The sequence below is a fragment of the Colossoma macropomum genome, unplaced genomic scaffold, assembly GCF_904425465.1.
Source record: "Colossoma macropomum unplaced genomic scaffold, Colossoma_macropomum, whole genome shotgun sequence".
NCBI classification, from domain to species: domain Eukaryota; kingdom Metazoa; phylum Chordata; class Actinopteri; order Characiformes; family Serrasalmidae; genus Colossoma; species Colossoma macropomum.
Genome location: NW_023494796.1, coordinates 14,075,949 through 14,220,127, shown reverse-complemented (window position 1 = coordinate 14,220,127; position 144,179 = coordinate 14,075,949). Strand labels below are relative to the sequence as shown.

General features: G+C 38.7%; 3 protein-coding genes and 1 long non-coding RNA gene across 6 annotated transcripts in view; 3 read left to right on the top strand and 1 right to left on the bottom strand.

The window, feature by feature from the left end:
• The window catches only part of LOC118816475 (SLX4 interacting protein), a 115,042-nt gene extending 56,977 nt beyond the window's left edge, over positions 1-58,065 (top strand). For both annotated transcript variants that reach the window (XM_036582876.1, XM_036582877.1), the window contains exons 5-9: positions 40,038-40,115; positions 41,726-41,808; positions 56,557-56,663; positions 56,756-56,918; positions 57,319-58,065. In XM_036582876.1, coding sequence (XP_036438769.1) covers positions 40,038-40,115; positions 41,726-41,808; positions 56,557-56,663; positions 56,756-56,918; positions 57,319-57,858 — 971 coding nt within the window. In that variant the 3' untranslated portion in view covers positions 57,859-58,065. The remainder of the gene's footprint in view (positions 1-40,037; positions 40,116-41,725; positions 41,809-56,556; positions 56,664-56,755; positions 56,919-57,318) is intronic.
• Positions 58,066-66,476: 8,411 nt separating this feature from the next.
• On the bottom strand, positions 66,477-130,839 carry jag1b (jagged canonical Notch ligand 1b). The gene is made up of 26 exons (XM_036582873.1): positions 130,429-130,839; positions 129,262-129,570; positions 105,452-105,509; positions 99,785-100,042; positions 98,622-98,682; positions 94,795-94,925; positions 93,975-94,094; positions 92,052-92,165; positions 90,887-91,000; positions 90,199-90,312; positions 89,121-89,167; positions 88,442-88,615; positions 87,172-87,322; positions 86,053-86,217; positions 85,260-85,373; positions 85,057-85,170; positions 84,071-84,184; positions 78,269-78,385; positions 76,833-76,860; positions 76,292-76,377; positions 75,638-75,751; positions 75,244-75,356; positions 74,213-74,449; positions 73,179-73,310; positions 72,700-72,850; positions 66,477-70,124 (listed from the first exon to the last, which is right to left on the bottom strand). The coding sequence occupies exons 1-26, from the start codon at positions 130,498-130,500 to the stop codon at positions 69,670-69,672; spliced, it is 3,663 nt and encodes a 1,220-aa protein (XP_036438766.1). The 5' UTR covers positions 130,501-130,839; the 3' UTR covers positions 66,477-69,669.
• On the top strand, positions 76,666-83,585 carry LOC118816473 (chromobox protein homolog 2-like). The gene is made up of 2 exons (XM_036582874.1): positions 76,666-76,874; positions 82,975-83,585. The coding sequence occupies exon 2, from the start codon at positions 83,034-83,036 to the stop codon at positions 83,397-83,399; it is 366 nt and encodes a 121-aa protein (XP_036438767.1). The 5' UTR covers positions 76,666-76,874; positions 82,975-83,033; the 3' UTR covers positions 83,400-83,585.
• Positions 130,840-135,066: 4,227 nt separating the features above from the next.
• The window catches only part of LOC118816470, a 23,317-nt gene continuing 14,204 nt past the window's right edge, over positions 135,067-144,179 (top strand). Inside the window, exons 1-2 of one of the 2 annotated variants that reach the window (XR_005007872.1) lie at positions 135,067-135,198; positions 136,052-136,150. This is a non-coding gene — a long non-coding RNA (uncharacterized LOC118816470). Of the gene's footprint in view, positions 135,199-136,046; positions 136,151-144,179 lie in introns of both variants that reach the window. The other variant, XR_005007871.1, reaches the window with a different exon arrangement.

Below are 144,179 nucleotides of genomic sequence, written 5' to 3'. Positions count from 1 at the left end.
TGTGGGTGTCTCTGTTGGATGATGCTTGAGCTTGTTGGAAAAAGCAACATAGTACAGTGGTATTTTATTGTGAGTAATTCACGTAGTAGAAATTGTGCTTGAGTACAATATCGTAGTGCTTTTTCTCTGCCTCTGGTTTCTGCTTTTCAGTTGGTCACCTACCATTATCAGATCTCTTTCAGACATCCTCTCATCTTAAACATGGTCAGTCAATATTATGAACACTAGTCAGACAAGCCCCTCTCCCAGTCAGACTCACCCCATGCACAGATATGTCTGAATAAGTCAAGTGTGTGTAGGGTGTGATTGCACAATATCGTGAGGAATGTCTGTGATACCTGCTTGCTGAATGCCACCAGGGGTGGAGTAAGAAAAACAGAACTAGTCAAGACTCAGCAGCTCCCCTCCACACCCTGGGTGTGTCATAGCTTTTCCAGCTGCTGTGATAGCAACGTAGTGGACTATTTGACTTGGCCTGTGCTCCTGCTCAAAGGCAGCATGTATACTGTGATTTCAACTCTGTGTAAATAAGTGCAATTTTTCTGTTATTTTAATGTTGAAACTCCTGGGCATAAGTATGACTTGTATGCAGAAGAGCTGAACTGGAGCCCTCATTACTCATTAGTATGATTGTTGTTGTTTTCTCAGGGCACTGTGAAATAATTGGCCCAATGAAGTTAATTTATTTTTAGTTCATTTATACACGTAGGGTTAAAAGCAATATCATGAATAATAGATGAGTATTTTTACGTACTTTTATACTGCCTTTTGGGTAGGGGTGCACAATAAATCATATTTTTATCATCATCATGTGATGAGTTTCTGTACTACACAGTTTAAGAGCTGTAAAGACAAATTAAATTACCTCATGCATGTAGCAATAGAGAAACGTCATATCATTGCCAGGCGTTATACTGAGTGCATCTCTATGCTGGGATTGAACCCTGCTGCCCCCACATGGGGGACGAGTAACTTAACCATCTGGCTAAATCGCCAACTACAAAATGCACGAGCACACCTCAAAAACTCCATCCTGAACTACAAGCCTGTAAAAACACATTAAACATTGTTCTCACACCCAGTATTGTGTATTAAGTGTGTAAGACAGTAATGGCTACTGTCACAACTCAGCAAAAATAAATATATAAATAAACAAAAAATATTTTTTCATCATGTGACAAAGTTTATGTTGCTGACGGGAGTGTTTGCTATTTTCTCTACTCTTTCTTGTTAGTCTCTTGCTGTTTTTTTTTTACATTTTTACATTTTCAAGTAGTTGTTCCATATTACTCACAAAAATACAACTGCTGGCCTTTGGAGGTCTCTTTTTTCTCTTAGTGGATTCGGAAGACACCTGGAAAGGACTCAAATCAGCTGACAAAGCAATGTAAGTGTTAGTATGGCAGACTATGAGTGGTTGCTGTGCTCTGAGTGCAGCATGTTTAGCTATGTCTCTTTTGTCAGTAACTAGTGACAGCAGTGTTACAAGCGTCGTTTGTGAGAAAGTAAGTTAGTGTCTTTTTTGATGGAGAAGATTATACAGTTAGAGGTGTGCATACGGAAATTAGGAAAGAGCAGGGCTAGTCATTAGGGCTCAGACTCGCTGTTAAAAGCTCTGGGTGCCTCAGAGAAAGTTAGCACGCCCTCAACTCGTGCAGCAGCACTCTCACAGAGGGGCGAATGGGTAGCGTCTTGGCAGCATAGTTGCAAAGCTGAAGCTCATGCTAAAGCTTCCCCACCTGAGCAGCACTCCTGGTCCCACCTGGTCCAACAGGTTTGCCCTACTCAGACACTTCTAAGATGCCTATTGAAAGAGCTCTGGTTACAAGTGATTCTATTTAACAGCATGTGAAAATAACTTCCCTTTTAGAGCTGCCAGTAGCAGCTAGTTGTATGACGGGAGCCAGTGCACGGGACATTAGAGGTAACCTGAAGCTGCTAGCTAGTCATTCATGTTGTCTGCGGCAGTCAGAAATAACTAAAGAAAACATTAGAGGTGTGCAAATTAGCCCAGACGATGTCTGATGCCATAATATGCTCTGGCCCCACCCCAGTTAAACATTGCACTGAAATCTACAGCAGTTTATGGTCGCTGAATTGCTGGTTGTCCAAGTGGTGCAAGTGGTCTACTTTTGAGGGCAAGCCTGGTCTTTTGAGCTGGGATGGTATCCACTGGGTGCTGCTATCATTCCCTGTCGCTCCTAGTCTCTTAGATAGCCATCAGTGTAGGAAAGTCAGTCACTTTGTTCTGCTAACCTAATCAATATGTGAACAATTAAACCACTTTGCAATGACATTTGCAATTGTATACATTGACGAAACGTGATGATAAACATTAACTTAAGATTGAGGACTGTGTAAAAGACATAAAAGACTGCATGTTGAGTAACTTCCTCCTAATCAACTCAGACAAAACAGAGGTTAATAACAATAATAATAATAATTAATAGTCTTAGTTGTATCAGGTACATCTTGAAGAAAAAAAAAAGTGATTTCACAATCAATCCTGATCTGTCGACGTACATATATCCAATATCACTAGAATAGTCTAATATTGCCAAATTAAGAAATGCACTAAATGTGGAAAATGCACAGGGTGCAGAAAAGCTAGTTCATGCATTTATTACCTCAAGGCTGTAATACCTTGCTTTCTGGATGTTCCGGTAAAAGCCTTAACAAGCTTCAGTTAGTTCAGAATGCTCCAGCCAGAGTCCTTATAAGAACTAGAAAGTTTGAACATAGCAGACCAGTTTTATCAAGCCTACACCAGTGGCCAGGTAAATTCCACATTGAGTATAACATTTTTTTACTGACATATGAAGCTCTAAATGGCCCTCAGTACCTGAGTGAACTTCTCTTATTAAGAACCATCATGCCTACTTGAATCACAAGGTGCTGGCTTACTATTAGTACATAGAAATAATAATGTTTCATTGGGTTATGCATACCCTTGACCCTCCTGATGATACTGCTGCATGACTCGAACTATTTAATTATAGCCATTGCTTCACCTGCTTTTCCTCCCTTTCTGTATTTTAATATTTATACTAATGGTACAACCTTATTCTCTGTTCATACTGCTCTTGTGTTATTGTTTAGCTTTCTGGTGTCATCTAGAGGAGGATGGGTTCCCCTTTTGAGTCTTGGTTCCTCTCAAGGTTTCTTCCTTGAGTTTTTTCTTGCCTCTCTTGCCATTGGCTTGCTCATGGGGGCTCAAACCCAGATTTTTACTGTAACGCTGCTTTGTGACAATGCCTGTTGTAAAAAGTGCTACATAAATAAACTTTGACTTGACTTGACTGGTCTTGTGTACCTATATAAGTAAGTATATATTTGTTTGTTTTTGTAGGCTTTGTAGAAAACGCTGTTGAGGTAATACCGACTGTTTCTCTGCCTTTTGGTGCACCTAAAATGTGCTTGCAGTTCTGATGTTAGTAGCTGTTAGCATTTCTTTTTTTTTTATTTTGCTCAATAGTTGTTGCCAATGTTGCTCAATGTTGCCTTTATAATTTTGTATATGGCTGCTTGCTTAAAGGAGAGGTTAGTTAGATTTCTGTTCTCACATCCAACAAAAAGTCTGTACTTGCATCATATCAAGTCAGATGCACGTTATTTTTAATAATAATTTATTGCTTCTTATGTCATTGGGTTATGCGACAACTTTATCAGACTTCACATTTTATGTCGTGCAGCCTTACTGTTAGGTGTTACATAAGTATTATGCATTAATTATGGAATAAGAAATTTCTAGAAATATAGAAATTATAGAATAATGCCCTTGTCGAGCCAGAGGAGGGACTGTAATTTGAGTAAATACAAGTGAGATTTGTGATTTTAATGTACTACGAATCTGCCCTGTCTATTTTTACAAGTCTACTAAGTAAAAGTTACAGAACACATTACCTTCTATAATTTGTGAAACTCAGAGCTCCTTCAGTAATAGAAGTCTGTTTAAATTGACCTCATAGTAATGAAATAACAAATCCTTTTAATAGACAACAGCACTTCTGTTTTCGGTGACCAAGAAAAATGGCTAAATGCGAAAATTTAGTTTTTGGCACGTTTTTTTTTTATCCTCAAAACGGGGCTACTGTTATCTAAAACATTTTGGGGGAATGGCTAATTAGAACAAGAATGAAATTTAAATATCTGAAACTCTCGCAAGGCAGTGCAATTTCTGTCTTGTTGGCTGACATTTCTGAAGTTGAATGAGCCCACTTTCTATCTGGTATTAACTGTAGGATTGTTTTTTGTTTGTTTTTTGTTTGTTTAGATCCGTTAAATTCAAATCTTAAGAAAACATGGATGTCCAAATTGTTTCAATCTGGGCTATCTGAGGCAGTTTGGGCAGATTGCACAGATTCTTTGTCCCTTATGAATCAGCCAGTAAAATCACACACGAATTACGTTGCTGGACCTTCTAGTAAAACTAATCCAGGTTACCAGGGCTAAGCAGGGATGTGGGAGGGGTGTTTAAAGTTAAGGGTGCTAAACCTTAAGCAGCAGTGATGTGAACAATGACATCATGCAAAATATTTTTTTATGTAATGTGACTAAACAGAATGGATTATAAAGTGCTATAATGAGGCAACAATATCTACAAATAACTGATATGCATAAATCTTCACTGCTGTCTTGCTGTGGATAGACTTTTGTTGTTACTGCTATTGCTCATGTGTGACTCCATAACGAATGCCCCCCAGTGTGTCATGCCCACAGTCTTGGAGAGACTGAGTGGGAGATATGATGGTTCTTATCACGTTAAGTGATTTTTTATTTATTTTTTTAAGTTGAAAAACAATCTTCTTTGGATTTCAGAACTATCTATAACTCTGCAAGGAGGGGTCTGAAGTACATCGTAGTGGTGTAAAGCACACTGCCACTGGACTCTGCAGCAGTGGAAATGTCTTCTGTGGAGTGACGAATTGCGCTTCTCTGTCTGTCAGTTTGGTGGACCAGTCTGAGTTTGGTGAATGACAGGAGAATGTTACCTGCCTGACTTCACTGTGCCAATTGTAAAGTTTGGTGGAGGAGGGATAATGCTATGTGGTTGTTTTTCAGGGGTTGGCCTAGGCCCCTTAGTTCCAGTGAAGGAAAATCTTAATGCTTCAGCATACTAAGACATTTTGGACATTTTGTATGCTTCCAACCATGTGGGAACAGTTTGGGGAGGGCCCTTTTCTGTTCCAGCATGAAGGTCAAGGTCCATAAAGTCATGTTTGGGTACGTTTGGTGAGGAAGAACTTGACTGGCCCAGAGCCCTGACCTCAACCCCATCAAACACCTATGGGATGAACTAGAACGGAGATTGCGAGCCACACCCTCATGTCCAACATCAGTGTGTCTGACCTCACAAATGGTCTTCCCACAGACGCACTCGAAAACTCAAAGAAATGAACAGAATAAAACGAAACGCGATTAGGGATTCCATGGTTTATGTAGGTGTTATGTTGCAGGCGTTGACTTTTGTAATGAGATCACAGTTCAGGTTACCTTCTGATGTACCTTTCTGATGTCCTTCCATTTAGATAATGTTTTCCCAACAACATTGCACAGTGCACCAATGCATCACTGTCTCTGCGCCAGACAAATTTCACTGCAGGTCCTTTGCAGTGATGTGGGGTTTTGCTTTGGATACCTGATCACTCTATGAGCAGATTCTTTCCTAGTCTTCCAGGTTTTATCTCGACTTCAACAGTTATCCTTAACCTTTTTAAATGGAATTTCAGACAGTCAAAATTTACAAAGTATTTAGATTTTTTTAATAGTCTTCTCTTGCTTTGTAGGAGTCAATTATCTATAGTTTCAGATCCTTAGTATGCTGCTTAGATGAGCCCTTGACTGTTGAGTGTAAGTGCAACATTCTAAGAGGTTTGAAGGGTTACATAATTTCTCTACTCTACACCTGTTTACTCTCAACTTGGATAAAAACCTAATGAGTCAAATAAGCTCTGAGACCTTACAAAATGAAAACAGGAAAAGTGAATACTGGTGGCTCAACTGCCACCTTTTATTTTAGTTCTTTTCTAGTTAAATTCAGCAAATAAATGATAATCATCTATTAAAATTTGTAGAATAGTAAAATATGTGTTTGTTGGAAGCGTCTCCTGTATGTGGGGGTGAGTTATTTCAGTGAGTTAAAAAAAATTGGCAGCATGTGTCAGTGCCTGTTCAATCTGAAAATAGGATGCTGAATTATTCATGGATGTGCTGGAAATTCAGTCAACAAAAATTTTGCGGAAAGATAAAAAAAAAATGTTGACCAAAAAAGTTACACTGCATGCATTTCATTTAAAACTAAGAAGATCCTTAAAACATACTGTATTTTAGTGCTAAGTGCTAGCATTCTGGACTGTTTCAGTAGTGACAATTTGAGCTAATTTTGAGCAGAATGCTAAAACACTCACCAGTGTATGACTAGCAAAGATAGCTTTTAACAGTTGTACACACACAAAATCTTAATATTTTTCAATAAAACGCAAAACAGTTTATGTATTTGCAGAAAACATGTATTGTGAGAAAATGTTTTGGTAGTTAAACCCATCGTGAATCTAAGCCACCTCGCAATAGAAAGTACCCTATAAATGATGATTTTGTATATGTTTAGCTCATTACTATCTCAGTTAAAGCCTTGGGTTTAAATAGATCAAAACATAATCATTGAAAATATCTGAGGTCTAAATGCTTACTTGTTAGGGTCCAAGCACGCAAGTGCATAGGACCCTATTGTTTTTGTTAGTTTTTCTTCTTCTTATTAGGGTTCAAGCATGCAATGCATTGAACCATATTGGAATTGTCAAGATTTTTAGGGCTCAAGCATACAATGCATTGAACCCTATTGCAATTGTCAAGATTTTTCTTCATATTCTTTTTCTTCCCTGAAACGGAACGCACAGCCCAAACTGTAAGTCCTAGAGACTTGAAACTTGGTCAATAGGTAGTAGTCCCTCCTGCTACTCAGGCGCAAGGAATCAGCCCAGTCGGCCACAAGGGGGCGCTATAGCGCCGAAAAATCATTTTTGCCTAATAACTCCTAAACCAGATTTTTGTCAGACAAGACACATTTTTTTCCTGGTTCTATGGGTCCAACCAAACAACTTTGCCATTTGAACCATTTAGCTCCGCCCACTTAGATTTTGAGCTAATTTGCATAATATGTGAAACCTACTTTTGCGAACTAGTCCTACAATTTTTGCCCGAAATTCAGAAGCGCCTTTTGGTCAATAATTATCAAAAACATTTTGACTTTTCTAAATAACATGGCTGTCATATGCAAATGAACCCTTCTGGATAAATTTAAAATAATTCAGAATTAATTTAAAGTTCTGTAACTCGACAACAGTTCAGCCAAAAAATTTCAAACATGACAGACACATTTGGGAGAAGATTCTGAGTTAGCCATTCGATTTTTGTGCGCATATGTCATTAGGGGGCGGAGTTAATGCTACATGGCTGTTTCTCAGCATCCGTACATCCGATCACACTGAAACTTTGCAGATACCATCTGTTGGCCAGACTATAAGTGAATCCATAAGGACAATTTGATTAATTGAAGTATATGGTCGCCATCGGCCAATCAGCATTTAGCAGGCTTTTGACAGGCTTAACATTGACCAATCATCATGAAACTTGAATGATCTCTACATATAGCCACTTTCTAACAACCAATCAAGTTTGAAAAAAATTGACCACTGGGGGGCGCTATTCATAAAAATTAACATATTATTACATATTACTATTTTATTACAAGTTTGCTTGAAAATCCTTGTGTGTCATATGTAGTATGTTATTAAAAACAATTTTGCAAATGCATATTTATTACAAAACTGCATAGTTTTTTGTAATCGGTAACTGTTTAAAAAGCCTCCTTTTCGAACTAGTCCCTGGATTTTGATCCAATCTTTTTAAACTTGGTCTGGAAAAATTCTTTGGCATGTGTAGGTAAATAATTATCAAAAACATGTTGACTTTTCTACTCAGGGTCGTGTGGATCAATCAATTAATTACTGTGACCATGGCATTGTTAGCTTGATTAGCTATAACTCATCAGTCATTGGTCAAATCATGTCCAAACTTTAAGGACTTTTACACATTTAATGGTCTACACCAAATTTGATCCAGATTGGCCATTAGGGGGCGCTTTAGCACTCAAACACTTAAAAATCAATAAAATGCTATTACAATGTTATTACAAGGTCGACACAAACAATTGGTGCCATGTGACTCAGTTCACTCACATGAACAACTTTCTAATTACATGTTAAGTCAAAAATTGCACTGCTTGTCTTTTATTTTGGCTTATTCATTCAAAGATTTCACTATACAAAGGCATATTATACAAAGGTCAAAAGGTCATTCTGACCAAAACTTGAACCTCTTTGGATATGGTCCCTGATCAAGAATGAAACCATATTTTGGCCTTTTTACTAATTCTGACCCACTTTCACTGAGCTCCTCTACACCAATAGGGCCTCTTATGAGTGCATTGGGCCTCATTATGGCCTACATCAAATCAATTGCTTAAATATAGAACCAATCCACTGTGCAAGTGCTACAATGTGAGAAATACTGCCATTAGTCATGTAGTTTTGACATGTATGTTGACAACCTCTTGGATGTTCTACAAAGCAGTGTAGATCAGTACATATGAATATAAACCTATAATGTGTTTAAAGACCTCTGATTATTGTTTATGGCTACTGAAGGCCTTTTGATGAACTGACTTCCTTTCAGTTCTATTCACTCTGCCTATAAATAAGATCCACAGCTTGAGGCCTTTTAGGCCTAATGGGCTAAACGAAAAGCTTGAGGCCTTTTCAGGCCTAATGGGCTAAACGAAAAGCTTGAGGCCTTTTTAGGCCTAATCGGCTAAACCTGCAGGAGGGCCAGTACTGCTGTTGCGTGCTTGAACCCGCTCATTGCTGCTTGCGGCTGTATTTTTTTTTTTTGTTTTTTTTAAAGCACATTTTGAACTAATTTGGTAGAATTGTTCGTATCGGACCTTGATATAGACAGACAGAAAGATTTGATCACACCCCCCACACCCCCATGTAGGTAGCACTTAAAGGCTGTGAAAAGCTGACTCACTACATAGGCCTGGCCCCACTGAGAGGAGGAGATAATAGGGCAGTCAAGCTCATAAAAGTTCTCCTATGTAGACGCGCCTGCATTTCTAACAGCACTTCATAACGGGGCTGACCCACAGTTCCATTTTTTCTTTCACTTTTTCTCTTTTCCTGAGTCTGCTCTATAAGCCTGATTGGCCATAAATGTTGGTCGTCTGATGACCCTCGAAGGCTGTCTTCGGCCTATTGGAATTAGGATGGGCCTCACAGCTTCACACTGTGCAAGTCACATTTCAGCTGGAAGATTAGAACTGCTTGGTAATCATTTTTATTTTTTATCATGGTATGAGTTTCTGTGCCAAACACATTGTTGGTCGTCAGACATCATGTGTTCTCACACCCAGTATTGGGCTAAATTCAGATAACGTAGTGGTGACAGCGCTGTCACGCAAAATGTGCATCAAGGTATATAAGTAGTCACTGTGGCGGTGATTCGTGCGTCTGTGCCTTTTAATGCTGCAGTATTTTCAGTGTCCTGGGCAAGAGCCAATCAGAATTGATGTATAAATGAGCTCACACATATTATTGACCCATGCCAAGTGAAGCTCCATTTGCCTGCCAAAAGAAAGAAAAACAAAAAAAAACCCAAAGTAAAATGATTAGAAATAAAGTTATGAATTTTTGGGGAAGAAGTACTGACAAATAATAGAGAACTGTTTCGTACAGATATTTTTTACTTTTAATCAAGAAAAAAAGTTTCTTTAACAAAGTGTTTTTAGCATATAAAAGGCATGAAAAAAAGAACATCTTTTAATTCAACTTTTAGTTGTATGAATTATATTTCAGTATGTAAGATTTCCCAATTTAATAATAATAATGAATATAGCCGCAAGCGGCAATGAGCGGGTTCAAGCATGCAACCGCAGTACGGGCCCTCCTGCAGGTTTAGCCAATTAGGCCTGAAAAGGCCTCAAGCTTTTGGTTGAGCCTATTAGACCTAAAAAGGCCTCAAGCCTTTTATTATATTAAGCCTAAAAAGGCCTCAAGGCTTTGTATAATAAGTCTTTCTACAGTGAAATCTTTGAATGAATAAGCCAAAATAAAAGACAAGCAGTGCAATTTTTGACATAACATGTAATTAGAAAGTTGTTCATGTTAGTGGACTGAGTGACATGGCACCAATTGTTTATATGTCGACCTTGTAATAACGTTGTAATAGCATTTTAATTGATTTTTAAGTGTTTTTGAGTGCTGAAGTGCCCTCAAAGGCCAATCTGGACCAAAATTGGCAGACACCATTAGAGTGATTGATCCACACGACCCTGAGTAGAAAACTCAAGATGTTTTTGATAATTATTTACGAAGAGATGCCAAAGAATTTTTCTAGACCAATTTTGAAAAGATTGGATTAAAATCCAGAGACTAGTTCGAAAAGTATGGTTTTCAAAAATTATCGTTTACAAAAAACAATACAGTTTTGTAATAAACATGTATTTGCAAAATTATTTGTCATACTGTAATACAATAGACTCTTGGTCAACATATATTACAATAATATTGTAATAACATCTAATAATATGTCAATTTTTGAAATAGCGCCCCCCAGTGGTCAAATCTTTTGAAACTCGACTGGTTGTTAGAAAGTGGCTAGATATAGACACCATTCAAGTTTCGTCATGATTGGTCAATGTTAAGCCTGTCAAAAGGCCTGCTGAATGCTTATAAAATTCCGATGTATCCAATTGTCCTTATAGATTGACTTGTAGTCTGGCCAAAGGATGCTGCACGCAAAGTTTGAGCTTGATCGGATGTACGGATGCAGAGAAAATGCCATGTTTTTGTTGCTCCGCCCCCTAATTACGTATGCACACAAAAATCGAATGGCTACCTCAGAATGGGCTACTGACTAGGCCTGTGAAGTTTGAAATTTTTTGGCTGAAGGATTCTTGAGTTACAGATTTTTCAATTAATTCTGAATTATTTTGAATTTATCCAGAAGGATTCATTTGCATATGGCAGCCATGCTGTATGGAAAACTCAATGTTTTTCATAATTATTGACCTTCAGGCGCTTCTGAATTTTTTGACCGCAAATAAATGAGGATTGGGCGAAAATGGTAGGACTAGTTCGCAAAAGTAGGTTTCGCATATTTTGCAGTATTGCGAAAAATCTAAGTGGGCGGAGCTAAATAATCAAAATAGCCAAATGGTTTATTTGGACCCAAGGAACTAGGAAAAAAATATGGCTTGTCTGACAAAAAGGAGTTATAGACTCAAACGCGTTGACCTACGCTATAGCGCCTCCTTGTGGCCGACTGGGCTGAGTAGCGGGAGGGACTACTACCTATTGACCAAGTTTCAAGTCTCTAGGACTTACAGTTTGGGCTGTGCGTTCCGTTTCAGGGAAGAAAAAGAATATGAAGAAAAATCTTGACAATTACAATAGGGTTCAATGCATTGCATGCTTGAACCCTAATAATAATAAAAAGTCTTGACAATTTCAATAAGGTTCAATGCATTGCATGCTTGGACCCTAATAAGAAAAATCTTGACAATTTCAATAGGGTTCAATGCATTGCATGCTTGAACCCTAAATATAGCCGCAAGCGGCAATGAGCGGGTTCAAGCACGCAACAGCAGTACGGCCCTTCTGCAGGTTTAGCCCATTAGGCCTAAAAAGGCATCAAGCTTTTCATTTAGCCCATTAGGCCTAAAAAGGCCTCAAGCTTTTCGTTTGGCCCATTAGGCCTAAAAGGCCTCAAGCCTTTTATTATGTTAGGCCGAAAAAGGCCTCAAGCGTTTGTATAATAAGTCTTTGTATAGTGAAATCTTTGAATGAATAAGCCAAAATAAAAGACAAGCAGTGCAATTTTTGACATAACATGTAATTAAAAAGTTGTTCATGTTAGTGGTCTGAGTCACATGGCACCATTTGTTTATCTGTCGACCTTGTAATAACATTGTAATAGCATTATAATTGATTTTTAAGTGTTTTTGAGTGCTGAAGTGCCCCCTAAAGGTCAATCTGGACCAAAATTGGGCAAGACCATTAGGGTCCTAATTTGTAAAATTATTGCAAGTTTGGAGATGATCTGACCAATGACTGTTGAGTTATAGCAAATCAAGCTAACACTGCTATCGTTGCGGTAATTAATTGATTGATTCTCAATACACTCAGTGGAACAGTCAAAATGTTTTTGCTAATTATTGAGGACCAGTTTCTTCTGAATCTTAAGATACTAATTTGATGATAATTGGCCAAAAATCCAGAGATTAGTTCGCAAGAATAGGTTTTTCCCATTATGCAAATTAGCTCAAAAACTAAGGGGGTGGGGCTAAAAGTGACTCGGGATGCGCTTGTTCAGCATATCCCAAGAAATCAGCAGAAAAAAAAGAATTTTGTCTCTATCTCACTCTGATCAAAAGTTACAGGCATAAATATGAGTAAAGTTGAAAAAGATGAAAAGTTGAAACATAGGAGTAAAGTATGAGCTCAGTGAAAGTGGGTCAGAATTAGCGAAAAGACCACAATATGGTATGATTCTTGATCAGGGGCCATATCCAAAGATGTTTACCAAGTTTTGGTCAGATTTACCTTTTGACCTTTGTATAATAAGCCTTCGTATAATGTAGTCTTCGAATGAATGAGCCAAAATACCAGACAAACAGTACAATTTGTGACATAACATGTAATTAGAAAGTTGTTCATGTGAATGACCTGAGTCGTATGGCACCATTTGTTTATCTGTTGACCTTGTAATAGCATTGTAATAAAATTTTTATTGATTTTTCAGTGTTTTTGAGTGCTAAAGCGCCCCCTAAAGGCCAAACTGGACCAAAAGTGGCATGCACCATTAAAATCTAAATATGTAAAAAATCCTTAAAGTTTGGACGTGATCTGACCAATGACTGTTGAGTAATAGCTAATCAAGCTAGCAAAGCCATGGCCACAGTAATTAATTGATTGTTCCACAGAAATCTCAGTAGAAAAGTCAAAATGTTTTTGATAATTATTTACCTACACATGGCAAAGAATTTTTCTAGACCGAAAAGAAGTTCGAAAAGATTGGATCAAAATCCAGAGACTAGTTTGAAGTTACCGATTACAAAAAAACTATGCAGTTTTGTAATAAATATGCATTTGCAGAATTGTTTGGAATAACGTACTACATATGATACACAAGGATTTTCAAGCAAACTTGTAATAAAATAGTAATAATATGTAATATGTTAATTTTTATGAATAGCGCCCCCCAGTGGTCAAATCTTTTGAAACTTGATTGGTTGTTAGAAAGGTGCTATATGTAGAGAAGTTTCATGATGATTGGTTAATGTTAAGCCTGTCAAAAGCCTACTAAATGCTGATTGGCTGATGGCGACCATATACTTCAATGAATCAAATTGTCCTTATGGATTCACTTATAGTCTGGCCAACAGATGGTATCTGCAAAGTTTCAGCCTGACCGGATGTACGGATGCTGAGAAACAGCCATGTAGCATTAACTCCGCCCCCTAATGACATATGCGCACAAAAATCGAATGGCTACCTCAGAATCTTCTCCCAAATGTGTCTGTCAGGTTTGAAATTTTTTGGCTAAAGGGTTGTCAAGTTACAGAATTTCAAATTAATTCTGAATTATTTTTAATTTATCCAGAAGGGTTCATTTGCATATGACAGCCATGTTGTTTAGAAGTGTCAAAATGTTTTTGATAATTATTGACCTTCAGGCTCTTCTGAATTTTTTGACACCAAAAACATGGGGATTGGATGAAAATTGTAGGACTAGTTCACAAAAGTAGGTTTTGCATGTTATGCAAATTAGCTCAAAATCTGTGGGCAGAGTTAAATGGTCCAAATAGCAAAGTTGTTTGGTTGGACCCAAGGAACTAGGAAAAAAATATGGCTTGTCTGACAAAAATCTTGTTTAGGAGTTATAGACCCAAACACGTTGACCTGTGCTATAGCGCCCCCTTGTGGCCAACTGGGCTGATTCCTTGCGCCTGAGTAGCGGGAGGGACTGCTACCTATTGACCAAGTTTCAAGTCTCTAGGACTTACGGTTTGGGCTGTGCGTTCCGTTTCAGGGAAGAAAAAGAATATGAAGAAAAATCTTGACAATTACAATAGGGTTCAATGCATTGCATGCTTGAACCCTAATAATAAGAAGAAAAACTAACAAAAACAATAGGGTCCTACACACTTGCGTGCTTGGACCCTAATAATAACTCGCACCCTTTTGAAATTCATTAGCATTAGTAATTTCTGTGGTTTAACAGTTGATATTTTTATTACATTTGAAAATGAATTGCTGAAATTCTAAATATAATGGCAAGCTGTTTTAGCTTATTTTCTATTTTTCTTGATCTCAGTAATTTAATTTACACATGTGAAAATGCATTATTAAAAATTGACTAGTAAAAACTCAGTTTTCACTCGTAAGAAATGCATTTTAACTAGTAAATGTCATTTTCACATCTATATTGTAAATTTGTTTATAAAATCCATTGCAAATTTAAAACACTAATAAAAGTTAAAACTGCTTGCAATAACCTTAGTTCAAATATGTATTGAGAATCTCAACATGTCAAAATGCTCTTCACTTACTTGGATTCCAACTTTCAGACCTACTTTCCGTACATAGGAGGGGGATTCACCAAACATTGAATTTGATGCAGGAAGGAGAGGCTGTTTTAAATACAGTGCCGGTTAAATCTGCCAATCTGAAATTTGTCTCAAGCGAGTCTTTTTTTTTTTTTTTGCATCCTTTGTTAGCCCCCTTTAACCTCGTTCTTCTGTGGTCAGGACCCTCGCAAGACCACCACAGAGCAGGTTTTATTTGGGTGGTGGATCATTCTCAGCACTGCAGTGACACTGACGTGGTGATGGTGTGCTGGTACAAATGGATCAGACACACCAGTGCTGCTGGAGACTTTAAACACTGAGTCTTCTCACTGTCCACTCTATTAGACACTCCTACCTTGTCAGTCCACCTTGTAAAGTCAGAGACAATACCTAATCTGTTGTTGTACAGTTTGTTGGTCATTCTCTAGTACTTCGTCAGCGATCACAGGATGCTATTGGCTGGATATCTTTGGTTGATGGTCTATTCTCAGGTTTTTAAAAACAAAAAAAACTGCTGTGTCTAATCCACTCATACCAGTGCAACACATCACCATTGTGTCACTGCATTGCTGAGAATAGGTTCTTGCAGTTCTGACATTAGTAGCTTAGTATTTAATTTCTTTTTATTTTACATAATAATAAATGGTACTTTTAGAATGTTGTATTTTCCTAAGATAAGTTTGATTTCTGTTTTGCACATAAAAAAAAAATCTGTACTTGCATCATATCTAGTCAGAGGCACATTTGAATAATTATTTATTGATTCTCATATCATCATCATGGTAGATGCTAGCTGTATCTAACGTTGCATTTTGTGTCATAACTACAGCCCTATTAAGGATTCCTTAAGGATCCCTGCTAATGCAGCGAATATGTAGTTTTAGTGCGCGTGTGCACGCACATGTTTCTTGGAGTATGAGTATCTCTGCCCTGGGCCAGTGTAGATTAGGTAGATATCTAGTGTTACTGAAAAGTCTGACTCATTCTGAAAACGTGTAAAGAAAAATGAAGCATACACATTGTCTTTTTCCCTCTCTCACTCTGTAGCTTTCTGTATTTCACTCTCATCAACTCTCCTTATTAATAATTTTCACTCCTGCCTAGGGATGTGAATTTTGGCAAATTCATTTGACTGATAACCAACTGTTATTAGTTATTAGTGAATAATAGTCACACCTGAAATCTTGGTCAACACATGTAAATGTCAAACATAACCTTGCATTTTATACATTGCTGTAAAAAGAAAAAAATTTGCCCCTCGCCAGATTTCTCAATTGAAAGTAATTGCCCACCTAAATGTAATAACTCGTGCCAGCCTTGGCAGCAACAGCTTCAGTCAGACATTTGTGATAACTTGGGATGAGTCTTTTACATCACTGTGGAGAAACTTTGGCCGACTATTCTTTGCAGAATTGTTTAAATTTGGCTACATTGGAGGGTTTTGAGTATGAACTGCCCGTTGAAATTATTGACTTTTCTGCATTCTTTGGTCATAAAACTTGACCTGTTCTTCATCTGAGTCACAAGTACAGTCAAGTCAAGTCAATGTTTATTTATATAGCACTTTTTACAACAGGTGTTGTCACAAAGCAGCTTTACAGAAAAATCTGGGTCCAAGCCCCCACGAGCAAGCCAATGGTGACAGTGGCTAGGAAAACTCCCTAAGAGCAAGAGGAAGAAACCTTGAGAGGAACCAAGACTCAAAAGGGGAACCCATCCTCTTCTGGTCGACACCACATAGCTGATAATTATGGAAGGTTTCTGTTAAAGCTACCAGCTGTGGAGGAAGTTATAGTCAGCTTAACACGAAAGCATGGTGATGAACATACATTACCAGCGAATTTCATATGAGATCACGTAATGACCTCTCTGGGGGAGAATGGCTAAGTTATCTATGTTTACACCAAAGGTCAGAATTAAGTCTAAAGTGTGGCTGCAATAATGAGTGGGCCCCTTTATATTTTGAGTGAAACCTACAGAGTCTAAGATAGATGTAAATGCCTTACTTAGTGGATCTTGTGGTTTATCAAGTGGATGTTAAAATCTCCGACAATTATTACTTTATTTGAAAACATTATTAAACTTGATAGAAAGTCGGAGAATCCCTGTAAGAATATGGCCCTGGTGGCCTATATATAGTGTAATTAGTGAAAAGGAATTCTTATTTGTTCTTCGATCACTTATATTAAGAATAAGAACTTCAAAAGAAGAGAATTTGTAGCCTACATTCTGGCTCACGCCTAAAGCTTTTGTATGGATGGTTGCTATACCTCCACCCCGGCTGCTTAAATGAGGGCTATGCTCATAACTGTAGCCTGTGGGGGTGGCTTCATTTAGACCAAAGTATTCATCGGGTCTAATCCACGTTTCTGTGAGGCACAGAGCATCAAAATCATGATCGGTAATAATTAAATTTACAACGACAGCTTTAGATGTAAGAGATCTTATGTTAAGCAGTCCTAGTTTTAGACCAAAGGTGCTGTCACTGCAAACTGGTATAACTGGTCTGATATTAATCAAGTTACTAGAGCAAACTTTTCGAGGATTTTTGACGCTTTGTTTTATTCAGGGAACAGACAAAGTCTCAATTGGATGGAACCTATGTGGCGTCTCAAGGCAGCTCGCAGACAGTCGGTTTAGCCTGTTTATCTGCTGCGTGGCATTGGCCCTGGTTTCTCAGCGACTGACTGTCCTACACTGACAGCTATCTGAGAGAGTACGAGCCATGCTACATGAAATGAGAGCAGCACCCTCCCGCGAGGGATGGATACCTGCCTGACTCAAAAGACCAGGCTTGCCCTCAAAAGTAGACCAATTATCTACAAATCCCACATTGTTTTCTGAGCACCACTTGGACAACCAGCAGTTCAGCGACCATAACCTGCTGTAGATTTCGGTGCCATGTCGACAGGCAATGTGCTGAAGCTACACACAAAACTGAAGATTAGGGTTTTTATAATGATGGGTACTGGTCCAGGCCCAAAGGCAGCAAAGCAGCCCCAAATTATAATCCTCCCTCTACCATACCTTGCCTTTGGAATGATATTGATATGTAGTGCCCTTTTTACACCATACAGAGTGCTGTGTGTTCTTCCTGAGCAATTCAACCTTAGTTTCATCTGTCCACAAAACATTTTGCAGTATTTTTTATGTAGTGTATAAGTGCTCTGTAGTTGCTGAGCAGTTTCCTCCATGGTGTTCTGCTAAGATGTTAACCAGTTCCACTGTTTCCTTGAAGCTGTTACTCCAGGGTTCTTTTTTTAACTTGAGTATTCTGCGTTGTGCCTTTGCAAGGATTGCCCACTTCTAAAAGCCGGATTACTTTGTAATCCTTTCCAGCTTTATGAAAATCGACAGTGGTTGATCATAGGTCTTTTGAGATCTCATTCAAAATACTTTCAGAATACATATTGATAGGACATAGGAGAGAAACACTGCTGCTGTAATTCCTAGTAGTTCACACTGTTACTCACTGATGCTGGTTCACAGGTTTCTTCATGTAATGCTTAATATGTTTAATCAAAAAATCACTTTAAATGAAGTTAAAAAAATCACAAAACATTATTTTAGTTTTAGTTCACTGCAACTCCTACCCTCCCACTGTCCTCTCATGACCTAAGCCAACAACTTGCCCTATCCCAATAAAATAATGCAAATTTAACTAGAAAGTGAGTGGTTATGTGATTTTCATTTAATACAACAGTCCAATACAACACTGATGCTTAGCGCAACACTCGTGAATGTCAACTACTGAGGAGAATGTTCAGTTCCTTTATCCCTCAAAAGAGTTTAGTTTAACTGAGTTTAGTAAAAACTGATTGTCATTGTTTTCTCAGTCTACTTAGGCTTCAGCAAAGCTCAGTAACTCTGACATTAGTAATTGATGATCATATTGATTTATCTGTGGCAGAGGTCAGTAACACTGAGAGTGATAACTGATCATCAATTTATCAGTCTACTCAGGCTTTAGCAGAGCTCCGGAACACTGATATAAATACCCAGCTCATCACAATGGTTTATCAGTCTATTCAGGCTTTAGCAGGAACTTCAGAGTTTGTAAACAAGTCTGCTTTAGAGTATGTCTTTAAACGCTGTGTGCTGAGTTTTAAAATAGTTCATAAATATTTTCTTGAGTGCCTTGCTATCTCTTTGCTGCTGTAGCACTGTGAATTTCCCCATTGTGGGACTAATAAAGGATTATCTTATCTAATAAAAAACAATTGATGGTGTTTTCTAATATACAATATGTTTTTAAATTTGCTGGGTAAGTATTCTAAAAGTATTCTTCTAAAATATAAAGAGTAACTGTATTCTGAATAATGGTCTTTATAAAATGTAACTTGGACAGATACTCACATGTGGTGTAGCCTTTTCTCAGCAACTTTTCGATTTAGATCAGAGGGCTGAGATGTTGACTGCAAAAGTTTGATTCTGTAGTCACTGGATTGACCCAGGTTAAAACTTCTGGAAAAAGCAGCCAGATTTTGATATAAAATCTCCTGGTGTTTGATGTAGTCCATTATGTCATGTACTCTACCCTTTAAATAAAGGTGTCAAAAATGGTTTATTGGAGAAATGCTATAGAAGAACCACTTTTGGTTCTCCAGTGAACCTTTCAATTGATGGTTCCTTAAAAAAATACTCCATTGAAACCATTAGGAAACCAAAAGTGGTCCAAACAACTCAACAAGATTCCCAGAGCATTTGGACAAACAACCTCACCACATGGCAGTTCGACCACCATTCTTCACAGTGGTGAAGTACCTCTCTTTTGTTCCAAAAAAGTCACTTTTGACCAATTAAAGTTTCAGTTTTAAAGTTGCAGACACTTGTGTTGTTGGTTTAATGACAGCAGAGACTTTCTTTTGACAAACTTTGCAAATTTTTGGCATGGTGGTGGTGTCTAATTGTAGTTTTCAAGACTTGGTAATTCTAGGATGCAGCCAACTCCTGCAGCTGTATAGTCAAGGTCCTTGGAGAAAGTTTTACTTCTCAGCCCATCTTCTTCACTCTACATGGGGGCAAAATACAGGCAGGTTCATCTCTAGTCTATTTGTTTGAAACTTGTTTATTATTTCACTGGTAGTAGAGATTTCCATATGTGGTTATTTTCATGTGTGGAGCTTTTGACTGGTTTATAAAGCTCAACAAGAACCTTTTTATCTCATCTAATTTGTGTATATTTTTAGATCCTTGGCTTGGAAGTGTGGTTCTATGAAAATGTTTAATTGCACTTTTTGGTACCTTAAGAACACTTCAGATGTTTAAGAATTTTTAACACTGTTTAGCCTTGGTTCCACATCACACCAGTTGATGACTGCTTAAGAGTTCCTTATGTCTACTTTAAAAGGTAATTCTTTACTTTTTTCCTCAATGAAAGGAAACATATCTCTCATTTTTGGATTAAGATTATTTTTTCAACATGCTCATCTTTACCTATCAGGTTTTTGTGTTCTTGTTGTATGGTTGCCTGTTTGTACTGAGACAGCATGAATGTGTGCAGAATTGGATGTTTTGCATGTTTATGTGCTGTGTAAATGTGTGTTAATCGGCTTGGCTGCCTGCCTTACTTTGTGGTTTGTGTGTGTTGGAATGCATGTATATCTTCACTTGTAAGGACTAAACATTCTCACAAATAAAACATGGAAAAACTACTTTGGTTATGTTTAGGATTTGACTTTTGGTGACAGTGAAGTTTGGGAAAAGTGTTGTCCAGAGTCAAGAGTTAGGATTTAGGTTTAGAATTACAAAGCGTTAGATAATCTATCTTTTAAGTCAGTCCTTATTTCTTGATATATTTGTGTGTGTATATGTGTGTTTATAACATTTAGCAATCGTGTCAGTGCAGGTCAACACATTTCCTCAGCAGTCCACTGGTTCTCAGCTGTACAGGCCTTTTTCCAAATGTCAGCCCATGTAGCTTCCCCCTGGCCAGCTACCTCATGCTTCACCATTAGCTCATAGTGAGCTGATTTATTTATGTTTTGGAGAGGGCGGGAAAGGGGGAACTTTTCCCACCAAATGTCTTGGCTTTGGTATGAGCACGAGCTGGACTTTTGGCGGAGCGAAAGAGGAAGGAGAGAGATCACGTGCTTGTCCATCTTAAGGGAGAAAAAAAAACAGGAATCCAAAGCATCATATTTTGCTTTTTATTTCTCTGTTTGAAAGTATAATTATGCTAAGAGATGGGTGGGCTTTTGGTATTGGCATTGTAAGTTAGAGCGGGTCTCAGTTTTCCCTCTTGGCAGCACAGCTTTATTCAGAATCTTCTGTGCCAGTCCCCAGGACCGAAACTCTGTACCAGTCACATTGCTCCCTAATAAGAATCATACTGTTGGCCAATTGCATTTTTGCAGAGACTCTAGGACTGTCAGTATTGTTTGGGTTAATTGGGTAATCAGAGTTCAATAATAATGGAGTGAACAGTAACATCCTATTTTAGAGGTACTATATTTGCACAACTTTCAGTGGTGTGCAAGCATTTTAGTTTCATGAAATGTGAACTGAGAAGACTTTCTTTAATCCTACGTTTAGTAAATGTGCAATTTTTATGAACACATCCTCAAAGTACATAGCCAGATGTTTTGCCAGTCTTTGGGTCACAGCTTGATGTCCTGTTGTTACCGTTGACTGTGCCCTTTTCTTGCCTCTGTAGAAGGAATATTGGCTAAAGTCTTGCAGAATCTGTTCTGGACACTAAGCTGTAAAACAGCCCATTTTGACTATTAGTGAACACTTGCTGTTCTATTTGTCTTTTTCATCTTCTTCTTCATCTTCTTTGTCGTCTTCTTCGTCTTCTGCAGGATTTTCGTCCACTAATTTGTCCAACAGTTTTCCAGATAATGACACCAGTTAAACTCCAGGAATGGTGTGCTTATATGCACCTTTTTGATCAGACAAATCATTTTCGTACAATTACTGTGAAATGACGATTTTTTCTCCCATAGGAATGAATGGGGGGGGGGCAAATGTTTGTACACCCAGCTTATATCATGAGGATGATAGAAATTCATAAACACCCTGTTAACCCTGTTGGTAACTGTGTCAATGATGTAGCAACCCCCTAGCAGCCATCAGGGGTTCCATGGCATTGGCCTAGCAGCACCCTAGCAACCTCCTGGGATACAATAGCAACCACTCTCAGCCAACTGGAATACAATAATAATTGGTTATCAACACCATAGCAACCTCCTGAAATGGCATAGTAATTATTTTGCAGCAACCTGGCGACTGCTTAAGATATTCTACGAATTTCACTTTTGTAGTTGTTTTTTGATGTCGCCAAATCCAACAAATTTTTATATATATATATATAATATATACATATATATATATATATATATATACACACACACACACCTATTCGGCATACAGCGGGTTAACCACTTCATTAACATTTTAGTTATAAGGAGCTTTTGAGTGATGCCCAATAATACAGGTCACACAGTTATAAAAACACCCCTTTTAGTTCTAAATAAAGAAAGTTTGAAAAACCAAATGAATTATGGCTGTTTTTGGTGCATTAATGCTATACAAACATTATAAATGGACCACAGAAGGAATAGAGGAATTCACTATCACTTATACTTTCACTTATAACTAAAGCCATAGTCTTGATCACACGTACTGTAGTATATTATAACCAGGTATGGGAGAGAATGGAGACGGTATCAGTGGTACCCCTCTCCTTTCCTCACAGGTGCTGAGGCTTCCAGCGCTGCTGTGCTGGAAGGGAAACAACACCTGCCAGGCTGTTGGCCCTGATGTCATGATGGGTCCAGAGGCATTTTCCCAGCCTCCCCCAGATGAATGGTCACTAATAGCCGTGGGAGAGGGCTTTGCGAGCACAGCATAGCGTACCAGGCTGACTCCTCTTGGCAAGCCCTGTGAGGAAGGCTTAATGCCTATGACCCAACCCCACACCCAGCGCAAGTGTGCTGCTGGATGGCATTAGTGCCAAAGAGTGTTAATGAAAGGAGAAGAGAGTGATCCCAAGACGGTTGGAGTGTTGGGATCACTCATTCAATTTTTTCCCTATTGATCTCCCTTACAATAAGAAATATCTGTTGGATATGCCCATTTATATACGATTTTGCCACCTAGTGATTTTTTTTATATATATTTCAAGTTTTTTGGAATCTGTGAAAGGCTATGAATGGTTGGTTATTGTCCAGTTCCATTTGTATTGTTTGACTAAAAAACCTAATTGCTCAATTATTTTTATTTTTAATTCTTCAAGAGAATGCATTTAAGTATTCACCTCCTAAGTTTAAAAAAATATATAACATCTTTAAAAGAAACACCATCAATGCTTGTCTATTAACTATTTTAAAAATCAAACATACTATAAAAAAGACCTCAATAAACAGCTTCTTTACAAACACTGACTGATTTCCTGCCCCAGCTTTTTAACCCTGATCAGTCTGGCTTTGTAAAGGCATGATATGCCTCAAAAAACAATTTGCAGGCTATTAAATATAATTGACCACTCGACTCTATACAATTTTGGCAATAGACGTATTGGGTGGATCAAATCTATATATTGCAGTCCAGAAGCTCAAATATGTGTAAATGGCACTCTTTCTGAAATGTTTGGCTTATGAAGAGGCTGTTGACGGGGTGCCCCTTATCTCCATATTTATTGAATTTGGCAATTGAACCCCTTGCACAGGCCATACGGATCAGTAGGAAAATTTCTGGAATTGGGTAAACACAGAATAGAATATTATTGTTTGCTGATGATATTGTTTTGTACCCAACCAACCCAGAGAGATCAATTCCAACAGGGCTAAATCTTGTCAACAAATTTGAAAGGATCTCTGGCTATAAATTTAATTTAGTGAAATCCATGCTGCCTGCTTGTCTGGGGGTATCTTAAAGATTTGTTTTTTTATAAATTACACCCTGCTGCTTAAAAAGATCAAGAAAGAACTGGAACTTTGGAATCTGCTTCCTGTCTTATTTCTCAGACAAATTAATATGATAAAAATTAATATATTGCTATGATTTAGCTATTTCATCTATTTCGGTCACTGCCCTGTTATTTAGTTAATGCATTCTTTAAATCTATAAAAAAATTGGATGAACTCCTCACCCAGAGAAGCCTTAAAACTTTAACTAAATGTAAAGAGAAAGGTGAATTGGGACTTCCAGAGATTAGAGTTTAGAATTCCAAAACAGAATTTTTATAAATACTTACAAATTTGTCGTTTAATTACTACTCTGGAAAGAACAGGACAACTATTCCTGGGACGTTTTTAGTGATGACCAGTTGATTGTCTTGTAATAAAATAATTGAACAGAATTATGAATTTATGCACAGGATGTACCTCATCCTGGTCCATTTGAGTATGCTGTTGTGACATGCAGACACCAATGTTGTGACATTCGTTTTGACATGTTGAAATACATTGATGTGCCAAAAGTCAGCAGACAGCAGTATGTAAATTGATTATGAAGTGGCATTACCTCAGGGGATGGCTTGGGAATGCCCACACCTATATAAGTTGCGAGGGGTTATCTTGTGAGTGAGGTTGAACACTGGCCTTTGTGCTCATGGCAAGGCGACGTGAATTATTGGAGTTCAAAATAGGCATGATAGTGGGTGCCAGATGAATGGGACATTCAATTTCTGAAGTTGTGTTGACATTTAACATTCCTCGATCCACAGTGTTGCGTGTGTAACCAGGAATACGTCATAGAGGTCATTAGCACCCCCAGTGGACAGTGCAGTGGCCACCCACGGGTGCTTAATGATCATGACTGGCAGCGTCTGGCTACAATTGCCTGTGCAAACAGACAAGCAGCTCTAGCAGAAATCACATCCACATTCAGTGCAGAAGGCCACACACGCATATCCTGCAGGATAGTGCATTGTTCTTTAGCTTCCATGGGATATGGGAGCAGAAGACCCACCAGACCCACCTCTGTTAACACCACAACACCGGACACAGTGCCTCACCTGGGCTTGTGAGGTTGCTGACTGGAACCTAGAGGACTGGCAACATGTGGCTGGGTCTGGTTTTGGGCTGATGGTAGGGTTTGTGTATATAAGGCACTGTGCAGGCTGGTGGTGGTTCCATACTGGTGTGGGTTGTGTTCTCATGGCATGGGTTGTGTCCATTTGTCCGCCTAAACACGTCATTGACCAGTGACCGCTACGTTTCACTGCTTGGTGACAATTTGCAGCCCCTTATGGACTTCATATACCCCCACAATGATGGAATATTCCACTTGTGGAATCGATGCCACGTCGAGTTGCTGCACTTTGCCGGGCTAGGGGGGTCCTAAACAATACAAGTTCCTGTCCCATGACTTTCGGCATGTCAGTGTAAACCTCTCTGAAAAAGAAGTTGTCTAGAAGGCAGCAAATGTTGCTCTGAAATGTGTTCAGCATTAATGGTGCCTTCACAAATGTGAAAGTTACTAACTAATACCATCCACCACCCTCCCCCTGCCACCATGAGAAATGCTGGATTTTGAACTTTACACTGGTAATAATCTGGAAGGTCCTGGATGGACCACAATACATGTTTCTACTGTGCATCTTTCCATTTCAGAGCTCAACCCTAGAGAAGTTGATGCCATTTATGAAAGTTGTTGACATATGACTTCCAGTCAGTCCAGACTTGTAGTCAGTCAACTGGCATTTGTGGACGCACCAAAGAACAGTGTTTATTGACAAAGGTCTGTTAAAGTAGTCACAAGCCCATGTGGTGATATCTATCACAGAAACATGCAGGTTTTTATTGCAGTGGCGTCTATGGGTCGAAAGTCACAGGCATATAGTCATAGTTTTAAGCTTTGGCATTTGCACACAGAATTTTTTCCAAATTCCCTGAACTTTTCAAGGATATTATGTGCAATAGAGGGTAAAATACCTATCCATGCAATTGCTAGTTGAAGAATGTTTGTTTTTTTTTTTGCTGATGCATTTTTGGCAAAATGATGAGCCTTAACTTATCCTTGCTTGTAAAGGACTACACCTTTCCTGGGATGCTCCTTTTATAGCCAAGCATGATTGCTTCACCTGTATAAGATGTTTTTGAACATGGCACAATATTTCTAGTCTTAAATTGCTCTTTTGGATTTTTGGAATGTGTTGCAGGCGTCAATTTCAGAATGAGCATACATTTACAAAATTTGTTTTTTGCATTTTACCTACTATCCTAAGTTCTTTGGAGTTGGATTTGTTTTAAGGAATATATTTAAAGCTGTACATTTATGTTGACAGTGTGCAACTGTCAAATCTGAAACTGTAAAACTCAGTTTACAATTATGATTTTTTTTTTTTTTTGATGTTGATACTCACAAAGTGTACAGTGCAGGTAAATGAGCATTAGCAGCTTAATATTCAAGCATACAGCTCACAAAATGAGTGTTCAGGTGTAGTGAGCTCCAGTTAAAGTGCATACAGTTCCGTGAGCTAGTGGAGCTCAGTGTGTGGATATGCTGAGTAAACTGGGAGGAACAGGGTTAGATCACTAATTGTTCGTAGTGTGTGTGTGTGTGTGTGTGTGTATTCATGTTCTGGTTGGTGTTGCTGGTGTGACCAATTTATTAGCTCGCAGGTAAAAACTGTTCTTGAATCTAGTGGTTCTGGTTTGATGTTCCGGTACCACTTTACAGACGGCAGAGTGGCTGGGGTGTGTGGGGTCAGAGGAGATGCTGATGACTTTCCTCAGACATCTCCTGTAGATACCATTATTATTGCCACTGTTGCTATGATTGTTACTGTTATTATAGCCATTTTCATTAACCTGATAACACAAAGTTTATTTTGTACTGGAAACCATTGTGAGAGTTTGCAACTGAAAAGTATTGTTCACTGTGTAAATACTACCAAGCACTCTAAACTTCATCAGTTCGCTTGTATGGAAGCAGCTTTTTTTTTGTTCTCTCCTGCAGCCCCTCCTCTTCACTCATCCTCAATGAAATAATATTTCACTGTTTGCTAACAAAGGCTACTCACTGCTTCTGATTTGTTCTTTTTCATCATGCTCAAAAATTGTTGCCCAACAAAGCGAACCAAAATGATAAAAAAAAAAACCTCCTGAAGGTAAAAATCTTTGCGAATGCTGTGTATTGCAGCCAGCAAAACGGAAAATCTTTGTGATGGTTCATACATGCGGCATATGCCTTGTTAACACTATGCTGATAAGCATAGGGCTGACTGCAAGCAGAGCTCAACGGTGCAGTTTTGTCACGACTGGTTAAATTATCATGGAAATTATTCTGCTTTACTGGACACATTGGTTCTGGTTTAATAATCACCACGAACAGTAACAGCGTGTTCAAAAATGCGAGAAACATTCAGGATATTGTACGCATGGTACAGCAATATGGAAATCATAGTGTATGTACAACACTACAGTTGTCATTTCACAAAAGTAGTGCACAAAAAACAAAAGATTGCAGAATGTGTACCTCAGTGCCGGTTTAAGAAATGCGATTTTCACTGCAGAATTGTTTTCTGAAAAAATGAGTTTTTGTAAGTTGTTTATTCATTAGTCGTTTATTCATTAGTCGGTCTATTCATGCTCATATTTAGTTTGTCTTGGGAGCTGCACTGTATGTATTTAACTGTTTTTGGGCTGTTTTTCATGAGAAAACATCATACATCATGGTATTTGGTATTGGTATTTATACCAGTATACCACCCACCCCTTGGTGGCAGTAAAATCTACCAAAAAATAGCTAGAGTGTCAATCCAGTTAGCTGAAGCACATGCCTGTTATATCATGTAGCTGGAATTCCTGCATAATCACTGTGGTAAAAATAAGCCGACATTAGACAATGACAGTGTTAGGGTATAAATTGCGCTGTAGTGCAAGGTATGTCAAAGCTTTGTTTGTCCAATTGAATTAAACCACACAGCACATGTGTGAGTACCCAAACACACACACATCTACTTGGTCCAGGGTCAGCAGCGTTCGCCTGTCCCACCACACTCTTCTGAGTGCAATTAGGGCTTTGGGAAATTAAAGCCTGAACTCATGTGACCATTTCCTCACTGCAGTCTGGTCAGCCAGTCCTCCTCTCTCTCTCTCTCTCTCTCTCTCTCTCTCTCTCACTCACACACACTCTCACACACACACACACACACACACACACACACACACAAACGCACAGACATACACAGTCTCTGTGAACTCAGCTAACTCTGCCTTCTGACCAAAGCACTAACTTCAGGAATTAGAGAATCATTTAAGAGGAGCAGTCTGTTTTTTCCCTCTCTGTGTTTTCTTTGGTCTGTTGAGGAGCATATCGAAAAGCAGATCATGTGCTCTGGGTTAGTCATGGTTTTCCCACCTGCATCCACTGTTGCACAAGACAACCCTTTGGCTCAGTATTTTCAGATTAACTCCAAATGTATTGGTTTGAAAGGGCCATTGCGTTTGTACTGCATTTGTATTAGTAATTTTAGCAAATATAATTTATTTTGGTAAAAAATGAACAGTCTCCATAGGTTTTGCTGTCTGATAATGATTCGGTTTGTCAGCTATAAACTGTCCTGTATGATTATTAGTTCTCAAATGTCACATTTCTTAAACTCATGCAGCAGAAACTCTTAAAGTCTTTAATAATTTAAATGCTAGTACTGAGGGTGGAGCTTGTCAGTATTTTTAGAGAGAGCGTATAGAGTGGAGAGTGTCATGCACTGCTTACGCATGTCATGTTCTCCTACAGGATAAAAGACCTCTTTGATACTGTTTTTGTGAAGATGCAGACAGAGTTGTACAGATTAGAGGAGATTAAATGTTCTCGCTTTTCATAAGCATGCTGATGTCATTGCTGACTGAAGCCACGTTTATGTTTATGTAGGTATGGGCTGTTAATTATCGGATTAATATGATTAGACAAATAAAAGTGGATTATTTTATAGACAAAAAGTTAACAGGGAGTGAATGAGGCTGTATTGTTTTGAAATACCTTTTTTTTTTTTTTAAGATATTTATGCCTGAAGCTTTGTAGATCCTCTGTCCAATTGGCAACAACACGTAAAAGCTATCTCTCAATAACTAATGAACTGTCAACATTGACTGCATAAAGCCATCAAATATGCATCAACATGCTTTAATTTGTTTTAGACTGTTACATTCTTTAAGGCAGCATTATATATATTCATAATTATAAGGCAGTTCCACAGTGCAATGCAATGACAAGCTTTCCTGAAAAAATCAATTTAAGGTGGGGGATAGAAGCAGTGAACTGATCATTTCAAATAATATATGATGCTGTACCTTTTTGTCATCAAGTGTACAAAATGTTTAATTTACAATTTTTGTGATGTTAATGTTTGTTTTACAATTTTAGGTACATCCAAAGTATTGATAGATTCACATGCTAGCTAACTCCTCAAGTTATTGTTTAAAATGTGTTGATAGCTAACTTACCTATTGGGTAGCAAGTTCTTGTTGTTATTATCAAATCATTAGCTATGTTAGCTATTTCCTGATGTAATTGATGTCTAAGCAGAATCTTACTGTTTTATAAGGTTCCATTTGGTTAAAAATAAAGCTTCATAAATAAAGCTTACACAACTGCCTCTCCAGAAAGCAAGAACGCTGACTTGGCATTGAGATAACCCCAAAGGCTCAATTGGGAAGGACTAGTGACTTGACTTTAATATGCAGTAAGCAATAGCTCACAGAGTGTAAGTTATCGGAGTATATCTACCTACCAGGTGAATCCTCATGAATCCTAGACATTTACAAATGTCTCTGTCTGCAAATACTGCATGGAACTGTGTATTTGTGCCCTCATAAATGCATGTGTGACTTATGATGTTATGGATGAGGTATTAGTGTTTCATAAAGTTTTTACTTTAGTGTTAATATGTTTTCTAAGTCTACCTGAAAATGAAAGAGGAAGCTTCAGCAAAAAATAAAAGCTCCAGTTCATTTTCTCTGCTTCATGGTCATCTTCGTGATGATGTTCTGTTGCCATGCTGCTACATTTCGTAACCATGTAAAAAGGGTCACTCAGATGTTAAATAGAACAGTCATGTGCAAATATTGTTTCAGGTGGACAATGAATAGAATGATAAGACACATTGCCGGCTTGGCCTGAGCTACAGTCATGTAGCAAAGTGTGATGTGCTTCCAGGAAAACCCAACTCTCAGTTTTCATGTGGCCACACACACTCCACTCCCACTGCAATCTCACCTGGCCTAGTTAAAGCAAAACAAAATGGAACATATTTCATCTGAAATAATGTAACTTTTTTAAAATGTTGTTTATTATTTATTTTTTAAAGTAGTCTTTGCTTTGCGAAGCACTGGAGACACAAACAGAACCTATATGAATCATTGTGCTTAATTGGTTCAAAATCAAAATTTTGGACTTTTCAATGACTTGGACTTGTACCTTACTTATGTTTATTTTATTTAAATAAATGTTTGAACATGTGAACACTACTAAAACAATAATAACACTTAGCAGACTTCATCAAATATTTTGCTAGTTTAAGCAGAACTGAAAAATGGTAGCCAATACATGATTAGTGAACACAGTTTTGATATCAAAATATCACATTTTCATTGAAACACAAAGTAGTTTACTTAATCACAGAAAATATGTTTCAGTAGTGACAGTTCTTAAGGGTTCCATACAAATTTTCAGACTTCAAGACATATTTACTTCAAAACAACGGGATCTAACTGCTCACCATGTGGCCATGAGGGACAGGGTTGCAGTTTTGCTCCCTGCTCCAAAATGCAGGGGTGTAGCTAAAATAAGGCTCTGTCTGTGGACTAAAGCTTTTTTGTGTTTTGGTATGGCACGAAAATGTGGGAATGTTTGGTGTTGTTTAACTCAAAAATTAAACTCATGATAAATCTGTTGCATTTAAGTAGATCATATCAGAATCCTTATAAATATCTAAGGTCTGAATACTTATTTGGTTTTTAAAATAGTTCTTTTACTGTAGGACTGAAGTTCTAATTTGCTAGCATGGTCCGTACTGGCTTCGTTGACACTACCCACCTTATCTTTTAATTTCATCTGTCCACCTCCAGCCAGAACAGGTGAAAATAATTATTAATCTGATTTTATTGTGCTTCTTCATATATTAGTTCTATAGCCATTCACTGAGAGTTCACGTTTTCATTATTTTCATTACTTTAAACATACTGTAAATGGAAGGAATGTCTACCGCTTTTTAAGGCTCTCCTTGTATGTTTAATTTCAGATTTTCCTTTGCATTCTTTTGGTTTGTCGTCTTTTGTTCCTCTCCATTTGTTTTGCCAGGAAGTGGTAACAGCTTGGGTGTGCATATATATAATGTGTGTGTGTGTGTGTGTGTGTGTATGCACAGATATAGTGGCATATATTTCAGCTCTGGCAGTGTATCTGGATAGCCTGTGGGGTGACATGTTGTGGTGATGTCTTGTGGTGGATTATGATGGAGCAACACATTTCAAGGTTATGTCTCTTCTGTGAACAGTTTTGTCTTTCTTACAATGGCAAAATGACTTCACGTATTTGTTTTCCAAGTTCTGGTGGCTATACACATAAACAAACATGTTGTGCTTTTGCTTAGCAGTCTGCATGAGCTTGTTACAATAATGACATTGTGGTGGACCACACTAATATTCCAACCTGAATGACACTGCCAAGGCAGACCTGACTGAAGTTAACAATCCATGTATCCTCAGTTGATTAACTGTAGTGAAGACACTTACTTTTGTTACAAAAGAGACTACTTGCTCTCAAAGAAAGCACTAGGGATACCAATAAAAAGAAGGCCAAAAGATGGCTCATTGATTACATTTACATAGCTAAATTGGAGATGAAAGTCATTGCAAACATTTACATAAGTAGCAGATATTCTTATTAAGAGGAACTTGCAGTGACAGAGGAATGTTGCTTTAGGAGTTGTGCCTGTGGCTTCCCTGTCTTAACAGGGAATCAGACCTTCAAGCTTCTGTATGAGGAACTATGGTGTTATTCACTATGCTTTTTAGTGAGTGAGTTGAAAGGTGAAGAAATTGCCATTTATTAGTGACTATGTACATCAGTACAGATGATTACATTTCATCCCCTTGGAATTTTAAGGTTCTATCTGACAGTTTGTCAAAATTGAGTTTTTCACATATTTTTATTCTGTGACAACTTTTTCACGTTATGTGAGGTGTTTTTTGAGTTGTATGCATTTTTGGACTCTTTAGAAAACAAAAGTTCTATCTGCAAAGTCAAACCCCAGCTTAGTTCTATAAGGTTGTGAGCCAATAAGCACTTCAAATACACACAAGAGGACCAGTCAGACTCTTCATGTTGCCGCACTGCTCAGTGACTGCAGGAAAAGGAGCACAGGAATCAAACAAGAGAAAATGACAACGCAAAGTTTAAGAGAAACTTTAAGATGGAGGATTTCATTCATGATCTCATGAAGGACAGCACTACAAATTACAGGCAAGTAAAGTCTTTTTTAATCATTTTAGATCTTGCTGAGATGTTTTATTTACATTGTTAGCTACCGTGCTAACCAGGTAATGCTAGCTTGCTAATGTTAGACTGCCAGCTAATGCTAACATTAGGAGACAAGCGTTAAAGGTTAAGTGTGGGTTTTTGAAGAAAGATAATTCTAACAGCTTACCCCTATATTAAATATTATTGATTGCAGAATGAATGTAATTGTACCATTATATGTAGCCTTTAGCTAGTCAGAGGTACCATGCCACTAGCTTTTTTGTCTCTTTTTATTTTTGTGATGACCCTGATCCCTGACATGGTAAATATGTTTTCTTTTTCTCCAGGCTAGTGACAAGATAAAGGTAGCAGAAAGAGGGGCAGTGGAGTCGTGGGTCTTTCCTGGACATAACAAGGGCCACACCTCTGGAGCCAGCGGCCTGCAGATGGACAGTATTATAGTGCTTTGTTGAAAAAAAGGCTATAGGGCTCAGAATCTGACAACCTGATGAGTTAGAGGTATTTTATGAAAATGAGATGAAACAATAATTTTTAATTGTTAGTAGGAAATGAGTAGTTGCATTATTGGAATGTTTTTTCAATTACTTGACAATAGTTTAATTATTAATTAATTTTAATTAATAATTATTTCTAAGTTTGTATATTTGTATGTCAAAGTTTATAAAACTGTGAAACATAAGTGTTGCTGAAACTCTGACTCTTTGCAGTTGTTTAAAAACTCTTATTGTCTTCGAGTTTAAAGGTAATTAAATAGTGAAAATTTGAATTGATGGGGTCTTAATTACCACATAAACATCAATTTAATCCATTCATCCAGCTTTTTTCCCTTTTTTCTCCCAAAATGAAACATTTGGCTTATTATTATTATTATTATTATTATTATTATTATACTTAAACAGCAATGCTTCTTGAATAAGAAAAAGATGACTTGTCCTAAAACAAGTAAATGTCTTAAAAAAATAAATTGATAAAAATAAATGTCATAAAAAGGCATTAAATTAAATGTTTTGTTAATGTAGACACTCTGCAACAACACTAACTTTATCTTTTAAAACAGATTTTGAGTAACCTGTTTGTGATCCTTGAAAATCATTCTTTTCATGTTTTGTCAGATAAAACCTTATAATTCCAAGCAGAAAGTGAGTTCTTAGGATTAGACAGTTCTATCTGCATTTATCCTGTTTGAAATAAAACTCATTTACAAATCTGATAGGCTTTTGATATGATACATTTTGAATACATTTTGGATGTCTGTCATTTTCATGTATGACACAGACTTGTTCTACATATCAATTTTGCTATTTAGAATGCAAAATCTTTGAACCTCAATATCTCAAAACTGCTCAGAACGCAGATAGAACCTTGTAATTCCAAGGGGACGATTTCCCATTTATATTTATATTCACAAATATATTGGCTGCCCATGGATCATGCGCACCTAAAGAGCACCAACAATCCTTCAAGGAGCTTAAGATGTGAATGCTGACACTTGCCTATCATAAGAGCCTGGGCCAGAGTCCAAGAGCAATTCACAGTTGCAAAAGGATATATTTTTTTCTTTTTTTCCCCCCTTTAAGGTCGAATAACAGCTGATGTCTGAAGTTGTGCCTTTCTGTGTTTCCCAACTCTGCAGCCAGACATCCTAGTCAGCCTGCCCTAGGAATTGGCTTGCTTAAATCACTAGGGGAGGGAGGGAGGGAGGGAGAGAGAGAGAGAGAGAGAGAAACACAAATACTTTTAAACTTTATTGGAAGAGAGAATAGGCTAGGGAGGGAGGAGTGTAGAGAAGTTCAGCAAGTCTGATCAACAGAGTTTTCAGAAATATAGACATTATGAGCAATGAAAAGAAGCTATTTCCTCCCTTTCTGGTGACCTTAAACAACGGTACAACAAACGACGGATTGATGCCAGTCTGCTTTCGTTTGAGGGAAGGCATCCAGAATGGGTTATTAGAAGAGAGCAAGTGAGAGAGGGGAAAAATGCCTCTGGCTCTGGCTTGCTCAAGAAAAAGACAAATGTTATGACTGAGGAGTTTTATTTTTCCCATAACTTTCAGCCCTGGTTCTGGTTGCAGACTCAAATGATTTGGAGCCAAAGAGATAAGGCCATCGATGTAGAGCCATGCACACACTCCTTTTTCTTTACCAAGTCATTGCTATCTTATCTATGCCTTGGTGTTGCTTTTCTGTCCCCTAGCAATTCAAAAACAAACCCATCTCAATGAATCCCTGAATTTGATATTAAAACCTTATCCACTCTCACTGATCTTTTTCATTTGACTTATTCCGGTGATGAGGAACACCTGAGGGATCATCTGATTCATATTAACCTCTGCCTGCCACAGTGCTCCAGGCAGCAGTCTCAGGTAGAGCATTCTGGCAAGGTCTTTTGTTGTCATTCCTAATGCTATCTGGAGCACGTTGGAACTTTTTTAGCAGAGAAACACCCATCAGCTGTGACCAGGACATAACTATCTATTATAGAAGCCCGTTTGGCAGGTTTGCCAAGCCCTCTCGCAAGATAATTGCTCTTTCCTATTATTCTCTTGGAAAAATACTCATAGATGGTAATTATGTAGTATCTTAGCTACAGTGGCTGCAGTTTGAAGTTTCGTCGCTACAGGCCTTAGTTTACCGGTTTTCCCTGCAAATGTTTTTCAGCTTGCTAATAAGTCTTGTGTAGAGAAAACATTTTGAATGGAATAGTAGAAGTGCAAGAGAATGCACGTGCTTGGATGCAGCGTTCTAATCGAAATCCTTTCTTTATCTTGAGAGATATGACCATGTTTTGTATAGTGCAGAATTCTCATGCACTACACACTGCAAGAATAATTAAAGCTTCATAAATATTTTGTTGAGCTGCAGCTTGGAGATGACAGGCTATTCGGCCTGCTAAAATTTGTGGGGGGGGTGGGGGGGTCTGTCAGCCACTTGTCAGCAGACTGAAATAATTATAGCCATTTCAAGTAATGTGGTGGAGAACTCTAATGAGAAAAAAGTATTGGTAATTGAAAATGACAATTGAACAGTCTGATACATGCCTAAAACATCTATTGCATGTTATTCACACCAATTTAACAAAAGAAACCGAGCGGGGTTCCCTATTCTTTGTTTTATGGTATATTAGCTGGTTGCTTAACAAACAAACAAGAGCATGGATAACAAAAAAAATCATAGCTCTGCACACTGCAACAGCATTGTCTTTCAGGGAAAGATACACACTGTGAATGCATCCACTCTTCAAAAGTTATTCTTAGTTTTTTTTTGTTTGTGTTTTTTTTTAAGTTGGTAGCAAATGACATTTAAATTTTCATTAACAAAGTTAAGAAACACAGTATTCTGAATGTTAACCACAAGAAGTTATGCAAGTATGCAAGTTTTTGTTATCTATTAATGCCACTAAAACTGAAAATCACCTTTTTGTGTGACAAAAATACCAGTGTACTGGTACAGAGGAGCTAGGTGTATATGGTATAGGGTACATGAGGTCCAAAGGTCTAAGACCACATTGAAAATGTGCAGTTATTTTTTTCTTTTTCATTTAAACTTGACAATGAAATAAACAACAGAACATATTAGAATTTTGAAAATTTTAAAACAAAGAATATGTCAAGTAAAAGGAAATATTTGAAATTCTACACTATTTCTAGGTCACTATTGTAATTGTCTAATTAAGGACAATTATAATAGTGTATAATAATTATACAATTAAAAAAAAAAAAAAATTAAAAAAGACGCTTTCCTATGACTGTCAATATTACAAGGCAATATCTGTGTATATCCACCACATGCACACTAACCTTAACCTTGTTTTTAGTTACTTTTATGTAACCATGACATCAGATTAATTTAAAGTACGTAGTTAATTACTCCTGCCCCTACCTAGACTGAATCTAATATTTTTATCTTTTCATTATCCCCTAGTGTCAGTGTTACATCAGTTCAGTCCATTGATTTATTATTTTTTTTAAATATTTTTTTATAATTAAATCATTAAGAGGTGAACAGTCATTCAGAGTGTTCTGATGTGAAATGCTCAGTTCCAGAGAGACTTACTGAGTCAGAATTGTTCGCATTAGTGGTGTTGGGAACCAGGGGCCATATTCCTATCCTTTTGTCTTAACTTAAGATCTGACAGGTCAAGATAAGAATTTTCACAAGTTTGTATTACAGAAGCAAATCTTATCTTGATTTAGGAATCTTATCTCAAGTTAAGCTGAAACGTAAACACGTAATCAAGCTAGTTAGCCAGGCAGCTAGCTACTGTTACTGATGTACAAAAAATGTCGAACAAACTAAAGTGTGATGAACTGAAAGTTAATAATATGGTGTCAGCGCTTCGTGCTCTTAAGACAGCTCTGGGGTTGTCTTAAAGTTAAGACAGAATGTAGGAAATTCTGTCTAGTTAGGATGTTTCTGTAATACTGTTTTCTTATGTGGAGTTAGGATAAGATTATAAACTTAAGAACTGTTGTTCTGTAATAGCTTCTGTCCTAAATTCAGTCTTAACTAAAGTTGTCACGGTGACTAAGCAGATAAGATTTCAGGCTTTCAAGTTTCTGTAATATGGCCCCATCTTTTTTCTTAACTTAAGATCTGACAGGTCAAGATAAGATTTTTCACAAATTCGTATTACAGAAGCAAATCTCATCTTAATTTACAGCATCTTATCTCAAGCCAGACAGCTAACGTTAGCTACCGTTACTGATGTAAAATGGTCAAACAAAACTAAAGCGCGATAAACCGAAAGTTAAGAATATTGTGGCAGCGCTTTGTGCTGTTTTTCCAGAGCGTTGACACTCTCCGGTTTCAGTTTCATTTCCAAATGCTTTAGCCAAGCATGTTATTCCTCGTAATAAATAGACACCCGTTCAGCTATGTCCCCTCATTATTCATCCACCATCACTGTAGTATTGTATCTGACGTGTTTTTATCAAACACCCGAAAGTAATAAGAGGGGGCGGTGGAGATCGTGTGTGCAGCGTCTGAGTTCTTAAAAACCACTGTTTTAAAAAAAAACTCAAGTCAAAGCATCGTTTTCAATGTAGATAGACGTAGCATCATTATGCTAGTTATAGTGAACTGTGCTGCCTATCACTACATAAAACAATAGGAACAGATGATTAAAACAGAAGTTAAGACAGATGGGGTTGTCTTCAAGTTAAGAAAATATTGAGAAAATTTGGCAACTTAGTTTCTGTAATACTGTTTCTGTAATACTGTTTTCTTACCGGGAAATAAGATTATAGACTTAAGAACTGTTCTTCTTTAATAGCTTGTGTCCTATTTCAGTCTTAACTGAGGTTGCCATGACAACAAAGCAGCATTCTCAGACTTAAGAATTTTCTGTAATATGGCCCCAGGCATCTGAAGTGCCTCTAAAAACTACATCACCGAAAATTATTACACAAAATGATTACGAATACGCTGTCTGGTGGGTTTTAATGGCATCTCTTTCTAAAGCCTGCATAACGAGTACTCAGCTAGTCGATTACTCTTGCCCCTCACCAGACTGAATCTAATATTTTAGTCTTTTCAGTATCCCCTAGTGTCAGTGTTATGTCAGTTCATTACTGTACATACTTCTCAAGCCATCAAATATGAAGATTCCTTGTTATCCGCAACCTGTTATTACTTCATGTTTACCAATAAGTTCCAGGACGTAATTCACACTGGTAAATGGTGAGTTTGGATGTATGTTTGGGGCGTTATCAATGCTTTATGGTCTGGTACAGTTTCTCAGAGTAGACAGAGTGTCAGGGGAAGTGTCCAAGGCAACTGAGCTGATGGATTCGCATGCCTGTTTGCTTGTTTACAGCAGCACCAGCAGATAGCTTACATGGTTCACCAGATCCCTTTCTTGCAGACAGATTCCTCTCAAATTAGGCAACACTAGTCTGTTTTTGCCCCAGTTTGCCTTGCATTCCTAGCACAATGACAAACAGAGCCTGGTTAAAAGATTCTTCTCTCTCTGCCTGGTGCCTCTTAAATTAAAACCAAGTGAGTGCATAGTTCCTCCTACAGCAGCAGGCTGAATGAAGTCATTTTGCTGGCCTCCTCACAGAGTCAGTGGTTCAGGCAACATAATGAGTAAAGCACCCTTCTGGTTGGCAGGTGGATGAATACTTTACTGAAGACAGTTTCATGTTCATCTGAAACAAAAGTACAAATAATATAAATAAATAGTGTTTACTTACTTTCTAACACTATGTGTAAATGAACCAGTGTGAATGTGTGTTTTTTTGGTTGTTTTCACTGGAAGCTGTGGATGTTCACAATATTCTAATTCAGTTTGTTTTGATATCCATATACACCAATGTACGGTAGAACAAAATTTGTTTAAGGTATTCTCAGGTATATAAGACATTTACAAAATATGTTCAGTCTTTTTGATTCAAGTGCAGCAACACAGTGGCAAAAAAGGGGGCAAAAGGTGACCTTACAGTTCACAGTAATGACTTGTTTGCAGCAGCACTTGTAACATTTTTTTTTCTTTCCAAGAATGATACCTAAAGTGAAACCTTGAGTGTTATTTAAAGGGATTTCACTGATGTTTAGAAGATTCTGTGTACTTCAGTGGTTAAGTTAGAGATTTGGTGTAAAATGCTCTGTGAATGCTCCTAGAGAAAGCTACCACGTCAGACCTCTTTACTTATATACCAAATGTCCAAAGTGTTTAATGGCTCTAAAAGCTACATCACAGAAAGTTTTTACATGGAATGTTTACAAATACACTGCATGATGTCTCGGCCATAATTTTATGATGGTTTTGAGACGATTTTGGCCTTTAAAAGCTATTCAAGGCAGAGAGGTACATGTAGGGTGTAGAAATCTGAATTGCAAAATTTATCCAAAATAAACCATTTCACTTCAAACCACTTGACTTGGTTTTAATCTCAGTGACTGAACTGTGCAGAAATCTTGAAAAATCAGTGGAATTCATCTTTAAGATGAATTCTGAAAGTAGGCTATCAGGCTTAAACTTCTTAAACACTTTACTACTCCAAAGGAAGAAATTCACAGCTAACATCATATCACACATTGTGAGGATGAAGTATTACGGGCTAGATTTGTTACAGGATTAAATTGGATTCACACACCCCCAACACCCCCCAATAAAACAAGCATTTTCTGCTGGTGTGAGTCTGATATTTTTACCTGGTCATGAATCAAACCATCAACATCTCCATCTCTAGTAATAAAAGTAGTAGTAAAAATCTTTGATTTGATCACATTACTGAGCAAAGCAGTATTTAACCAACAAATATTGATTTGTTCAATTTATATAAATTATTTAAATTGTCATGTTCCTCAGTTTTAATTAGTGTTATACATAAACATATTTATGGTATTTATCCAATGCTGAGTGTCACATTGGACGTCCTGCAAAGTATAGTGTGATGAGTTCATAAAACACTCTCAGTGGGGGTTGTAAAAACTTATAGTGTTCAGTCAGCCTTGTTATGGTAGAGTTCAGAAGGCAGGCTGTCCCAGGCAATATTTGAGTTCTTGCTGGAGCTTGTGATGCCTCTTCTCTCATTTACTTACATGCCTTTTTTTTCCCTCTACACCATGTTGCCTTTGTTCATTGTAATGCATTGCTGTATGCCAGTTGTGAGGTCAACCACTTTGAAGAAGCTGCCCGAACTTGTGTATAATATTGACCTGCTTTGCATTTGATATCTTACCTGTCCCTCATAGCCCTCTCTCTGTTTCCTTATGCGCAAGTGAAGATCATTTGAATGCCGTATCCTAACCTACCACAACGGTTATCGGTTTTTGGAAAAGCATGTTATGAAAATATTATTTTCCAAAGAGTGTTGGTCATTTTCTAGGTGTTTGAAGAATCCTGTGCAAATGAATTTCGAATGCCACGGACCTGTGTCTTCAGGTCTTGACAAATATGTTTAATTTGGCAGGGCAAACCCTTCGTCTGGCAGCATACTTCATGAAGCGGCATGTCAATCTCCGATGTGTTATCAGACAACACTACCAAGGTGAGTTAACTCACAGTAATGTGGACAGCCCATTGAGACTTGGATTCATCAATTTTGGCAGAAGTTAGCCAAAGCTAAAGCCAACAGCAAGACCAATCCAGTCCCTCCTTTCAGCATTCCCACCAAAGCCTCAACCCCAGAGCACATGCACACGTTACATAGGATAGAATGCCTGAATGCTGGTGCTAAAGCAGTTATGATCGATTTTGTAATTTTTTCTTAGGAGAACTAACAATGATGCTTTCTTTTACAGTCTAGATATTAACCAGGTACAAACTCAAAGCATTGTGTAATTATTTTTGAGTAAAATGATCGCAAGTACCCTGACAGTTTAACTATGTTACACTGAAATGCCAAACAGGGTTTAACTATTAAGCTGAAAAGAACATAACATATCTCATATTTATTTGGTCTAAATTTTTCTGTAATGTCACCTGTTTTAGCAGAAAAGTAATTAGTAAGTATACCCCAAAAAGAATTCTCTAAAGTAAATAGTAAGAATCATTGTTTTTTTTTGTTGTTTTTTTTTATTTGCAGCCCAAATTCATTTATAGCTGATAGACAAGTACATACTATGTAAGAGTATGTTTGTGTATTTTCTTTAAACATCTAATAACTACCTGGTAGTTTTTGCCCAAATTAATTACACAGTGCTATGGATAGTGTACCACACACTTAGTTTAGTACATAGAACCAGTTAGGCATTTTAGTGTAATTTTGTTAGACTGTGTTGGAAAAATCATGTCTCAGTATTTTTGGGCTGATTCTTCCTGTTGAACTTCCTACACACCAAGATAAGTCACCAGAATAAGTTTGATTTGAAACAGACCTTTCACCCCAGAGATAAGGGGGTGGAGTATGATTTTGACAGGTTTAAAATACTCCCCTGACTATGTAAAATCTTCTGATATTTTAGAAATAATTAGGGTAAATTTGTTCAATATGACATTTCCAAAAAATCTTAAGAGAAATGAAAGTCACGTTGTCCAATAATGACAAGAGAAAAAAAATACTGCAGTGTCACATGGTCAGAGGTGAACTTTGTTATAAGTATGTTTAAAGTGCTTGTAATACTTATAGTTATGAATGAAAGGCATTCAGTCCCCCAAGTGCTGTGTCAACAACCAACATATTTAAAGTTTAACCATTGTTTACACAGAAAACACTAAAATTGCAAATGTAATCTGTAGCATCCATATGCCTGCATACTGGACATGCACGCAAAGGGGAGAGGGATACCTCTGGTGTGAAGACCAGTCTCACATCCCTGTTCTGTTTTCACTTTCTAAGAACCTTCAGCAAGTTAGCACGTTTTCACTGTTATGCAAGCCAGTAGAGTAAACTGTAAATCGTGTCACCGTTTTGTGTGCTGATTTTATTGCGTTTATGAATATATTTATATTGTAGAGTTTAAATACAAGCATGATTCTGTTGAATAAAAATGAACTTTTTTTTTTAGTTCCTCAAAATCAGCAGACCTTCTCTGAAGGCCCTGAGGGTTCCCCTCTGTTGCACACTGTGGTCACTACCGGACAGAAGCTTTGTTGTGTTTAAATATGTTCTGCATATAAGCAAATTTATTTGTGGTTCTTTCCGTAACATCTGTGCAGAACTAAGAGTTTTTCCCGAGCGATTTATTGTGTGCGTGAGCCTTCCAGAGAATGGCATGGCTCCCTTTGGAAACCTGAACATGGTAGGAACTATTTATATTCTTCACTTGCCTGGTAGCACAAAATATAGAATGTCTGTCTGAGCACTGTTGAAAAGCCAGTGATGCCAGTAAATTCCATATTTTCATGAACGTTCATGTGGCCTTAATCCAAAGTTTTACTGTCTCTGTGCCTCAGCCTACAGAGTGATATTTATTCCTTTAAAATCTGTTAAGCACTTCACTTAAGATGGCAATTTAAAACTATTGCTCAAACACTCTACGTGAAGAATGACACAGCCAACCACATGACATGGCAAAGCAGCAGCTTTTTTTCAATTCAGTCATAGTAATTCATACATACAAAATAGAGATATCACCATGTAATGCACACATGCGCACACACACACACACCTCTCTTCTAAGCCGCTTATCCTTCTGGGTTGCGGGGGGAGCTGGAGCCTATCCCAGCAGTCATTGGGTGGAAGGCAGGATACATCCTGGACAGGTCACCAGTCCATCGCAGGGCAGACAGACAGACAGACAGACATATACATTCACACCCACACTCATACCTAGGAGCAATTTAGCATGTCCAATCGACCTGACAGCATGTCTTTGGACTGTGGGAGGCACCGTGTAATGCAAAATGAGCCAATTTCAAAATAAAGGAATTGTAATTTTAGTATACTTGGATAGCTACTTACTGTTCTTATGCTATGATCAACTGAAGCTTGTAACTTGAAATGTTGAGTAGGAAAAAAAAGGAAAACACTTCATCAACTGGGAATTCCTACTCAGAATGTCGGAAAGGCATTCACAAATCATTTAGCATTAGATTGTTTTGTCGACATAACTATTCACACTGTCACAACAGTAAAGAGCTGGTACAACAATAATGAAGTATATTTTAAACTAAGCTGTTGTAGTATTTGCTTTTGATCAATCAATGTAGTCACTATAGTTTTTTTACATCTGTAACATTGATCTTCAACTTTGATGTTTTGAGAATGTAGATGCATCACAAATGTTGAACTTACAACTCATATCACTAACGCTGCTGTTTAGTTACTAACAACACTTGCTTTCATGGAGACATCATGTTTTTCCCCACTCAGATAAGATTTGTTTGATTTTTCTTCTAATATTCAATGTTTGATATTGCCAACAAATGACTGAACTCTTTGTAACTAAAGAAAAAACACTGCCCCCCCAAGACTGGAGCCCTGGTTTCTGTGGTAGCCCTCAGACCTTAGCCTTAATCTGTTCGTTTGCTGAAACTCAAATACACTATGTGCTCACTGCTAGAGCTGGGCGATATGGCCAAAAATGTTATCACGATAAACAAAATTCATATTGTTCGATATCGATACACATCGCGATAAATGTCACATCATTATTTCTTTTGAGTTTGAAGGCTGATTTTTGCTCCTGGGTGGTTAATTGCTGTTTTAAACTATCCTTTATGGTCAGAACATGACAAACAGTAGAACAGTTCACAAATCTGTCTTGGGAGAGTGGGAGAAAGTGTCTGGTGAGCTGTTTTTATCAGCTGGAAAAGCACGGCCGCAGTTTTTATAATAGTCATAATTCAAGAAAGAAAAGATTATTTTTAGGTGTCTGGTGACAGGTGCTAGGCTATTACTAGTTACAAATGCTATCCAGGTGGCCAACAACACGACTGGATTTCTCTATTATATCGCAGTAGTTTGAGGGGTGAACCGCAACATATCTAACACCAGACAGACAGAGTCCTCCTTTTAGGTATGTTTAAACTGAAAGCAGTGCTTTTGTGTCTTGTGTTGTGGGCGAGTGACGGAGCGCTGCTTCAAGTCAGCCATCTGCTAAAAACAGCTAGCCTGGAACCGCTCTCCCGCTTTCCAGTGCCTCACAGCCTTTCTCAGTTTACTTTTGTTTAAATCAGGGCTGTAACTTGCATGAATCCACTTCTTTCTTTCACTTTCGTTGGTTGGGAAAAGCACTAATACTTAAATAAAATACTCAATTATCGTTATCATTTTATCGTCCAGCCCTACTTACTGCCTATGGCTGTGGTGATGTTCATTTTCTTGCATGGAGCCTGGATTTTCTCAGCAGGATGTTTCATGATTGGGTACCTAGGTGATCAGTGTAGTGCAGTCAAGAGGCAGACATGGGGTCTGTATCACATCCCTCCCTCAGACACCCTGTTGTTTCATTGTGTCTCTAAACTACTTTTAACATTAAGATTTTTTCAAAACCTGCCCTTCTTCCCAAAGATTTCTGTGAAATCTGTGAGGAGCCACCCACCCTGGTGTGGACATGAAGTACAAAATACATGTCTTCCATTGATCCCGGTACTTTTTCAGTTGAATCATTTGTTATTGTTTTTCTTCAAGGCATTTTCTTTCTTTCCCTCTTTCTCCCCGTCTTGCTCTGGCTTTCAATGAAAGCAACAATTGTCATAATTTAAGTAGATAGATCCAGTTTGAGAGTGCAGAGTTCAGATTGTGTAACTGATTTTCCAGTCGAGGGAAGCAAGGCTCTAGTTTTCTTGTTCTCCTCCCCAGGATGTGGTTCTCTGGGCTCGTATGTGTCGTGGGGACTGGCTGGTTGGAGGCTTGTGGTGGCTTTCTCGCTCACTCAACCTCTCTGGTGGTTTGGAGGAGAGAGATACAATAAGAGTTAGCTGGACTTTCTCACATGACAAAACACATTTGTTTACCTTCATTGCTCTGCAGGCCTCCATTTTCCACTTTGCTTTCTACTTTGAAACTATCCAGAAATACACACACACACATCTTCTAAGCCACTTATCCTTCTTGGTCATGGGGGGGAGCTGGAGCCTATCCCAGCAGTCATTGGGTGGACGGCACTGTCCAGGAATATTATTAATCAAAATAAAAAAAAACAGCTTACAACAAGTCATGTCTAACATAGAAACACACTGTGAAAATGATAATGGTTTACTGGAGTTAGTCTTTCCAGTGCAGCAATATGCTTGATGCTTTCTTGTCTTCATAGAGCTTGATAGCATGAGTGAGTTTGAAAGGCACCTCATTTTTAGGCTCTGTGGGAGGTCAAATGAGGTCTTTTTGTTTAGTGGACAGTAGGGAAGGATGCGAGTAATTGACTAAGTGCTCATTACTCATTACTCTTTTTACTATCACCAGAGAGTGTGGTAGGTTTTGTAGCTCAATGTAACCGAGACCAGCTTACTTTGAAAAGAAAAGACGTTTTGACATGCAAAATAATAAACCACAAACCTCTGTTTTTGCATGATGTGTGGGGGCAAGAGATTGTCAAAACATTGCTACAACAAAAAGAAGACCCACCGGAAACAAAGTGATGTGCAGTGGCTCAGCAGCCACCAGGAAGTACTGTGTTGGCTTAAAAAAAACTCTTCATTCCAAGAGGTGCAACCATCTAAGCGTGGGCACTATAATTAGTAGGCTGCATGACGTCCATGGCTAAGAGAGCATATATTGTCTGGCTCTCTTTGGCCCCCTTCTTCCATCATTACTGAGCAGGATGTTAGTCTATGCAGGAGTCTTTTAGCTGATGTATCAGAATTTACATTTAGCTGTTTCCTCCAAATGTGTTAAGCTGTCCAGTGATATTGCATTAGTTGCAGTTGGAAAAGATGCAGTGGCTGACTTTGTGACTCAGGGGAAACATCTGCCAGCTTGGTGGCATTGTGTGATAGGGAGAGACCTGGCTATTGGGTGTAATTGCCTGTGACTATATTGGGGACCAAATTGGGTATAAAATAAAAGCAAATAAAAATAAATTAAGATGGCATACTGTGACAATTATTTAAAATCCAGCAGCTGCATCTTGCTGTCACTGTATGTAGAGCAGGTGATTGTCGAGCTAATGACTAGCTTGTGTTTAGCCTGATGCACAAAAGTTAAGATTTTTATATATTTATTTATTTATTTTTGTTAGTTTATTTTTTTAAGCAGCCTAAAAAGGGATCCTAGCATTGTTTATTACATTTGTGCTGTGAGTAAAGCACAATATACAGTATTTTGTAAGTTTTCCCCTTCTCTTGAGATTTTTTTTTTCATGACCTCATCAGCAATTAGTTGACATCGACTCAACTTTCACCACTTTATTGTAAACTTGAAAAAATCTGAAGTTTTGCCACCCCTACATTCTACTAATGATTTATTAAATTCACCTGAATTTTCTCAAACCCTAAACCTTGACCTAACCCTGACTTCAACCATAACCTCAAACCCAAACCTAACTCTCACCGCTGACCTAAGCCTAACCCTGGTACTAATCCTTAAACACTGTTGAGAATCAACTGATAGTTTGGTAATAAATTGAACATGTATAAATTATCCACTGGTGGCTAGCAAAATAAAGTGAGACCCAATACGCCTTTTCTGTATGCATGTTAATTTTTCATTTTTGAGTAATCGATTACTGGTCTTTATGTTGGAGTACTACACCACAGAATTACTCTGTCACTAGTGGGTGGTTTGCAAAATGTTAATAGTAGCCATAGAGTTCGGTCATGAGGTCAAAAGATCAAAAGGTCATAATTTGATAGCAAATGGTGACATAATGTGTGGTTTCTTTGTGCAGTCATAGCTTTTGTGACACTTCAGAACATCAGTATGTTTGTCATCCATGCTGTGGGCTGTGAGATTAGTCACATCCCGAGTTGTGGTCTACAGAAAGCGGTTGTTGGAGAAATGCAGTCATTGCTCATGTATGATTGATTCTGGTCTATTTCACAAGCCACAGAGGGAGGAAAAAATTATAATAAAAAAAATTCTAGTAGAGATGCACTGATGAAATGAAATTTCTGGGCAGATAAGTAACACCTAGTTGTGATCAGTAGTGATACAAACAAAAAATCATTTTTTGCAAATCTGTGCTAACTGCACCATAATTTATACAAAGTGCAGGGAGCATAAGACAGTTTAAAACTCTTGATCGCTGATTTGTTTTACATACATTATGTGACCAAAAGTATGTGGACACCCAAACATCATGCCCTTACACGTCATTCCATGGTTTGGGGCATTAGTGTGTCCCTTTGCTGCTGTAGCAGCCTCCACTCTTTTAGGAAGGCTTTCCACTAGGTTTTGGAGCATGGCTGCAGGGATTTGCTTCCAGCCACAAGAGCATTAGTGGGGTTGTGCCCTGATGTTGGCTGGCTCTGTGCAGGCCAGTCAAGTTAGTATCCATCTTCCCAATTTCATGGTAGGCTCCTAAGCATTTGGGCAGGGGGTGTTCTCCTGGTACCCACCAAACCCAGATTTGTTTGTCAGACCGCCGGGTAGCAAAGTGTGATTCATTACTCCATAGAACATGTTTCTACTGCTCCAAAGAAGTGTGCCTTATGCCACTTCAACTGACATTTGGCATTACTAGTGTTGATCTTTAGGCTTCTGTGCGACTGTTTGGCCATAGTAACCCAATCCATGAAGTTCTTTTGCTGACTTTGCTGCCAAAAGCAGTTTGGACCTCAGTTGTGAGTGTTGCAGCTGAGGACAGATGATTTTATTGCTTTACATCAGCAGGTTTTCCTGACATTATCATTAATGGTTGATGGCAGCTTAACTGCCAAGTGAAAACGTTTAAAAACTACTGATGCTATAATTCATTTTCCATAGATAAATTTGTAGTAAGCTGACATGGAGGCAGGTGTCCATGAAGCATTGACATATGATTTGTTTCATCAGAGTATCCATAAATGCTGATTGTTGTGAAGTATACTCATATACTTTTTTCTTGCTCAAAATGGCAGTCTGTGACAAAGTCTGAAAATGATCATGTTCTATCAAAGTAATCATACATATCAAAGTAGATGCATGAACACCACAGCACTAGGGAAATCATGTGAAAGAAGAAAAATCCTTTTAAGAGGTTCAATAGCAAATGCTAACTCTGTTTGCATCAGGTTGGGGACAGTCCTACTTGCATTAGCCACTCACTTGAAGCTTTATGTTAGTAATCTGTTATCTCACTCATTTTTCAGTGTCCAACTTTTGCCAAAAAAAACAATTAACAGTTAGCTTAACTTACTTTAACAAATGCATAATGCTTGTTGTGATGTGTTGTATATGTTGTTGTGGCCACACAGTCATTCACCCTGCGGTTTGAAACACCCATAGAGTCCTGATCAGGCAGAGAAGTTATGATTTCTAGATTTGTCTCCATTTGAGCTATGGTTAAGCATATCTTTTTCAAATTTAACTTTGATTAATGATTGACCAATTATTGTCACTGCAGTATATTTAATTTTTGCAATTAAGTTGACACCCCTTTTGAATAATGGTCAATTTTAACTTCCAAGCATTCCAGTTTGTTCTGAAGGCAGCACATCTTGTTAATACTCCATAAGCTGTCTCCTGTTTCCATGATTTGGTAATTTTTTTAAAATTTTTTTTTAATTTTAAGAATTTAGTCAATAACAATGAACCTTCCGTTTGGAAAGAGCAGCGGGTTTAGAGGCTTTTTTTAATATTAATCCTTAGAACCCGAATGTAGTTGATTTCTAGCCTTCATAACTTCAAAACTATTTAAGATACAGACATGATACATGTCTCAGACCACTCAACGTCTTTGAGCTGTGATGACAGCATCAGTAGATAATTTGGCTTGGAAAATCACCCAAAATCCTGATAATATTGCTCTGATTTTTGGCCTTCATATTCCAACAAAGGGTTAAAACAGCGATATGATTCACAAATCACATCACTCATCAAACTCTGCCCTAACCATCCAGAGTGATTTCGTCCACCTGTATTCATCCATCAGCCAGCAATTCAGCTCCAAAATCACCCAAAACCCACTCACTATTGCTATACCATATCTCTGCTTTTAGCCTTCATTTTATAAACAAAGGGTTAAAATAGCGACATGATTTACACACCAGAACACTCAGAGGAACCTTCCATTACTAGCCAGAGTGAGAGAAACCAGCTCTAACATCCCACAACCCACAAATACAGCACAAACACAGCCAGATCACTGTGAAACCTGCTATTAGCTCTCTACTTTAGCCTTCATATGGCAACAAAAGGGTTGAAACAGCGCCGCAATTCACACATCACGATGACCATCAGGACATACCCTGTGTCCAGAGTGACTCTGTAAAGATTTGAGTGATGATTCGGTCAGTGATCCAGTTCAGAAAAACCATGGTTCAGATCCTGTGTTTACGTCCATTTAAATGCCCAATGCTCCACATGTCCGACCTAAAACTTCTCTTTGTGTCTCAAACAGTCCTGTGATTGAGTCAGACTCTGAGTTTAGTACTGATAATAAGAAATTTATAGCTAAATATGCATAAAAAAATACATCTCGAAATGCAGTCACAATTGTAAAACTGAGGCTAAACGCAAGCCATGCGATTGATACCTATGTCTGATCTGAGAGAGCAGGGAAGGGGTGGAAAAAATGTGAAAAGGGCGACAAATGCAGTGTCCCAGTTCACTACACTGAGTGCACTTTCCCTCAATCAAACAAACAGGCCCTAAAACTATTTTTACAGATAAATAACAATAAATATGACATATTATTATAAAATTAATAATATTTAGCTGTCTTTCAGTTTACATTGATTTTGAATATTAAAAATATCTATCAAATATGCAACTCAATTTGTAATTAAAAGTAAAGCCTGTCTTGCTGTGTATCAGAGTTTTAGCACTCAGCATGAATCCAAGAGGACAAAAAATCAATAAAAAACATGGCCACCTTATGCTAATTGTTTATTTTTACTCATAATAACCAATAGAATGAATCACAATCAAAATTATTGCACTTTCAGTTCACAGACACTCCAGACTAACAATTTCTGAAAAGGTATCTGAGGTACCACTTGTTTTCAAGATCTCTATAAGCAAAAAATTAAAAAAATTTGCAGGAGCAATTTTGATCAAAAATTACCTAAATTCAATATATGACATTTCTGTTAGCATTTACATGTCAAAAATGGCATATCTGTGTAGCCCAGGGTCTCCTTAAAATAACAACATATGGCATGTGTGACTGTCCCTTGTACATACTTTGTAATTAGGGTTCAAGCATGCAATGCATTGAACCCTTTTGTAATTGTCAAGATTTTTCTTCATATTCTTTTTCTTCCCTGAAACGGAACACACAGCCCAAACCGTAAGTCCTAGAGACTTGAAACTTGGTCAATAGGTAGTAGTCCCTCCCGCTACTCAGGCGCAAGGAATCAGCCCAGTCGGCCACAAGGGGGCGCTATAGCCGTATTTTTTTTCCAAGTTCCTTGGGTCCAAACTAACAACTTTGCCATTTGGCTCCGCCCACTTAGATTTTGAGCTAATTTGCATAATATGTGAAACCTACTTTTGCGAATTAGTCCTACAATTTTTTGCCTGATCCTCATGTTTTTGGTGTCAAAAAATTCAGAAGAGCCTGAAGGTCAATAATTATCAAAAACATTTTGACACTTCTAAACAACATGGCTGTCATATGCAAATGAACCCTTCTGGATAAGTTCAAAATAATTCAGAATTAATTTAAAATTCTGTAACTCGACAACCCTTTAGCCAAAAAATTTCAAACTTGACGGACACATTTGGGAGAAGATTCTGAGATAGCCATTTTTGTGCGCATATGTCATTAGGGGGCGGAGTTAATGCTACATGGCTGTTTCTCAGCATCCCTACATCCGATCAGGTTGAAACTTTGCAGATACCATCTGTTGGCCAGACTATAAGTGAATCCATAAGGACAATTTGATTAATTGAAGTATATGGTCGCCATCGGCCAATCAGCATTTAGCAGGCTTTTGACAGGCTTACCATTGACCAATCATCTTGAAACTTGAATGATCTCTACATATAGCCACTTTCTAACAATAAATCAAGTTTGAAAAAATTTGACCACTGGGGGGCGCTATTCATAAAAATTAACATATTACATATTATTACTATTTTATTAGAGGTTTGCTTGAAAATCATCATATGTAGTATGTTATTCCAAACAATTTTGCAAATGCATATTTATTACAAAACTGCATAGTTTTTTGTAATCGGTAATTGTTTAAAAACCCTCCTTTTCGAACTAGTCCGTGGATTTTGATCCAATCTTTTTGAACTTGGTCTGGAAAAATTCTTTGGCATGTGTAGGTAAATAATTATCAAAAACATTTTGACTTTTCTACTCAGGGTCGTGTGGATCAATCAATTAATTACTGTGGCCATGGCTTTGCTAACTGGATTAGCTATAACTCAACAGTCATTGGTCAGATATCCAAACTTTAAGGACTTTTACATATTTGGACTGTAATGGTGTGTGCCGATTTTGGTCCGGATTGGCCACTTAAAAATCAATTAAAATGCTATTACAATGTTATTACAAGGTCGACAGATAAACAAATGGTGCCATACGACTCAGTTCACTCACATGAACAACTTTCTAAGTACATGTTCTGTCACAAATTGTACTGTTTGTCTGGTATTTTGGCTTATTCATTCAAAGACTACATTATACGAAAGCTTATTATACAAAGGTCAAAAGGTCAATCTGACCAAAACTTAGTAAACATCTTTGGTTATGGTCCCTGATCAAGAATCATACCATATTGTGGCCTTTTCACTAATTCTGACCCACTTTCACTGAGCTCATACTTTACTTTAGTCCTATGTTTCAACTTTTCATCTTTTTCAACTTTACTCATATTTTTGCCTGTAACTTTTGATCCGAGTTAGATAGAGACAAAATTTTTCTGCTGATTCCTTGGGATGTGCTGAACAAGTGCACCCTAGTCACTTTTAGCCCCACCCCCTTAGTTTTTGAGCTAATTTGCGTAATGGGAAAAACCTATTCTTACGAACTAGTCTCTGGATTTTTGGCCAATTTTCATCAAATTAGTATCGTAAGATTCAGAAGACACTGATCCTCATTAATTATTAAAAACATTTTGACTGTTCCACTGAGTGTATTGAGAATCAATCAGTTAATTACTGCAAACATGGCATTGCTTATTCATTCAAAGATTTCACTATACAAAGGCTTATTATACAAAGGTCAAAAGGTCATTCTGACCAAAACTTGGTGAACGTCTTTGGATATGGTCCCTGATCAAGAATGATACCATACTGTGGCCTTTTCACTAATTCTGACCCACTTTCACTGAGCTCCTCACACCAATAGGGCATCTTCTGAGTGCATTGGGCCTCATTATGGCCTACATCAAATCAATGGCTTAAATATAGAACCAACCAATCCACTGTGCAAGTACAACTTCATGGATGTTCTACAAAGCAGTGTAGATCAGTACATATGAATGCAAACCTATAATGTGTTTAAAACACCACTGCTTGTTGTGTATAGCAACGTAAGGCCTTTTGATGAACTGACTTCCTATCAGTTCTATTCACTCTGCCTATGAATAAGACCCATAGCTTGAGGCCTTTTTAGGTCTAATGGGCTAATCGAAAAGCTTGAGGCCTTTTTAGGCCTAATGGGCTGAACCTGCAGAAGGGTCCATACTGCTGCTGCATTTTGAACCTGCTCATTGCCGCTTGCGGCTATATTTGTAATTGAAATTGACCCAAAATACCAAACAATTACCCCAAATTACCACGGGGTTCTAAGGGTTAATGGCACATGAAACTGGGAAGATGAATAGGATAGAGAGAGAGAGAGTGAGTTCAGTCTGAATGCTTGAGTCTGTGGGCACATGCTGCTGAGACTATTGGAGTACTATCACCTTTTTTCTTCTTTTTGCATTCTTTTTCTCTTCTTTCCAATACAGCTTTTCACTGTTAGGTTCTTCAGCTAGTGTTACGATTTACACAAGGTTTACACTGTGCTATAGTCAACATGATAAAGCCATGGTCTAGGCCAGGGTGTCCAATCTTAACCTGCAGCCGCACTGGCCCTTTGCGGATTTCATTGCAACGAAGCAAGAGCACACATGATAAGTTGTTTAAAGACTGAGACTGACTAATTAAACCAGTGGAATCAAGTGTGCTCTTTTTTGTTTGGGATGAAAACCTGCACCCACACTGGCCCTTTGCGGACAACATTGGACACCCCAGGTCTAGGCGAACTTTAACCCCAGGAATTTACAAACTTTCGGATTCATCGGCCAAAAGAAAGCAGGAGGGCAAGCTGAAAAATACTGAATGGAATAACATCTCGGTAATGTCACTTGGCACTCACAGTTTCCCCAAAAATAGTTAATCAGCTAACATTAACCATTTACTGAACTAAACGTTACCTCCAAAACCACCTCAAATCAGAACTGCCCATGCTCTCCTGACTTTTTTGCTTAACCCCGCAAACAAAATAGCCACACGGCAGTCCTGTGTGACCACAGCTAAAAGCTGTTGCAGGCAAAAATCACGAATCGTGAACAAATTCTTTCAGTTAAAAATCATAGGACTTCGAACATTTATGCCAGGATTAGCCTGAACAATTTCAGCCCGTTTTGACCAAATTTTGTCACAGCTGACAAATTTCAAGTGTTGGGCCCCAATATGACCATTGGGAACGATGAACGGATCTTGTAGTGTGAAATAATCAAAGAACAGCGATGTGGCATCTGGGGTGCCCCACGACAGAGCGTTGTCTTGCACGTAGATGTAAACACGGCGAACAGAAAGATTGACGCTGCTGTTGCAGCTGTAAGATGGAACAGTGAAACAGAGCGAAGGTTCGTTGAGCTGTAGCAACAATACTACAGTCTTTCTGATGTTTCCTCAACGGAATACCATGACAGAGTCCAAAAAGATAAATGTTGGTGAGAAACAGCATTTGTTTACAGACAGCGAACCTGGTATCTTGGTAAATTTATATAATGTTCTTGATATGTTAGCACATTCGTTATCTCAAGTTTTCTTTGAAGAATAGACGGTGCATACTGTCCTCTTTGTGACACACAGGAATGGGTCCACAATTTCTCATTTTCTTTTCTTTTTCTTTTCAGAACACAAAACCTGGCAGCATCACACTTCTGTAGCCATGACAGACTGACAGTTTCTTGTAATGGATAGTGTTGCCAGTCTCCTGATTAAGACACGGCACGAATTTATGGCCTAATCTGACATAGTGACCATGTGTATGTGAGAGGGAGATAAGGTAAAAACTCTGTTGTTCACAAGTTTAAGAATACTACCTTATGTTATTTGTCTCGGGCTATCAGCCCTCAGTTTACATATAGAGTGCCCTGCAGTGAATTATCAGAGCTAGCTACCACATAGTGGACAGAAAAAGTAGCCCACTGACTTCAAGTTCATTCCATGTAGCCCTTTCCCAACAGTTTGAACAGTCTCCTTTGTAGCCTTTTTTCCCCAGACAGTGGATTGCCACTACCAGTTTTTTCCCTTCCGTGGGCATAATTTTTGGCAAAAAAAAAAGAATGCCAAATGTCATTTTCTTGCATAGTTAATCTGTCAGCAGAAAATCTTTATCATATAAGCTGATGTGCAGCATAAACAATTTTACATTAGATTTTATTTGTGATCCTGTGACTGGAATGAGTCTGATCATTTACATTCACCTGCCATATAATTGGATCTCGATAAAAGTGTCCGCCAAACAATATAAAATGTTTACAGAAAATAATTAAATGTTTACTCATAGTAAAATGTTGTCTTATAGTGAAAGCTTGTTGAATGTATAAATAAATAAATAAAATGACCAGTTATTGGTATTAGTATTGGCCACAAGGTGTAACTTATTGGTTGTTATGCTCCTGAAATGTCCTTATTAGAAACAGTGTGTTGTTCCCAGTTTTGTACTGAACTGTAGCTGTAAGCTGTATTTTACATATTTTAACCATAGGCCATCTATGTGCAGGATGTCATCGTTGAATTGCTAGAGTATTTCATGTTTTGCATATTCCAATTTCCTTCCCATTTGCTTTAGGACAAAGAGTGAAAAAGCATGTCATCCTGAAAACTGTTTTATGTGGTTGCCTAGATTGGCTTAATACAAATGACCCTGAACTATGAGGCGTTGATTCAATAGAATGATTTTTCAAATAAAAGTAATACTGAGGGCTTGTATGACTTGATATACAAATCATTTCACAAATCAGTTTCTATAACAGTTTCACTTTTCATACTTATACAATGTAATGCAGTACATCAAAATGCAGAGAATATTAAATACCTCTGTTTAACCAAGTGAACTGTACTGCTTAAATGCTTAAATACGTGAAACTATAGAGTTACTTGACTCTGCCTATCAAGGTCTGACAGATCTTGTACTTATCTAGCTATTTACTTCTAAAATAGAACTAATAGTCTGTCTTTACCCTGCTGTTAGGGTAGCCCTTTAGTCTAGTCTTTTATAAAATCTAATAGGTTTGGGCTAGGGTGCTTGTTTTTGTATGGGTTAAATGCTGCCCAATGATCCTATACCTGTAGAGATTGCTGTCTTAAGGACCTGCTCTGTTCTTGCTCAGTCAAGGATAAGGCTGCTGATAGGGCTTCATTAGCTCTTTTGAAGGCACATTCAGTAAGATTCAATAAGCCGCTTTTGTCTTTGTGTTCTGTCCTTCTTCTCTTTTATCTTCTTATGGCTGCTTTTCCTTTAGCATGGGGACAAATGAGAATGAGGACTTCAAAGCATTGTATTTGTGTGTATTTTTGTATTTGTGTATGTATCAATTGGCCGATAAAGCTAGCAGGGAATAAGTTTCAGTGGATTTGTCGGCATTGGAAATCCCATGAATAAAGCACGTAGGAAAATAATCTAATATAATTCAGGAATATTTTGTTAATTTGAAGCATCGATAGCTTGTTAAAAAGATATTCACTATTCTAAAAATGGAGATTTAACTGAGCCATTGTTGACTTCATTGCTAAAAGTGAGTTACAACTTACTCATTCATAGTGATTAGACAGCACAGTGCCACTGCCCCACACATGGAAGAGCAGAGTTCAACTTTCCACTCAAGCAAGAATGCTGCCAGTGTCCAACATATTTACCTACCTGTAAAATTAAATTTCATTTACCTCTTTTTAGATGTTTATTGTTCACAGGTGTCTGCAGTTTACTTGAGTTTATGGAATCTTATCATTGAGACCTGACATAATTGAGAACCAAATAAGTCAGCTATTGGAATTTTTAACCTCTTAGGATATGCAGTTTCACCTGTGCTCAGTGTGTGCATTTTCCAAACATGCATCAATTCTAAATGCATGAAATATGATTGCTTTTCTCAAATGGGAGTAAGATGTCAGCGTCAGATATTTACAACACTGATGACTCTGAATTGTCAACCCCAGATTGCAGTATTAAGAACTATAGTAGAACTTGACTCATACTTTTCGTAGTTCCTCTATGCATGACTACATAGGAATGTGATACCATACAATAGTCATACCATTGTTATTGTGTTACTTCAGAGTGACCTATTAAGAGCAAGAAAAAACAACTGCTTCACTCATGCAAGCATATCATCATGTTTATCGCATAAGCTGAGAGAGAGGCATTCCCTTTTTGTTTTAAAGGCAGTGCCTAAGAGACCAAGTGAAAACCATGCAATCCCCATGGCCTGTTCTCATGATTACACCAAATATCTCCAAGTATTAACAAGTCAACACAATGGATTTTGTCCTTTTCCCTCCTTCCTTTTTCCCCCTCCGTTCTTCTTTTTCCTTTACAATTTGATTACTCCACTAGTTTACAAGATTACTCTTTCTCAATCCATGTACTGTTTAGCTTCTACCCATGTCGACTGTAGGGATTATGTTTCAGGTGCTGTAGTACTGACAGAGTTTTGCCATTGAGCTAAGCATTTCTATAGGAGGCCAGTGATAATATTTTCTCTTCTTTTTATCACGGTTTTTCTTTTTCAAGATGGAGCAGAGTAGACAAAGCAGGTCGGGATATTTTTCTGGCCCCAGAGAAACCGTAGACCCATTAAACAGCTCCACAGTAACAAAGAGGGCTGCCCTTCAAAAGATGTGAGTACCATTCTGATGCAAGTCTTTCCAGCTCAGGATGGTGAAAAGACTCACATAAATGATGGCAAAAGGCTTTTGGTTTTTATTTACAGAGCCAGGCAGGCTGATGCCCATCCTCGACCAGAACCTGAACATAAATTCCAGGACCAGAACCAGCTACCAAGTGATGCAGAACAGTTTGTTCTACAAGAAAAAGGGACTGATGAGGATGAAGTCATGGATGTGTCCATGCAGAGAGCTTCTGAGGGAGATAAGGTGAGTGCTACTGTGCTACATACACTGCAAAAGTGATTTAATGGCAAAAAGTATCTTACGATGTAGGTAAGAATATCTAATATTTTTAAATTTTGAATATTCCAAGATTATTCAGTCCAAATAAAAAATATCCAGAATGGTAAATTTACAGGAGAAGGCTAAAATGTTCGTTTTCTACTTTTAATATAAGTTCATGTAAAAGGATGATTTTATTCTAAGCAATTTTGGAGCATTTCTGTTGGTCCATTCATTATCAGGCAGCTCCTGAGCTCAAGTCATGTAATAAAAAATAAAATATGCAAAAAATGGAGATGCTACTGACATTTTTGTATTTGTACTTGCCTCTATTTTAAAACGCTTTCACTTGCCAACATATAATAATTTAAAGTGTGTCTCTTAGACAGGATGCAATGATAGTCATACTGAGAAGGTCAAGCAGGACTTGGAGGCTGAGGATTGTGCAGAACAGCGTGACATGTACCATGACTCTGAAAGCAACCCACAAGACCATCAGACAACTGGCAAGAGGAGAAGACGCATCCCAAGCAGCCCCAGGGAAGACTTTAACCATCAGGAGGCCAAAAGGGCATGTGTTCGAGAGCTTTTCATTGGCGCTGAAACACGCAGTGGTTCCACCATGGCCCTGATGCAGAGCTCCACACTGGGCCCCTCTCCCAGTCACCCTGGTGCTGCTGCTCAGGCTTCTTCTGAGGGCATGTTGGAAGAGGAGCTGCTTACACATGGAAAACAGGCCCCGTGCCTCCCCCTCAGCAACAACACCGCCAAGCACACTAACCAAAGCAGACTGGCCGCAAGTCTGAGAGGCCTATCTGTCAGGGCTGTATCCTCCAGCTCCTCTATTAGTTCCAGATCGGCCGCCAAAGAGGAGAAGCCGAGTGTGCCCAGAATGTCCCGATTACGCCGACTCAAGAAATCCTGAGGGGGACCAGCGGCATAAAGTAGGAGAGGATCCCTGACGCCACTGAGATAGATGTTACCATATACCCTCCCACTGTAATGCTGTCTGTCAGCAGAGGTCCCTCAAACATACACAAACATTTGTATTTATACAGTGTCAGGACAAGGGGTCATGCATCCATTCCATGTGCAAAATATACATATAAGTAAGTACATATAATAATAGGTCCCAAATATACACCGATCAGGCATAACATTATGACTGCCTCCTTGTTTCTATGTTCATTGTCCATTTTATCAGCTCCACTTACTATATAGGTGCACTTTGTTGTTCTACAATTACAGACTGTAGTCCATCTGTTTCTCTGCATACTTTGTTAACCCCCTTTTACCCTGTTCTTCAGTGGTCAGGACCCCCATGGACCGTCACAGAGCAGGTACTATTTGGGTGGTGGATCATCCTCAGCACTGCAGTAACACTGACGTGGAGGTGGTGTGTTAGTGTGTGTTGAGCTGGTGCGAGTGGATCAGACACAGCAGCGCTCCTGTCTACTCACTGTCCACTCTATTAGACACCCCTACCTTGTTGGTCCACCTTTTAGATGTATAGTCAGAGACAACAGCTATGTGTGTCAGCATAGTTTGTGTTGGTCATCCTCTAGTCCTTCATCAGTGGTCACAGGACGCTGTTGGCTGGATATTTTTGGTTGGTGGACTATTCTCAGTCCAGCAGTGACACTGAGGTGTTTAAGAACTCCAGCAGCACTGCTGTATCTGATTCACTCAGACCAGTACAAAACACACCACCACCAACACATCAGTGTTACTGCAGTGCTGAGAATGATCCACCACCCAAATAGTACCTGCTCTGTGAGGGTCCATGGGGGTCCTGACCACTGAAGAACAGGGTAAAAGGGGGTTAACAAAGTATGCAGAGAAACAGATGGACTACAGTCTGTAATTGTAGAACAACAAAGTGCACCTATATAATAAGTGGAGCTGATAAACTGGACAATGAGCGTAGAAACAAGGTGGTCATAATGTTATGCCTGATCGGTGTATATGATATTTGTGCAAATACAGTGAGGTCCAAAAGTCTGAGACCACTGACGAAAATGCTTCTATTTTAGCATTCTATTCTAATTTCATTTGTAATCTTTTATTGCAAATTATATTTGCATCAATATTAGCATTTGAGTGAGAAGTAGAATGTTTGAAATACTTACATGAATTTCAGGTTTTTTTCTTTTTTTATTTATTTATTTTTTTTTAGTATTTGCTATGCCCCACTTTAATACCAGTGTGCAGTCGAGCTTGTGTGGACACTATAAGCCTCTGATGAGTACACCAGATCCACCTGAGAGTCATCTCAACGCAAGCTTTAAAGGAGGAACAAGTCCAAAAAAAAAAAACCTGACCATTTTGTACAAAACAGCCCTTAATTTTTCACAAATTTGCTTAAGCAAAAGTGGCCTATAAATAGAACAGAACATATATCATAGTTTTTACTTTTTGTCATCATTTTTCCTCGTTTCTAAATTTTCAAAATTCTGCAGCGTTCTCGCTTATTTCCCGTTCTAGATGGAAAAAAACAAAAAACAGATTTTCAGTGTGGTCTTAGACTTTTGCAACTCACTGTACATGAATTAATGACATGTCTCATGTTGTTATATGTATTAGGGCTGTCTAACAATTAAAATAATTCATCATGCTGAATCGCATTTTGTGTAGTTACAATTTATATATACATTTATATATAATATTTTGTGTAGTTGCAATTAATCAGATTTGACGCTAAAGAAAGATTTCCATTTAGAAAAGCAGCGTGATTTGTTGCAGCTATATGGGTGGACAAAATAACATTAATCAGAATGTGTTTATTACTTTCAGTAATTCAATAACATACTTAGGATTCACATGAAACTAAACATGACAAGCGTGTTTTACAGTGTGAACATGGTTTCCGATTTCGACATCCAATGAGAACAACAATGGCTGCATGTTCCACCCATTGAATATATCGCCCAATCAGTGGTGCCTATGGTGACTCCATGATTGTCCTGTTTTGTTCTTTTTGTTTATAGAGCTTGTGTATTTTTGTTACATTTAAGGCTTTCAAGGATAAATCTTTCAACTTATGAAAGTTTCAAATTTTCAACATTGCTTTCAACTTTTGCTGCTCGTTGATTTATCCATAGATCTCACACGAGCACTGCATAGTCCGCAGAAGGTATTGCTTAAAAGATCGTTTAAAAACTGTTTTTGAACAAGAAGGCTACAATCATGGATTCTATTTTAGCAACAGAGCATGTGAACAGCTGGGATTCAGACTGCACTACTTCAGATGGTTTGAAACTAGAATAATTTGGAGTTAAAATGGAGTTAAAAAAATTAATGGTTTTAATAATGTATCTTGTTAACGCATTATTAATTATTATTATTAACATGTTAACTTTGACAGTACTAATACATACAGCACTGTGCAAAAATCTTCGGCACATAAGCAAATTGTTTAAAACCATTTCTCTTACAAGTGTTTCTGCCAGTTAAAATCAGAATAAATAAATAAAAAAAAACAAGAATTTCAGGTTTTAAAAAAGTAGTTGAGAGGTCATAAGCTAGGTGTGTAGTCTTGTTCAAATCCACCACCAGCACTCCTAAATTAATTTAATGAAGGACTGATTAATCAGACCAAGTATTGGATGATAACTAAGAATATCGGGCAGCCTCGAGGAGAGATTTGGAAATGGATAAGTTAACCCATTAACATACTTAATATCACTACTTATTGTACTAAAATTATTTATAATAATATTATTGCTATATAATGTTATAATTTTTTTCTTGCCCCGCCAAGACAAAACAGTCAGAGAGAGCCAGAGAAACTTAGCGAGCTATAGCTAACCCAGCATAACCAAAAGCTAGCAAGATAGACCACCTGTCTGTATCTGCCTGTTGCTCAGTCTTCCGTTTATCTGAACATAAACATTGTTCTTTCCCCATTCTTTCATTCACGCATTCCTTCATTTGTCCATTTGTCCAGTCGTCGACGGCTAATATTGTTAAAAAAGAGCTGTCAATCAAGCTGCTCATTAGCCACACCCACACAGTTCTCAGATAGAACTGGTCAGCAGTTGTTAAGTCTGTCTTATCATATTTATATCTTGCATTTTTCACTCCAGCTTTGCTAGATGATTAATTTAAGACTAGAGTTTAGTATCAAACATTTTTAATATTGTATTCTGGGTTCCCTGGGACTTTAATATAAAAATCCACACAAATACTCTATCGTTCGACCTTACTGTAAGAGATTACTGACATCTGAACTCAACCTCACAACAGACTGGAAACAGTCCACTGCAACAGCTTTATCCTGTGAGAATAAAATGCTTCAAAGGGAGCCACACAAATATAATAGAGCTCTAAACAAAAACATGCATCGTGTTTAGATTGAGTTTTCTGCTCAAGATCTGAACTTCAGACAAGTAGGAGCCACCAAGAACACCATGGCTTCAAGCCAAAATCACTGGCTCCATCCGTCTGAAGTATCAAATCTTCTAGCTTTAGCTGAGCACATGATTGATTTCTGTGCACTCTCACTGTTCTACGAGTCCTTACACGATCTGTGTTTTTCACTTTCGGAGTCAGCTGTCTACTCCCTGTGGTTGTAATTTGTAAATCTGTTATTACTTATTACAGCCAGAATGTCTTGCAAAAGGAAAGCAAGCAAAATAGTTCATGTCACTGTTAAATCTTTGGCTGTGTGGAACGCATTCATGTTTGGTATAATGGCCATGACTGGATGTGCGTAATAAATTCATTTGCAAAAGCATAGACGTTCATTGTCTGAGATATCTTATCATCTTTATACATGCAGAATCTCAAGCACAATTTTTAATGTTAGTATAGTAATTATAATAAAAATTTGTATGCCAATTACTAGTGCAAATAATTTATACTTTTCTTTGGTTGCTAACTGCTAGAACATTTGAACTAAACTTTAATGCCAAACTGTGTATGAGAATATAATTTTTAATACTTTAATACCTGTCTGTCAATCATGCCAGGACTAGATCTGCTTCATAAATAGTCAGTAAGCGAAACAAAGTAGCAGTCGATGGGCGAGTCTGGGTTTTTGGTGGATGCCAGCAGAACGCTACCTACCAGAGTGCCTAGTAACAACAGTAAAGTTTGCTGGAGGAGGGAGAATGGGAGTGAGTGCGAGTGAGAGTCCGAGCGAGCGAGCGAGAGCCTGAGCGAGCGCGCGAGAGTCCGAGTAAGAGAGTGAGAGTCTGAGCGAGTGAGAGCCCGAGTGAGCGAACGAGAGTCTGAGTAAGAGTCCGCGTGAGTGTCCGAGCGAGCGAGCGAGAGTCCAAGTAAGAGAGTGAGAGTCTGAGCGAGTGAGTGAGAGTCCGAGCGAGTGAGAGTCCGAGCGAGTGAGAGTCCGAGCGAGCGAGCGAGAGTCCGAGTGAGTGAACGAGCGAGAGTCCGAGCGAGAGAGTGAGAGTACGAGTAAGCGAGCGAGAGTCTGAGTGAGTGAGCGAGCAAATGAGAGTCTGAGTGAGCGAGTGATAAATCCGAGAGAGCGAGTGAGAGTCCGAGTGAGAGAGTGAGTGAGTGAGAGTCCGAGTGTGTGAGCGAGTGAGAGTCCGAGTGAGCGAGTGAGTGAGAGTACGAGTGAGCGAGTGAGTGAGAGTACGAGTGAGCAAGCGAGAGTCCGAGTGAAAGAGTGAGTGAGTGAGAGTCAGAGTAAGCGAGTGAGTGAGAGTCCGAGTGAGCAAGTGAGACTGCAAGTGTGAGTCTAAGTGAGCGAGCAAGTGAGAGTCCGAGCGAGCCAGAGTCCAAGTGAGCGAGCATGTGAGTGAGAATGCGAGTGAGTGAGAGTGCGAGTGAGTGAGAGTCCAAGTGAGCAAGTAAGAGTCCGAGTGAGAGAGCGAGTGAATGAGTGTCCGAGTGAGAGAATGATTGAGTGAGAGTCTTAGCAAGTAAGTGAGAGTCCGAGTGAGTGAGATTCCGAGAGAGTGAGTGATAGTCCGAGTGAGTGAGTGAGAGTCCGAGTGAGTGAGTGAGTGAGTGAGTGAGTGTCCGAGTGTGCGAGCAAGTGAGAGTCCAAGTGAGCGAGCAAGTGAGTGAGAGTGCAAGTGAGCTAGTGAGAGTCCGAGTGAGAGAGTGAGTGAGCAAGTAACAGTCCGAGTGAGTGAGAGTCCAAGCGAGCGAGAGTCTGAGCGAGGAAATGAGAGTCCGAGCAAGCGAGAGTCCGAGTGAGAGAGTGAGTGAGTGAGAGTCTGAGTGAGTGTCTTATCATCTTTATACATGCAGAATCTCAAGCACAATTTTTACTGTTAGTATAGTAATTATAATAAATGAAATTTGTATGCCAATTACTAGTGCAAATAATTTATACTTTTCTCTGGTTGCTAACTGCTAGAACATTTGAACTAAACTTTAATGCCAAACTATCATTTATAATACTTTAATACCTGTCTGTCACTCATGCCAGGAATAGATCTGCTTCATAAATAGTCAGTAAGTGAAACAAAGTAGCAGTCGATGGGCGAGTCTGGGTTTTCGGTGGATGCCAGGAGAACGCTACCTACCAGAGTGCATAGTAACAACAGTAAAGTTTCCTGGAGGAGGGAGAATGGGAGTGAGAGCGAGTGAGAGTCCGAGTGAGCACGCGAGAGTCTGAGTAAGAGTCCGAGCGAGCGAGAGTCTGAGTGAGTGAGAGAGCGTCCGAGTGAGCAAATGAGAGTCTGAGTGAGCGAGTGAGAATCCGAGAGAGCGAGTGAGAGTCCGAGTGAGCAAGTAAGAGTCCGAGTGAGTGAGAGTCTGAGCGAGCGAGCGAGAGTCCGAGTGAGCAAGTGAGAATCCGAGAGCGAGCGAGTGTCTGAGTGAGAGAATGATTGAGTGAGTCTGAGCAAGTGAGTAAGTGAGAGTCTGAGCGAGTGATAGTTCGAGTGAGTGAGAATCTGAGAGAGCGAGTGATTGAGTGTCCGAGTCAGAGAATGATTGAGTGAGTCGGAGCAAGTGAGCAAGTGAGAGTCCGAGCGAGTGAGTGAGATTCCGAGTGAGTGACTGATAGTTCGAGTGAGTGAGAGTCCAAGTGAGAGTCAGAGTGATCGAGCGAGAGTCCGAGAGCGAGCGAGGGTCCGAGAGCGAGTGAGGGTCTGAGCGAGTGAGTGAGAGTCCGAGCGAGTGTGTGAGTGAGATTCCCAGTGAGTGAGTGAGAGTCCGAAAGAGTGAGTTAGTGAGAGTCCGAGCAAGCGAGAGTCCGAGTGAGCAAATGAGAGTCCGAGTAAGCGACAGTCAGAGCGAGCAAGAATCCGAGTGAGCAAATGAGAGTCCGAGTAAGCGACAGTCAGAGCGAGCGAGCAAGAGTCCGAGTGAGAGAGTGAGTGAGTGTCCAAGTGAGTGAGTGTCCGAGTGAGTGAGTGTCCGAGTGAGAGCCCGAGCGAGTGAGATTCAGAGTGAGAGTCCCAGTGAGTGAGTGAGTGAGTGAGTGAGTGAGTGAGAGTCCCAGTGAGTGAGAGTCTCAGTGAGTTAGTGAGTGAGAGTCAAAGCGAGTGAGATTCCGAGTGAGTGAGTGAGCAAGCGAGTGAGAGTGCAAGTGAGCTAGTGAGATTCCGAGTGAGCGAGTGAGAGAGTCCAATTCCGAGTGAGCGAGTGGGAATCTGAGAGAGCGAGCGAGTGAGTGAGAGTAGATAGATAGAACTTTATTGATCCCGGAGGAAAATTGCAGCGTCCGAGTGAGAGAGTGAGTGAGTGTCTAAGTGGGAGAGTGATTGAGAGTCTCAGTGAGTTAGTGAGAGTCAGTCAGTGAGTGAGAGTCCCAGTGAGTGAGTGAGTGAGAGTCCGAAAGAGCGAGTTAGTGAGAGTCCGAGCGAGCGAGAGTCCGAGTGAGCAAATGAGAGTCCGAGTAAGCAACAGTCAGAGCGAGCAAGAGTCCGAGTGAGCAAATGAGAGTCCGAGTAAGCGACAGTCAGAGCGAGCGAGAATCCGAGAGAGCGAGTGAGCAAGAGTCCGAGTGAGAGAGTGAGTGTCCGAGTGAGTGAGTGTCCGAGTGAGAGCCCGAGCGAGTGAGTGAGATTCAGAGTGAGAGTCCCAGTGAGTGAGTGAGTGAGTGAGAGTCCCAGTGAGTGAGAGTCAAAGCGAGTGAGTAAGATTCCGAGTGAGTGAGCAAGCGAGTGAGAGTGCAAGTGAGCTAGTGAGATTCCAAGTGAGCTAGTGAGATTCCGAGTGAGAGTAGATAGATAGAACTTTATTGATCCCGGAGGAAAATTGCAGCGTCCGAGTGAGAGAGTGATTGAGAGTTTCAGTGAGTGAGTGAGAGTCCAAGCGAGTGAGAGTTCCGAGCGAGAGTCCCAGTGAGTGAGTGAGTGAGAGTCCCAGTGAGTGAGTGAGTGTGCGAGTGAGAGTCCGAGTGAGCGAGTGAGAGTCCGAGTGAGCGAGAGTCCGAGTTAGCGAGTAAGAGTCCGAGTGAGCGAGCAAGTGAGAGTCCAAGTGAGCGAGCAAGAGTCTGAGCGAGCAACCAAGCGTCCGAGTGAGCGAGTGTCCGCGTAAGTGAGCGAGAATCTGAGCGAGTGAACGAGTGAGAGTCCGAGCGAGCAAGGAAGCGTCCAAGTGAGTGAGAGTCCGCGTGTGTAACCGAGTGAGAGTGCGAGTCCAAGTGAGCGAGTGAGAGTCTGAGTGAGTCCAAGCGAGCGATTTTATCTTATTCACAACTTGTATGAAATGTTTGTCAGATACTGTGTACTTTGAGCTCCTGTAACCAAAACCAAATTTTTTACATACCTGGCCAAAGCTTGATTCTGATCCAATCAGTTTATCTGCTCAAAACAATTGACGATCTGGATGCGTTTTGAGTGGGTTGAGGGACATTTCTGGACATGAATTTACCAAGATGAGTCTGATGACAGTCCAAGTCTAGTGTTTGTTAGCAAGTTAGCCTAGCATCTCCTGTTATGAACTAAAGAAGCTTAAGATATCAAACATGCCTTAGCTGATTGACTGCATCTAGGGTAAGTGATAAATGATGTTAATATGATTTTTCCCTAAGTCTTTCAACATGGGCTTTCAGTGTTCACAAGCAAACTCATGACCATAATGCTCCACACATTTAAACAGCCACTGTGCACTCTTACAAATAATGGTTCTCAGGTGAATACTTTTACAAAACCTTAACATTATGTGGAGGTTCTTTAAAAAGATGCATGAAGCATCCAGTGAAAGGTTATTTAGGGAACCATATATCATTCTTCTACGACATCACTCCAAAGACCCTTTTTTGAACCTTTTTCATACAAAATATTTAATAAATATGACTGTCAAAAAAAAGCCAGGAACAATCTCAACAAAAAAGAAAATAAAATCAAGCTCTTTATAAGGTCAAATGTGGATGCTGAATGTTGCCATCATTTCATGGAATTAACAAAAGAGAAATACACTGGTTTGTCTTTTATAGAGAGCCTCATTTAAAAAAGAAAGAATAAAACAAATATAATAAAATGTGCACAGCAACAAGAAAAGCCCAACCTTGCTCCTGAAGAGCTATCATCCTTTGGTTCAGACCCTAGTGTGATACAACACAATTGATTCTGCTAATCAAGTGTTTAGGAGATAATCTAGGCTTAATAATATGAGTTTTTTTGTTTTGTTTTGTTGTTTTTTTTGTTTGTTTGTTTTTTTGCTTTCCTCTTCTCAATTGCGAGGAAAGAAGACAAGAGATATCAGTTTTAGGGTATCATTGCCACAACGTACACATAACATGTACACATAACACACTGTATAGGTTTCCATGCATGGCCAATTGGCAATGCCACGTTCTTGTGAAAAACATGAACTCATATATGAAGCATATTGGAAAAAAATAATTCAAATAAATCCTGAAATAGCACACACTCACGTTGTGTGATGTGATGTATATTCCTGTATATTTCTTCCTGTAGAGTGTTTGAGTAGTATGAGCATAAAGCCTACTTTTAGATGCTCACCTTAAGTGATGTGTTTCAATTACGAACAGCTAATTTTAACGCTTAGTTGTTCTTAAAGAAAAAACATTCAATTGGTTACAGTATTGGCCAAAGCTCAAGAAAAAATAGTATCGGCCATCTCTATACATCATCTATAGAAACAATTATATGGAAACTGAGTAGCTTTGATATGCAGATCTCTACACCAAAGAAGGGTGAAAGAAATTTCAGCTTCCTTCACTCTTTTCTCTGGCTATTAGATCAGCATGTGGCTTGTGCAATTAGAAAATCTTTTAGGGCTGTAAGGAAAGGTGAAATTGGTCTTCTGGGATGTGTGAAATAGAGCTGGAACTAAATTCTGTAGTGTACACTCTTAAAAATCAAGATTCCTAAACTTGGCTTGGATGTATGGTTCCAGGAAAAAACTTTACTTGGTTTAGAACCTTTAGTTCTTTAAACTTTGTTTCTCATTTACATCTCATTTACAAACAGGGATCTTTGAAGACTCCTCCACAGTAAAGTTCTTTAGGAAAAATGTGATTCTTCTAGGTCATCACGCCAAAGAACCTTTTTTTGGCACCTTTATTTTTAAGAGTGTAGCAACCTCCAGGAGCTGGGTTGGGTGTTCCCACTGGCCCCCCACTGTTCAAGTATTTAACGCCTAGCATGCTATGTTATGCAAACTAAATCGGAGGCAAAATGATTTATATTAGCAATGTTTTGATGACATTCTCTAATTTCAGTAGGTTAACCCACAAACAACAAAACAGATTTGTTCCTTTGCATTGTTTTTCATTTGTGACAACCAAGGTGTTTGCCACCAAGTCATGTAATAAAACAAAAGCAGCTGTCTTTCTTATGTTCCTCACCTCACCTGCCTTTACAAGTAAGTCCTGGCAAAATGGATACAACAGAGTTTTCAAAAATAATATCTAACAATATACAAAAAGGAAAAAAAAACCTTTCAGGCACACAAATGCCCAAACTATTCTTAAAAAATAGACTGCTCTTTTTCTCTTCAAAATTTTGGCATCTATAAAACATGAAACAAATTTGTTGTGAAAATAAAAAAAGCCATGAGCTTAAAAAAATTTCAAAACCTTCAAAACTAGACAGTACACATAAATAAAAGGAATGATATTTTAAGGCTCTTGATTATTAAGTTAATAAATCAAATATACACAGTGATTAATTAAAAACAAATGTACATATTTACACATTTCTAAATTAACAATTCTTCATATTGGCAGCAGCTGTGAACAGACCCTTGCCTGGGGCCAGACAGTGCCCATTTCTTGGTACCTGCCTTACAGTCTAGTGTTGCTTACATTTGGCCATGTATTGGCCATGGTCGCACTTACTGTTGCTGACATAATCCACTGCATGAGCATCTATAAGGTCCTTGCAATGTGGCATACACATGTGAAACGAGTGACAAGGATATTGCTGTTTACAATCTAGACTGTAAAACTTGCAGTTTGATTAATGAGTAGAGCGCAATTCCCTAAAAGCTTTAGTACTGAGAAATCATTCTCCTGTAGCTTTTCACTGGACTTAACACTGGGTAATCATTTAAACTAGAGCTTGATATCCGATAAATCTTTGTTTAAAAAGATTTCAAGCTAGGCCTGTCGCAATTATTACGTAATTGCCTGATGACCATTATTGTCCACAGTTGTTAGATTTCACAGTAATGTTTACAGTGCAACAAACAGAATGTGAATTTGACACTGACACCTACAGAGGGCAGTGGTCAGTAATGTTTATTTATGTGAGCTCCATATCAGTTGGGAGCTACTAGGAAGTAGCTATATCAACAGCTAGAAAGCAAGATGGGCCACGTTAGGTGTGTACTTTAATAGCTTCATAAAATTAACAAAAATACAATTACTTCATTAATCAGGCTTAATAGACCTTTGCTGCATTTCTGACAATGCATTCTCTTGGTTGCATCTAGTGCTAGAACAGGGAGTGTTGCTCCCACTGTTATAAGCTGGTACTAGAGACACCTGGGACACGCACGACGCAAGACATGCATGAGTACGCATGATACATGCTTTTTGAAAGCTCCAACGTATTTGTCTGTATACTGTAAAGACGAAGAGGAATAGTAACATCTCAGGGCTAAAGCTATCAATGACGTTGTGCTTTGTATCCTTATAAATGATGGTCAGAACAATTTTAATTAAGGTCCATTGAGCGTACGCTCTAAGGCAGGAATTAACCGCATTCTGGACAGTCTCGACCCAGGCAAGACAGACACATCCTGCACCAAGAAAAGAGCAATAATAAATAACATTTTTATGTGTATTTTTCTGCGTTTATCTTTTTTTGTCCTTTGTCATGTTAAAAAAGTCTGACCGTTGCTGTGGTGCAGAGCTGCACAGGCACATTTAGTACACAATAATAGTAAAATCTAACCAGAGAGAGCCCCGACAACCAATAGAAAAAAACTACTTGAGCAGTGATATTGTCATTATAATAATAAAAGTAAAAAAAAACCCTTAAGACTATCTGAAAATAGTACAAAGACTCAAAGATACTCAAACGTATCCACAAAAATAGACATTGGAAATGTATGTGGTGCTGGTAGTGATTTTGTAAAGCAGGAAGAGACTTGCAAACTAGTTTTTGCATAGACGTGAAATACAGCACTTTGGTTTTTTCCAGCCAACCACAACAACTATCAGTTGTAAGCCAGTGTAAGCCAGCTTGTCAGAACTTAAATTAACACAGGGACTCTGCAAATAATAAACCTTAGAGTCAAAGGTATGACACAACAGTTTGAAATGATTCAGCCTCCTCAAGCCTCTGCGTGATCAGTACTGAGGAGGGGTTTGGTCATGTGGCAACACAGTTGCCTGCTATACGATGTACTCCATCCTGTTTAAACTGTGCACTGTCTCCAAGTTTCTGTTGTCCTGTTTGTTAGTCCAGTTGGGGGTTTTGGTGGGTGTTCGCTCCTCCTTCTCCACTAGCGTGTAGGCTGGTTGCTTGGTGAATCGCGCTTTCTGCATGTGCTTCTCCATCTCCTCCTCCTCGACCTCTGTATTGTGTGTCCTAATTTTGGCAATGATCGAGTTCTTCCCCTCGTAGTCTTTTATGGCAACACTGTGGGCTGCATGTTTTTCAATTGGGTTCTTGATCTGGTTGAGCTGCTCACGCACGTTGTTGGTGGTGTTGTCCTCAGTGGCCGAGGCTGCTGTGTTGCCATGGGCATTCTGTTTCCGATGGCGACGAATGCACCACAGGAAGGACATTACAAAGGCCATGATCCAGAGAACGATGAAGATGGAGCTGAGCAGAGGAACCAGATAGTCTAGAAGAAAAAGGTAAAATGAGGTTACTAAACATTAACAGAACTGTATGTCACACAAGTTTACACAAAATTAGTCTGAAAAATTTTTGGCACCTACATATCTTCTATAAGCAATAAGTCTCCCAAACATCACTATAGTTGAAATGTTTGGAATCACTGTTTTCAATTATATAAAACTAATGTTGTTGCAAGTACATTTATAAAATGATCAATATGATGCAAGTACTCTACAAAACGTCCAACTCCTTTGCAGGAAGCTGTTTAAAAAAAAAAAAAAGAAATTTTTAGATGTGTTCAGAATGATGAACTGAGATGTGTATATATATATATATTTTTTAATGAATAAGAAAGCTGAATATTATTGAGAATTATGATAAAATTGACATCCAGAATGCCTCATATCTCAAGGCATGTAACTTTTCCTCAAAAAGGAATTACTGTAAATATATCATAATTATATTATAATCTAAAACCTTCCTAAAATTATTGAATAAAATATCTTAAAATACCTTCTGGTGTCTAGCTGACCACATTTCAATATTTCAATGTGTAGAAGATATTATTGAATTAAATAAATACTATTAATATGAGAAGAGATTCCAAACTTGAAAATTGTGCCATGTGATAAACACATCATATATAAAGTTGGTAATTCCTAACACTGGACAACAAAAACTATAGGAAAATATTCCAGCCATATTTTAGGGCAGTTCTACAGTAAAATGAAAGATCATAATTGACCCTTATTCAGGATCTATGTCCATTTATGTCCAAATTATTGGACATGATTATTTTCCCAGTAACAGCTTTGTATTGTGGAATGAGACAAATAATTTGCTCATTCTCACTTAAAATGGCCAGTCTGCACAGAACACTAGCAAGAATCATTCCCAAGTTACCAAGCGAGCATGCCATTTGGCACTAGTTGAAGCAGCACAGCACCCTGCATTTTGATGAATGGCATGCACAAAGAGGACCCTGATGTCAAATCGATGCTCCGTCCAGCTGGCAAAGCTGATGTAACATTCCACAGCCTGTATGACTAAAGACTCCTTAGAGTTTCTGGGACCTAGTTGGCAATGGCTGTGGAAACACCTTTAAGCCATCATTTTTATGGTGTATACAGAATTACTGTCAAGGACAGTTAATGCCTCTAAAGCTCAAAGTGAAGTTTCTACCATGAGCCGGGTAAGAGTTTTTGATTCCATATAATGACAATATAAACAGTTTCAGTATTTTTAATCCACAGAAATGAATATGAATTTAAGATGTCTGGCAGTACATTTTAAGAAAGATGTCAAAGCTTGACCAAGATGGTGGCATGGTAACACACGCAGTGGCCTCTCTGGGTCCAAATAATGGTGCTGCGTACTGCCTCTGTTCTGTTTTGTATTTATTGTAAGTTTTTCATATTTGTCGTATTGTCTGCACTGTGTATATTGTATTGTTTTGCACTTGTGTTCACCATGGTCCTGGAGGAATGTTGTTTTGTTTCACTGTGTACTTGTATATAGCTGAAATGACAACAAAGCCTTGACTTGGAAAAAAAGAGATGTGGTACATTTGAAATGATGGACATGCTCGGCATCCCTCTTTTCTTGACCAAATGTTACTATCTAAGTCTACTGAAGGACCAAAGTTTATATACTGCAATGCTATATCTCCAGGAATATAGTTTGAAAAACTAGCCTTTGACTGGCCCTTGAGAACATTCAAGTGGATAATAAAATAAATTTATATTACATTTCACTAGCAGCATTGTTATTTAATACTACTATTACTAATAATAATTATTTATAATAACAATAATAATAATAATACATGATACTTATACAGCACTTTTTAAGAACCTTTACCTTTGGCATATCTGTACGATAAACTCATGTCTAGTCAGAGTGTGTGTAAATTAAAGCGTAGTATTTTAAGAAACTCAGAATGCTTAATTTGAGGTTGAATCATAATCATAAAAATACAAAATTTCAGTGTTAATAAGTGCAGATACAGGCATCCATGTACGTGATAACCAATTCTGTTAAAATACTGTGAACATGTAATTGGTGAATCTGAATCAAAATTTGCTAACTGAAATCTTGATCAGCTCAGTAGTCTTTCAATTGAGAAGTAAGTACAAATAGCAAGAAAGAATTCAGTGACCAGGTGGATTTCTTTATTGAGAATAACCATTGGATCTGTTAAATGATTTCATTTTATTTGCTCACTACTGCAACGTCTGAATGAATTAAACCATGTATAAATCATATGTATACAGCTGTATAGAAAAGTTGAAAGTGAAAGGTTTGAAAAGTTAACATCCTCTACTATATCAGGCTGCAGTTGCTGGTTTCAGTGTTGCTGAAGTTAAATCAGTACACAAATCTCTGCATGTTTTGATGCCATACGGCAGTTTCATGAATCGGGCATGGACCAGTCAGTGCATCATTCTGGGCTCGTTGCTACGTGCAAACACAGATTTGTGCACTACAATTTGCAGAAATATAGATGTTATTGGAATGGTGTCACCCGCTGTTTTCCTCATTTTTTCACTGTTTATCCCCCTTTACTGAGAGGTTCGTACCTGTTTTGCTGGGGTTTTGCCTCTGCTGCAAACGCACTCCAGTGACAGCTGTGATAATAGAGCTGTTGCCAGTGCGCTTGCTCACCAGGTCTATAATCCGATCAGTGATCTCTTTAATGGGGCTCCTGTCCAACCTTGGCTCTTCGATTGACTATAGACAAGAATTTGAATAGTAATTTGAAAAGTAACTGAGCATGTGTTAGCCGTGATTTTGTAACCAAAAAAATAATAATTAATCAATCAATCACACAGCAATCTTACCCACAAAAGGGCCAATGTAAAGGTTGGCAAGTTTTCATTCAAACCTTATATAACTAATCACTAGTTTGAAGACTGAGACCAACTAATTAAACAACTGGAATAAGGTGTGCTTCTGCTTGTTTGAAATAAAAACCTGAAGCCTTTCATGGACAAGATCTCGATTACATCATATCTAATGCATGAAATTCTTCAGAAAACATGAAAGGATGTATACTCACTATGCTGACATGGATCTCATTGCTGGCAGAGAAGGAGGGATCGCAGGCGATGGAAACACCATACTCTGAGGAGAGGTTCTTCACTACATACACCTGTCTCAGCTCATTACACACATGTTCTATACTCAGACCCTGCAGAGACAAAGAAAAGCTATTAGGACCAGTTAGCGATGGTAACTGAAAGCAAGGTCCTTTGTACTACAAAGATAAAAAATCTCTTATGAATGCTGATATGTGAAGATGAGAGGAAAAAAGTAAATAAAGAAGATGGATGGGTTCTAAATTCCATAGTCTTGATTTCTGTCATGCTCAGAATGGTTGGCCGTAAGAATGCTTGGCTAGTGGGCAGCTGACTGTTTCTCAAGACTTGCATGATTACTGCTTTGGTGCTACAGTGCTGCATTTCTATCTGTGCAGCTACGGCATATTAACTAAGGAATGTCTCAGTTCAAATAAGGATACAATGTCCATGCATAATGGCCAAAGTTTCAGCAATGCAGAGGGTAGCCTTCTATGGGGACCTAAGTTTAAGTCCAGAGAGTGCTTTAAGTGATCACGTTGGCAGCACACTCAATGAGCCTTTCCCCCTGAAGCTATGCCACATACAGCCCCAAGCAAGTCAAGCACATCTGCTTGGTAGCCAGTGAGTGTTCTCCATGATGCAAAGCCTGCCTTTACAGGCATCAGAAGAAAGCATTTTCAAAACTGTATCCTTTTGCATTACAGCAGTGTCTGCAAGTATTTTGGTGCCTTGTTAAAACTGAATTTGCTAACTTTTAAAAAAATACATTTTTACAAAATTAGCAAATATTATTTTTTCAACAACAACAATTTGTCAAACCCATAACCTAATAGAATTTGCAATTTCCTTTTGGCTGACTAATGTGGCTGAGGTTGTGCCTGTTGCAATAAAATTGTGTTGCTCACTGCATTATGCGGAAGACACTTTCAACAATTTAACAATGAAAAGATGGGCTGAATGATTTGACAGCAAGATAAGAAAAGTCAATCTCTACTTCGAAAGGATGACTCACTCGAGGCATGGTCTCTTTACTGAAGGTGAACGTGATGTTGGCACAGCTGTTGTCCTGGTAAGGGAAGCTATGGTGGCATTTGGAGTTTGGTGGAGGGGGCGCAGAGGGCCAGCACTCTCCCAGGCCATGGCAGGGCTTCACAAAACAATGCTCCTCTTTGATGGAGATACAAGACTGGCCCAACCGGCATCCGCCATGGCCTTTACCAATCCGACAAGACTTCGGCCCACACCACATCTGAGGAAAAAAAGCCCAACAGAGCATTTCACATTATGCATTCAACAAAAAAACTCTATAACCTAAAAAGAATTACAAGTGACCACTTGCAAAATCTGTGGCTACGTCTGACAAGCTTTCAAATCGTGCATGCCAAATATCTTTAAAGCAATAGAACCAAATTTGTGCAAAGGAGTAGCAAGAAAAGGTTTACAGCATATGTCTGAAGGCCACATTCATAACATTGTAATCAATTATCACTCTAAAGGTGCTAAAAGAATGAAGCCTACAGATTAAATTCAAAAAGAGAGAAGTCTCAAAGAGCAAAGGAGCTACATTATACCTGTCCAGTAGAACAGGTAATTGTGTGATAGCTAGCTAGCAAACAGTGACTGAGCTGTCACTGGTCTCCATTTGCCTGCTCTAAAGCTAATCAGTATTTAATCCAAGATACTAAATAATGAGATCACAATAACAAAGAAAGACTTTATTAACTAGCTAGATTTGTTAGGTTAGCAAACCTATAAACCTTGGATCAGATGTACATGCTCTCTGTGAAGTTTTTTGATAGCTTTAAGTGGTCTGACACTCTGTTTCATACAGATCCACTCTTCTTGTGTTGAAATGAATCCCTTTTGATTCCCCTATAATATGTCGCAGCACCCATGCACAGCATTGCGGCATATTGTAAAATTCTGAAAGATTGGATCTAGTTACGTTGCTAAGCTAAAACTAGAAAATATTTAGGGAAAGGCATTTAGCAATGGGTCAGTGTGTAGGTTGTAACCTTGTGTGTAGGTTAAAATCATACATACCCTGGTGCAGTGGACCTTTCCATTGTGACACTGACAGGTGTTGCAGTCTTCTTCCCATTTTACTCCATCAGCGGTACTTTGACCTCCATCAGAAATGCAGGGCCTCCCTGTGACTGAGTGACAGACGAAGATAAAGGAAGGTCAGAAAAAACAACCTTCAATGAGCACTTGCAGACAACTCTGTCTTCCTTGTGGACTGAGCTTGTAATTGTCCTCCCTGCCACAAAACGCATCAGAGCAAGTGATCTGGCACACACAAGGAGCTCAGATCAGGACCTACAGCAGTCAACTCACAGCTTGGGATTTTCTGCTACCTGGCTAAAAAGTGTCTTGTTACCCTGGTGCTTTACTGGATTATGTGATAAAAGAAGATGGTGTGTAAGATTGTGCTCACTTTCTTGACAATGAGGCCCAGTTCGTCCAGGTGGACAAAGGCAGTGATAGCCGTCGATCTCATCTATACATGTAGCACCAAAGGCACAGGGTGAGGACTGGCACTCGTTAATATCTGAAGGAAACCACAAACACTTCCTTTACTTTCTTAGAAGCACAAACAGGAAAAATTGGGAGTAATTAGGCAGTAAAGCTAGAGAAAAAATATGTTTTACAGAAAGACATCTGACGGAGCAACTGGTCCAACTTTAATAGCCTTGATCTAACATATAACCATGCTCAGCTGACAGTAATTTCATTAGTGCAGGCTATATTTACAGTTACGCCTGCACCAAACAGCAAAGCCTGAGGTATGTCTTATAATAAGGAGCTAAGTGGCCAAATGAAAGTTTTTAAAGGGGACAAATGAACTCTAATCAGTGCTGAGCACCAAGGCTAAATGGCTTTTTGGATGCTGTAAGCCTTTTCCCTTTAGGAATTATGAACTCAGAATATGAGGACAGAGCTGGCTGGCTTGTTTGGCACTCTGCCAGAATGGCCGGCTAAATGGCTGGCTAGACAATTATGTCCCAACCCTGACTTTTTTGAAGGATAGAATCAGGGCCAGGATTGGCTGTGGCTGAAGGACCCCATCATTCATAAGGCTCACACTCACTTATGCGACAGTCAGGGCCAGCGAAGCCTGGGGCACACTCACACCGGTACCAGTTCTCTCCATCTACACAAGCCCCACTGTTGTAGCTAGAGAGGGAAAGAAACAAAGAAAGGGAGAGAGAAAATGATCACGGTAATGCTAAAACTTCCTCCCTTATACATTATAATTCAGGAAGACATTTCAACAAAACTTTTACCAGTGCAGGCATGAGTCATTCTGATGTTGAATTTGATACTTTACAGTGGAATTCCCCCTTAAGAAGCAATGCCCAAAGCGCAATGAGCTATTTTTCTTTCTCTTTTTTTCTCTTTTTTTTCACATTGAACTGAACTTAAACGATCTCTTGATCAGTTGAAGCAGGAAGTCGAGCGGCGTGCACGGTAGACAGCAGGGCTGAGCGCACCTTTGGAATGACAGCAAAAAAAGGGCGTGCCTATTTCCCAGCACACTGCCTGCAGAGTGTGAGAAAGTTCTGCACAACTGTACAGGCTTGTTTACAGCAGCAGGCTGTGTGCACAAAAAACGATTTGCCTGGACTTACCATGGGTGTGGACTGCAGTCGTTGGTATCTGAAAGAGAAAGAGTGAGAATGAGTTTTGCTTTTTTCCACGTTAGTACAGCATAGAACATGTCAAAGCTTGTGTGTGTGCAAAGACGTTATTATTAACAGACCTCCTTTGCCTCTTAAAAGTACTAGAGTCTAACTGATATAACTGGCTGAGCAATAAAGCAGTATTAAGCAGCTTGTTTTACGTTGTAATGAACAGACACCTTAGAGGACAGTTATTCACTTTTGAGAACTTAATGTTTTTTAAATTCCTAAAGTGCTAAATTCACAGTCACCACCTGCATTCTTCTATCGCTGTAATACAGGTGGAACTGGTTAATATGAGCACTGAATTGTTGCTGCAGTCACACTTAACCTTTAGCCTGAGGATAATGTTATAACACAAAAAAAAACTTTACGTGAAGAGGACAGATGAATAATAAGAGCTGATGTACAGATCCTAACAACTGCAAAGAATACTGGGAAGCTCCACCCCCGGCACTATTTATATTATTTAAGACTTTGCAAGTTGGTGTTTAAAAATTGGGACAGTTGAGAACTGATAATTACCTGTGGCCTTTTAAAGCTGCCAATCACATCAAGTTCAACTAAAACTAATGGTGTTAAATTTTTCATCACATTAAATTACATTAGCTGATACTGTCAGTATTAACCAGTATTTTCAGCACCTTAAAACAGGCATCTGTGTTAGTGACAAAATGTATATATTAACCTTCAATGACAAGCACTTCACAGCCTTTTTTTCACTTTTACACATGACTAGGCTAGAGTGAGAGTCAGAGATATAGAGGACGACAGGAAAAGAATGTGCAGAGAAAAAGAACCATAGGGGGTGGGCTGGGGGTTGTGGACATCTGTCTCCATTTTCCTCATTTAATTTTTTTTTCCTATTCTCCTTCATTGCCAACGACAGTCTACAATATTTAGTCAAAGAAAGAGAGAATAAGAGGAAGGTGAGCAAAGAAGAAGAACGGAAACAAACGAGCAAGTAAACCAAAGTCTGCATTACCAAAAAAGATTTAAGAGAAAACATCTTAAATGTAGACTATACATCTAATATTATGTAATATAAGTAAAATTATCTGCTGGTGCATTAAAGAAGGTCTAGAAATTGACCGACCAAGCTTCCCATATTGTTAGAACAAGATAAAAGTGAGAATTATTACAAATTCTGCCTGCATTTAAGAAGCTTTGATTTGTCAAAATATCTTTTTTGTAGTGTATAAGAAGGCACATTGAAGGCACACTGCTTTACTCAACAACTGTTTCGGGAACAGAGCACATAAAGAAAAGATTAAAGACAAATATCAGATGATCTATTTATATTTTAGTCATTCAGCAAGCATCTTTCTCCTTTACCCTAAAAAATGCTGACTCTCTTGGTGCTGCCTCAAAGAAGCAATACTTACTCTGGGAACAGGTGACACCCTCCCAACCTTCCTTACACACACAGGTGAAAGATTCGCCACTAACTACACAGGTGCCTCCATTCTCGCAAGGGTTGGGCAGACAGCTGCTATTCTTTGCTGTAGAGGAAGCACAGAGAAGAAAAGGTCAAAGCCTTCCCGTCAAAATTTCTCAACTTCACACATAAACATTATTTGCACTTTAACTACTTGACCCTTGTGATTATGAAGGGAAATTTTTTCAGTTCACCCTAGAGTTTGACATATTTCTTGTTATATGTCTCCCAACTCTGAAAGCATTTGGGCTGTCTTTTCTCTCTTCTTTTGTTGTCAGTTCACTTCTATTACTAGGGGTAACTACTATGTTACTATGATAACAAGAACAACTCATTGATATTGATACTAACAACCAATAATTGATTTTTTGCATTTTCACACTATATGGTTCACACTATAAATCATACATAAAATGCAGTGAGGGTGAGACAAAACTCTAAATAAAGATCACTGATATTGCCATAGCACAGCTAAATCAGTAATTTAATGATTGCTGTAAAAATTTACATTATTTAGCAGACATTCTTGTCCAGATCCACTCACAAAAGCATGTGAACGTAACACTGGAAGTCACTTACCCAGGGACTCTTATTGGTATAGCAGTGTGCATGTACAGTCGTATGCATAAGTTTTAGTATCTTGGTTCAAATTACATATGAAAACAGTTAACACATCCTTTACCACACCTAAATATGGCATTTTTCTGCACAATTTTCTTTTTATTTGGTGAATTTAACATTTTGACTGTATTAATTAACAGTAATTGTACATTAAAATGGGGAAAAAGGTGTTCTCTATAGAGGAAGACAATCAACAGCTTATGCATACAACTGCTTTCTCTTACTGGCATAGTAGTGGCACTCCTGCCTCAACAGGGAATCAAACTTCTAGTCTCATGTGTTTAGGGTGGTGCATGCACTAAAAACAGTGCACAAACTTTTCGGTTGTAGTTTTCGACTTTAACTCCAATATATTGGCCACTGATTTACTTATTTAAACATTTTTTTAAATTATGGTATGGTAGATTAGTAAACCTTTAAATGACTCAGTGTGTCATGACTCCCTTTGGCTCTGAACTCTCTTTGGACTCAATCTTCCGACCAGGCCAAGATCTCATTTTTTGTATCTCGTTTATCAGATAAAGCTTTAGAATGGGCCACCGCAAGTTGGTCACATATTCACAACCTGTCTTTTAGCCAATTCCTAAGAGAATTTAAAATTGTGTTTGATCACCCCCATGAAGGACAAGTCAGTGGTGAAATGTTAACCAAGCTCCGCCAAGGCCGCCGCTCAGTAGTAGAATATCCTTTGGAATTCTGCACAATAGCTTCTAGTAGCAGATGGAACGAAGCAGCACTACTGGTTATTTTCCTCCAGGAACTAAATGCGGACATTCTAACAGAACTGGCGTGTAGAGACAATGACCTTTCCTTAGACCAGTTAATAACCCTTTCTGTCCGCCTCGATCAGCTGCTGAATAATCGTGGCAGGAAACGAACGGACAATCCTGGAAAAAACATTGTGAAAACACGAATTACCCCTAAACACCTGACTCATGAAGAAAGTGAAGAACACATGCAGTGTGACTCCTCCCATCCATCCAAGGAGGAGAGGCTCCGACAGCTGAGAGAAGGCCTCTGTTTGTACTGTGGTAGTGCCGGTCATTTAATATGGGACTCCAGGACCAGGCCGCCCAAAAATTCTGTGCTGACCTCTGGAAAGCACATGGAGAATACTCCACGTGCTAATGTGGTGAGTGTTCCCATAAAGGTTGGTTTCCAAGTTGTTTTTATTGCCTGTCATTGTCTACTGTCATCAAGTGTCTGTTGTTGTTTCAGACCTTATAGATTCCGGAGGTGAAGGAAATTCCATCTATTTCTGATTCGTTGAACAACTCCAAGTTCCTACAGAAGACCTGCCAATGACACTGCGAGTAGCTGTGCCATTTCATCTAAGACCCAGCCTCTACTCATCCAAACCAGTGCTCTTCATTCTGAAAACCTTGCCCTTTTCATCATAGAACAATCAGGGTTTGAACTTATTCCTGGTTAGAAAAACATAATCCCACTATTTCTTGGTCAGAACAAGAAGTTCAGAAATGGTCTGAATTCTGCCACCTGAACTGTCTCTCTTCTCCCAAGTTGTCTGTCAGCTCCACATCCATTGAAAGCCCCCAGAATGACATAATGTAACCATTCCCCCTGAATACATAGACCTCAAGGAGGTGTTTAGTAAAGGCAACACCACAAAACTACCCCTACACAGACTATATGACTGTGCCATTGACCTTGTACAGAACCCTGTACTCCCCAAGTCACGCGTCTATCCCCTTACCCAAGAGGAAGAACTAGCCATGGATACTTACATCCAAGAAGCTCTTGATCAGGGTTTTATCCGACCCTCAACATTCCCAGTAGCATCAGGCTTCTTCTTTGTTAAAAAGAAGGATGGAGGTCTCCGCCCATGCATAGATTACAGAGGTCTGAATAAAATCACAAAAACATATCCATACCCATTTCCACTAGTTCCCTCAGCTCTAGAACAAATAAAAGGAGCCAAATATTTTACTAAACTTGACTTGAGGAGTGCTTACAACCTCATTCATGTCAAAGAAGGAGACGAATGGAAAACAGCCTTTGTGACCACCAGGGGGCACTACGAGCATCTTGCAATGCCTTTTGGGCTCTCTCGTTTATCAATGATGTCCTCAAAGAGATGTTAGGAAAATTTGCCATAGCCTATATTGATGACATTCTCGTGTACTCCCCAGATCTCGAGTCCCACATTAGTCACATTTAGACAGTCCTACAGAAACTCTTGGACAATAATTTGTACATAAAAGGAGAAAAGTGCGAATTCCACTTACAATACGTTTAATTCCTGGGTTATATCATCAGTTCCAACGGGGTCGTAACAGATGATAAAAAGGTCGATGCAGTGCTGAATTGGCCCACACCATCATCAGTTAAAGATTTCTAACGATTCTTAGGTTTTGCTAATTTCTATTGGCTTTAGTAGTATTGCTGCCCCCATCACTGCTCTGCTCAAAGGTAATCCCAAGCTTTTTCAATGGGCTGAACAAGCTGAGAAGACTTTTTTAGTGCTTAAAGAGGCATTTTCTACGGCCCCTATCCTCAAACATCCTGACCCCTCAGAACCTTTTGTTGTGGAGGTGGATGCCTCAGAAACAGGCTTTGGAGCTGTATTATCACAACATTTCAGTAACCCTTTAAAACTCTATCCAATAGCTTTCTACTCACACAATTTAACACCCACTGAAAGAAACTATGGTATTGGCGATCGCAAACTTTTAGCAGTTAAACTTGCATTGGAAGAATGGCGTCATTGGTTAGAGGGAGCTAAGCATCCGTTTCTCGTCTCACTGATCACAAAAATCTAGAATATCTATGTAACGCTAAACGACTCAATGCTCGTCAAGCCCGTTGGTCCCTATTCTTTGCTAGGTTCAACTTCAACATTACATACTGTCCTGGCTCAAAGAACACCAAAGCAGATCTTCGATTTCTGCATCTTCTGCCCTGAACCTATCTTGCCTCCCACAGTGACTGTATCTACCATTCAATGGGAGATAGATGAAGTAATTGAAAAGGCCTTAGTAAACTAACCAAGTCCCTAAACATTGCCGTCCTGGTAAACTTTACGTACCATCTCAGTTTTCTGATAGATTAATCACCTGGGTCCATTCTTCTCTTACATCTGGTCATTCGGGAGAGACACGTACACAGCAATTAATTTCAACTAGTTACTGGTGGGAGACCATAAACCGCAATGTTCATTCGTTTGTTGCTTCATGTACTATTAGCTCTCAATGCAAGATGCCTAAGACCTTGCCCGCAGGTAAGATGGCACCATTACCAGTCCCAGCTCAACTGTGGTCTCACATTGCTGTAGACTATGTGACTGATTTACCTGAATCTCAGGGCTACACCACTATCCTCACAGTCATAGACTGATTTTCAAGAGGTGTCCAGTTTATCCCATTCGCTAATGTCCCCATGGCTTTCCAAATGGCCAAAGCTCTATTTAATCAGTTTTTTTTTTGGCATCCCAGAAGATATTTTATCAGATAGAGGTCCCCAGTTCACTTCGCAAGTCTGGTCCGCATTTTTTGAGCATGTCGGAGTGTCAATCAGTCTGACGTCCGGTATCATCCACAACCGGACAATGTGAGCGAATGAATCAGGAATTGGGGAAGTTCCTCAGACTCTTTTGTTTAAACAACTCCTCAGACTGGTCTAAGTTTCTTTTATGGGCAGAAATAGCGCAGAACTCTTTTCAGTGTGTCCTGGGTTACCAGCCTCCGCTGACGCCATCACTAATGCTGTTGATGCGTGGAGGCAGAGAAGTGAAAGCTTATGGGAGGAAACCCATCAGCGAATAGAGGAAGCGCTCCAAAGAATAAGGAGAAAGCTGACCGCCATAGAGGAGAAACCCCTATCTATCAGCCTCAGTGTTGCTGTCTACCAGGGATTTCAGAGCATCTGAGGGAAGTAGGAAGTTACTCCCTAAATACACTGGTCCTTTTAAAATACTTAGGAAACTTAACGATGTGACTTATAAATTGGATTTGCCCCCCAGGTTCCGAGTCTCACGTTCTTTTCACATTTCTTTACTGAAACCTGTTATTTCAGGGCCCCTGGACGAGGCTACGCCGGACGTCACACCGCCCCCTCCGGAGGAGATTGACAGAATGCCTGTGTTCGCTGTCCACAGGCTGCTGGACTCCCGGAGACGTGGAGGTGTACTCCAGTACCTTGTGGATTGGGAGGGATATGGCCCTGAGGAGCAGTGTTGGGTTCCTGCACGGGATGTACTGGATCCCGGTTTGATAGTGGACTTTCACAGCCATCACCCAGAGAAACCTGCTCCTCAACCTAGGGGCCGTCCACAGAAGGTGCCCTCCGGTCCACGTCATGTGCCTCTGCGGGTCGTCATAGACAGATCGCATCTGTCCAGAACCAAGGCAGGTCGGGTCCTGCTCCTATTCGGGTCTCCAGACGTGGGCGTGGTGGTCATCCTGGCCAGCCTCATTCCGAGGCCATCCCGTACTCTTTAGGGGCAGGGTACTGTCATGACTCCCTTTGGCTCTGAACTCTCTTTGGACTCAATCTCCCACAATTCCCTGGAAGATCAAATGACGCCAGCCTTACTCTCATGCTCTAACCAGCACTCCAGTTCCCCAGAGTACTGATTTGTTTCACCTGTTCTTCTCTGATTAGTTTAGTTTAAAGCCCGGGCTTGTAGACAGATTCATTGCAAGGTATTGCTTCTTTCCACAGAGCTACTGAGCTTTATTTCTGATTGTTTATTCCTGTTCTGACCTGTTTTCCCTTGTTTTTTGACCTGCCTTTTGCTTTATCCCTTTTGGACTATTCGCCTGGTTATATTTGTGTTTTTGTGTATATTGCCTGAATTTGACCAGTGCCTGTGACTTGACTACGATTGTGGATTCTGTTTTGACTAGTAAAGCCTCTCGTTCACTTACCCGCAAGCGTCTGTGTCATTCTGTCGCGTTACACAGTGACATTTAAACTGCGTTTTGGATAGCTGATAATTAGATGCTGCTTGTTGCTGTGGTTGTTGGCATCAAACTGAATTTTGTCTGGCTTGGACCAAATTTTCAGGCCCACTTAAAGCTCTAAGGGAATACTGATGGAGTACAGCTTACAGAGATGGGGTTTATGGCATTTTGTGCACCAACTTTATAAACCAATCAACTGAACTCACCTATGTTGCAAGTTGCACCCTCCCAGCCTGGTGAGCACCTGCATGTAAAGGTATCCCCCTCATCATGGCAGGTACCTCCATTGTTACATGTGGCTTCATCACACTGGCTCTCACCTGAAATGAAACATTCTTAGTGAGTTCGCACAGTGTATCAAAAATTTAATGATTTTTTTCAGTACTGCAAACTGCTAAACAATGCAATACTTTACCTTTCAATAAGTTTTTAAATAGGCTAATACTGATGTTTACTTCCTATTCTTGCATAGTGCTGCACTATGAATTTGTTTGATTAAAATTGAAACAAGTAGCATTACTGAGTCAGAAGGAACAAACACATTACAATATGGTGTGCATGTGCTGCTGCAAGTTGCCCTGTAAAGTATGAAATAATAATTTAAAAGTCAGAGGTGTCAAGGCGGGAGTTTTTTAGACCGCGTCATGTGTCATTACATATTAATGTCACATGCACAGGCTCAAAAAGAAAGTCTGGTTCAATGTTTAGGTCAGAAATGCAAAATCAGTATCACACTGATGAAGTTATGAAGATAATTCACTCAAATCCTCAGGAGACATTTCCTTCAACAACTTCTCTTTGTACACTCTTTCAAAGTGCTCGCAAATGAGATTCATCAGGGAAGGGATCTGAAGCACAACATACATTACAAAATGTTGTTTTGTATGTGTGTGCAACTACACTTTTCCACTAGAGAGGATTCCAAACCACCAAAACTTACATAGTGCAGCTTTAATGTTAAATGATTTAGTTCACTTATTTATCACTTAAAGAGTTTTCTATTGATAATTATTTGAATATTTGTTAAATTGAATAAACACTGCAATGTTCATGATGACTAGTTTTTAATTTTTTTTTTCCCACAGCATCATTTTGGTATGAAGCATTGAAACACTACACTTGGTATCAGTATCAAATAGTTGTATTGTGACAACCCTATTCTTATTTGGCTGGGTCAGAGAAAGACTCTTACGTGAGTGGCAAGTCTTTCCCTTCCAGCCATTTCTGCATTCGCAGTAAAAGTCATTCACCAGGTCTTGACATGTTCCCTTGTTTAGACAGGGATTCAAGCTGCAGTCATCTGTGTCTGGCAGATAGGAAGAAAGACATTTTGGTTAGGTCTAAATGCACAGGTATAGGAAAAAAAGAGATTTATTGCAAGAAAAAAAGACATACTAATTTCACAGTGGGCCCCTTCCCAGCCGTCAGCACAAATACACTGATACACGTTCACTTTGTCAATGCACGTCCCACCATTTCGGCATGGATTACTCTCACAATCATTTATATCTGAAAAATAAAATATGCGTTAGTAATAAAAAAAAGTAAAGTAGTTTAAAAAGTAACGTAGTTACTGATAAATAGGCGAACAAGTTAATCAAATGTGTAAAATTCTTTTATCACTTGACCTTTTTACAATCATGTTGCTGTTTGATAAAATGATATATTATCATAAAGTCTGGATAAATTTGATTATAGATGTCACTTACATGGAAGCAAACGTAAACGTGAAATTCTGCTTGGAAAATAGGATGGCCTGTACACGGCCAAAGTAACTGTTTGGAGTTAATGCAGCTCTTATGAACACACACACTTTCAAAACCGCTTTTCCTTCTGGGTCACGGGGCGGGTGCCGGAGCCTATCCTAGCGATCGTTAGGCAGAAGGCCGGATAAACCCTGGACAGGTCACCAGTCCATCGCAGGGCAGACAGACAGACATATACATCCACACTCACAACTAGGGGCAATTTTGCGTGTCCAATTTGCCTGACTGCATGTCTTTGGACTGTGGGAGGAAACCAATGCAGACAAGGGGAGAACATGCAAACTCCACACAGAAAGGACCCTGGTCACTCAACTGGGGAACCGAACCCAGGCCTTGTTTGCTGTGAGGTGACAGCACTACCCACTGTGCCATCGCACCACCCTAGCTCTGATGAATAGTGCAATGGAAATATTCAGTCTTACTTTCATGGCAGTAAGTGCCTCTGAAGCCTTCCTGACACTCGCAGGTGAACTGCCCCCCGGCCTGGCTCCTGCAGCGCCCATGAGGTCCACACACATTGGAGGAGATATAGCGCACCCCCTCTGGTGTACTATTGGATGCAACAGCTACTGTACAGCTGTCAATCACTAATGGACAGGGAGAAAAAAAAGAGGTCAAAGTTTGTTTTTTTCTCTGAATGTCTGCATAATGAAATTGTTAAGATGTAAACTCGAGTCATTCAGAGTGCTTTGATGGGAAATGCTCCACTCTACACAAACTCTCAGAGTCAGAACTGTTTGCATTTGCACAGGGTGTGGTAAAGTATAGTACCCAAAGGATGACGTTTTTAAGGTCTAAAGCTACAAATTTTGCCAATATAAGAATTACATATAAAAGCTCAGAAGACAGTTGTAGGTTCACTGGTGGTTTTGGATAGTAAATAAAATGGCTATATTTGCACTGTAGACACTGTAACCCCTGGTTCCTAACTTCGTCATTCACAAAAAATATGAGTTTCTCTACAATGCACCATTTCACAACAAACCACTCTGAATGACTCAACAACTGCCACCTTGATGATTTATTAAAATCTTTTTCTGCTTCATTCTAATAGCAATCTTCTTTTCTCCCTGTCTGCTCCCATAGACATGAGAATGGATGATATGGCTATATAACAAACATTAGTGATCTTCCCTGGCTAAGCCAAAAGAGTGGCACAACAGGCTTATCTAGCTGTGTGGTTGGTCTGCCTCACACAGCCACAAAACCACCAGCGCTGCAACCAAAACACATTACCCACCAAGGCATTAGCCATTACCAGAAAGAACACACACAGAGCTGTAAGGACATTGCCAGACCTTCAGGAAGATCTTGGAAAGTATGCATGTGCGTGTGTGTGTAGAAGAGTTCCTGCAAAATAGCTCATATTGGCAGACTGAGGCTAAACACTCTTATGAAACCCAATATGACGCCTCCACCGTGTTATTCCCTCAGGAAGCAGCTTAAAAATGCCATGCAACAAACAGATCACCTTACTGCAGGCCTATGAGGGTATAAGGAGGGGTGGTGAGAAGATCACCTGGGTGGATAGAAAGCCTCACCTTGGCACGAAGTGGTGCGGCAATGGTCCTTCAGGTGAGAGCAGTTCTTGCCCTCATAGTCATCCGGGCATTTGCAGAAGTAGTCAGACGCCAGGTTGAAGCACAGCGCACCATTTTGACAGGGGCTGGGCCGACAGTAATCAATATCGAGCTAAAGAAGAGAAATTTTTGAGAAGAAAGAGAGAGAAACGGAGAGAAAAAAGGCCTAAATGAAAGCGGGGAAAGCGATATCCAGACATTTTTGGAGGCTTACAAAACAGAAAAACCCACAGCATCCTCCCTACTGGCTCTGCCAGGAAACAGCACAGTGAAATGCTCAGGAGAATGAAAACAAGTAAGAGGAATATTTTAGAGAAACAGGCAGAGTCTGCTGTTCTCTCTCAGTGCTTGGTGAACGCTTGGTGAGTGTGTGATTTGTAAGACCTTTCGAAAAAGCTACAAAAAAAAAGGTTCCGAAACAGTTCCAAGTTAAAAATAAAGACTCCTAAATCACTTAGATGTACAATTCTAGGAAAAATCTTTAATTGGTGTAGAGAATTTCCATTATGTCATGGTTCTTTAAACTTTAAAAAGATTCTTCATACTTTTATTTACAAAAAATGCTTCTTTTAAAAACCATCCACTGTTTATTCACAGAATCAAAAGTGGTTAATCTACAGTACTGCTCCAAAGAAACCTTCTGGGTTATTTTTAAAGCAAGTAGAGCCACAGAGGGGCACATTCCGGGCTCTACCATACGTATACTCTGAAAATGTAGCTTTTTCAACAAGTTTTGTCCTCTTGTTCACACCAGAGCTTTTGGAAAATGCTCTGCAGGTTAGAGATCTTTCAGAATTCAATGCATGAATGTCTCTTTTTGAAGATACTTGCTGTTCTGTGTTGTTTCTGTATGGTTTATATGGATTTATATGATTACATCATTTATCATACATTACCATTACCTCATCAGTCTGCACATATAAATCTCCCTTGTTTACATTGTTCTTTGTTTACTGAATACACCATTGTGTTGTAGTGTCATGCACTCTATGAAACTTTGTGCTTATATTTCAATGAAATATCTCTTCACCTCAAAATATTTGACAAGTTTTATGCTCTATTATCACAAACTCCTCCTGGCATGATCATGTGAGCATTTTCAAATAATCTCGTGTTCTCCTGTGGAAAGATTTTTTTGTTGCAGAACATAGAGGAAAACAATTGTGTCTTCGGAAATCCTGATATGTGTGAACAAGGCTGGAGTAGTAGGCTTGCCAAAATTTTTTGTTACCTGACAAAGTTGACCAGAGAAACCAGCAGGACACAGGCACTGAAAGCTATTCACTTCATCCTCACATCGGCCTCCATTTAGGCAAGGGCTGCTTGCACACTCGTCAATGTCCTTCTCGCAGTGCTCGCCCAAAAATCCAGGCGGGCAGACGCAACGGTAGCCGTTCACTAAATCCTGAGAGAGAAGAGATGAATCATAATCACCAAATGGGATAATTTAGGAAGCCACTCTAGACAGAGAGGGAACAGAGCATTAATGATGGAAATGAGTCACATTTTCAATGGTATAATGAAAAACAAGAAATGGATTACAACTAATTTACAAATAATTTCTCATTGCAGTATTTCAGTCTATTCTGAGTTTACTTCTACTGAAGTATTCAACTTAGCTATTCTAATTTTTAATAACTTTTGCAATTTTATATTTTATTCTGTTTCAAACTTTTGGAATTGCCTGATAGCTAGGTAATTTAGTTAAAGCTCAATTTAAGAATAAGTTTAATCAAACCTTGCAATTCAAGACAAAAAAGGGAAAAAGCTAGAGTGGGGGAGTGGTCTGAAGGACTAAGCACTGGAAGGAACACACTCTAAATGCCATAAACATTGACACATTTTCCTGCATCAACATTGCCAACAACAATGATGTTTATAGTAACTCAAGGGGCTTGAAACTGCCTTACCCTGCAGGTTCCTCCATTCAGGCACTGGCCCTGGCAGTCATTGATATCTGCAAAACAAAAGAGACGTGATCTCCACTTTTTGAATTTAACATTACAAATCACTGAAACTGCAACTGTTATACAGCTCAACTACTCTGCATTCCAAACATGCAGTTTCCATCAGCCAAGATAATACACACACACACATACACACACTAGCTAAGACGCTTATCCTCCTGGGACACAGGGGTGCTGGAGCCTATCCCACTGGTCATTGGGCAGAAGGCAGGAAACACCCTGGACACCAGTCCATCACAGGGCAGACACACAGACAAATACACTCACACTTATTCACACCTAGGGGCAATTTAGCATATCCAATTCGTCTGACTGCATGTCTGTTTCAACCTTTCATAATTTTGCTTTTGTAGTATTTTCAATTAGGGTTGCATTCTGTTTTATTTTACATTTTGCACAGCGTCCCAACTTTTTTGAAAAAGGGATTGTATTTTGGCGAGCCTCAACCCATCTTTGCTCATAAAGGACTAGGCCTTTCCTGGATGCTGCTTTTATGCCCAAACATGATTACATCACTTCTTTTAAAATGTTTCTAAAATTTCACAATCTTATGTGTATGTACTTCCAGCACTACTATTGCAATAAAGCACATAAATTTGTCAGTTGAAGTCAGTAGTTCTGTTGGCTAACAAGCTGTAAGCATGCTGTGTTTTCAAGCTCAGCCAATTTGATTTTAGTTCATCATTCACGTGATGGCACTTCTGGATGCTAGCCAGGTTATTGTCAGAGAAAGATGAGTCAGGAAAGGTCCCAAAAGTCGTTTTTTAATTCAAGGCATTTCTGCATTTAGCTTTCTTCCATTTAATGATTAAGGATATTAGTCCAGCTTACACATCATCAGGTGGTTTGATTATGAGTACCGTCCCATGATGCTGCCTTTAATGTCCCATTAGTTTCATCACTGGATATAACATGCTTCTTCTGTTTAAATCAACTGAAAGGCACAAGTTTAGGGTTTAGCCAACTGATTGATAAAGCTGAAAGACAGGAGACAGAAAGGAGCCAAAGCTTGCCAACTCACTGATGTCGCAGTTCTGACCCGTCCACCCTGGGAGACACTCGCAGAAATATCCACCAATCAGGTTGCGGCAGGATTTTGCGTACACACAAGGCTTGTCGTCGCACTCATTGGCATCTTTTTATATATATATATATATAAATATATATATATAAAATAAATGAAAAGTATATAAAAAATAATGAAAACCTGAAGAAACATGCATATTTAAAATATCAAGAGGAGGTTTTTAAAGGACCCATATTTAAATTTTTTCTTGCATTTTCTTGATTTTTCCCCTTATGTTTGTGTGGGTTTATGTAGCACAAATGGGCATAATTAATTTTTACATGGCCATTTCTTAAGCTTCTCTTTATCCCTAACAATTAAACGGGCTGTTTTTGTTACTGTTGTGAGCAGATCTCTGATCTGACTGGTAGCCCTGCATTGTACTTCATTCCAAAAGCAGTCTACTACTTTAAAAGGCAGGGCTTAACTGCTATAGGCAGAATCAGTGGATATAAGTTAATGTGTTGGTTTCTGTGACATCACAAAAACAACTGTTTTTTTGGAGCTTTGTTTTTATAAATGGACCATATGGACTGTGGAGAGAATGCCACATTTGAAACCTACAACATTAAAATGTTTAATTTCAGAAAAGTGAAGAAAATGGGCCCTTTAAACTCTTTCTTGTTTGTTTGAGCGTTCTCACCGATCAGACATGTTTTGCCAATCCACTGTGAGGGGCAGCTGCACTTAAATCCATTAACCAGATCCTGACAAGTGCCTCCATGGTTACATGGGTTTGGTGCACAGTCATCTACATCTATAGAGTAAGAGGTCAGGTTAGACACAACAAATATGCAAGCCAAGTGTGTATTAGTGAATGTACAGATGTTTATCAACTGTGGATGATGGAGAGAAAAACAAATCAAAATACTATATCCTATTAGTAAATACATCCTACCCAAGATTCTGTCAATATATTGAGTTTCACAGCTTTAGTGCCCTTATTTTGATGATTAATTAAAACTTTTAAAAGGTGAAACAATAAAAATGGACCTAACTAAACCATAACAAACTGTGCACAGTCTTACAGTCAGAATCATGCACAACCCTAGAACATGCATACTTATTTAATATGCCTTATTTTGAGATTGTGTTATATTCTATATAGCTGATCTGCAGATTAAGTCAGTTTAAAGTCAGTTCCTCTTTATTTGGACAACCCCCAATAGATTATCTACAGAGGTTTATATTGCTAAAGTATCTGGTAATAGCTCAGGATTCAGTTGATTATTAGGGTTATGATCAGGTTAAGATTACGTTTAGGATTAGGGTCAGGTCCAGGATTAGTGAAAAATAAGCAAATTTAATAGATAATTAGCTGAGGTTAAATGCAAGGTAAGCATCTTTCTATATAAAGTGTTACCATTTTTATTTAGTGATATTGCCTTCTTCTATTGGCAGAGTGTTCTTCCCTGAGGCATTATTTCCTGAAAGAAGCTAAATGATTTGCATTATGTCTTCCAATACAATAAGACATTTTTGTTCTAGATGAAGTCAAAAAATCTATTAATACATTGAATAGTCTTAAAATACTTTTAGGAAATATTAGATATATTGGCTAGATTTACAATGGTGTCATTTACCAAGATATCATTTTTTGCAGTGCAACTACATTTTGCCTGTATGTGAAATTCAATCAACAGTCAAAGCTGAGAAAGCAATCCTGTTTTGACTGCATTCTTTCACAGGGTTCTCCCCTAAGCAAAATAATGTGCAATTATGAAAACAAAAAAGGAAAGATGAATCACCAAGCGTACAGTTGCAGAGACAGACATATGTGTTTATGGCTATGTATCTAACATTCTTACTGATACTGCAGGATGGGCCGCTCCAGCCAGCTGCGCATGAGCACTCATAACCGTGACTAATCTCCTTACAGCTTCCACCATTAGCACACGGGTTGGAAAGGCAGGCACGTTCCGCTGTGAACACAACACATCCATGCTAAACTCTTACTTGTTTCATTTATAAAGATGAAAACTTTGTCCATTCATTTTGCCATGCTGAACTTATAAGGAGTGTGACTGCTTATACACACACACACACACACACATATATATATGTATATATTTATTTATATATATATATATATATATATATATATATATATAATATATATATATATATATATAAATTTATATGTGCATATGTATATGTATTTGGAATGCACTGTTTATTTGTCCCATTACCAAAATAGTGAATAAAAATGGCTTCATAGTTTCACTTCCATGTATGGACCATAAGGACTGGGGGGGAAATGGTACATTTTGACATTGACTTTAACAATATTTATATAACTTATATAAATATAATATATACTTTAAATATACATTAAACTCTTTTTTAAAACATAAAATAAAAGTACAAATTTGCTTCTCCATGCTATAGGCCATTTAAGTACAATAATTCCTTTTTTTATTATTCACTGTAATTATTGAAGGTCTATAATTTGCCTAAACCTGTACACTGTTTGACAGTGTTCTAAAAGTACCAACAATAGCTGAGGTGTGCTCAGAAAAGCACAAACTGATGTCCTGATATTTTTATGATGACAATATACCATCATATCACTCAACCATACCTTTTCCATTGAAAGACATGTGTGCTAATGAAGGCTTCTGCCACTCACACAGTAATTAAATTGTCTTGCCACACATGCTCAAGCTGACCTGACCAATGCACAGTGACTGTTACCCTACTGCTCCCCTTTTCTTCTATGTGAAATGGGAAGGAGATAATCTTTCATCATAGTTAAGAATTAATGACTCTTGCTTAAACTCTACCGACTGGTAGAGACCTACATTAAGGTGGTTGACTGTAACCACAGGGATATACATGGGGCAGCCTGACCTTGCCGTCAGCACTCAGAAGGCTTTAGAGAAGGTCATGAGGTGGAGGTGGTGGGAGGAAGCGGAGGTTCGAGAAAAGCACTGTGACGACCCATTTGGCAGATTTCATCACTACACCCATCCTGCCACTTGACTGTCAAAACAACTGAGATCCACAGGCAGTCCGGATCATAACAGAGGATTAGCTGATCTGGGAGCCCTAAACCAGGGGCTTCAAACTCCCGTCCTGGAGGGCCGGAATCCTCCACAGTTTGGTGGTTTTCCTACACACCTGATTCAACTCAGCAGCCAATGCCAGGTTTAGCAGGTGTATTAAAAGCAAGAAAATGACGAGACTGCGCTGAACTCAAGCCCTCCAGGACTGCAGTTCGCCATCCATGCCCTAAACCGTCAGAGAAGACACCTAACAAATCCTGATCTCTCACCAGAAAACGGGCGTGGGTTTAACATTGCAGGAGCGGAACTAAAAAAATTGGTCCTGCTCAGACTTCTGCTACAAAGCTGGGTGGGTGACAGTTGGCACATGTTGTTTACAGGCTTTCTAAAACTGGTGTAGAGCTTTCTAAAACGTGTCTTATGAGCACAGTACAAGCTTTTGCCTAAAGCATGTTCTTGAGGGACCAGTGTTCCATGCATGTTTCTGGAAAATGTAAATGAACAGAATGTAAAACCTGTTTTTCTTATAAAAAATAAATATTTTCTATATTATATATTCAAAAAGCAAAAATGGTTTAAATGCCTCTCACTACTGTTTACTTCCTGGCCAGGAAATCCAAAAAAGTCCTCTTCAACTGAACCAGGTCGTTTTCAGAGCTCGGCATGCATTATTGGAGCTCTTCTCTAGTCGTATTTCAATAAAAAGACATGGATGTATGAGCTCACCCCTCTCACAGTTGGCTCCAGAGTAGCCGTCAGCACAGGAACACTGATATTTGTCTGGTCCTGTGTTGCTGCATGTCCCTCCATTCAGACAGGGCTGGTGAGTGCCACAGTAGTTCAAATCTGAGAAAATAAAACATTGTTATATGCGCTCTACAGTTGTAAGTGGTTTTCATATATCTCTTTATCATCTGTTACTCTTCTAGGCCACCAACTGTAGACATCTGTTGTCATTGGTTAATCTAAATACTTTTGTCCAATGACACAACAATTTTTTTATTTATTCAATATTCACTATAGTAAATTCATTATCTTATTCTTTATTCACACTGCTCATGATGTATTATTGGTTTGCTGTGTGTTGTTCACCCAAGAAGGATGGGCTCCCCTATTGAGCCTTGATTCAAGTCAAGTTGCATATTTATTTGGTGTACCTATACTCAGTGGTCATTTTATCAGAAATACACTCATAACTACATAACACCTGTTAAAATGGCACTACCATGTCTGTGTCACTGTTGTGCTGAAAATGATCACCACCAAAACAATATTTTGTGATGCTATGGTGGTCCATTTGCACTGATTGATGGGGTGGCTGATAAACTGCGCAGCAACAAATGTAATTGTAGATAAACAAAGCAACTATATGGTAGGTGAACCTGACAAAATGTTCAATAAGAGTAAATTCTTAAAAGTAAAGATGGCAAAAAGATTTTGATGAATTAGTATCAATGGCTTCACTGAAAGGTTCTTTCTTTTAGGGAACTAAAAAGTGGGTCTTGAATTAGCACTGCTCTATTTACACACAAGAGAAATCGAGCACCTTTGTTACAGAGTTGTCCGCCCCAGTTGGTGTCACAGAGGCACTGCCATGGTTCTACACATGTTCCATGCACACAGCCAGGATGAGGGATGCACTTATCACAATACAGGCCCTGCCAGCCATACAGACAGCTATGGAGAAAAGACACAAACATATGCACAAGCGTGCATCATACACTGGCATACACATTGATGCATGGCTGCTATGAACAGTCAACAAGAACAATTTGACTTTGACAGAAAAATGGAGCTCACAGCGAGGCCTAAATGGGGCCATATGACAATCCTACTCAATAAAAAAGAAAAAAAGCTCTCTTGAAGCATTTCTCACACCACAGGCCAAGATGTATTATTTCAAGGCATTCATGGAAAGTTTACGGCTTCCCTTTTAGACAACAGACTTAAAACACCGCCATGGATCACTGGGGGGAAACAAAGGGTTGACAGCTTCTATTGGTCTGCAAACTATTTAGCGCCAAACCATGCAAACAACAAACACCAGCTTTTATAACTCCTCCGGACCCTTTAACTGAGTTAATATTAGCCTGTGGCAAGACACTTTGTTTCAGTTTGAGTGCGGTTTCTTGGCTCTAGGACTGTTCTGACAGCTGCGGTGATGTGTGTGTGTGTGTGTGTGTGTGTGTGTGTGTGTGTGTGTGTGTGTGCACGCATCTAGAGTGACTAGAGGTGTTGCAGTATGTTAAGTTAGACAGACAGGCAATAAAAAACATGTACAGAACTTATGCACGGTAGTACTAATGGTACTTAGCACTGTGGGCTTGGTGGGAATTACAAGGGTTTTGTGGGGGTCTTCTTAACAGCTGACACTAAATGTGGCTTCAAGCTGTACTCATGCATATTCATGCATTATGAAGAGCAAGTCTAAGTGTCTAGAAATATATATCACTGCCCCTGCCCCAATGCCCTTGTGTAATTCAGACTCTGTGCGTTTATAGATGTGTGATGAAATAGAGCCCAATCGATATACTGCATGGCCGATAACGTCACCCAATATTGTCGACCCACAGTTTTACCAGTAACCACTCTTCATTTCTGGAACCACTGGAACTCTGCCTTGTTCCCTTGTGGTGAGTCCCTATCAGGACAAGGCAAGACGAAGACACTTTGACCACAGGGTACCTCTAAGCTCCTAATTAAAAGCCATCTACAAAAGCCACAGTGACAGCTTTTCAATGCTCTTCCTTTTTAGGACAAACGCAACGGTAATTAAACAGTGCTTCTTTGACCAATTAAAAATGGAAAAAAAGCTTCTACATAGTATACTAATGAGTTAGTGACTCTCCTGAGAACTCTGCAGCAGGAAAACAGACTGCCCTCTGGGATAAAAAAGAAAACAATTAGCTTGGGGCAGCGGCTCAGCTGTAAAAATAAACACGATGGTTAAGTAAACCTCAGTCTCTGATTAAAGAGGGCTATTCTTAAATGTTAGCAAGGCCTTCTCCATGAGAAAAAAGTGCAAAAAATGTTTTTAAAAACTTTTCCGGTCAGCGGTTTACTCACTCTTCCTTTTCTCTCACCAAACTCTTCAAGAGTGGGAAGTGTCTGACTGGCATTTGGGCAGAAAAAAAAAATTCACTCTAAAAGGCCTTGACATTTCCAGTTTAGGATGGATTATGCCATTCAGCGGCTGTGCAAATAACTTTAAATGTGGAAATTACCTTGCCAAGTGCAACCCAGTGCTGTTACTGAGTGCATAACCACTTTTCTTTAAAATGGTAGCTTTTCATGCTGAGTAAGCAATACTGAGGATGAGAAATGACCTTAAGTAAACAGGGACGCTCTCAGCAGGGTTGGACAAAGGTGGCCTAGACCAAGCTCTAACCCTAAAGCTTCATTTGCCTGAGGCTGCTGACCACGTCAAACAAATGCTATAAATTCAACCACACTTCACCAGTATGACTTCTAGGCAGCGGTCAAATAAATGACGCATTAATGGTGCTGCAAGTCAGTTTTAAAATAACAGTTACCCAAAAATGCATTCAGCCTTTCATGATTATAGACTTCGACAGCTACAACACAACAGTCCAGGATTCTCCTACAGAAGGGACAATGTAACAACTTCACTGGCTTCAACCCTCTTGCCTGCAGTTAGTCAACTTTTCAACATAACAGCCAAGTTGACAATTAGACATTGTCACCCTCGGCTGAAGATGTGTAATTGCTTTAGTTCCGTTCAAAATACAATGCTAAATTCTTATTTTTTAACAGTTCTGAGCAATAATAAGCCATGACAGCCAAACTGTTGATTACCAATCATTTGAACATTTACTGAAATAGGCAAAACTCTTTAATAAGCACCTAAGGCAGAGCACGCCACAACTTGCGGAGAACACCCAGCTTGCGAGTTGCACAAGAAATACTCAGTTTATGAGCTCACAGTAACTCTTCTCTCCTTGACACAAATGAGTTATGCATGACATTTCTTTATGACTGGGTCATTCACTTTGATAAATATTCTTTGAGGTATGCAGAAATTGCCTTTTGCACACATAGTAACAGCCACCTTCTGGGTGAACTAAATATTAAAGCATTGGTTCAGCCAAAATTTACACCATTTTATCCTTACCCCAAAAGTCATGTATCCGCCACGACATGTTTAGTGTCCAAAGTTTGCTTCTTTAATCTTGGACTGGAGTCATGGAAGTCATGGAGGTCATGAAAACTTACGGCTACCATGTTAACACACTGCATACTTGAATTTTTAAGTGTCTCAGAGAGACTTGCTTAAGTGTTTTTTTCTATAAAAAGTATAGCATATAACTAAAAACAGTAGTAGCAGCAACCTTGAAGCCTGAACTTTGTCTCTACATTATTACAGATAACAGCATGCCATGTCAAGTTAGTTTGAAATACTCAACATGGTTGAGCCAAGATGATTTAGGTAAGCAGTTTGCTAAGTCTACTTTCATTACAATAGTCAACATTAGCCTTGTAGCTCCAGCACACATCTGAAGAAACAAATTTTGGACACCAAACATGTCTTGGATGACTATTTGGGGTAATTTGAATCACGGCTTTACCGTTGAAGTATGTGCAGTTAAGCGCATGCAAGTTAGCAGTGTTTTAATTCTGTCATCCAGAGAATCTACACCATTAACCTTAAATCACGGCTACACTGCATTCAATGACCCAGTAAGTTTATAAGCACAAGGCTTAGAAGCATGGCAAACTGGAAGATCACAAACTCACGTACACTCAGAATTCCTATTCAATTTCCGCAGGGCCAAATTCATAAACCATTAACTGAACAAGCAGTGCATTTTAAAGGCCAATTAAGAATTCTGCTTGATCTACTGATAAACCTTGTGCATTTGCCAAAAAGAAGCAGAAAAATAGAGAACAAACCAACAACAATGTTGGTTATACTGGACCACATTTAGTGCTCTCTGGCCCACTCAAAAACATGCCTTTACTGACACTGCCTCAATCCCCCCGAAGTGCCATTTTGCCAGTGCTAGAATAGAATGTCAACAGGCTGTGCTTTTCATTGTCTTTGGACAGGAAGAGAACTGGAGACTGGCAGAGCAGACAGGAGACAACATTCTGTTAGGATTTGACCATGACGCACTCTCTGGAGCTCTGCAGCCTGGCAGTCAGCTGCAAGAGGAGACTCTGAGCCTGTACTGTTTCTACTCCCACTCTTCAATAAGGCTTAAATTACCCAAAAGCTCAAAATGTCAAGTAGCCAAGCAACATGGCCAAGACGACGAACAAAAAAACCCATACAGACTGTCTGGGAACTTGCAGACAAGAATTCTTTCAAAATGTTAATTGTATCATAAAGAAGAGGCGGATAAAGTGACTCACTCGCAGTCTCCTGGTTGTTTGCAGGATCCATGCTCGATGCTGCATCCCTGCCTGCAGATAGCTGGTGAAAAAGAAAGAGGGAAATCAAGGAAAAAAGGAGGGAAACAAACATAAGTTTGTGGTCCGTCCATCTTCATTGTACCATGTCAGATCATGCTGTTCTCCCCTCACCCATGGGAATGTTTCTGGAATGTAAGGGGGTATCTATCAAATCCCTAATCCACCCACAGAGCCCATTCAAGCTCAGTCTAATTTGAGGCCTGTCGTCAAGTCTTGAGGCACATTAACCTCAGCGTTCTCCATTGGCTGGAGCTTTGTAGAATAGCATCAGAAGCCAAACCAACCTCTCCTGCCTTCTAAAATGGCTCCTGCATCCACTTAATAGCTCTCTTCAAGGAATAACGCAGGGCATAAAACTATTTTGTAACCACTTTGATCCTTTTGTGGACTGATAAGATTTCAAGAGCTGAAGAGAATTGTTACAAGCAACATTTCACTTGTGGACAGATCTACAGTGAGTTTCAGGAGAAGTATCTGAAAACTTACACTACATTGACATACTCTTTGTAACATGCCTGCACTGACACCAAAGCACATAGCACCTACACTACAAAAGTCTTCACATGCAGGATGAGTTGACAATGAAGAGCATGTTTTCATTAGGAATGCACTGACCTTTAGTAAAGCTAGCCTTAATGAGACAATTAGCTTGCTCAGCAAACTTAGTAATGCATATTGTTTTTGGAGTTGGGAATTTTGCTTTGTCTGGCTTAACCTTCAGGTTAACTATGAGAAATGTGTTACATTCCTCTTCTTTCTTTATTGTTGCTAACTGTAGCCCTTCGTTTGCTAACTAGCAAGTTAGCCAAGCGAAGTAACAAAATTACTTTTAGTTAGTAGTTTTTTTTTTAGTAGTTTCCTACTAAAAGCCAAATTGTAATATGGCAAATTAAATGTATTATTTTTGGAATATTAAGTATTTAATTGCTCTGGCTTACAAACAGCTTAGTCTGTCATTTTTCTTTTACCTGGGCTGTAAAGATGGAGTCTTAGATTGCCCCATGGGAGAACTAGTGAGAGCAAGCTGATGAGGGCATGTGAAAAACAGGACTGAAATAGGGGACTGGTTCAGACTGGATCTCAAAATACTTTGCCTAGTTTACCTGTGTTGCAGTCAGGGCCCGTCCATCCTTCTAGGCAGGTCTTGTTGCCATTCTGGTCACAAGTATAATGTCCAAAGAACTCGTCACGTGGCCGGCAGAACTTGTTGCAGCCAAAGCCATAGTAGTGTTCCTCACAAGTTACCCGGATTTGATACTCAAACTGGGCAATAGGACCATTGTGCGTCAGCTTCTGCCACTGGTGATTTGGGTTGATCATTCCAGAGTGGTAAGCCTTCTCAATGAGTCTTCCAGTTGGACCTGCATGGTTGATATGTTACTGTAAGAGTTCAGCAGGACAACATATAGTCCAAAGTGTCGAATAGGGTTTATAAGGCCCTTTAATGTTTCTTACTGTTTATATGCTGCTCTTATTGCCAGTTTCAAATGTCCTAAACTTAAGGAACCGCAGTTACCAAAATTACAGTGCACAAACACCAAGAAGGCTTTTGAATGCCAGCAGAACTCTAAAGACCAACACTTTCACTCTCACACATGTTCCCACACACAGATATTTCCACATGCTCTTCCACACCCCAAAAACTGTATGCCAGAGAGGAATGAGGAAGCAACATTTAGACTCTAATGAACAAAGATACATTTTATATACACTGAAGGTTCGTATGGCCTACAATCTTCCACCTACACTTACTGCCACTTTATTAGACATACCTACCTTGCCAGTACACTTGGCAAGTGTATGTTTAGAGACTATAGCTTATTTTTTGCCATGCACATTTTGTTAGTCATCCCCTAGCCTTTCAACAGAGCCACATGTTGGCTAGATAGTTTTAGTTGGTGGACTTCAAGTGACATTGAAGTGTGTAAAAACCCCAAAAACACTGTCAATACCATACTGGTGTCACTGCCGTGCTGAGAATGATTTACCACTAGGTCTCGGCAATATGACAATATTTATCGTTATCATGATAAACTATGTCACAATATGCTTTTCTGAGCCTATCCTCACTACTTAAAATTTCCCACCTGTATTTTTCATTAGAAAGAGAGCATAATCAGTCTTGTAATAAGATTTAGTGCAGCACAGGATATGAAATGATGAATATAAATCATTGTATTCATAGTTTTTGAAGAGGTATTTTTTTTTAAACGTGGCACTTTTTGTCTTTTCCAAAATATGTCTCTTGACATACTGTGTCATAATATGTCATAAAACTGACAAAATGGCTAGTGAGTGCAGGTACAAGATAGTGTGCCTAATAAACTGGAAAACCCAGCATATACCCACACTGTTCAAGCAATATTTACAGCTTGAACCACACACAAATTTCCCCTCCACTTGGTCTCCTCCCAAGTGTATAAACCACACACAAGGTAGTAAGAAGCAGCCCATATATTTTTCTGTTTAATTCTATGTCAGGCTGAAAAAGAGAAATTGCTGGCACAGCTTATTCTCTCTCTTTCTGAAATACACAATCGTTCTGAAATATCACCACCCTTCTTTGCATTATTATTTTTACTTGTTTTAATAAGCATCCATTGGTTTACTTAAGGATGCATCGAAATTTCAGTCACTGAAACATTTCAGCTGAAAATGATCAAAAATGACACTTTCAGTTTTCAGCTGAAAGAGGAAGAAAAGAAACAAAAGATTAAACAGGCCTACAACAAAGTGTCAAAATGTGACTTTACAAATAATTTTAATGATAAGGAATATGAGAAACACTGATTAAAATCTCTGTTATTACCACTGCTCTCTGGTTATTTGAGCAGCAACAGATCAACAGTGAAATGTTTGCTGTCTAGAAGTACTTCACAGTAAAAGTTTTAATAGACCTCAGATGAGGGGGGCCGGCCAAAAACAAATAAATAAATAAATAGAATTACTTCACGGATTGTACGAGGGACATTAGACAACTTGGAATTTAGATTTAGAATCTGTTCGTTTGGAGTATCAAACCCCCAGTAACTAACTTTTACACTACAGATTTGACACCACTTGAAAACAGGTTGATTTCAAAATGATTTCGTTTTTTTTTTAGCCAGGAATTTTCATCTTGGTGCATTACTAGCTTGAATCACTACTATAGTCATGGATTAATTAATACACTGTATACAAAATAGTATATATTAAACAACATAATTCATGCATGTACAATGTAAATTAGTTGCCTCAATGGTTTTGGTAAGTTTTTTGTGTGCCAATTTGTGTGCCAACACTATCCAATGTCAGTAAGCTTCAAGATCTCAGCAGTGGAACTCTTCCAGCCTTTGCCCAAGTTCTAAAAACCTGCTCAAAGTACCAAAAACCAATTCTTTAAAGCAAAAAAAAATTCAGCTGATACCATTTTTTTATAAAAAGCACTAAAATTTAAACCAATCTTATTTTATTTAAAACACATTCATTAAGATAGTCATCTGAAACAAACACTCTGTATAGAAAGACATACAAAGCCAACCACCTGATTCAAATTGCAGCTTTTTTTAAACTTCCATTAAAAAAGAAAAGTAAAATGCATGAATAGTGAAAATGTAATGCACTAGCATGTGATATTTTATGCTAGATTTCTTATAGAATCAGAGGTGATTCTCTTTTATCCTGCAAAATCCAGTTCAACATGTTCTGCTGGATACTAGATTAGTGCCATCTCTAATTCTCATCAACAACTAGCAATGGGAATCTTTCAGGTACATATATGGTGATGCTGATGCTGATACATATTTATATAATGCAGAAATTAGGACTGAAAACACGTGGATTTATATTAAAGTTATATTAATATTAAATGTATTTCTAAAGGGTAGCAAATGTAGTAAACTGAATAAAATGCAGACATTTTAGCATAGCAGCCCACAGTGCTCTTCCACAGAGCAATAAATACATTACCAAATTTGACATATCAGTCAAACATCTGTCCCATTTTTAAAGCAATTATCTGCCAATGCAGATATGAGTGATATGAGTCATATGAGTGATTCCGATATCAGTGGCCAACATTTCATTTACAGTCTTTCAAAGGCAGAGAGAGATGGACATGAGAGCAGTTGATATGGAAGAGCATAAGCAGGCCTATATTTCATAAAGTTCTGGAATGTAGAAAGCCACTGTGGCATTTCGCTAGCAGTCTGCAGCTTGTGGCCAGAGCCAGGTGTCATGTCCTTACTACCAGCAGCCTGCTCCACTTCACCATGAAGTGAGGAAGTAACATTAAACAGACAAAAGAGCCTCTCCTCTTTCAGGACATAGACAGCAAAGGTCAAATCTCAAAAATAAAAGTGCCCTTGTCTTCTCATCTGTATTTTGGTCCTAGAGCAGTAAACATGCACAGTACATTCAACATAGTCACATGAACTCCACCAGTGTGAAATGAACTCATATGTACTCCTATGGCCCTATTTTAGCATGTATGGCGCAAATGTAAATATTCTAATAGCATAAGTGACTCCAAAGATAGAAAATGTATGGCCGCCAATGTATGGCCGCAAGCTGATCACATTCTACAAATTTTGTGTTTACTATTTATATCTATTTACATTTTTTGTGCTTACATATTAAACAAATGAATAGTCCATTCATTCAATGAATAGTCCAGTTTTCTATCTTCTGTATGTAGCATATGGTTGATTACGACAGACAATAATTTCTTTGTTTTAACAATTTAATATCGCTGTTCCTTGTAAAGGAACGCAAACTGTTTTTACAGGAAAGCCAATGGGCAAATGCTGAAGCAATCGACCATAGACTACAGATTAGGTTGAAAATTCTGGAGTATTCCTTTTGAAATAAGTTGTACATACATTTACTAAGCATATTCTTTAGATGAACAGGTCTGTGAGTCTACCATAAGCTCCACAGCTCCACAGAATACATGTAGTAAATGTAGGAGTTTCACCTCCATTTGCACACAGGCATGGTTGAATCGGTATGCTTTGCGGTCAATCAGATGGCTCTAGCCATATGGGCTGCTGTGTTTGAAATGCTAACATCAGCCAGAAGAGCATGTGTCTATGACCATGTTGAAAATGCTTTCATTATTTCACCCCAACTAACTCTAGGTCTGAAGACGGCATCATGCTGGATCCTATGAGTTATGGAGTAGTTTAGCAGTCAAAATATAAATAATGCTACAAGCAAGCTTCCACTCCTCTTCTACTGAACTTAAACACTATTGTATAACAACATCAGCCACTCAGGCAGTTGGCTACCACAGCCAAAGCATATGAGCAAATCATTGAAATGAATACAAGCTAATGCTATTGACTCTATAGGTCAATCATTAAACAGTCGTCTTTCAACCCACACAGAGCTACAACTCCACCAGGGCTTAAGCATGTTTGCTTCTACAGAGTTGTGTTGCAGCTCACTGTGGACATAGGAGCAGAAAGAGGTCACAGGGAACAAATGAACATGTGCTGAATCTAGCCAGCAGTGACAGTATGGCTATGTCACCCTGACTAGCAGCACCTGCCATAACTCATCAGCTGTGTTTAAAAAACATTTTTATAAGCGTGAGGCCACTTCACCTCATGCTCTTTCTGTAAGCCCCTCACCACACATACATACTCTTAACCCCCCCCAACATACACAGTCACTGTTTCCCCTTTTCCTCTTCCCTGTCCTGTCGCACCTGTCAGCACATTTAGTTTAATGGCCAGTGGGCCAAGAGAGGAGGGGGCCGGAAAAACTTAGCTGAACTTTCTGACTTTAACCCTTAAGAGTCCAGAGTTATTACAATTGTTTTGCTACATGCAAATACAGTTAATTACACTGTCTTGGCAAAAATGTAAATAATAGGTTTTCTTCTTTCAAATTCAAATCATAACAGAATAACTATCACACAAATAGGATTGCAAGATCATATCGGAATCATGTCAGTAATGGCAGACACTAAAAAAATATATCAGCATTGGTCAAATGTTTAGATTTGGCCTATATTTGATGACATATTGTATTCTGGAAGAGCAGAACAATATAACATTTATATTTACATATAAAAATAAATGTTATATTTCTCTGTAATGCTAATCCAGATAGATGTTTTCCCAATTTTACCAAAATTTATTTATTGGCATAGGCAGACAGAGAGAGGTCCAAAAGTATTAGACCATTGCGTGAAAAGCAGAATCTTTAAAATTTTAACATGAATTTTAGAATTTCTTAGTATTTGATATGTACTTCTTTTGTTTTTAATAATGATGTGCACAAGTCATAGCCATAAGTTTGTGCAAAAGCCTCTGATCAGATCAAAGAGATCAAACGTGATATGGATTAAAACTAGAATCTGCGTTTCTGATCAAATTGATCTGTTTCAACATTTGTCCTTTCAACAAAAATCAAATCACCTTGGGAGCCACAACATTTATGTCCAGTATGTGATAATGTGCTAGTTTCAGCTAAAAAATATAAACGAAAACGCAGACTTACTTTGCTCTACTTTAAGCTTTAGCTCAGCTATAGCTGCTTTTCTTCCAACTCCGCCTGAAAACTTTTCCTCAAAAGTTGAATAGTTTCTTGTAAAATGCATTTCTGCATTTCTGATCAAATTGATCTGTTTGCTTCAGTGAGCTACGAGTGAGAAATACTTCAAATTGCACTATGCTTGGTGAAACAGTGACTTCTAAGGGATAACAACCACCTATAATGGCACATAAATAGCACAAAACGGCAAATGAAAAGCACTCTCTGGCAAAAATTAAAGTATAACTTACTTTCACCAGCAGTATCATTATGGAAGTCCAAGGCCTCCACTATCAATGTGTAGGACCTCTGTAGGAGATAAGAAAAAAGATGCTGGTAAGCAGTGAAACCAAAACAAAAGACACATCAAAAATCATCTGAGCAATGGCAAAATCTAACCATTAGAACATATAAAGATCCAACAGTTTGTACCAAAGCAACACACTCCACCAAAGCTTTTCTGGCCAAAATTCCTATTTTACTGTGAATAAGCAGTCAGCTGAGCAACAATCATTGTTACACTAATCTGTTTTGAATGAGGTTGGCCCCATTACTGAAGATTAGAACACAGTCAAACTTAACAGATGCTCCACACACAGCAGGAAGCTGTCTGACTTGGAACAGTCCCAGTCAAACAGTCATCCTGTAGATGACATCTAATCCCTGTAAAGCACCATTGCACACAATACTGGATGACATGGTCAACGATAGAGGTGCAGGAAAAAAACGATTCTTAGATGCATCGCGATGCAGATGTGGACGATTCTGAATCGATTCATAAATGTCAAAAATTGATTTTCTAAATATTTAATTTATAACGTAATGTTGATGGAACGCAAAGGGCAGAACTTGGAAGTGGGTAAGTGCAGTGCCTGGACAGTCTGTGGCGAAACACATAAAAAAACACCACAGGATGAGTGAGAAATCTGACCGGCTCCCTCTGCACTAAAAGCCAGGTTAGGTCAGGAGTCACAACCCAAATGTTATTAAGAGCCATTTTGTCCTTTCAACAACAATCAAATCACCTTGGGAGCCACAACATTTATGTCCAGTATGTGATAATGTGCTAGTTTCAGCTAAAAAATATAAACGAAAACGCAGACTTACTTTGCTCTACTTTAAGCTTTAGCTCAGCTATAGCTGCTTTTCTTCCAACTCCGCCTGAAAACTTTTCCTCAAAAGTTGAATAGTTTCTTGTAAAATGTCTCTCAGCGGTCCGCTGTTTTATGAGGCTGAAGTCGCTTCTCACTCGCCAGCTTCTTGCTAAACTTTCCCGTTCCACCTTAAATTCTGACTGATGCGCCGAATGTAAAAGTGGCACCATTTAAGGTGGAACGGGAAAATTAGAGAAGCGACTTCATCTTCGCAACTTTTTAGTTAGTGTTTGACAGTCTCTCGTTGCAGATTTAATGTACCTCCTGTATGTACCAACTGCGCTGCTTATAAATGCGAACAAGTCCATTCATTTCCAAATGTTTGTCTGTCTTTCTCTTTTCCTTTTTCGTTTGCTACTAGCCAGGCGAAACCTCGTTGCTAGGTGACCTGCAGTCGCACCCCATCACAAGACCAAAACCGAAGTTATGAAATCCCTAAAGAATATATAATGTGCTGCGTGGTCATCCATTACCACTGGATCTTATTTCACCGTAACAGCGCATTTTATCGCAGATGAGTGGCAGCAGCGTCTCCAAACAAGAGCAGTGAATGAGAGCATTCTAGTTCACTTGCCACATCACTTCCATTTGTTTTATTAATAAAAGATATTGGACGTAAATGCATTATGGATCATTACAAATACTTTGTTTTAAAACTACAAAGTCCTCAGACAGTAAGAAAATAGAAATCATGTATAGAAAAAAAAGATGCATCGAGATGCATCAATAATCGTTTTATAATTGTATCGCAGCCCTCTGAATCGTAATCGAATCGAATCGTGAGGTGCCAAGACATTCCCACCCCTAGTCAACGAGGTCAGGTTTTTTGAAAAAAAAAAAAAAACAACAACATTCATTACAATGTTCTTTAAGGAACCAACATTTGTCTTTTATGGTATGCTCCAGCAAACCTTAAGAGTGACTTCTTCTACATCGTTGTTCGTATAAAAACTGGCAACATTTTTTCAGATGAGAAACACCTCATGAGCCTTTTCTGTATCTTTATCACAAAGCCCTGTTTTGCTGGCTCAAGTTTGTTAAATCACTCTGCATTGCCTGCACAGTTTCATTAGCAGCTGGCGCTGACTCAGAAAGTGCTATCAATGCACACAAAGGTAAAACATGCTGTAGCCTATATCTTCTTTGTTGTCATTCTGATAGGCCAGCTTGCTTTTCTAGATTGATGCTGGTTATAAGTACAAAGTATAATCTAGCCAACTGCTGAGCAATTAAACCTCGTAATAATGGTTGTAGTAGCTGGACTTTGTAAGCTTGTAAGCCTAACTCATGAATTCCCAGGTTGTCAAAATAAACACCTTTGAAGAACCAGCAGCTACTCTAGGATTAGTTACACAAGGGTCACTGTTGACCGAAAGCACAACCTCTAGCTTGGTAGCTGAATAACTTTTGCTTTGTTAAGCCAGTGCAAATGTTTCCTACAAATATTTATGAAACCTATACGACAGAACTACTCCAACATAAACGTTAAGCAATCAGGAAGGATATGATAATCATGTGATGTTAGCTAATCAACAGAAAATATGCAGTCTCTGTCTTGTTTAGCTGTATCAGGCACATCACCGGGCTGCAATGAAGTATTTCCAGATGATGTTATGTGAACCTAAAACCTTACACCCAAGCCAAGAACCACTTAGGAAGCTAAAAACTGTATTTTAAAGATTTGAAACAAGACATCTAAGCATCACTTCTGTTTATGCACACTAGGTCAGGGCAATATGGCAATATATATCATTATTGTTATACATTACATCACAATATGTCACAAAAAAGCTTCTCTGAACATACTGTGGATATCGCTAGTACTTTTTTATGTCTACAAAAATATTTTTTTTAAAAAAAAGCATCATCTGTTCTGTTTAACTGGATTTAGTAGCAAAGTATGTGACATTTTAAATATAAATAATTGGATTCAGAGTTTTTGATACTATTTTTTAAAAGTGGCACTACTTTGTCTGTTACAAATTACAAAAAACAAATCAATAAAATAAAATATATTAATCAATAAAAACAAATATTGTGATATATCGTGTATTGTGAAAAAGTATCATGATATAACATTTTTGATAAAGACAATACCAGTGGTGTACTGCATAAGTTATGCTGTGTATTCCTGTTTATTATATTACTTACTGCATAAATTACACTGTATGTTCCTGTTTGTGCACAGATTTTTATTTAATGTCACAAACTATAATTTTGAGCTAGCAAATATAAGAATGCGAATATATAAAACAAAACCTAGCAATGAAAATGCAATGTGCTTGTAAACTGTAACAACACAAGAACTAAATTAGAACAATAATGTTGACCGCAAAATTAACTGAAACGTAATAGAATTAATGGGTAAAAAACCTTTTTATTTTTGTTTTTGTTTCTTCAGTGTGTGTGTGTTTAGAAGTGGATCCCTTGAGTGTTTGGTTGTCTAAGGAAAGTGTTTATCATTACATTAAAAACTGATACTAAATAAAAACTAAACTAGAACTATTAACACATCCTTAAAACGAACTGAAACTAACCTGGAATCAAAAAAACTAACTGAAAAACTAAACAAAAACAAAACCTAATACAAATTTAAAAACTATCAAAAACTAACCCTGCTTCTGACAGCTTTCAGTTGCCTTTAATTGTTCTTCTGGTGGAAAAAATCACTAATATGCCCTCAGTAATCGGAATTCCTTTCTAAATGTGTGAATGCTTGCTCAGAATTTATCACAATGCATCTAACAATAAAGGCAGCATCATGTTTCTTATATACAGAGACAGAAAACACAGTAGCACACAATTCCACATCCTGATCTATTTTAGGGGCAGATTTTAATGAGTTAAAGAGGTCTTCACCAAGTCTCTGAATGTATCTCTGATGATATGTTAGGTACGACAGAATTGAGCATTTTAATTTACCCTGATCATGTCAGTTCCCTTGCTTTTGGGGTCATTTGTGTGCAGCATGTTCTTCTTTTTCCCAATGGAAAAGAATGTGGAGCAGGGATCTGAGAGTTGGGTGGATGTAGGTGGGGGGTATCTGCTTTTAGAATGACTCTCATGCAGAATGAAATCTCTGGAGGGCCTGGCTAAATTTCAGCACTTCTGAACCGCTTTGTCTGACTTAAGGTCATCACGGCTCTCACCGGTATCAGGTAACAAGAGCCAGAGAGAGAGAGAGAAGGAGAGAGACAAAGAGAAACAGAGCTACTGCCCGAGAGCAGAAAGAGAAAGAGAAGGAAAAAAGCAGTATGCATGTGCAAAAAGTTAGTAATATAGTAGTATAAGTAATATATGAGATTCCTTAAAATGTAAAGAAAGTCATTCAGGGTGGTTTTGTGTGAAACCATCGTCCATTCTAGAGAAACTTAGAATTGTTCACAGTGATCGTGTTTAGAGTCAGCACTGTCCAAGAGTGGTGGTGATAGAAACCAGACATCCACCTCTAAAAGCTCCCTCACAGAAAGCTATAACAAATGGTTATGAATACGCTGCCTGATGTCTGAGACATTGGTTTTAGCATAGTTTTGATGATTTAGGTTAATAAACTTTGACCTACATATTTTTTAAAAGCCATTCATGCTGGAGAGGTACATGCAGGATGAAACAGCCCCCAAAGAAATCTCATTATCAATATTAGGTTCCAGGTTCCAAACACCACCACTGTAAAGACATCTGAGTCTCTACAATGAACCATTTATCATCAAACCACCCTGAATTACTTCGATCGAATTTCATCTTAACATAAATTAAGTTCAAGTGTGCTGTGAGTCAGACTATATGATAAATAATCTCTGGCAACAGGCCTACCATTCACAAGAATAATGACATTCTTCTTGGATCCTTTGACTCCATCACTGACTTCTGTGTTTGTTTGTTTTTTTTTGGAATCGTGTAAACAAAAAACAGGCCCAGGGCACAAAATCACAACTGAAAAGGTTTGCTTCAGCTTTGTCACTTATTATTAGTGGTTTGATGAAAACGAACCATGCTTTATTAGAGCAAGTAAGAACACTACCATTCAAACTCTGTTGCACAACAAATAAGCAGACTGAGACCCCGGTGTATGTCAATCTTTGTTCGCTTCAAAACTAATTTGTTTGAAGTTCGAATGCAATGCAACCAAAGATTTCTAAACAGTGCATAGACAGAATGAACAGACCAGACCAGATCTCCTCTCTGAACAACTTCTTTGGTACATGGAAAAGATTTTGTTTTAGATGCTGTTTTGACATGTGCATTTGTTTTATTAGTTCTTCATAAGCTCTGAATCAGTAATTATAGAACAGATACTATGGGTTTTAAAGTAAGGCTGAGGCACTTTTAAAGTCATTATAAAATACTTAATTTACATTAGTGGTACAACGATTATTCGACTTAGGCGACTAAAAATCGACGACCAAATTAGTTGGCAACTAATTTAGTAGTTGATTAGTTGGTGACGTCATTACGCGTATTTCTTTAAAATTTAAAAGCTAATAGCTACATAAAAGTTATTTGGTAATGTGGTGATTCATAATCCAAATAATCGATTATTCATTTCAGTAATCGATAGATTATTCGACTATCAAATTAGTCGTTTGTTGCAGCACTAATACACATATTTGACTGTATGCATAAATGACATTATGTATTAATATGCCAGGGTTTGTAAGTTCTCAGTAAGCCACTCATGCAAAACCACTGTAACACAGGGAGTCTTGTAGCTTATTGCACTGATATGACAATACAGATAAAACAAGACACAAATAAAACCAACAAGCCCAGATAGAACAGACAACAGCATGATTCATCAAGTTCAGGGGATATTATCACAGTTATTATATGTCATAAAATCAGTTGTGATCTTTTGCTCATGACTTTTGTTTACATAATTTGCGTTCAATGTTATATATGTCAGTGTGAATGCTAAGTGAAGTAAAACAAACTTTGGTCCAGACCAAGGGAACTGAACTACAAATATAAACACACCCTAAAGCAGCTGAGGACCAATGTCATACAAAGCATTCTGAAGGCCAGAGGCAGGTAGCGTGTATGAGAGAGAAAGAGTATGTGTGTGTGAATGCCATTATCTCCTCTTGCATAGCTGAAGCACCTCCTCACAGCACCTACTTGCCACATTCGCACCCTCTGCCGTCTCTGCACAGCTTCATGGAACTTCCAGCATAACCATGGTCCTCACTAGAAATGACAAGACATGACAGAGGCTCATCCCTGAGCCATCCAAATAAACCTTCTTACTACCCTTAACTCACCTTTCAGAAGCACACTACCTCATAGCCATTGTCATGTTTCATATAGCAAAAGAGACAAGTAGGAGAATTTAATCTTAATCAACTATTTTGAAAAACTGTATATATATATGTATGTATACATATATATATATATATATATATATATATATATATATATATATACATATACACATATATATATATATATATATATAAAACACCCCTATATATATATATATATATATATATATATATATATATATATAAACCTAACCCCATTTCAAAAAAAGTTGGGACGCTGTTCAAAATGTAATAAAAACAAAATGCAGTGATATGCAAATCATTTACACCCTATAATTTATCGAAAATAGTACAAAGACATATTCAACATATCAAATGTTGAAACCAAAAAAAATTTATTGTTTTTTGAAAAATATATGCCCATTTTGAATTTGATGCCAACAACACATTCCAAAAAAGTTGGGATGGGGGCAATGTAAAAAAAACAACTTAAGGTTAATTGGCAACAGGTCAGTAACATCACAGGGTAGAAAAAGAGCATCCTAGAGAGGCTGAGTCTTAAGAAGAGTCTCTCAGAAGTTAAGACGGGGAGGGGTTCACCACTCTGTGACAGACTGCACAAACAGTGCAACAATTCAAGAATAATGTTTCTCAACACAAAATAGCAAAGAACTTTTGCTTTTCATCATCTATCATTCATCATCTATCATAAAAAAATTCAGAGAATCTGCATTAAAAATGGACACGATTCTGCAGTGGAAATCACTACATGGGCTCAGAAACACCTCTGAAAACCACTGTCTGTGAAAACAGTTCATCACTGCATCCACAAATGCAAGTTAAAACTCTAAAATGCAAAAAAGAAACCATATATACAAACAATCCAGAAACGCCGCTGCTTTCTCTGGGCCCAAGCCCATTTAAAATGGACTGAAGAGTGTCCTGTGGTCTGACAAATCTACATTTGAAATTCTTTTTGGAAATCAAGGACACAGTGTCCTCCAGGTTAAAGACCAGGCTATCAGCACACAGTTCAAAAGCCAGTATTCATAATGGTATAGGGGTGCAATAGTGCTCATGGCAAGGGTGATGTGCACATCTGTGAAGGCACCATTAATGCTGAAAGATATATATACATGTTTGGCAACATATGCTGCCATCCAGACTGCGTCTTCTTCAGGGAAGGCCTTGATTATTTTAGCAAGACAATGTCAAACCACATTCTGCATGTATTACAACAGCATTGCTCCGTATTAAAAGAGTCTGGGTGCTAAGCTGGCCTTACAGCAGTCCAGACCTGTCACCCACTGATAACATTTGGCACATTATGAAATGAAAAATATGACAAAGGAGACCCCAAACTGTTGAGTGGCTAAAATCCTGTGTCAAACAAGAATGGGAAAACATCTCACTTTTAAAACCACAGCAATTGGTCTCCTCAGTTCCCAAATACTTACAGTTAAAATTGTTGTTAAACAGAAGAGGTGATGCAGAACAGTGGTAAACATGCCCCCGTCCCAACGTTTTTGGAATGTGTTTTTGGCATCAAATTCAAAACGGGCAATAAAATTTCTCAATTTCAACATTTATTATGTTGTCTTTGTAGTATTTCCCTTTAAAAATATGGTTTACATGATTTGTACATCATTGCATTCTATTTTTATTTACATTCTGCATATATATATATATATTTATATATATATATATATATATATATATATATATTATTGCTGTCAGAACAAAACCTTACATCTCTGACATTTTTAATGTAAGTCAATGTAACCAGACATTTCCAAAAAAATCTGCACTATTTCTGTTGGTCCAACAATGTAAAGGGTAACTGCCATATTTAAATTATGTCAAAAAATGAAATACGATAAAATATGATAAAAATGGAGATACAATACATATACCCACTCCTTCTCGTATCTCCAAAATGGTAATATTTAATGAAACTTACTGTAAGCATTACTGGGTAATTGCTATTGGTCCATTCACCATGAAATGTTCACACAATGTGAAGTACAGCTGGCCGAAACTTACTGAGTCAGTAGTGTACACAGTGGTGTTGATAGAAACCAGATGTCTGAAGCCCTTAAAATCCCAGGCTTATTACATACAAGGGCTATTATTCAGTAAGTAGATGATGAGTCATACACTGTAAGTTGATCAGCTAATGTATATGCTTGCAATGTTTTCACTGTTTGCAAATTATAAATCAGCTCATATGGATTTTTTTAAACTCTTTCAGTGTTAGCTGGATGCATGGCTGGCTATGTACTGTAGGCACCTTACATGGTGCTGCAGTTACGTTCTGGCACCTCAGCCTATTTGCCAACTTCTTCTTTGAATTTTCTTGTTGCAACTTAAGTAATGCAGCACTTCTGGCGCCTCAATGTTTACTCACATTTTACTATGTCTCTGGTCATTAAGCTTTTTAGAAGGATGCAGAGGCTTTTCAGGTCGGGATCCAGTTTGTTTGCTTACTTCCATGGCTGCAGCACGCTGTGTTTGCCTTTCAATTTGTTTCATAGCTAGCAACCAGGGGTGTTGAAATGGTAGTAGGAAATAGGCAGTGGGGGGATCACAGACCAAAATGCAAAGAGTCTTTCTGCTTCAGACCAGAAATTTTAAAGGAGAACTTACTGGCTGTAGCACTGTTGTCAGGGAAGCTAGTATTTCAACTTAGCATGTTTCCTTAAACTTTGATGACGTATCATGCTCATTTAATGATTTAGTGGAGTAAATGTATTACATATTTTTCCTTTAACATCTCTAAAGGGTACCTCACAGAATGGTAGTACATAAAATGGTAATGGATATGTTGCCTGATGCCAGAAACATTGTTTTACGCTAGTTTTGAGATGAACTTCTGGCCTTAATTGTATATTTTCAAGGACATTCAAACTCTTTTCGGTTTTATGAATGTTTTGCCATCATCAACAACACACAAAAACTTTCTGTAAATAAATGCTCACATAACATAAAGGGCAGAAGGCTTTTCCAGACAAAAATGGAGATTTTGAACAAGATTTTGTCCCAAAATTGTCCTGAAAATAAATATATGTGCATGTTTATCTGTTTAACTGTTCTGCCACTGCACTTAAAGCTCACTGATTTCACCTCATCATTACTTCTGCTGGTCTCTGCCTCACTTCATGGAGTACTGCCAAAGATTCACATGCAAGAGAGCTGTCAACATGCCCAGGCACGGAACCTATATAACCCTGCATCATTTTTTGCTTGTTTGTTGCATAGCAGCTTGTTTGTTTTACTGTTCTATTCATTAAAAATGATGAGAAAGCTCTTTCTAAATTCTAAATAGGTACAACAATATGGGGTGGGGATTGGCAAAAATGGGAATTATGACTAATTCTGGGAGGAAGACTGAGTCCGTCTATTTTCTAAATGAATATAAATAAATAAACAGATAGATAAGCAAAGACATGATGGCTTGTTTTATGTGCTGTAAAGAAGCTTCATCTGTTTTGTAAAATATTTTATCTTGGCGGCACCTCTTTAGTGACATTTGATACACCAAAGTGAAGACAGACGTGCACCTGACATAAGAAAAAAATGTTGATCATTTTAATAGTGTGCATAGCAGACTGAACTAGGTAAAAGTTGAACATTCACTTTTAGACTTTATTTTTTATCGTTATTGTAATAAATTATGGCACAATATGCTTTTCTGAGGATATCATAGATATCGTCACAGCGTAGAGCACTAAACAACTACACGATTCATTAGAAAGAGCATATTATTAGTCCTTTTAAACTGGATTTACTGTAGTACAGCACTGAAAACACTGAAGAAATATCACTATACTCATACTTTATCGTAGAATTTTGAAAAACTAAATGTCATGATATATCATGTATTATGAAAAGGTCTTCAAGTATTGTGATATTTTATTTTTGCCAGACTGATGGAAAATGTCCACGTTTTGAAAAGGGTTCTATATGGCACCCAAAAGCGTCCTTTTATTCTTCTATATCGTAAGGTTCTTCACACTAGCACATCTCATGTACAGAAAAGTGCAAACCATTTCTATCCATCTTCCATCCATGAAAAGGTTTTTTGGGAATCAAAAGTGGCTATTCATTGGCACACCTCACAAAATTTCTGGCACCTTTATTGTGTATGCAGGTGCATCATTTGCACATTTTCCAAGGCACATGTTCATTGCTGAACGCACTATGTGTAGTGAAGAGATTTTACCTAAATAAAAGATTTAGTTTAAGGAAAATGATACAAAAATACCAAGAAAAAAAGACTCATTTTCACAAGAGATATATTAGGCTAAAGTTACCGCCCAGCAAAAAAAAACAAGGCCTGCATAAAGGCCTACTTCAATCCATCTCACTCCATAACTCACAATCTAGTTATCAGCTCTGGATGCCTGCTGCTGCCAGGTTCATTTTTCCCATGCTCACCACTGACCTCTGTGTTGTCTTTGAACTCTCTCAACCCCTCTCCACCCCATCCAGCTACAACTCCTCCCCTCTTCTCATCCCAGCTGGCGACAGCCCCCGAAATAGCTTTGTGTTTCTCTTATCATCCTGGGTCTACGCTGGCTCTGTCTGTCCAGGCCTTCGTAACACTGAACACACTTCATCTGAGCTGCTAGACAACACTCTCTTCTTCCCCTCAGGATTTGCTCTGAGGACACGATAGTCAAAAATGCATCGCTGTTGCCATAAATGGATAGGCCTGCTCCAGAGGTGGCCTGTGCTTGGCATGGTGTAAGTGAGCGTGGGAATCTGTCGCTGGCTCGCACCTTCATCGATAAGACTAAAAACACGTGATAAAAAAGGCAAAGCTGCAATGGAAAGTGAAAAATGTCAACAGAGGCTGTGGACTTACTGAGTGAGATTGCTATCAATCACTCCAACAGTTTTCATTTCAGTTCATTATGGCCCAATTAGGAACATGCTTGCTGTTTGCCACAATCTCAAAGCTTTGCACAACTGTCCTAGTCACTGAAGTTGTAACAACTAGAGATGCACTAATATTGAAATTGTGTTCTGATGCTAATATCCAATAATTTTCATGTACATATCACTCAATGCTGACACATAAACATTTACAAAATGTAGAAACTGGGACTAAATCCACTTGTACCAGTTTTACAGAGAAATAACATTTATTTCTAGAGTGTTACAAATGCAGTAAAATGGATAAAAGGCAGATATTTCAGTGCATTAGCCCACAATCACCTTAACTTTCTGCTCTGCTGGAGTACAACAAATACTATAATTGAAATAACTGGCTTACTGGTCACATCTAAACAACTCTCTGATGTTTTCAAGCAAATATCTGCATCCCTAGTAACAACACAGCATCAAATGCAACTGCATTATTTGAATACCAAAGTTCGCAATCAGTGTACGTTATATGGTCTTTGCAAACATAAACTTGCAGAATGAGAAAAGACAGAATGATTATAGGAGGGGAGAGAACACTGAGAGTTCTGGAGCTCTGAGCGGCTTCTGCTTTCAGCTAAAAGGACGGACCACACACCCCCCTTTTTTATGAACAGGGGAAGGACTGGGAGATTGAACTGAGAAACAGGGAGGAGATGAGGTGGTTGTGGGCTGTGAAAACTGAAGGAAGAGGTAGAAATGCATAAGATGTTCGAAGGAGGAAGAGGGTTATAAATGCAGTAAAATGCACACTCATAACTATACATAATATAATGAACAAACTTTAGTGGTGAATAGTTATGAGCATGAAGCCAGCAGTTCAAACCGCTTGACTTCTGTAGAGACCTGAAAAGTGAATTAATGGCATATCCAACAAAGCAGACCACAACTGACAATTGTCAATACTCATCAGAAAATGGATAAGTTCTTTGCCCCTTCAGCCAGTGAAAAGGAGCCTAACAGACCTTGATCGCTAATTTGCTAACTTTGCCCACTTATCATCATTACTTTTGTAATGATGATCTGAAGGGTTTGGAACGCCATTCGACTGCAATAAGACTGCATAAGTTGGATTCCTCAAAGTACTGGTTAGCTCTCTAGCTTCCTTCCCCATTAAGCCCAAGGGCATTAGCCAACTAACAGAAAAGATAAAATAATCAAGTAATCCACACTACAAGTGCCTGTAAAGTGGCTGTAGACTTCCAAAAGTTCCTCCCATTCAACATCTGTCATCACAAGGGGGTTTCCTCAGTATCTCTAGAAACAGTGTGTTACCACTATAAGAGGCAAGTAGGCATGTTTACAACAAGATGTAGTGGTGGTAAAATTTTTTGCTTTAACCCAGAGCAGGATGACGCACATGACGCATTCCCAGCTCCAGACCTCCTGCGTCCAAGCTCGTTATATCCCTAACGGCCATTAAAAAGAATCAGTAGCAAGTTGGAAGACCATGTTTGGTGGGAGATCCCTATCAGTGCTATGAGATAAGAGGCTCCTGAGAAAAGCTTCTGACAGTCCTCTCTTTGCTCTTTCAGCCATGGATAAGCTGGAAAATCCTTCCTCTGACAACACCCTCTGTCACTCGTAGGTCCACACACAAGCACAGCAGTCCCTCTTATTATCTCTACAGCAATCAACAATAATTAAGTAATACACTGATTTTTTTTCAAAACATTGCATAGCCTTTTAAAGACTCCAAAATACTTTACTGAAAGATTCTAAACTAGGGAGCATTTAAAACTACTTTACAGTACATACACAGTGTTGTGCAAAAGGCACCTAAGCACATTATTTCAAAGCATTAATCTCAACAGTAAGTGTGTTTTTGCTTGTAAAATTACCATATATCCTTAGAATGAATGCAAAAAAACATAATACAGTACAAAGTAACAAGAAGGAGAGGAGGTCACATGATGCTATGAGAGAGAAGGCAGCGTAGTTTGCGATAATTATCCTTTTATTTCCTTTAGAACAGTCTAATTTCATACGTTCACTTTATTTGTGTAACACTGAATGGGTATGATGTCGAAACAACTGAAATCCTCTGCATGTGGGGATATAAAGAGACATTTGAGGTTGCATGGCCCTGACTCCTGGACTAGCATCAGCGTTGCTGAGAAGCACTGCCTATCTCAAGAGGATGTGTCACGGACTCTTCAAGTCAAGGGTGGGACTCTTTTCGAAGGGACATCGGAGCGCAATGTTCGAGTTCAAGTGCTACTGCATTTTGTGTCGTGTTAACGGGGGAGCTCTTTGTGTCGGTGCTGAAGCATCTTATAGTTTGTCTGGCTATGGTCTGGTTTGCCGCAATTTTTTTAGACTGAGTACAGGGTGTTTGTGCACTTAGGTAAAATATGTATCACCACATGGAACGTTAACGGGCTGGGTCATCCTGTGAAGTGGAAGAAAGCTACAAGTTCTCTAGAACGTGAAAAATACGACCTAGTATTTCTGCAGTAGACGCATTTATCCCCAGAAGAATCAGAAAAACTTCGACGGGGTTGGGTTGGACATGTGTTCCACAGCGTGGGATCTAGCAAGAGTAGGGGAGTGATGACATTAATAAACAAGCAGTTACAATTTAAATTCTGTAAACAGATTAAAGATGATAGGGGAAGAATTCTTATTATTGTAGCAGAGATACAGGGGCAAAATATGGCTTTGGTTAATATTTATGCTCCTAATCAGGATGATCCAGCCTTTTTTGTAGATCTTGAGGGAAAGATACATGCAGCAGGGGTACAGAATATTATCCTAGGGGGAGACTTCAATTTGGTAATGGATCCAGTCCTGGACCGTAGCAGCAAAATGGGATTGAGATCTCCTAAAGCCCTATTAACTGTCTAGAGGATGTGCAAAACTCTAGGGTTAACTGATATTTGGCGAATCATGAATCCATCTGGGCGTGACTATTCTTTTTTCTCATCAGTCCATAAAATATATTCTCGGATAGATTTTTTTCTTAATTTCGAAATCATTGGTTGCCTTAGCCTCCAGGTGCTCTACTGGTAGTATCTTAGTCTCCGATCATGCTTGGGTGAGATTGGAATTAATACCTCAGAATGCCAGATGTCGAACATATAGATGGAGATTAAACTCATCGCTTCTTCAAAATTCAGAGTTTCGAGAGGCTTTAAGAACACAAATTAATTCTTTTCTTGAGATTAATTTGGCTTCATCACCTTCTGTGGGGGTAATCTGGGAGGCTCTTAAGGCAGTTCTAAGGGGATATATTATTCAGTATGCCTCACATATTAAAAAGCTAAAGATGGCAAAAATATTAGACTTGGAAAGCAAAATTAAAAAGCTAAAAGCAACAGAGCTGAAACGTCAGGCTTCACATAATAGCTTGAAGGAGCTAACTCAGTATAATAGTTTATTATCCCAGCAAGTAGATTTCTCTCTGTTCAGGGCAAAGCAGACATACATTGAGTCAGGGGATAAGGCAGGGAGGTTGCTCACTAGATATATAAAACAGAAAGAACTATCATGCATTATTCCCGCCATTAGGTCTCCAGGAGACACCATTTTAACTGCAACAACAGATATAAATATGGTTTTTAAAGATTTTTATGTTGATCTTTATCAATCAACTTCTGTCTCCACGGAGGAGGAGGTATCACTCTTGCTTGACATGTATACGGAGGCTTTTGAAAAGGGTGAACTGCCCCCTGCTCTATCACAAGCACTGATTACCCTTGTTCTTAAGAAAGATAAGGACCCCTGTGAATGCAAAAGTTATCGTCCAATTTCTTTAATTTCATTAGATGTAAAAAATTTTGTCAAAAATTCTAGCAGTCCGTTTGTGCAGAGTGATTACTTCTTTAGTACATATCGATCAGGTGGGTTTTATTCATGGCCGGTCCCCCGCTAATAACGTTAGGCGTTTTATCAACATTATGTGGGCAGTAGCTGATTCCCATTCTCCAGTTGCTGCTATTTCACTTGATGCCGAAAAGGCATTTGATATGGTGGAATGGAACTATCTATTTAAAATACTTGAGGTGTATGGATTTGGGAGTGTCTTTATAAAGTGGATTAAGCTATTATATCACCGACCTGAAGCAGCTGTGCAGACTAATGGACTAATCTCTAAGTATTTTTCTCTTGGTAGAGGAACGAGACAAGGGTCACCGTTATCTCCCCTCTTGTTTTGTTTGGCATTGGAGCCACTGGCCGCGGCTATAAGAATGGATGAGGATTTCCCAGGAGTCTCTGTCGGGGGGTCAATACATAAATTGATGTTATACGCTGATGATACTCTTTTGTTTGTATCAGACCCAGGTAGATCAGTCCCTAGTTTGCTTAGAACCATCAATTCATCTTCTAAGTTCTCAGGATATAGGGTCAATTGGACTAAATCAGAGGCTCTTCCTCTGACTGCCTATTGCCCAAAGTCTGCGTTTCAATCAGGGCCTTTCCAATGGCCCCAGCAAGGTGTTCGATATCTTGGCATTCTGTTCCCCCCGCAGTTAAAGGATCTAGTGAGAGTAAATTTTGACCCATTAATGCAAAAAATCTCCTGTAATATTGACAGGTGGTCTTCTTTGTATTTGTCTATGATGGGCAAAGTGAATGTTCTGAAAATGAACTGCATTCCTAAAATTAATTATCTACTACAATCAATCTCAATGGAAATCCCTTTGATATCCTTAAAGCAATTTGAAAGATATCTAGTTCTTTCATTTGGAATGGGAAGCGCCCTCGCCTACGCTTGGGCAAATTACAGATGCCTGATGACAGAGGAGGTTTAGGCTTACCGAAATTATTGCTGTATTATTATGCGTTTACCCGACGACACCTGGCACATTGGTCGCTACCTCCTGAAAGAGCTCCCCCTTGGTATGGTATCGAATGCTCTGTTGTTGGTCCCCTTCCACCACTTCAATGCCTGTCTACCAAATTAACTCAGAAAGCTAAAACACATCCCATTATTTTTTACTTACACTCAGCGTGGTTAAAAATGGCTAAAATGTTTAATTTAAATCTCTACTTAAATAGGTGGTCAAGTATATGGTTGAATCCAAAGTCATGTATTGGAAGGTCTCCTTTCTTTTGGAAGGAATGGGTGGAAAAGGGCATCTATACTCTGGCTGACCTCTACAATCAGGATGGTCTGAAAACTTTTAACGATTTGATTCAACAGTTTGGGGTCTCTGAATCACAGCTCTGGAGGTATCTACAACTACGTCATTTACTATGGGGGTCTTTGACTCTCAACATCAAACTCCACAGGCTGCTGATATTATTTCTAGGGTACTAACGATATATGGGAAAGGTCATGAGGCCTCAGCATATTATTCTATGCTTATTCATAACGCTGGCTCTAGTAATCTTATGGCCTTAAAAAAAGTCTGGGAAAGAAACTTAAACTTGACACTGGAAGAGAATGAATGGGCTCGAATATGTCAAAATTTTAAAATAATGTCTAGAGACCTTAGAGTACGCCTTATACAATTTAAAATTCTGCATCGGGTCTATCGGACTCCAACCAGATTGCATAAGCTTGTTTTAAAGGATACAGCTGAGTGCTGGCGTTGCACGTCTGAAGAGGGGGACTTTATTCATGCTATGTGGCATTGTCCTAGAGTTCAGGAATTTTGGATGGCGCTTTATGATTTTATTTGTAAAGTATTAGGTAGTCAAATCCCCTTTTGCCCAAGACTGTTTGTCTTAGGAGATCCTTCGGGGCTAGAAACCAGGGACAAGCATTTAAAGGCATGGATTCAAACCAGTTCAATGATTGGTAGGCAGGTTATCCTTTGGAGGTTGAGGGAAGCAGGCCCTCCATCATCTCAAGAATGGGTTGCTGAGATCGGCAAAGTAGCTGCATATGAAAAACTATCATTTAAATTGTTTGGGTGTTTAGAAGTGTACAGACATAAATGGGACAAATAATTAAGATTTATAGAGAGCTCTTAAAGAGGAGTAACATGCGGTGATCCGCTTTGTTGTTACTGCCATTTTTACTTTTATTTATTTTGTTGTTTTGCTTATTTATTGATTGATTTATCTATTTCTATGGCTTGTGTGTTTGTTTGCTCACTTATTTGTATATTTATTTTATTTTTTATTGGTAGTATTATTATTCATTTATTTATTCTCCTTTCTTTTAATGATACTGAGCCTTGTACAGCACTGGATTAAACCAGGTCATGAATGTAGCACCGACACAGCTGGGGTGGGAAGGGAGAGGATAAAGGGGGTTATGTTACAAATACTGATATGTGTGGTTTTGTATTAATCTAAGAGAAAAATCAATAAAAATGTTAATCATAAAAAAAGTAACAAGAAGTTATTTTCTTTTTTAAAAGTAGTTATCTTGTGAGCTAGTTTGAGGAACAACGTTTGGTTCCGGATTTCCTCTGAACATCACTACTCATGTCCAAACTAGGTAGTGGATAATGACTGCAAATAATACTAGACTGCTATGATGAGAATATTGGAAGTGGTTAAACAAATAAATTAACATCCATAAAATCATTACTTACTGTATCAATTTTATTTATATTTTTTCAAATATTTTAGTTTTTGTGAGCTTACTGATCAAATAAATAGTTCTTTAAATCTATTTTTTTAGGTGCCTAAAACTATGTGTAGTATTGTCTATAAACACTATGTGCATATCAGTGTGACTGTCCATCTGCCTCTGTTTCTTTCTGTAAGAAAGATGAGAAAAAGCATTCAAAATATGCAAATTGCTAACTAATCACTGGCATTTCTTCGATTAAGGTAAATTATTAATCAAATGTTTTTTTAATGGAGTAGTCAAGTATAATTGCCCTAATTATATCCTGTTGCTCAAGACAGTGAACACAAGCAACACTAAGTAAACCAACAGAGGTTGAACACCACACATGAGCTGTCAAATAGGTCAGCTTGCAAATGTTGAACTGTGTTCAGAAGCCCCACTTTTTGGGAGAGCAACAGAACGTTCAACACTTCTCAGCGCGTTCTGCTAAATGTCAGAGCCAGATTTGGGCCGACTACAGGGCCTGACTGCTTCGGCAATGGTATGCTCATTGCTTACTCAGCAACGAATGTACTTGTTTAACTACAATACTCTCAGTCCGCAATGGCACTCCACAGAATGTCATTTAAGCCACAAAACGTTTTTGGGAGAAAAAAAAGACACATGCAATTAGCCGTTGCACACCACATCAAAACAGGACCATTTAAGCCAAACACGTCATTATTTGGAAGCGCCAGTAGCACATTCCCCTCAGCGGCTGCACACAGACAGCTCACCTGTTTACTATGGACTACTGATTTACCACTCTCAAAAGCTTAAATAAAGTAAACAGGGTCTGCAAAAGTTTGGACACCCCTGGTCAAATTACATGTTTTGTTGATTTTTTGAAGTGAAAATAAGTGAACACATCCTCTGCTGTGAACTTAAATATGGCATTTTTCTGCACATTTTAGTGCACAATCTCTATTTATTTGTTTAACATATTGGGAATGAATAAAACAAACAGTGTAAAATATTACATTTTTGCACAGGCCACATTAAATGTTTTTTTTTCCCCCAATACCTTAATTCACCAAACAAACAGTAATTGTGGATTAGTATTAGTAAATGAGGATGTGTACTTATTTCCACTTACAAAACATGTTTTTAACAAATCATGGTAATTTGGCGACATACTTTTGCATACAAATGTATGTACACATATATCTATATACACAAGAAGAGAATAGGAAGGGGGTTGGATGTATTTTATATGTTTTTGTTATTTTAACCATGATAGTGGGATTTTTGGTTCAAATTTACCAGAGACATCACCCATACCAATAAGTATACAGGATGCCACAGTCAGTTGTTCTTATAAGCCTACCGATTTATCAATCAGGTCTTAGTAAAAAGACATAATAAGTATATTGTTGCTGTCAGAACAAAACGTCGCATCTCCATAATTTTTACTTTTCAGAAAAAGAAAAAGCACTTCTAACTCCTAATAGATAATAAATGGAGCATAATGAATAAGAGAGGTTACAAGTGAAGCTTTTTGCAGAAATTGAGGTACATTTAATAGACTGAAGAAAAGCAGAAAACCTCATTTTGAGGCAAGTGTTATTTTTGCTATGCTGCTCTCCTCTCTCTGCAGGCCTCAGGTGTATTCAGAACCCCGGGGCCAGAGAGCTGCACTGCAATGTGCTGAAGTGGCCAGTATGTGAAGTAAGGTCAGGGACGGGTTTGTCTAAGAGCCGATCTCATCACTGCTGAGTCCAACGCCGCTTCCTGTTGCTTGTCCTGGGCCGGCATTATTCCTGGACCAGCTCCATTATGCACAGTAATCCTCCCTGTAGCCAGTTTGGCCAAGCCATTGTTCGCTTGCTCCATGTTCACTGGAGCTGACTCTAGCTGGGTGGGCCATACCCCAGCTCTCTTTTTCTCTCTTTATGTCCAACTCTGTGCTTCACTAAAAAAACCAAGACCAATAAGAAACAATAGCTGCCTGCTTTTTGAAATACACTCAGAAAAAGAGGCTTGAAATAGATGTGAATCATCTGATGGACCTGAGGGAAAGACATGTGTGTGTAGGTGGTTAGCTAGGTCAATGTACCTGCTATGGAGCCTCCTTAAAAGTGAATTTTATCATTTCTTCATAATTTCTGCATCAGTCCATCGTTAACATATAAAATAAGTCATTTGAAGTGGTTTTATGTGAAATGATAGATATAGAAAACCTTACTGACTCAGATTACTTTACAAAGATGGTGATAGGAACCAGAAGTCAAAATGTCTACATTGCAAATATAGCAATTTTTTGTGCCATCCAACATGACCACCTGCCACCTGAGTGTTTATATGCAATGTTGATGGTAAAGTAGTGGGAAATCTGAAAACAATACGTCTTCTTTGGGTTTTGCTTTCCACCTTGCACATACTTAAAAGAAAACAGTTTTTGCCAAACTATCGTAACACGACACATTTGTAACTATTTTGTGTAATAGCTTTCTTTGAGGTAGCTTTTAGAGACATTCAATACTTTAGATGTCTGGTTCCTGTCACCACTGTAACAATTCTTACTTCACAGGTTCCTCTATAACGGCATATCAAACCACTCTGAACACTCACTTTAAACCAATCTGAATGTCTCTGTTTACATCTGATGACTCAATTATGCAGTGGAGAAAACGGCAGAAGTGGCATGTTAAGAGGCAAAGTGTCTGCTGTTCAGTAAGGGATAATTCAAAGTCCAAGCCTTAACAATGGACAGATTCCCAGCAGGCGAATAAATAAACCACATCTAATATTGTTTCATGATGAGCTTACTTGAAGTACATGTGGGCAAAACACAGCTATATACAAGAAGTTATTTGGTACACCTACCATAAGGGTGCTCTTTACAGGTATACACTTACTGACTGTAGTCCATCTGTTGCTTTGTCAGCCCATCCTCTACCCTGTGCATTAATGTTGCCCAAATAAAATCTGGCCAGTGGTGGTCCTTTTCCATAGATGAATAGGTTATAGTAGGGCTGACAAACTGTGCAGCAACAGACAGGCTACAGTCAGTAATTGCAAACCTACAAAGTGCACCTAGATTGTAAGTGCATCTGATAAAATGGCCAACAAACAGGAACAATAAGTGTGCCTAATAAACTGGCAACAAAGTGTTGTCTATAATGTCAGTGAACAGGAATGCTTTATGGAATTAACACATGAAAAAAGTAATTAAGAAAACATACATTCTTCTTCAATTCCTTAATGAACCAATCACAAAAAAGACAGGCTAGGAAATCTCATGTTAGTTCTTTCTCAACCTCATAGTAATGTAATTTGCAGTGTTTCCGCTATATATATTTTGCTGCTCTTGGCCTGACACCGCTGCTGAAAAAATTCCTAAAGGAAACGCTGCATTTAGACTGCTTTTGTTCATCTAAAGAACACAGTATAAGACTCTACTTCACACTGCACAATGCCGTTCCTTATGGGTTTTGTTCCAATACGTTTTACATTCACCAAGTGCTGCTGGCTTATGGAGCAAGCAAAGAATAAAATATGTAAATGTGAGCAAAAGCCTTTTGTTTTTATGCCGCAAAGAGGTTCAATTATCTCCCCCTTGTTGTTTGTATTAAGCATTCTCTATTGGTATCTTGTTAAACCAGCTAAACACTTTTATGCCTTTACAACTGTTCTGCAGTTCATTGTTAATTTAACAAATCTTATTTTCCCTTTAGCACTACTAATGTTTCTACTGATCTCAGGTTCTTTATTTCCTTCTTTCCACACATTTTGCTGCAGCTTAAAAATACGAAAGCTGCCATTCAAGTAAGGTTGTGCTAATAATGAACACAACTATTTTATGGATGTACCAAAACGCTGAATTAAAAACATGATAAAAATGTAAAAAAAGTGAAGTGAAAAGTGAAATAGTGAAGTTTGTGACAGCATTTGGGAACTCTGTGTTGTGACCACAGGCCAGTTCCCCTAGTATTAGCTTCTTTACCCTGTTTAGAGTTATTCAACACAGTGAAAGTCTATAATATGACCAAATAACAGCCAGCATAACCTCTGAGAGTTATAGCTGCATGGAAAATACTCAATGAGCAAAAGGGGAAAAATGTAACCAACAGACAAATATGTTGAGTGAGTTCAATCCAATGAATGCATTGTGTCAAACACATTAGCCTACCTTAAGAAAGACAATATAGTAAGTCCTGTCGCACTAACCAAAATCAGTCTACTGCATCACACTGAAGAGCAGTCTATATCACAAACCTTTAACTGTAGCAAAAGTTTATAAACACCTAAAAATGTAGCCTTCTGCATTGCTTGACCTTACATTAAAGTGGTTGGTCATATTCAAAAATATCACCTCTTCTCTTTTGACATGGACCAAAACTTCAACATGCATGTGTGAAATCCTATCAGCAGATGCAGATGTTAATGCCATTACTCCTGCAGCTTAAACAGTTCAGCCTATTTGTAAGATGAAACGAAACAGGCCAAAATTTATCTAAACAAGATCTCAATAAACTTCACAAAGCCTAACCTTCGCTAAGTTTTTGTACTTCAAATGAACATTCACCCAGGTCTAGCATCAAGACTGAATTCCTATCTAATCTCTTAAAAGGCTCTTTGTTTAATGGTACAGTTCTAGGAAAAAAAAAATAGATTGGTACAGTACTTTCACATCACACTCGCACATTTAATTTACAAAAACAGGTCTTTAAAGAACCCTTCATTGCAAGGTTCTTCAGGCACCAATCCAAACAAAGTTTTCAACTTTTACTGGTGATTTAGAACCACAGAATGAGCTGTGCATCGCTAAAGTTAGAGTGTGTTTATGATCCAAGCTGAGAATGAGGAAAGAAGGCTATCACAACGACTATATAGCACAAGTGATATGTTCAAGAACTATCACTTTCCCAACTTAGAAACTGGGTTATGTCTTTACACTCCTTTCCTGGAAAGCTGACTGAAGCCAGACGACAACTTCTAACCACACAGATTGGGAAATTCAAACACTTTCTTCACTTAGTTCAGAGCTGGCGGTTAATCCTATAGGGTATACTCTTTCCCATTTCACCTCAAGCAGAGTCCTTGCAAAATGTCATATCCTGAAAAATGCCATCAAAAGTGCAAAAACAAACCATCATATGTGCCATACATATGAAGCTACACCAATGATCAGCGTGTTTTGAGACATAATGGGGAATTCTGATCTTTTTGCACAATTCAGTCTTTGAGATGTTAAGTCATTTAGAGGGGTTTAATGTGAAATAGTGTATTTTAGAAAAAGTTTCTAACTAAGACTACATTACACTAAAGTCTTCAAAACTGCTGGGTATAGGACCCAACAGTTTTGAAGACTTTAGTGTAATGTAGTCTTACCACCACCACTTTGAACAATTCTGGCTTTCCAAGTTTCTGTAGAACAGTGCATTTCACTTCAAACCACTCTGAATGACTTGTGTTTACATTGTAACCATTTAATTATGTTGACAATCACGGTTCTTTTTTAAGAGGATGCTGAGATAAAAGTAAGGCATATTAAAAAACTATAACTCAGTCAGGTTTGTGAAAGCAATAAAGATCTCCATACACCAACATCAGTTCCAGGATAGCATTAGCTATGTTGTCTTGTTTAAGACTGCCCTGTTACTCAATCAGCTCATGCAGTGAAAGTCTAAATTATGGCCAGACAACAACAGCTATCGTCACATTTGTCACTAAGTCATTTTCACTTTTGAGTGTGGGAAATATTATCTAACTAACAGACAAATATGCTGACTAGCTGCAAACCAGTTGATGGTTGAGGCATTAGCCTATAGTAGTGGTTCCCTTGTACCCAGCGCCCTGCACATTTTGGTGTTTTCTCTGCTCTCAACACACCTGATCCAATTCATCAACTTATGAACAACCCCTTCCTACACATTTAGAAATGAAAGACAGCTCAACTTAACTGATTACACTGCCTTTCTTGAGATGAGACCCTATCACACAGTCCCAGCAGGCATTTTCTCCTCTTGGGCTTCTAGATATGCACTGCGGTGTTCTAAATAGAACCATTCCCTTCATTTAAGAACAATCTTTTTCAAGAGTGCAGTTACCTTATAATTGTAAGTTGAGCTGACTGATCATGCAAGGTCATATATAAGTCCATAAAAGGGGCACGTTAGATCCCATCCAAAGCCAATTTGAAATAACACGAGCATGCAATGCACCGAGCAACACACATGAAAAGAAGATAGCTGGAGCCCGCCACTTACCGGCCACGCGAAACTGAAGCGTAAAACAATCCTGGCCTTGTCCGCGACGGCCGTGCCCTTGGTGGTGAATGTATTACCCCCGAGAATGGGCGTAGATCCAGTGCCGAAGCTGCACGGGCCCGCGGCAGACACGCGCGACTGGTATTCCTTGAGGCAGACCCTGAAGTACGTGTCGCATTGGTCGGGCGCGCACACGCGCTCAGCGCCGCCACTCCGCGCGCCCCCGCAGCACGCGCCGCTCTGAAGCTCGCCGCGCGCGTTCTGCATGGACAGGATCTCCAGTTCGAAGTGTCCAGATGCAGTGCACACCTGTTTAGGGGAGGTCAGAGAGACAGGCACTGGAGGAAATATACTTTAAAAAATCTGAAAAAAAGTCCACAGGCAAGAATCCACGTCTGCCGACTGAAAAAGTGTGCAGTCATGTCTGTCCTCAGTTTCAAACTCTCTCCAGCTGTTCTAACAATCTACCCTATCGAGCATGCGCATATCATTAGTATAATGAAATACTTAAACAAGAATTCAAAACAGACAGAGCTTAATGGTGCTATTTACCCCAGGTAAGCTGATTTAGCTGATCTAAATATCGTAATTATTCTTTTAATGCTGGTACTATATTCTGATTATAGGTTGTCAAACTATCCTACCTATACATTTCAATGCTGATAGGGTGACTTAGGCTAACAGAATACACCACCTACAGTTTTATGTACGGAGCTACCTATAAATGTGTTACAGTAGGACATTTCGACAAGACAGCACAATTCTTCAGAACAGCTGCCGTCAGCCTCGCTCACTGAGACACTAACAGCACATAGCTCAGTTCACTTTCTCTAATCTGAAAAACACCTCCAAACGTTCACAACTTTCGCTGCGGTTCACGCTCCGAATGAAATGTTTAGAGCCTCTAACAGTCTGAAACTAAAACACGTACAAAAACACTGTGAAATCAATGCTCTAAAGAAAGAACGTAGCTAACCGTAACTTACAACGAAAAGACATAGTCACAAAGTAAAGAACATATTCACAAAACGTCTAGCTACGGTTTATGTTTTTGGGGAGCCTAAAGAAGTATGAAGCGCAGTATAAACAAGTCCAAAGCTCATAGCGTAAGCATGGAAGTGAAAAAAAAATAAAAGAATGAGGTGAAGAAAGAAAGAAAGAACGTACCTTCATCCGCCAGCACAAGAAAAAGACATGGAGGCAAAACGCTGCGAACGCTGAGCTCCGTGGCAAAAGCATGCCGCTGCCGCTTCGCTTCCAAATTACACTGGTCTACAGCCGCCTCACGGCTCTCATACACACCTCGTCTTTAACATGCACGGGTGGTGAGCACCACACTCTTTCAAGAGTCCTTTCAAAGTTTGTATTCTCCTCCTTCCAAGTGAAAAAAAATAAAAAACTCCTAATGCACCCTTAACTCCAGCGTCAGAAATGCTTATTTTCTCCTCTGTTGTTGGTGTTTTTTCTTTGCTAATTTTCTCCTCTCTCGGTGGAAAGGGTTCGTTATACAGAAGCCATGGGAGCGAGTGCCGTCCGCAAGCGGCTGGAGAAGTGAACTGTGCTCTGTGGGCAGCGGGTTCAGCGCGCAGCGAACAGTGCTGCCGAACGCATGCGTCACTTTAATATTCAAGAGCTGTTGGGGGCTGGCTGGCGCGGAGTCCCTCCCAGGCTCCAGACAGAGTACGGATGAAGTTCATCTTGTTGGAGTTGTAGTGCCTTCTTATAGGGTTGCTGCATCAGGCAAAACCAAGCCGCCAAGGGCCCATGAAAACATAAATATGCTATATATATATATATATATATATATATATATATATATATATAGCATATTTATGTTTAATTGTATATATATATATATATGTATATACAATTTAACTGTAGTCAACTTAGCTAGCATAACCTTTTCAATCAGTGACACAAAACAAATGTTATTCATTTATCTATTTTAACTTCCAGCACTCTGTAAATTTCTCTCCGGATCGTTTCCTTTCTGATCAAATCGTTATAATATGCAGTGAATATAGAGATCTCTCCTTTTTTAAGGAGATCAGTTTTAAGGTCGAATGGCAGGGAAATGCCATCCAGAATAGAAATTATTTTGTAGACACCTTCTTTAGTTATAATGTGAGCGTTTTGGTTTTGTCATCGTCGCTCGCTCTCGTTTGCCTGCTAAAGGGCACTGTGAAAGAGGAAGGAAAGTAAAACGTTTGTCGTTACTCTAAAGCTAACCTTGTCTTGTCAGTCAGAACAGAGTGCTGCACAGGTCCAGCAGACAATAAATAATGCTAGTGTGAATGTTAGTATAGATAGCTCCAGCGTTGGAGCAGTTACTCAAAAATGCAAAATTACTTATTATTTCTCTGAGCTGTCCTGTGCATTACATTACTTATAACGTCCTGAAAAAAAAGAAATAAAAAATGACATCTGTGTTACTCTGTACAAAATTTTTCTCACTATATTGACAGATACTTTAGCTTGTTTCAAGCATATTTCTTTAAAAAAAACAAGATTACCCACTAATACAAGATAATTTCCCTTAATAAAATGAATGATTAAAATTAATCTATATATAAATTAAAGAATATTATACTAATTTTACAAGTCTTAAAACGAGAAATATTAGAAATATTAAAAATATTAGAATTTTTTAATCTATTTTTTATCTATTTATTTAATGTGGTAATGATAGAAGAATATCAGATAAAGACATTACTGATGGTTGTTAAAAAAAAAAGCATATCCAGAATTTACTAGATTTGATTTAATAGCTATTGGTTTCTTCGCTTTGTAACTGCTCTAGTGTGACTTTCACTGAAAGACTGCTGCTTCCACAGTAAATCAATATTTTAATTCAGCTCAGTCATTTACATGGATAGCTCTTTCTACATCAGACATTGTCAGGGTTGACACAGCATCATACAAAACTGAGGGTGAGAGAAAATAAATGTCATAAAGGTATAATAGTACAACCCCATCTCCAAAAAAGTTGGGGCGCAGTGCAGAATATAAATAAAAATAGAATGCAATGATATACAAATCATGTAAAACACTTTAAAAGGAAAATACTACAAAGACAACATATCAAATGTTGAAACTGAGAAAATTGATTATTTTTGAAAAATACATGCCCATTTTGAATTTGATGCCAACAACATGTTCCAAAAAAGTTGGGACGGGGATATGTTTTCCACTGTGTTTCATCACCTCTTCTTTTGACAACACTCTGTAAGTGTTTGGGAACTGAGGAGACCAATTGCTGTAGTTTTGAAAGTGAAATGTTTTCTCATTCTTGTTTGATATAGGATTTCAGCTGCTCAACAGTTCGGGGTCTCTTTTGTCGTATTTCTCGTTTCATGAAGTGCCAAACGTTATCAGTGGTGAAAGGTCTGGATTGCAGGCAGGTCAGTTGAGCACCCAGACTATTTTAATACAGATCAATGCTGTTGTAATATGTGCAGAATGTGGTTTGGCATTGTCTTGCTGAAGTAAGCAAGGCCTTCCTTGAAAAAGACATTGTCTGGATGGCAGAATGTGTTGCCAAAACATGTATATATCATTCAGCACTAATGGTGCCTTCACAGATGTACACTTCACCCACTCCATGTGCGCTAATGCACCCCTATACCATCATGAATACTGGATTTTGAACTGTGCACTGATAACAAGCTGAGTCATCTTTAGCCTCGAGGACACAGCATCCATGCTTCACAAAAAGAAATTAAGATGTTGATTTGTCGGATGACAGAACACTTTTCCACTTCCCCTCAGTCCATTTTATATAAGCTCAGGCCCAGAGAAGGTGGCAGCATTCCTGGATCCTGTTTATATGTGTTTTCTTCTTTGTGTTTTATAGTTTTAACTTGCATTTGTGGAAGCAGCGATGAACTGTTTTCACAGACATTGTTTTTCAGAAGTGTTTCTGAGCCCATGCAGTGATTTCCACTACAGAATCATGTCTGTTTTTAATGCAGTGCCATCTGCGGGTCCAAAGATCACAGCCAGCAAATACTGTTTTTTGGCCTTATCCCTTGCATACAGAGATTCTCCAGATTCTCTGAATCTTTTAATGTTATTATGTACCGTAGATGATGAAAAGCAAAAATTATGTTGAGAAATGTTATTCCTGAAATTGTTGCACTATTTGATCGTGCAGTCTTTCACAGAGTGGTGAACCCCTCCTCAACCTTACTTCTGAAAGACTCAGCCTCTCTAGGATGGCCTTTTTATATCCAGTCATGTTACTGACCTGTTGCCAATTAACCACCAAGTCTTTTAAGCATTCCACAACTTTACCAGTCTTTTATTGCCCTGTCCCAATTTTTTTGGAACGTGTTGCTGGCATCAAATTCAAAATGGGCATATTTGTTTCAAAGAACAATACAATTTCTCAGTTTCAACATTTGATATGTTGTCTTTGAAGCATTTTTAATTAAATACAGGGTTTAAATGATTTGCACATTATTGCCTTCTGTTTTTATTTATTCATTTTTCATAGCATCCAAACTTTTTTGGAAATGTGGTTGTATATGCAAACAGACCCTGTTAGTATTTTTACATTTTGTTATTGCTAGCATTGCTTATTAGCATGGAATGAGTTGCCTCTATAGTAGGCCACTTTGTTTATCAATTCAATTCAGTTTTATGTCTATTGAGGGGCAGCACAGTGGAAACCCACGCACCCCGTGTCTGCGTGGGTTTCCGCCGGATACTCTGGTTTCCTCCCACAGTCCAAAGACATGCAGTCAGGCCAATTGGACATGCTGAATTGCCTGTGAGTGTGAGTGACTGTGTGTGTATGTCTGTCTGCCCTGCGATGGACTGGCAACCTGTCCAGGGTGTATCCTGCCTTCTGCCCGATGACAGCTGGGATAGGCTCCAGCACCCCCCTGCGACCCAGAAGGAGAAGCGGCTTAGAAGATGTGTGTGGTGTGTGTGTGTGTGTCTATTGAGCGTTAACATGCAAACTCCACACAGGAAACCAAAAGGACCCTGGTCGTCCAGCCAGGAAAGTTTTTTTGGGGGACTACTTTGCCTTACCATGCCCTGCATGTATCCCTCCACCATGAGTGGATTAAAATAAATGGATTAACATGACATTTTAGGCCAAAACTTTATCACCAAACTATCATAAAACAATGTCTCAGTCATCAGGCATCATAACCAGTGACCTGTGAGCAATACTGTTTTTTCTAGAATTAAGCATTTCACATCAAACCAGACTTCTTTAAATCTTAACCTTTTATGTAGAAATTTTGAATAACTGATGGAGTTCCACTTTAAATTGATATACGCTTACTTATATGCGTCTATGTGGCCCCCAAAATGGGGATAACAGGCTTATATGTCATTGGCCCTAAAAGGACCATTTATATCTTGATGTCAACATGATGGGTCCTTAAAAGGCACTTTCACCATAGATTTCTCAGTTGTGGTGTGAACTTTGCCACATTAATGTGCAGCCACTCCTGCAGCATTTGTGAGTACACAGACCACAAAGGCATGTCTTTATTGCCCCAACAGCTCTTGTTGCCTTCTTGTGGATATGGGGCAAAAGCCTATAAAAATGGTTTAAAATACAGGTATTATGGAACTGGTAATATAGAGTATGGAATTTCAATCACCTGTGCCATGAACAGATGTGTTTGCAAATACAGTGGATTGTCTGCCTTTTCCGCAATTATGCAACAGCCACAAAGAGCATTCCCCCAGACCCTGATGTACACAGACAGAAGGCAAGAGAGAGTAGTTAATCTGTAACTAGAAGAACATTTTGCCATCTCATTTTATAACTACTATGGTGTGCGGAATGAGCAACACATTGCATGATTTCTTCTGAGAAGTAGCCAGAATCATCTACAGGAGGACACTTCCAGATGTCTTCCAAATTGCTCAGTAGTTCACACTCATGGGAACCGTTGTCCCTTGTGTTGAATAAAGGTGAGTGAAAGTCTAGCTCATGTTATCTCTGTCAGTTATAGATCAGATCAGATCAGAGTAGATTAGGACAAAAAGAAAATAAATTTGGAAGAACAACAGATTATTTTGTTGTCTTGTGAAATACAAAGTGGTAGATCAACAGAAACTTTGCTGATTCAAAACACATTACTACGGAAAATGCACAATAGGTTTTCGGTACGGTTATTATTTTAGGGAGCTAAAAATTCTGAGAACTCAAAATGTCAGCCTATGTGGTTTTCTTTTTATATTTTAGGTTTTAATGTTATATCCCAATATACTTCTTAAACTCAAATAAACAGCCGAAATAGTCTTAAATCAAATAAATATTGTAGCACTGAAGGTGGAGCTGCCAATTATTCTTGGTTATGATAAATACCTTGTATATCTCTTTTTGTTTCATTAGTTCTCATCATACAGAAGTTTTTGTGCACATTATTCCCATGCAAAAGATTAGACTTGGATATATTTTACATGCTTGTTTGACAAAGTACATGGAAACATGTCTATATTATTGTCCATGGTAAGAGACTGTATGCTACAGATGCATTAGATAGAGATAAAACAATGGTGGAGAATATGATATTACGTTAGTCTGGCTCTTTGCCTATTGTATAATTATAGTTATATCATAATTATCATTATCATTAAGTGCCACTAATTCATTTCTGAGTCCAGGTGACCATTTGGATAATATTTCTACAGAATGTCCTGTCTTCTTTTTGGCTCTTCAAGCTTCTGGATAGCTACTGGTTCATGATTCCTCTGATTGTATTCATCTGTCTTGTTATTGGCTGTCCTCTTCCTCTTTTTCTTTCAACTATTCCAAGCATAGACTGGTGACCTGTCCAGGGTGTATCCTGCCTTCCACCCAATGACTGCTGGGATAGGCTCCAGCTTCCCCCGCGACACAGAAAGATAAGCCGCTTAGAAGGTGTGTGTGTGTGTGTGTGTGTGTGTGTGTGTGTGTGTGTGTGTGTGTGTGTGTGTGAATTGGTTCTTCTCAGTATATGTCCAAAATAAGATTCAGTTTAGTTATCTTTGCTCCAAGTGAGAGGTGAGGCTTGATTTGTTTGAGGATCCAATCCATTGTATGATAGTCAAATCTAAATCATAATTTGTTACTTATCTGACATTAATTTGTGTGGCCACTTAAATGAGAGCATTTGCATGTTCAAGTCCATGTGCCCTACTGATGTTTCCTGTCTGTGAGGTTCAAGATTAAAGGTGAGCTAGCCCCTTTGTCCTGGCTGCAGTGCCTCTGAAACATTCCAACCCCTTGAGGGATCTCACATTACTCACATTATTCAAACGGTTGCTCTGTGTAATAAGGGTTAATGAGGCTTACTCTTTAAACTTCGAGACTTGACCACTTTCTCATCCAAGGGTATTTTTTGGACGAAATTATATGCTCATTTCCTTTTTGTCTGAGGGCTTCAGATTTCTGAGTCAGAAAGATCATGACAGATCATGCCGAAGGATTTTGAGCTCCATACATTTTTGAGGCTGTTCGCAAATGGACTGCTGATCATACATTCATCAGACCTATCCTTTTAGGTTCTGTAAAAGGATTTACTTTTGTAGATGAACCTGTGACGCAGCTAGCATAATTTGTTTCCCAAAACATTTTTTGAGAGTCAAATAAATATTCTTAATACATCATTCTCACATTCCTAGTACCCACATTTAGCAGTCACTTTAGGTTGGACATTTCAATCCACACAGTTTTGTCACACTGCTGTGAAGTTTGGAAGTGCTGGATAAGATGTAGGGCGGCGCGGTGGTGCAGTGGGTACAGCAAGAATGGCCTGGGTTCGATTCCCGGCCGGGTGACCAGGGTCATTTCTGTGTGGAGTTTGCCTGTTCTCCCCGTGTCTGCGTGGGTTTCCTCCGGGTACTCCGGTTTCCTCCCACGGTCCAAAAACATGCAGTCAGGCCAATTGGACATGCTGAATTGCCCCTAGGTGTGAGTGAGTGTGTGACTGTGTATGTCTGTTTGTCTGCCCTGCGATGGACTGGCGACCTGTGCAGGGTGTATCCTGCCTTCCGCCCTATGACAGCTGGGATAGGCTCCAGCACCCCACCGCGACCCAGTAGGATAAGCGGTTTAGATGATGTATGTATGTATGTATGGATAAGATGTGTACCATGTTTTAGACCATCTTCTACACTGACCGCTTTGTATATTTATGACATTTTCTCAACACTTGAAACAGAAAAAAAATCATTTCAGCCTCTTTACAGTGAGAAGGCAACTTACTTCTTTTGGTTAATTATGTCTTAGTCATCAATGGCTGGATTGAAGCTAAACTATGTAGGGTAGATCTCATGACCTGAACTGGGCACCCCTGATTTAGCACAATTTAACCAAGAAAGAATATTTTAATTGAAATGTTGGAAATATTTTCAGATACATGAACACTCTAGGTATGTTAAATTTAGGGTGCCTTTGTTCAAATTCCCTGTTTTGTATGTGGTTCTAAGTGTAAATGCGTGTAAAGATTAACACAACTTTTACAGAGAACATATGCAAGCCCATTTTAATGCACAATTACTGTTTACTAATAACAAGCTTGATATCTCCGTTCTCTTTAGCATAGAGGATGCGGTTTCCTTGATTTCCAACAAAAATTTCAAATTTCGATTTGTCAGACCACAGGACACTTTTTCACTTTGCTTCTGTCCTTCTTTGATGAGCTTGGCCCAGAGAAGGCGGTGGTGTTTCTAGACCCTGTTTATATATGGTTTCTTCTTTGCATGGCAGAGGTTTAAATTGTATTTGTGGATGCAGCAACAAACTGAGTTCACAGTTTTCAGCAGTTTTCAGAAGTGTTCCTAAACCCATGCAGTAATTTACAGAACCATGTCAGTGCCACCTGAAGGCCAGAAGATCATAGCCAATATTAGTTTTCGGCCTTGTCCTTTGCATACAGAGATTGCTCTGTATTCTCGTACTCTTTTAACGATATTATGTACTGTAGGTTCTTTGCTATTTTATGTTGACATCTTGGTCTAGTTTATTCTTGAAGTCTTTCCCAGAGTGGTGAACCCCTCCCCATCTTTACTTCTGAAAGACTCAGCCTCTCTGGGATGGTCTTGTTTTATACCCATGTTACTAACCTGTTGTGAGATGTTCCACCAGGTGTTTTTTTACATTATACAAATTACCAGTCTTTTGTTGCCCCGTCCCAACTTTTTTTTTTCTCAAAGATTTTCTCCCCAGTTTAGCCATGACCAATTCCACCTACTAGTTAGGACTCCCCCAAGATATGAGTTACTGGGGGAGTGTTAGGAGGGCGAAGGCTTCCCCCGAGAACTGCTGCTCACACAATGTCATTGGACAGCCGAACGTGCTCGGAGGAAAGTGCCAACCGCCAATTCTGTTACGTCAGCTAACAGACGCCTGTGCTGACAAGCATCATGCTGAATGATGGGGAAAGAGGGGGGCCTTCCTACCCACCCCTCCAGAGAGCGAGGCCAATTATCCTTTCTTGGACTCCCAGCCGTGGATGGCTGTAGCATCACCAGGGATCTGATGAGAGGGCCAATGCATAGACGGTTGCACCACTTGGGAGGGTGTCCCAACTTTTTTTTAAACAATTTTCTGGAATCTAATTCAAAATGGCCATATATATTTTTCAAAGAACAATAAAATGTCTCAGTTTGAACATCAGAGTTGTTGTCTTTGTACTATTTTAAATGAAATATAGGTTTTAAATGATTTGCACATCATCACATTCTGTTTTTATTTATATTTTGCACAGCATCTCAACTTATTTGGAAATAGGTTGTACATGTACCCATAGCACTGTTTGTAGAGCAGTAGGCAGCTCAGTGAGTGGAGATCACAATCAACTGAAACTGCTAGTTTAAGGAATCATGGAAAATTGACATTGTACTGTATGGCCTGTGTCTAAGGCCTCTTCCCACTTAGCACTGGCCAGGGATGTGCAAAGACTTGAGCTTAGACTGTACAAGTACCCTCTTGGTTTGTGTGTATATTAATTGTGTTCTATATCACCATTTTTCAAGTCTGCCTCAGTGAGGTCTAGTTCAGCATCACTCAGGAAACAGCTAGAACTTCTGGGTTTTTTCCTTGAGCTCCTGTCCCCCAAAATGTCTGTCTACGTGCATTAACATTGACATTGTTCCCCTCCAAATTGTAATTGTAAAACTTTTTGCCAAGTGTCTGCTGCTTAAGAAAAGTTATTTATGGAATTGCTGCTAATTAAAAATGAAGGCAATTGAAAGCCTACAATAATGATAACAAAAAATGACATGGAGGATATTCTTTTGGTAAGTAACAAGTAGCCACCTAACTGTACACAATATTTATAGATTTATGTATGAAGGATTATGTAAAATTAGCCAAGGTGGGACCATGAAAACCAGATGTAGGCTGGTCAAAAAGACTGTGACACAGAGAGAAAATGTCTTTAGAGGAGACTTTACAGAGAATATAACTTGTTTTCAAATAGAACATACACCGGTCAGGCATAACATTATGACTACCTCATTGTTTCTACGCTCATTGTCCATTTTATCAGCTCCACTTTCTATATAGGAGAACTTTGTAGTTCTACAATTACAGACTGTAGTCCATTTGTTTCTCTGCATACTTTGTTAGCCCCCTTTTACCCTGCTCTTCAGTGGTCAGGACCCCCATGGACCCTCACAGAGCAGGTACTATTTGGGTGGTGGATCATTCTCAGCACTGCAGTAACACTGACGTGGTGGCAGTGTGTTAGTGTGTGTTGTGCTGGTATGAGTGGATCAGACACAGCAGTGCTGCTGGATTTTTTAAACACTGTGTCCACTCACTGTCCACTCTATTAGACACTCCTACCTTGTCAGTCCACCTTGTAGATGTAAATTCAGAGACGATAGCTCATCTGCTGCTGCACAGTTTGTGTTGGTCATCCTCTAGTCCTTCATCAGTGGTCACAGGACGCTGCCCACAGGACGCTGCTGGCTGGATATTTTTGGGTGGTGGACTATTCTCAGTCCAGCAGTGTTTAAAAACTCCAGGTGTTTAAAAACTCCAACTCTAACAAAGTATGCAGAGAAACAGATGGACTACAGTCTGTAATTGTAGAACTACAGAGTGCACCTATATAATAAGTGGAGCTGATAAAATAGACAATGAGCGTAGAAAAAGGATATAATGTTATGCCTGATCGGTGTATATCCTAGCATGACCCATAGTTCTAGTATTAATGCAATTATGATAATGACCGCACATGGGTGAAGTGAGTGTTTAGGGAGGGTCAGATTCAACAAAGGATTAAAATCCATTAGTATGGGTTGTCAGATTGGACCATAATTTATGGACCCTCTTCCTTAGCCCTGTTCCTTAGCCTTGCAACGGGATCTTGAGTGTAACTAAATCAACTCAAGCTGCAGGAACAAAGGGCTCAGCGGCTGCTGGAGAGATGGCTATCTATTGTTGTCAGACGCTCAATGCCATATACCAATCCAATTACTTAAACCTGTTGCCACCTCTCCTATTACAGTGGCCTATTGAGGCAGGCTTGAGTGCAGCTTGAGTCCCTTTGACAAGAATGTGGTGGAACAGATTATGTCCTTAATGAGAAATGCCCTGTATTTTCATTCAAAGCTTACCATTTATGCTCTCAGCACCAATGATCATTCTCGGACCATGCAATCAGTACACTCTTATACTAATACACGAAAGTAGACAGAAAAATGAATTTTATAACATTACACTATATTTGGTTACTAAACTACTTAAACCACACAGAATTTGAGGGGCCCATTTACTGTATTTTTGTTGAGTTTTATTTTCTTTCCCTGAAGTCTATTTATAATATTTTTTGTTTTTTTGTGAAATATTTTGTGTTTTTTGTACCAATTATCCCTTAGAATTAAACAGGCTGTCGTTGTTGCTATGTCTTAAAGACTGATATATGTAAATGAGCTCTGTTGTGATTGGCTGCACTGTATTGCACTTCATTCTAAAAGCAGTCCAGGCTGAAACAATCCTTACAACTTCAACATGAGGGGGTGGGTCTAAACTGCTGTAGGCTAAGTAGGTGGAAATATCTAAAAACGTTGTGATAAATATGTCATGACATCACAAAAAGGATTAATTAAAAACAGCCTGTTTTTGAAACTTAGTATCCACATATGAAACACTAATAAACTACTACTATTACAATATTTATTTTTTACATCATACAGCTGTTGCATTGTAACTGAAGAATACACACATGCATACATACAAACATACTGTATATACATATATATATGTATATGCATAAACACATATGCACATCAAACACCCTCATAGGTCAAATTTGGCATTGCTATAGAAGAACCACTTTTGATTATTTGAAGAACCTTTCAATGAATGTTACTTTAATGAATCTCATTTTGTGAACGACATTTGTGAGTGTCAAGAACCTTTTTAAAGTTAAAAGAACCTTCACATAATGTATAGGTTTAACATCATTAAAGGTTTTTCTTACAATGGGACATGTAAGCCAAGACAATTTAGGAACCTTTATTTCCAAAAGTGTCCATTAGTATTAATATTAGCTAACATTTACTGAAACTCACTTGTTTTAGTAACAGGATTTCATGCATATTTATTTTTCTGTCAATTACTGTTCTTGTTCTGTGAGAAGTGTGTTTAAGCTGTTTTTCTGTGTTTTGATCCATACTCTTTCACAGCCATTTAGACATCATTTATAAAACAGTGTTTATGAAGCAAACTGTGCACAGCAAATATCAAATTCCTAAAAATAAACTTTTTGGGGCTCCTGAGATGTACAACTGTCTACATGGTCGATCACTGGCAATCCATCCAAAAGAGCATATTTGTGTTTCTGGGTGTGACAGATCCCCTCATCATTTAGCGTGACGCTAGGCAAAGCAGGCATCTTTTAGTTGAAGTAAGAGAATTAGCAGTGTTCTTGTCTAAGTTCACTGAGCCGTCCAATGAGTCCACGTTAGAAGTAGTTTGATAAAATGCAGTAGCAGGTTTTATGCATCTCAGAGGACGCAGATGTTAACCTTCACTCTCCCAGCCTGGTAGCACTGTGCAATATCAATCAGTCAATCAATCAACATATATTTAAACTCAGAGTACATTGAGGGAGACCCTCATTTACAATGTAGCCGAGCCAATGCAGAGATAGGGACTGATAAATTAAATGGTAAAAACATAACATATGCTAAAAAGTAATAATAATCATAATAGTGAATAAAAAAAATCAACAAACCATAAAAAAAATAAAATTACAACAATATAGTAAATGAGATGAAATAAGGATACATAAAAATATAATTAATAAAATAAATAAAGAAATAAAAGATGTAAAACAATAGCTTGGCAACATAAAAAAACAAATAAGAACACAACAATAAAAATTAAACAAAAACTAAAAACATAGTAAAACAGTTGCAGGCTGATTGGAGGTGGGCAGTCCTAGCTAGTGGGAGGAACTAGCTCGGAGAAAAAAAATATATATGGTTATTATGGAGAACGAAGAAAATTATTATGGAGAATGACTTGAAAAAAAAACAGAAACAAACTGTAAAAATAAATAAATTAAAACATGAACAAAATACAAAAAAGCATGAATAAATAAATAAATGTGAATTATAAAATCATAAATAAATAAATTAATAATTAAAAGTGGGTTAGAAATTCATAAATAAATAAATAAATACGTATGTGCTTATGAGCTGCAAATGAATTAACATTTTATTAGTTTCTGCTTTCATTAATTTATCTATATATTTATTTCTGCATTTCTTCCTCCAGTCAATGCTAATGAGGAGGGCAACACTAACATAACTCTAACAAACTATTTTTTGAGGCTGGCTTGCAAGGTGGACCAGATGCCACCAGTACCATTATTTTGGTACATTTCATCCTCCATGGGTTATACCTTGGTTGTACATTTCAATGAAAAAGCTTTGAAGAACTTTTACGTTATGTGAAGGTCATTTCAGCTTCCTTACTCACATAATGGCTCTCTGAAGAATTCTTAATGGTTCTTCCACAGTGACAGCTTGTTGTTTGAGAATGAGGGATCATTAGTTCATTAGACATACATCAAATTAGTGTAATATTCCAGCAAATACTGTAAGTTGTTGTTTTTGTATCTGGTTTTTCAAAAAGTTTTTTTTCGCTGCAGTGTTTATGCGGGTACAAACTACAAATTGTTAGAGTCATAAATGAATAACTACCTGTAATAAACTGTAAGTTTGGCTTGTAATTTTTCAATCTCAGACACAAGACAGACAGCGAACGCTGTAACATGTCTCACAGCATCAGTAAAAGTGCAAACAGCTGGGTTCTTGGTCCATTCCACATTTGGACATTTACTGGCAGACAAACAGAGAATTTGGAGGAGGATGGGGTTTAAAGAACTTCAATGCCTTTCGGAAATAATGACGTACTAATGTTGTTCCAAAAATAATACTGTTGTGGACAGTCAACATGTGCTCTCACTTGGGAGAGAAGAAGGGAAAGGACGAGAGACACTGGGTGAGGGATGGAGGGAAAACAGTGAAATAAAATGGGAAAGGCGAAGAGACATTAAAGCTTTTGGAAAACTTTTGTTAGTTGGACTTTTTGTGCCTCCTTTAATTCCATCTTGGTGCTCAAAAATGTATTTTCAGATGTGTGCAGAACTGTACATGTGAACACCGTGTTCAAATATTTGGAATCACTTATCATATTAACAACTGCAGTTATTTTATGCACAATCCCAATTCCAAAAAAGTTGGACAGTGGGTAAAATGCAAATAAAAACAGAAAAACACACACACATACACACACACATTTTCTAAACCACTTATGCTTCTGGGTCACGGGGGGGTGCTGGAGCCTATCCCAGCGGTCATTGGGCAAAAGGCAGGATACACCCTGGAAAGATCGCCAGTCCATCGCATGGCAGACAAACAGACAAATACACTCGCGCACACTCACA

What these genes read in the sequence shown, in the direction of transcription:
- LOC118816473 (XM_036582874.1), top strand. Translation starts at nt 83,034, where the DNA reads ATGCCTGTGTTCGCTGTCCACAGGCTGCTGGACTCCCGGAGACGTGGA.
- jag1b (XM_036582873.1), bottom strand. Translation starts at nt 130,500, where the DNA reads ATGCTTTTGCCACGGAGCTCAGCGTTCGCAGCGTTTTGCCTCCATGTC. An exon ending in GGGTGCAACTTGCAACATAG is followed by an intron (nt 78,386 to 84,070) that starts GTGAGTTCAGTT and finishes CTTCCTCTACAG; the next exon opens with CAAAGAATAGCAGCTGTCTG. An exon ending in GAAAGGTCCACTGCACCAGG is followed by an intron (nt 74,450 to 75,243) that starts GTATGTATGATT and finishes TTTTTTCCTCAG; the next exon opens with ATGTGGTGTGGGCCGAAGTC.